Source organism: Bos grunniens, chromosome 21 (assembly GCF_055505025.1).
Source record: "Bos grunniens cultivar Pamir isolate PY7600 chromosome 21, Bosgru_T2T1.0, whole genome shotgun sequence".
NCBI classification, from domain to species: domain Eukaryota; kingdom Metazoa; phylum Chordata; class Mammalia; order Artiodactyla; family Bovidae; genus Bos; species Bos grunniens.
The window spans coordinates 55,802,881-55,947,059 of NC_141185.1; the positions used below are offsets into that span (position 1 = coordinate 55,802,881).

The window sequence follows — 144,179 nt, forward strand, 5'->3', positions numbered from 1 at the left end:
TATATGCAGAATACATCATGAGAAACGCTGGGCTGGAAGAAGCACAAGCTGGAATCAAGATTGCCAGGAGAAATATCAATAACCTCAGATATGCAGATGACACCACCCTTATGGCAGAAAGTGAAAAGGAACTAAAAAGCCTCTTGATGAAAGTGAAAGAGGAGAATGAAAAAGTTGGCTTAAAGCTCAACATTCAGAAAACGAAGATAATGGCATCCAGTCCCATTACTTCATGGGAAATAGATGGGGAAACAGTGGAAACAGTGTCAGACTTTATTTTTGGGGGCTCCAAAATCACTGCAGATGGTGATTGCAGCCATGAAATTAAAAGACGCTTACTCCTTGGAAGGAAAGTTATGACCAACCTAGACAGCATATTCAAAAGCAGAGACATTACTTTGCCAACAAAGGTCCGTCTAGTCAAGGCTCTGGTTTTTTCAGTGGTCATGTATGGATGTGAGAGTTGGACTGTGAAGAAAGCTGAGCACCGAAGAACTGATGCTTTTGAACTGTGGTGTTGGAGAAGACTCTTGAGAGTCCCTTGGACTGCAAGGAGATCCAACCAGTCCATTCTAAAGGAGATCAGCCCTGGGTGTTCTTTGGAAGGAATGATGCTAAAGCTGAAACTCCAGTACTTTGGCCACCTCATGCAAAGAGTTGACTCATTGGAAAAGACTCTGATGCTGGGAGGGTTTGGGGGCAGGAGGAGAAGGGGACGACAGAGGATGAGATGGCTGGATGGCATCACTGACTCGATGGACGTGAGTCTGGGTGAACTCTGGGAGTTGGTGATGGACAGGGAGGCCTGGCTTGCTGCGATTCATGGGGTCGCAAAGAGTCGGACACAACTGAGTGACTGAACTGAACTGAACTGAAGGGAGGAAGGGATAAATTGGAAGATTGGCTTTAACAGATATACACTATTGTATATAAAATAGATAACTAAGAAGGACCTACTGAATCGCATAGAGGACTCTACTCGGTACTCTGTAATGGCCTCTATGGGAGATGAATCTGAAAAAAGAGTGGATATATGCATATGCATACGTATAGCTGAGTCACTTTGCTATGTAGCAGAAATTAATACAGCATCGTAAATCAACTATACTCCAATAAAAATCATCTAAAAACACAAAACAAGAGTTATAAAACTCATCCCAAATGTCCCAAATGGGGATTATGCACACAGAGGAAAAGTGAAAAGGAAGGACATGTATAGAAAGTCTTCCTGAGTTCTCCAGCTGCCTCAGGACTCCCTCCCCTCCCTCCCCTCTCTCCCCTTCCTCTCCTTTCTCTCCCCTCCCCTCCCTCCCCTTCCTCCCCTCCCTCTCCTTTCTCTCCCCTCCCCTTCCTCCCCTCCCTCTCCTTCCTCCCCTCCCTCTCCTTCCTCCCCTCCCTCTCCTTCCTCCCCTCCCTCCCTTTCCTCTCCTTTCTCTCTCCTTCCCTTCCTCCTAGGCTCAGGAAGCAGGAGCCCCACAAACAGCTGAATCAGTGAGTGTGGCCAAGGACCTCATGGACCCTACCAGAGATAAAATAACCCACAATGGGCCCTTCTGGATCTGAGATCCCAGTTTTTCCTTTTGGAAGAAAACTGAATGAGGAATTTGTCCTTCTTAATCTCTCCCAGACCCATGCACTGCTATACTGGGTAAACCACACAGCATTTCTCCAACTCAGTGTGTGGGTAACTGAAGTGCTCGGCTGAGGCAGCTGCTATGAGCCCAGGCTACTCTCAGTGACGTCAGGGGGCTGGGGGCTGCTCCCAGGGCCACTCAGGAAAGCTTAGGCAATGGCTTTCAGTCAGAACAGTGATCCAGTTCTCATCAGTCACCTCGGGGAATTTCCAGAAACCCAAGAATGGACTATTTTCCCCCATTGGCTTAAGATTACAACTGGGATTCTGTTGCTAGACTTGTGTGTGTGTGTGTGTGTGTGTGTGTGTGTGTGTGTGTGTGTGTTAGTCACTCAGTCGTGTCTGACTCTTTACAACCCCGTGGACTATAGCCCACCAGGCTCCTCTGTCCATGGAATTCTCCAGGCAAGAATACTGGAGTGGGTTCTCATTGCCTACTCCAGGGCATCTTCCCGACCCAGGGTTCACACCTGGGTCTCCTGCATTGCAAGGAGATTCTTTACCATCTAAGCCACCAACTATCACCAAAGATATGTTGCTGTAAAGGCAGGAACCTGCTACCACTCTCCATAATCATTCTGAATTGTCAAAATTATCTCCCTGTTGGTAAACTTTTAGTCTAGGCTTCAATATATGTGGGATTCCAAAGTGCCATGAAGAATGTATGCAACATAAAAACATGCAACTCTACTTAGTGGTAGAGATAATCTCAAACAATCATTCACCATATAAATGTTGAGTAGTAATAATGCCCTTTTAGAGTGTGAAGAGTTTGAGACAATTTGGATTTAATAAATTTCTTAAAAAAATAATGTTGTCTGGGGAAACTTAAATTACTGCTTTCTTTCTCATATCAATAAATTTCCTCCTAGCAAAAAAAAGGGAAGATATTTCAAAATGTGTAGTCATCACATAGGTGCATTTCAGGTGAGGATTCTTCTCAGAGAGAGCAGTGCACCAAAGGATACCTTGAAGACCTGGCCAAGAACTTTATTCGTGAAGATGTGAAAAGAAAGGATGCCTTTATAATCTTCACGTTTCTTTCACCCTCCACCCCTCATTTTAACAGATCGGAAGTGCTGTTGCCAGGATCGGACGATCGTCAGCAGAATTTGAGCAATGGCTGGGGTGGGGGGGCTTCCCAGGCGGCACGAGTGGTAAGGAACCCGCCTGCCAGTGCGGGAGACCTAAGAGATGCAGGTGTGTTCCCTGGGTCGGGAAGATCCCCCGGAAGGAGGGCCTGGCAACCCACTCCATTATTCCTGCCTGGGGAATCCCATGGACGGAGGAGCTTGGCTGGCTACAGTCCATAGGGTCGAGAAGAGTCAGACATAACTGAAGTGACTCAGCCCACACGCAGGCACAAGGCCAACAGGAAGTGGTCCCCTCGGCCCCTGGGAGTTACAAGATTTGTGGCACCCCCTCCTCTCCCTGCAAGTGGCTCTCTGAATCGCCCCTGTGCCCCAGAAGCTGGGGCTGGGCTGTGACGCAAAACAATCAACAGAGAAGTCCAGGTTAAGGGATGATCAGTGACATCAGGTGAGAAGACAGGAGTGAGAAGCGTCCCAGGGCTCCCAGGATTAGTGGGGCAAGTTTTTGTAGGCTGTGCTTTCCTTCACTGGAAATTGCAACGTGAATATTAGGTAGATGCTTACAAAACATCAAAGAAAGATTGGAAATTGTTTGCAAAACCAATTTCTTTACTTAATATGTGTGTTTATATTGGGTTATTGAGAAAGAATATTAAACTCTGGCAGAAAAAAAATTCAGTGCAGAGAAAATAGGCACAACAAATTTTAATGACATTTTTCTTGATTATAGAGTCATTTATGATCATTGTAGAAAATTTATAAAACAGAAAAAAGTATGTAGAAAAATACAGATCAACCTAAGTTTCACCATCCAGCGATAACCCCTCCTCACGTTATATATAGTCTTTCTTTTTTTGTATTATCCTAAGTGATAAATCAAAGTCCATATGGGATGAGCACTTTAGGCTAGGATTCCATGTACTTTAGATATATTATCTTAATTTGTTCTCACTGAAATTCGTGAGTTAAGTATTGATATTTTCTTCATTTCATATTTTGGAGACTGAAATTTGAATTGAGATCACACAAAAAGGTGAGTTCTGAACAGCAATTCACCTCGAAATCAACTCTAAACCAGAACTACTCAAAGTGTGGTCCATGGACCAGAGCCAGTGTGTTGACGGTCTGTTACGGATCCCTGCCGAGACAAGTACAGAAAAGTAAAGACAAGCACTAAGTAACGTCTGTAGCAATTTCACATTTGCAACATCAGGGGCTCCTCTGGATGAAGAGATTTGGGGACCCCCGACACACACAGTGAGTCATGGTGTGAACTGCGTTCTAGTTACCCAGGTGGTCGTGCACTGGTCTGCAATCAGTGAGAAATTTGAAATGAATGAAAACCCTGGTCTTGCACCAAGAATACTTTGAGGAGCACTGCTCTAAACCACTTAAACCATGTTTTTAAATGTAGGTGTTATTATTTATTGTTCAGCTATGGTGAGCCAAACGGATCAAGAGGACCACTGAAAACATGGTTTGTTACTCACAGTTCCAAGAAGAGGGGGCACAACATGCTGTGCAGGGCCACCGAGGGAAGCAATGGGGTCAGTCGGGAGGCAGAAGGCGTAGGAGGAAAATGTGGGCAAGAGCCGTTGTTGTGGTTTCCGTGGAAAGGAACAGGTGAGGCAGGATAAGCAGACTTAGAATTCTCGGGTTTGCATCATTCCAATGGGCGCTGGGGCATAGGGGCTGACCCTGGTGTCTGGTACTGGCCTTCAGATGCTTAGGACAAGGGGTTAGTGGCCCAGACCATGAGCGCACCATTAAGAGGTGGCTGGGGTGTGGACCCTGGATTGTTCCACTTGCTCGTGAAAGGCAAATCCTTTGCCATCTCTAGGGACTGACTACCTTGGGCAGGGCAGTCTCTCCAGGGTCAGGAAGGACTCAGATGTCAAAGTATTAAAATCAAAATATCTGCTTAAGACAAACAATTTGCGTTGCCTTCTAGGGTGATAACAATGAAATAAAGGTAGGAAAATTAGCTGCTAAGAGATAGAAAGTGCAACAATATGAAACAGCTACAGAAACACTCTGCTGCCCCCACACACATGGTCAGCAGCTTCTGGCAAGTCCTGTTTCACACAATCATTGAAGGCAGGCTGGATGAGGGCTTGTGTGCAAATCCGGAGGTGGGGGAAAAAAAACCTGCCAAGATCTTTTGCATCCCCATTGTGGCAGAGCCTGCCGGTTGTCCCTCACATCTGTCCTTCCCTTCGCTCATAACAGACTTCTCAGCTGAGCACACAGAAGGCCAAGATAAAGATTTGCTCCATGCTTCCCTTGCAGCTAGGTGTGGCCACATGACCATATTCAGAACAAAGTGGACAGATGGAGAAGCCAGTTTTAGACAGACACAGACAAACATGGCCAGTTTTTAAAATTTTTAGTCCTCTTTTTTTTCCTGTTGTTCTTCTTTAAAAGGGTAGTTTTATTTATTTTCCCCGCACCATTTACTCTCTTTATTTCAGTAACCCTAGAAAATACCCCCAGAGAAAAGCAGACCACAGTATCCTAGAAATCAGTACTGACATGGTGTACTCTCTTCCAAAAGCCCTGCCAGGAGTCTTGCTGCAAATCTTCACCTGTTGAGACCCACATTTTCATCTTTTTAAATCAATATTTGTTGGAGCATAGTCACTTTACAATGTTGTGTTAGTTTCTGCTGTACAGCAAAGTGAATCAGCCACTTGTATAATATATCCCCTCTTTTTTGGTTTCTTCCCCGTTTAGGTCACCACAGAGCACTGAGGAGAGTTCCTGGTGCTGTACAGCAAGTTCTCACTAATTATCCATTTCATACTTAATGTCAGTAATGGACATATGTCAATCCCGGTCTCCCAGTTCCTCCCAGCACCCCTTTCCCCATCTTGGTATCCATACATTTGAAGAACTTTCTTTTTGTGTTTATCTCTTCCTCCACTTTGTTGCCTGCAACCTAGGTGTGATGGATCATGAGGAAAGGGCCTCACTGTAGGGTGGGAGAGAGGAAAGTTGGGAGGACCTGAGTCCCTAAAGACCTCAGAGACCTTGTGGACAAACCAGCCCTGGCTATCTGCCTGGAGACTTACACATGAGGCAGGGTGCAGGGGGCTTGTTTTAAACAAGCCATTGGCATTTGGGGTTTACTGTTGTGTGCAGCTAAACTTCATCCAAACTCAGATACTTGCAGAACCACTGGTCTCTTGATCCTTCTGAAACTTTCCCAATCTGCTTCACCAAACCTGTCCTGGGGGGGACTGTGAAGAGAAGGTGTCCAACCACAAAGAATACATTTGAGGAGAAGTAGAAGAGGACTTGGAGAAGGCAATGGCACCCCACTCCAGTACTCTTGCCTGGAAAATCCCATGGACGGAGGAGCCTGGTGGGCTGCAGTCCATGGGATCGCTAAGAGTCAGACACAACTGAGCGACTTCCCTTTCACTTTTCACTTTCATGCATTGGAGAAGGAAATGGCAACCCACTCCAGTGTTTTTGCCTGGAGAATCCCAGGGATGGGTGATCTGGTGGGCTTCCGTCTATGGGGTCACACAGAGTCAGACACTACTGAAGCAACTTAGCAGCAGCAGTAGCAGCAGCAGAATAGGACTCCTAATAGGATGCTGTACAAGAAACCCACTTGGGGCCATGGGCCACTCCCCTTTAACCAGTGTTTTGTAAGGAGATCTCAGCAGGTGGATATTACAATGAATGCTGCCATGGCTTTGGAGACTCTCATCTGCACGTCAGAACTGGTGTTTCACCAGCCTGCTCACCAGGTGGGTGTGACTGTGCAGCTTCCTGCTGCCACTGGTCACCATATTGAGCTGGAAATGGCTGTTAAACAAGGCCATCATTAAACGCTGAAGTATATAAGGTGAAAGTCACTGAGTTGTGTCCAAGTCTTTGCGACCCCATGGACTGTAGGCCACCAGGCTCCTCGGTCCATGGAATTCTCCAGGCAAGAATACTGGAGTGGGTTGCCATTGTCTTTTCCAGGGGATCTTCCTGACCCAGGGATTAAACCTGGGTCTCCCACATTGCAGGCAGATTCCTTACGACCTGAGCCACCAGGGAAGCTCCAAAAGTACATAAACTTGCATTAAATTAACTATATTAAAAACAAAGACAACATACTCACAAGGCACCACTTCCTAATTTTATTCTCCACCTTTTTCCTATGTTCTTGAGACTATTTCATGTGTGGTCTCTGATAGAAATACTATATCAACTCTTCTCAACCTTGCCTTCAGTGAGGTGATGGTTGTGGCTTGAGATTGGCCATGGCTGAGACAGGTATTGAGTTGGTTTCTACCACGATGGATAACATGGGACCAGACGAGAAACAAAAATCTGCTGCCCACAAGAATTTACAGTCTCATTGAAATGTCATGAAAAACTACTTAAAATTGGTTACGTGCAGGAGAGCTAGCACTGAACTCAACTAGGAGACGGGGGCTGGATTCTGTTCCAGTTCTGAAATTAGCAGTGGGGCTGTGGTCAAGTCTCCTGGACTCTGGGTCCCAGGGTTTTCCACCTGTAAGTGGCCTCCCACCCAGGACTCCAAGCTGCACAAGATCCGAAACTGTGCCTACAGATCCCCACTGCATCCCAGTCCTCTGGCAGAGCTCCAGACACTTGGTAAGTGATGCAGCAACACTTGTTAAGTAAATAAATGACCAGGCACTGCCTCTACCCACTCTTCCAGCTCTGAAAAAATGGAGGCCCATGATCCAAATTGAGGCCAACAGAAGTGACACAAGCCTGAGGGCCAGGGGTGACTGACCCAGGCCAGTTTCCTTGGATGACTCCGGGGTGTCAGGGGTGAGAGGGTCACGCCGGACTCTGAGCACAGTTGGGTGAGCTGACTCAGAGAAAGCTGATTCTGTGACCTCAGTGATAATTTCGCTGAAGCGCTGGTCAGAACAGAGAAGGGGTATTCTTTTGTTTTGACCCTGAGAAAATATTTTTAGCATGTGTATCTGACAAAGGACTGTTATCATGGATGCCTTTATTCTCAATTGTATGATTTTTTTTTTTTTGGTTAAACCCATTTTTATTGAAGTATAGTTGATTTACAAAGTTGTTTTAGTTTCAAATATACAGCAAAGTGAAGGCATCCTTTCTGGTTTATCTTCTCCATCTGGTACCTGACTTCACGCTTTGGATCAAAACCACCTTTTTTTTTTTTTTTTTTGTAATTTTACTAGAGCACTAGTAAAAACCAGAATAAAGATTTGTTTCACGCTTCCCTTGCAGCTAGGTGTGGCCACGTGACCATATTCAGAACAAACTGGACAGACACAGAAGGCAGTTTTAGACAGACACAGACAGATGTGGCCCGTTTTTAAAACTTTTAGTCCTTTTTTTCCCCTGTTGTTTTTCTTTAAAAGGGTAGTGACTAAGAGAAGTGACACAAGATTGAGGGCTGCGGTGGCCGACTCAGGCCACAGTTGACTTACAGTGTTGTCTTGGTTTCAGATGTGCCACAAAGTGACTCAGCTATGCACGTATTCATTCATCTCTAGATTCTTTTCTCATATAGGTTATCACCGAGTATTGAGTCGAGTCCTCTGTGCTATACAGCAGATCCTTATACATTATATATAGTAGTATATATTATATATATATAGTGTGTATATTCATCCCAAGCTCCTGATTTGTCCTCTTCCCACGTGTTTTCCTTTGGTAAACATAAGTTTTTTTTTTTTCAATATCAGCAAGTCTATTTCTGTTTTGTAAATAGGTTCATTTGTATCGTTTTTCAGAATTAGACCCCACACATGAGAAATATCATATATTTATCTTTCTCTGACTTACTTCACTTTAAGTATGACAGTCTCTAGCTCCATCCATGTTGCTGCAAAAGGCATTATTTCATTCTTTCTTATGGTTGGGTAATATTCCATTGTATATATGTACCATATCTTCTTTGGGTTTCCTAGCTGGTGCTAGTGTAAAGAATCCACATGCCAATGCAGGAGATGGAAGAGATGTGGGTTGGATCCCTGAGTCAGGAAGATCCCCTGGAGGTGGACACAGTAACCCAACCCATTTTCACCTGGAGAATCTCATGGACAGAGTAGCCTGGTGGGCTACAGTCCATAGGGTTGCACGACTGAAGTGACTTGGCACACACACACCATATCTTCTTCACCCGTTCCTCTGTCAGTGGACATTTAGGTTGTTGCCATGTCTTGGCTGTTGTAAATTGTATTGTAAGGAACACTGGAGTGCATGTATCTTTTCAGATTCGGTTTTTAGTTTTATCTAGTTAGGAAATCATTTGCTTATTTCACAGGAACACATTGTCAAGAATTTAAGCAAGAGATGGTTTATGATAAGTAACTTTTATGATTCCTAGCCCCTAAATGTTTATAATTTCAACATTTTGTCAGTAGTTGAATGGTTACAGATTTCTACACTGAAAGTCAGTCACCCAAAGCTTAAATGTTCCATTTCATTTTCTTCCAATATTAAAAGCTGCTAACATTTTTGATACATGAGTTCTCTAGTCTTTCATATAAGACAAAACCGCCGTAATACCATTTGAAGGGTTAGAAAATTTCTAACAAAAATGAACCATTTCCCCACTCTCCGCTAAAATCTCCAGTTCCCTGGGGAGCAGTTCCCAAGGCCCTTGCAAGATCTCCTGCTGATAATCCCAGAAAAAGTTAAAGCAATTACCTGGATACATTTCCTTCCTTACTTTGACTAAGGTACAATGTTGCCATTTACAAAAGCTGCAAATGAAATGCAAATGTGCCCCTTTACCTTGTCCTGTTGTTGTTGTTGTGTGTGTGTGCACTCAGTCGTGGCCAACACTTTGTGAGCCCACGGACTGTAGCCCACCAGGCTCCTCTGTCTAGTCTATTGTCTGTTCTTGCTATAATATTCCAACTCTTCACACACACACACACACACACACACACACACCCCTACCTCACTCTGCCTCAGGTATAGCTGTTCACAGCTTCTGCTTCAGAGATGACAAAGAAGTCAGATCATTACCACTTGGCAGATTCTTAACACTCTAAACTGCTTTCAGAGAGTTCAAAGCTGTTAGGTACCAGGTCAGAGTTTTGAATGGGAAAATTATCATATATTACTGAGTTTTAAAAAACAAGTTTGGATTGACTGAAAGGCCTACACTCTTCCACGCGGAAAGACAAAAATTGAGATTTATGATCATGGTGTTTCTACTGATGAAGAGTGTGCAGGGAGTGAAGATAAATTGGTTCCTTTTATCTTGACATCCCAGAACTAAGGGGATACGGCAAGAATCAAAGGCAATGCAGGCTTACAAAATCCATTTAGTAATGCCCGGGGTGCTGGAGGGGCCCTTGGCAATCCGATCCCAGAAGTTGCTGAGGCTCAGGGGAGACGGACTGAATTAAAAGTTCCTCTCTGATGGGTGAACCATTGTGGGCAGTTTCGCTCCTTTGAGCCTCAGATTCTTCAAATGTAGAAGGTGGGGACCCGTGTGAAAGGACTGCCAAGACGATTCTTCTGAGAACCTGAGAAGCAGTTCTGTGAAAGTTTACATACATACCTTGGGGGCGGGGGGTAGTTAAATGTGTAAATGATACTTGCCGTTTTGAGTTTCCCTGAATTTCAGCTCTGGGTGCCAGGTCCCACTCCTGGTCCCTGAAAGGGGAGCCAAGCCCTTAGCTAGTGTCGGGATGAGAAGGGGCTGTCCCATGACTGGGTATAACTCTGTCTGGCCCCTCTGGGGCTCTGCTTCCTGCTCCTCTTTTCCTCATATTAAATATTTCTGGGGACCTGATGAGGTGCCTGAATAGCTAATAGATTTGATATGCCTGAGTGCTCAGTCATTCAATCCCTTTGCGACCCCATGGACTGTAGGCCACCAGGCTCCTCTGTCCATGGAATTTTCCAGACAAGAATCCTGGAGTGGGGTGCCATTTCCTACTGCAGGGGATCTTCCCCACCCAGGGATCAAACCCTTGTCTCCTGCATTTCCGGCATTGGCAGGTGGATTCTTTACCTCTGGGCCTCCTGGGAAGCTCAAAAGACACTATTAATTTGAGTTAAAATGTTACTGGTTGGTAATGACTTTTGACTTGCTGCCACTCCCATAAACTCCTATATTTTAACCCAAACAGTCAATGACTTAGCTTAAAGAAATGATTACTTTGGGACCTTCTAGTTTCTCCAACAAACCAAGGCAGGAAAAAGTAACGTGTGTAAACAGAAGTTTCAGAAAGAAAGGAGGCTAGTGCCAGGCGTGTGCCCACACACACTACCCAGCATCAGCAGACTTGACTCTTCCTATCCAATCATTCTTCCTCCTCCAGATCCCAGGAACAAACTCAGTTTTCAGAGAGAGCTGCAAGGGGCAGGGAATGTACACAGATCACTGTAAAAGCAGCTGGCTCATGAGGATTCAAACCTAAGTGCTTAGGGACAGCATCCCATGATCAACTATCACAAGGGTTCCCTACAACTCTCAGAGTAAAATCCCATCTCAATGGCTCTCAGTGCAAGGACAGCCTCCCCGTTGCAAAGCTAGTGCTACTTCCCAGCAGATATACTTGAAGAATGTTGCTCTGTGGGACTGGTTACAAGATTTCTCTATAAGAGAGCAGTGTCCAACCTTTCTGGCACCAAGAACCAGTTTTGTGGAAGACAATTTTTCCATGGACAGGGCAGCGGGGGTGGGGGGTGATGGTTTCAGGACGATTCAAGTGTAAAACATTTATTGTGCATTTTATTTCTATTATTTTTACATCAGTTCCACCTCAGATCATCAGGCATTAGATCCCGGAAGCTATAAGGGATGGAACTGTTCACCAAGTTTCTACTCCTCCTGGCCACTTATAATGACTCCTCAAGTGAGTCCAAGAAAGGAAGCATCTGACGCTGGAATGATAACACAGGTCACCTAATAAATAATGGAAATAGACTGTTGTAGCAGTGCTTGTAACAGTGACGTTTACCTGACCTGGGATGAATTAAGGATAGTGGCAACCTCTCCATGATGTTCAGCACAGTAAGAATGTAATTTGTAGAGAAGCAGAGGGTTAAGGCCAGCCAGTTTCTTCTTGCTTTGGGAGGAGAGGGCTGATCCCATTGATCAATTGTAAGCCATTCAAGAGACCATAGCTGCATTGTAGCTCACATCCCCTGTGTATGCATGCTAAGTTGCTTCAGTCATGTCTGACTCCTTGCGACCCCATGGACTGTAGCCTGCCAGACTCCTCCGTCCATGGGATTCTCCAGTAAGAATACCGGAGCGGGTTGCCATACCCTTCTCCAGTGGATCTTCCGGACCCAGGGATGGATCCTGCCTCTTTCTGTAGTCTCCATTACTACAAATGTGTCTTCCTCCTGAACCATGAACCACTAGGGGGCAGAAAACATGTGCCTCTTTGTAGGCCATCTCTAGCTCCTAGCACAGAGCCTGGCACAGAGTAGGCGTTCAGTAAATATTGCCAAATGATGGAGTGAATGGGGGAGTGATTGAAATATGGAGCAGCGTAACAGTTGCCTCCCATTCTGTCCGCTCCTCTTCCAATATCCGAACCATTTATCTCAGAAAAAACAAGGTTAAATGATATCAAATAAACTCCTACACACAAGGAGGCAGAAGGACTCAGCACAGCCAATGCTTTGGAGAAGAAATCAAAAAGGTCAATTCGTACCACCCCAGGGCTCTTCCGAAGGGGCTCGCCACAGTCACCTCTGCTCCAAGCCCCTCCGGGACCTCGCTCGGTGTGGGCGAGCCGAGCTGCCTCTCCCATTCATTCTCCAGTGCTTTCCAGGGAGGCCCTGGCATGTAGCCTCCCTTTCCTAGCCAGCTGATCATTTCTGGGAAGTTTTCTGATTTCAGGATTGTTACCATTAGCACAAGAAGAAGCAAAGTTGGGTAATTATCTAATTCCTGTAAAACTTAATGGGGCCCTTCCCACCCCAGGCTAATGGGTGATGCAAAATGTAATTTGAGTTAAGCGGTCTAAGGCTGGGGAAGTGTAACTATTCAGCGGGAGAGGGGGATATTACCCCTTGTGGAGGCAAATTTTCTAGCAGACCTTTAGATCAAGGTAGGATCCCCCCCGGGGGGTATTGATTTTGCCAGAAGAGGGCAAGAGCTGGGAAGATGAAGCCCAGCTCAGAACTAGCACCCGTAGGGCCCAGGCAGGGTGAGCGCTGTGTCTGCCACTGTGGACAGAGGAGCCATTCCGGTAGGAGTCGGGGATCTAGCCAAGGCTCCAATAGCTCAAGCAACTCAGCGAGCCCTCTCTGGACCCAGTCTCCTTGGGTCTGTCAGCGGAGACCAAGAGGACCGCCTGGCGGGGCTGATTTCTCTCGGTGGGGTGGGGGGCGGGGCGAGCACCTCACCCACAGATTGCAATCAGCGTCCCCGCCGAAGTTGGCCTGTCTCGGATGTCTTCTCCCCTCCCCTTCCCCCACCACCCCTCCTAATTCGTCAACTGCTGAAACATCTGCCTGGCTGAAACCAGCTCCTCGCCGCGCGCCGGGGGCTGTTTCCAGGTGTTGGTCTTTGTGTTGGGAAAACTTTGCGAGAAACCGAGGGCGCTGGACAAAGATTGAGAGAGGGAGGGCGTTTGCCAGGCGGTGGGGCACGCCGAGCGGTGCGCGCTCTTCCCTGGGGCTCCGCTTGGTACCCGGACGCACGCGGTGCTCCGAGCCCAGCCTCCCTAAGCGGGGAGTGGCTGGCTCCGGCCACATTCCTGCGCCCTCGGGAACGAAAAGAAGGCAGGCGGGAGAAGCAAAGGCCGAAGGCTGGACACTGGAGTTGTCTAGAGTGGGAGGAGGAGAGCAGGGGCGCGGAGCGAAGCTGTCAAACTGCGCGCGGAGCCCCGTGCGGGGCGGGGGAAGGGAGGGGAGGGGAGTGGAGAGGAGGGGCGGACGCGAGCTGAGAGCGAGCGAGCGGGCTCGCCGCGCCTGAGCAACCCTTGTCTGCTGCTGCCGCCGCCGCCGCCGCTGGCCCGGACTCGCCCGGAGCGCAGCGTGTCTGCCCGGCTGCGCGCCGAGGCTCTGGCGCCTGCCGCTGCGCCCCCCAGCTCCAGCTCTTCTCGCCGGCCCGCGCGGGTCCCGGTGGGCGCGAACCCACCATGCAGCTGCAGTTCCGGAGCTGGATGCTGGCTGCGCTCACGCTGCTCGTGGTCTTCCTCATCTTCGCAGACATCTCGGAGATCGAAGAAGAAATCGGGTAAATAAATAGCTGCGCCGGGGCCCGTGCCGAGCCCGGGCGGGATCTCTTCCACACCCCTGCACTCTGTATCCACCCTTGCACCCGCTTTGTTTGCGCGCCGCGCCCCCCTGTCGCTCGGCGGGAGAGGTGGGGAATGATTTGGACCCGGGGTGGCGGTGCCGGGGGCCCGGGACTGTCTGCGCAGCGGAAGGCGGGGGCGCGGCTGCCGCGGAAAGTGACCGGGCCGGGAGGACTGGCAGCCTCCAGCTGGCCCGCGTAGGGGAGCAGACTCGCCCACCCTGCCTCCCTTCCTCGGCCTGTCCGCGCGCGTTGTCGCCGGGGTCGAGGGAGGGCGCCGGGGAGTGTCTGGGGCGGGCGGAGAGGCCGAGAGTGGAGGAGGTTGGAGTTTCTTTGTCTCCGGCTCGGCCGCTTTCTCGCCTTAGCAAAGTGGGCAGGGGGCGCGCGGGGATCTCTGTGCTGGGGGAGGGGATCCCCGGGGCCAGGGCGAAGGGCGGGGGCTCTCCACGGGCTCCCAGGAAGGCGAGGGTCCCCAGGACACCCAGATACGCACACGCGCCTGCCCGGGAGCCCAGCACTGGGGCGCGGGCTGGTAGGAGCGCGCAGGGGTTAGCTGTCATCCCTTCCCCACCCTCACCTGGTTTTGGACGTTCAGCTAATTCCGCCGCGCCCCCTGCGCCCCCGGGTTCCTGTGCGCTCTGGTCGCGGACACGAGACCTTTGGGCAAAGTCTATACCGCCCCCCGCTTGTCCTGGCTGGGGATTGGGGCGGGGCGGGGGCGAGGGGTTCCCAGGCACACGGTCCTGCCCTCGCTTTTCTCCCGATCTCTCTGAGGGCGGGACCGCGAGCCCCAGTCCTGGCACAGGACTTCGAGGAGTGCGCACTCGCGGCGCGGGACGCACCCGCTGTGGGTCGGGGAGGCTGAGGCTCGCGCCCCGCCCCGCGGCCGCCCGCACGCTGGCCAGCCCTTTTCCACAAAGAACCTCCACCCCGCGGTGGGCAAGTGTGGGGAGGGGGCTATCCAGGGTTCTGAGAGGCCCTTTGGAGAGCTTCCTGGCCCAGGGCAGAGAGAACGTGAGGTCACAGAGTGGGCAGAAAGTCCCTTCTTCCGTGGGGCTAGCTTCGGGCAGGCTCCCTCCCGCTGGTCCCGCGCCGCGCGCGCCCCTCCATTGTCCCGCTGGGTATTTCATTCACTCTCGGCGCTAGTTGAGGGCCGGCCGAGCCGACAGGTTCCTCGGAAGGGAAATGCCAGCCCTGGCCCAGAATGCCAAGGCCCTAAGGACCGAAACCCGGGGCGGTCGCCACTGCCTGTTCTCGCCTTTGCTCCTCGCCCCTGCCCGGGTTGGCAACCCCAGAATTTCTTCTGGGAACTCCACTGCTCTTCAAGAACCCCGCTCTCTTCCTCTCCCTCCTCCTCCTCCTCGATTTCTCCAAGAGCTCAGAAAACTTTCCCAAATACTGTTCACGTAATACACGACAGGCTCCTACGCGGAGATAAGAGAAACGCTCCTTTCGGTAGCTGTTCGTCTCAAAACTGGATCGGAAAGAAAATCCGGCAGGACAAGTCGGGGTGAAGGAGGACGCGGTTGGGAGGGCCTTCCTCTCGGCGCCCCCCCCCACTTACACACACACCCATTCTCCCCCAAGATGTGGGCTCTGCGTGGCCCAGGCCACTTGCTGACCTTGACCCGCGAGGGAAGGAACAGCGGCTGCCCATTGTGCTGGGAAAACTTAAGAGCTGGGCGCTGTCAGGCCTTGCTCGCTTGTCCCTCCACTGAACTTTTACCGAATTTCTTCCAGAGGCCAGTGACTTTTAATTTTTTTAAACGCGATCAGGAAATCACTTTGCATATAATGCTGCGCTTTCCTGCCAAATACCTTGTAAACCCACTCCCCACCTTAGGTTGTTTCAATAGGGTATCCGGAAATAAGCTCCAAAATGGGAGCTAAGAAGGGCACTTACCATATGCTCAAAAGCCAGGGCTCCTCCGCTGTGGGTGTTTCCTTAGATCTGTTTCACTGGGATTGGGAAAGGGGCGCATTCCTGCTTGGGCCCACCGTGGGGAAAATTGTCAATCAAGTCAAATGTGTTATCTCGTGTGGCACTACCCACCCCGCCCCCCAGCTCCAGTGCCCCTGTCCTCAGGCTGAGCCCTGGCTTCCTCTCCCTCAGCCCTCCTCCAGTGCCACCCCCAGTCTGCCCCACACAGGGTTCACTCATCTGGGATTTGCCATGACTCGGGGAGGAAGAACATGGAGCAGAGGACCGGAATCCAAGCTTACAAGCCCTCAGTCACTTATTTAATCTTTGGGAGCACCCCAACTTTGGACAGCCAGCGGGGGCTCAGTGCAGTAAGTGCCCTGGCACAGTAGCCAGTGAAGGGCACCAGGCATCGGACTCCTGTCTTCCTCAACCTATGCCTTGCCTTCCTGGGAGACCCGGAATCCAACTTCAGACCATGGGGCTATGGCGCCAACCCTGCCTGCCCTTCCCCAAGTTTATATTGACCTGTGCTTCGAAAGATTGCAAATCACCCACCAGTGCTGGTCCCTGGGAGAAAATAGAGGTTCTGTTAAAGGATGACTGTTTCTGGAAGACAATGGTAGGACCCTGTGATCTGTTAGGAAGGAAGGGGAAAAAAAATATCTCTTTTGGAGTAAATTTTCCAAGGATTAACAAATGAGAAGTAAAAGAGGAAAGACGATTTCATGTGTGTTATCTAGAGGAACAAAACTGAGATACATTTTTGCTAAGCTCTTGATTCCTTTTAGTATTAAGCCTTTTGATGTGGTGTTCTCAGAAGTTCTGTCCTGCCCAAGGAATCGTCTAAAGGGTTGCGAAGGGCACGGCTTTCTTCCAGGGGCTATTTCCCTAGAGACACATCTCTTGCTAAGTAATGATTTTCACAGTTCCGTTTCTAACTTACTTGCTTGTGGAAATGCCTCCCTGGGGTTGAATGGGAAAAGAAAATGTAAAAAGATGGGTTCTTTGCAAAGATTTCGAAGAGTGAATTCAAATTCTCAATCAGAGATTGGGTGAAACTTTGGTAAAAGCTCCCATCAACTCAGGCAGCACCCCCAAATTTTAGAGTCCACTGGACAAAGTCATAAGCCAAACTTTTTCTGATCATCCCCTGAGCTTTAGTCTTGAGTGTAACCTTCAAGAGAGAGTTGTGAGCATGGCTGTTGTGACCACCATGGTGGGCTCAGAAGCTGACACACAGAAGGCATTCAGTAAGCAACTGTTGGATAAATATCCCCTAGGGTCTGGCCCAGTGATGGACATGCACGGCATCTTTAGGGAAGGCTAACAACTCAGTCTTGGAACAAAAAGGGAGTGTAGGGTTCCCTTAAGAAACCCCCTCTCTTTTTGTAATTGGGGTAAATTTGACCCAGAGAAGTAGCATCACTTACCAAAGATTACACCCTGGCTGGTTGAGGACAGAGCAAGCCTGCTCGTTTGAGCTGGTCTCCTCATTTATAACCCCATGCCCAGTCCCCAAGTGAGTTCTCTAATCATAAAAGAATAACAGAACTCTGGACAAACAGGATGTGCACGCATGCTGATGTGCACGCATGCTAAGTCGCTTCAGTCGTGTCCGACTCTTTTCGACCCCAGGTACTGTAGCCCACCAGCTTTTCTGTCCATGGAGTTCTCCAGGCAAGAGTACTGGAGTGGGTTGCCATGCCCTCCTCCAGGGGATCTTCCCGACCCGGGATTGACCCGCATCTCTTAATGTCTCCTGCATTGGCAGCTGGGTTCTTTACCACTGGGAAGCCCCAAAGAGGATGTAGCTAGTAATAACAGTAATAATAATAATAGAAAGCATGGCAGTGGCAAAGATGAAGACGATGATGGTCATTAACGTTTATTGATTTATTGAGTGCTTGAAGCAAGAGCTATTCCAAGGGTTTTGTAGATGTTAACACGTCATCCTTGTGGAAACCCAATGGTCCCCTACTAAGTGGCCCAAGAGCTACTATTTGTTGAGCACAAATAGTGCCAGACACCATACTTAGTGCTTTAAGGCACTGGTTCAGGGACTTCCCTGTCGATCCAGTGGTTAAGACTCCGTGCTTCCACTGTGGGGGTGAAGGTTTGATCCCTGGTTGGGGAACTAAGATCTCACATGCCCCCAGGATTATTTTTGGCATAGGAAGATCAAAAAATAAATTTAAAAAATGAAATCAGTAAATGACTTTTAAAATAAATAAAATGTTAGTTCACTCAGTCCTCACCACACTTCTTGGAACTAGCTAGGTACTGTGGCTACCTTTAGGTCATCAGTGAAGACACCGAAGCTCTGAAAGACTGTATAACTTGCTCATGATAAAGCCAGTGACCCTAATTCTATGAGAAGCCAAAGTCTCTGTCTTGATTGACACCCTAGACTGCCCTTTCTCTGAATTCTTTGCCTCCTGTAGTGGCATTACAGAATAGGTCTCAGAACTGGCCTTCCTAACTCATTTCACTGAGTTCTTCCAAAGGTCCAGTTTCCCTAAGGATGTGGTCTGACTTAGTAGTAACCACCCCTGCGCCAGCAGTTTAGAATGAGGACAGGTGAGTGATGAAGACTGAGAAGGACTTGGGGCTCGTCTCCCAAAAGTGCCCCCGGTCCGGTCAGGTTCAGTGTGGCAATGTCCCCTGGTTAGCAGACAAGTTCACTGGCCATGAGCTTGAGCATCCCAGACTCTCGGGTGGGGCCTGGGACTGAAGCTTCTGAAGGAGGAAAACTCCCATTCCATTGCAACTCTGATTCTGATGTCAGCTGAATGTACCTTCCTCACTTCTACACACCATGTGATTGGACATCTGGACTAGGGCTGACAGTACAGATGCTTAACAACTGGTCCCTCTAGGGCACCGCCCTCTTAGAACGGACATCTGATTGGTCAGAACTGATGCCGTCTAGTACATCATGGCCAGGGTCCTGGTGCACCCCAGTCAGACATCAGACGCTGTCTGGGAAGGTAATGAATGAACCAGCTCTGATCATCAAACCCGTGAGCTGGCAACTACTGCCGTAAGCCAAGGATGAGTGAGGTGCACCTTTTGGTGGATGAGTCCGGGTGGGGACAAAAGGAAATGACCTTGGACAGTTGCTGTCCAGGCACTCCGTAAGAAACACACATACCTGTACAAGATGAGGCAATGTTTGTTTTTTTTTTTAGCCCAATCTTCACCCCACTCCTCGTGTACTTTGCTCAAGTATAAACATGATTGGAGGATAAAATAGGACAGAAAGAAAGTCTGGTTTTTAACTGACTTGCTCCAAGTCCTTGTTGCCAACTGTTCCTAGCATCAAATTTAAATTGTAAATAGATATCCTTCTTAGAAACCAATTCGCCACTCAGGGCCTCTTTCCCCTTGTAAAGCAGGGTTGCTAGGTTTTAAAATTGCTTAGGTTTTACAAATTGGGGATGTTGTAGATTACAAATTATAAATACTTCTCAGAGAGAGTAGAATTCTATAAAGGCTCCCATTGCTTTTAGTGTGGCATACAAGATAATACGTAATCTGGCCCCTGCCTCTCTCTTCAGTCTTCCTGGGCTCCAGCCATTCTGTATGGCTCACAGTTCAGTGGAACATACCATGACTTCAGGCAACTGTGCCTTTGCACGCGCACTTACTGCTTTCTGGAACAACCTTCTTGCACACACTATTCTTCCTGACCTCACCCATCCATCCTGCCTTCCTCTGACTCCTCCTTTAAGGCTCAGAGCTAGTATCACCTCCTCTGCAAAGCATTCCGGGACCCCAGACCTTCCTTGGACCGTCTGGTGTAGCTGCTCCTTCTCTGTATACCTTTAGCATCCCAGTATCCTATGGAGATGGACTCAATGATTATGTTTTCCCCGCTTCCCTGGCCCCTAGTGATAAGTATTGCCATTTAGTTGCTAAGTCATGTCCAACTCTTTGCAACTCCAGACTGTAGCCCACCAGGCTCCTCTTTTCATGGAATTCTCCAAGCAAGAATACTGGAGTGGGTTGCCATGCCCTCCTCCAGGGAATTGTCCTGACCCAGGGGTCAAACCCACATCTCCTGCATTGGCAGGCAGAGTCTTTACCACGGAGCCACCTGGTGATAAGTATATGGTTTAGTAAATAGAACCCATAACGTATTTTTAGAATGAACAAACTTGGGCCTCAGTTCAGTCCAGTTGCTCAGTCATGTCCAACTCTTTGTGACCCCATGGACTGCAGCACACCAGGCTTTCCAGTCCATCACCAACTCCTGGAGCTTGCTCAAACTCATGTCCATCCAGTTGGTGACGCCATCCAACCGTCTCATCCTCTGTCGTCCCCTTCTCCTCCTGCCTTCAGTCTTTCCCAGCATCAGGGTCTTTTCCAATGAGTCAGTTCTTCGCAGGTGGCCAAAGTATTGGAGCTTCAGCTTCAGTATCTGTCCTTCCAATGGATATTTAGGACTGATTTCCTTTATGATGGACTGGTCTTGGGCCAAGCACGTGGGAAATACGAGCATTCACCCTTCTGCTCCCAAAGGTCTGTGTGTGTTAGTTGCTCAGTTGTGTCTGACTCTTTGACACCCCATGGACTGCAGCCCGCCAGGCTCCTCTATCCATGGGATTCTCCAGGCAAGAATATTGGAGTGGGTTGCTGTATTCTACTCCAGGGGATCTTTGTGACCCCAGGGATTGAAACCAGGTCTTTTGCATTGCAGACGAATTCTTTACCATCTCAGCCACCAGGGAAGCTCTCCCCACCAAAGGTCCACAAATTGTAAAGCAATTAAATACCCTCCACTTGCTCAGAAAGCCCCTTGCTTTTCACTATATGTGTATCCAACATGGAGGTCAGAGCCCAGTTGAGGGCACAGTTTTGTCATCTCAAATGTTGGGGAGTGGGCCATGGGAATGAAAGGAACTTTCTAGTTTGTAAAAGAGGGGGACCCAGTGGTAAGGCTCCTGCTGCCAGTTTAGATAACAAAGCAAAGATGTAAAGCTCCACTTCTAAGACCCTGTCCAGTTTTTTTTTTTTTTCTCCAGAGAAGCTCTTTCTAGCTCTGCCACTGCCTATAATGCCAGCACCCCCACCATCCTCCTCTTGCCTGGAAAGGAAGTGCCCACTCTGCCCATCTTTATCACCGTAATGGCCTCCACACTGGCAGTGAGAGCAGACTTGAGGCCAGCTGTTTCCTTCCATTGGCTGGCCCCCGGAAAGGATGCTGAACAGAAAGGATGTGCTGTGTGTTTGAAACATTGAGGGAGAAAGAAATAAGAGGTCAGATTGATGCATTGATGCCAAGTTGTGTACGACTCTTCGCAACCCCATGGACTGTAGGACACCAGGCTTCCCTGTCCCTCACCGTCTCCTGGACTTTGCCCAAGTTCATGGCCACTGATTGATGTGCATCATCTCAAAGATTTTCTCTATGAAGCACCTTTAAGTTGTGTTTTGATTAACACTGGTCAAACCAGGGAATCCTGATGGTTCGGCCAAGACTTCTAAGCAGCTGCGAGAACCCTCAGTGGGATTCAGGAGCCTTGCACCTTTCAGCTGCCTCAAGCAAAAATGACTTCATGAGGCAGGTGGAAAGATACAGTGAAGAGAGTTGGGGGGGTGGGGGTGCCCTTCCCTGGTGAAACAGTGGTTAGGTATCCGCCTGCCAGTGCCGGGGATACGGGTTCGATCCCTGCTCAGGGAAGATCTCACATTCTGCGGGGCCAACTAAGCCCGTGTGCCACAACTTTTGAAGTCTGTGCTCTGCAACAAGAGAAGCCACTGCAATGAGAAGCCCACGCGCCGCAACCAGAGAGTGGCCCCCACTCGGCACAACTAAAGAAAAGCCTGCATAGCACCCCAGACTTGGCACAGCCAGTAAATAAATACAAAGAATGGGGGTGGGCAGGAACATGAATGCCACTGGGGGCTGGGGCTGGTCAGGTGGCAGTCTCCTGTGAGGAGATGGGCACAGATCCATGTCTCCAGGAGAAGCCCCAGGGTGAGACACTGGGGTGCCATGTGCAAGTAGGGAAACCATCCCCTGTGTCTGAGTGACTGCTGGTCTGGGGCTTGTCCTTAAGTGCTGAGATTAGTCACTCTCCTGGGCGGCAGCTGGGCTGGTTTTAAATTCTCCCCAGTCTCCTGCAATTCGTCACTTGGCTAGGAAACTGCCCAGTGTCCTGACGGGACCTGTTTGTCCTAGCATTTCTTAGCTTCAGCTGTCGCAGACTTTGCAGTGGCAAAGGGAACTGCTCCAGAGGTGTCTGTATTCCATGGTGGCAGGGAGTGGGCTCCTCCCAGACACTTCTACACTTGGAATCCTGGTTGGCTGCTCCGGGAAACCCGGAGTCCCTGTGTGGGTGTGTGTTTGAGTTCGGAAATTGCTCTTTGAGAAAGAAGCTCTCTGCTCTGTCACAGAGTTCTCCAGCATTTGGCTATCATTATTGCAGGAGCAGGGAGGCACACAGCTCTGGTTCCTGGTCCCCTTTAAAGGCTCAGGGCTGCAGTTTCTCCTCCGCCTCTTAGTTGATGGTGGCAGGCTGAAATGACCCTGAGGTCAGCGGTTCCCAATGCTGATCTGCAGATGGGCGGTGACCCAGAAGGAAAAAGGAAAGAGAAAATAAGAGATACAATGTAGCCATGACGATTCTGTTAGTTTCAAGTTTTCAACCTGTCATTTTCTGAGAACTCAGCTATCTTCTGAGATGATGTTCTTCTTTTGGGTGTTAATGTCCTTTCTTTCCTGAAAGAGGGTGATGGTAGATAGTAGTGTTACATTTTTCCTAAACTTAGCCCCAAACTGTGTTTTTGGACCAGTGCAGTGGGGGATCTTAGTTCCCCACCCAGGGATCGAACACAAGCCCCCTGTGCTAGAACCATGGTATCTTAACCACGGGACCATCCTGGAAGACCCTCAGCCCCAGTGTTTTTGGAAATGTTATTGATGGGTGAAATCTATAGTTTGGGATCTGAGTTTACCTTGAAGAGTAAACAGAGGCATTGCTTCTAGAAACAGGGGCTCACTCCTCACACATCTTTTCTCAGTGGAGGCTGACGGCAGCAAAGAATAACAATGGTCTTATTTATTTATTGGTGTATCTGTCGCGTGCATATGACAGCCTAAGCACCTTAGCTCTGTTCGCACCTGTAATATTCCCAGCAGTTCTATGAGGTCCATGTTGTTATTACCTCTGTTATGATGATGATCAACCTGAGGCAGAACAGTTAAGCAACTTGACCAGAGTCACACAGCCAGTCAGTGGCAGAGCTGGGGTGTGAACCCAGGTTCCAGTAAATCAGGAGAACAATCTATAACTGATGTATGAAATGACATCCAGTGAGGGAAATATACATGCTCATTCCCCCAAAGGATAAAGCTGGGAAAGAGAGAGGTCCGCAGGAAAGAGAGAAACCCAGGGAACAGCCACGCTCGAGGAGAGCTCTGGAGACAGGATGCCAGAGGCGGGGCTGTAATGGAATATGGCAGCCCGGGAGATGGAGGCGATTCAGGGTGGCCGGCTCCACGGCATCTTGTTTTGGATGGTGCTCCCCATGCCACCTTCCCTCCTTCCCTCTCCCCCAGCCCTCTCCTTGCCCCCACCAGGTCTCATCAGAGTGGCTCTGCAGCATGTTTGTTTGATCAGCTCACTATAGGAGACACACACACACACACTGATGGAAGAGAAAAAACAACACAAATGATTAAAGCCTGGAAGAATTTTTTTCTGGGGAAAGACAGAAGGGCTAGGGTGGTCAGCTTCCTGGATCCTGGCAAGGAAGGAAGGAAGCAGGTGGGGAGGAGACTTCTGCAGGGAGGTTGTAGGGGCCCAGGGAGTCTCTTTCCTAGGGGCTTATATTGTACTCGGAGCTGCCAAGTTGGTTCATCTACAGATGAGGGACTGGAGGCCCAGAGAGGGACCAAGTCTTGCTGAGGTCACACAGCCAGTAACAAGGAAATGAGATGCCAATCAGCTTTGCCCAACTGCATCACCATGCCCTTCATAGTCACTTCTGTGTCCCGGAATCACTGGGCTGCCTGCGCCTGTTCCCCCTGCCTCCCGCCTCCTGCCCTGGGCCATTTCCTGTACCACAAAGACAGTGTGCAAAGGGAAACTGGAAACACTGGGACTTCAGCAAGGGCTCACGGATGGTCAGATGAGCCTCCTGAACACCATGGCAACCCCATACTTGGGTGCAGCATTTCAGCTCCTGTTGAGAAGAGGCACACACCCTTGGACAGTCCAGTGATGTGTGGGTGCTTGCCGTTAGGTTTCCCATCTCCAGTTTCAAGCACAAGAATATCGGCCGCGCTCGGAGGAGTGATCCGCAGGATTAATTCACATCTTCTTGCTTAGTAAATGCCAGAGTGGCTTAAATAATGGAGCGGGGAGGCTAAGACACCCAGAGAAAATGAGCTGGTAAACTGATCGGGCAGGTGACCTGCATTTGCTCTTCTCCTATAAGCAGCAAACCCTCTCCCACTGCACTCTGAGGCTCCTGAGGTTTGGGAGCTGAATTTTAAGTGGACTCTGCCTTATGTACAAACTACACCCCAGTCCATAGGCTTTGTTCGAAGGAGAGGTAAAGAGAAGGGCGGGAGAGGAACCCACAGTGGTGTGAGGGTCCTGGCCGGAGCTGGGAGCCTCTTCCACCGGAGCAGCAGCGCAGCAGCCCTCTGACAAGTAGCTCCTTAAAGAACAGCCAGCCTTGGGGATGGAGCCAGCCCAAGGTGTCACAGCCCCATCCCCAGCCTACGGGCACCCAGGCCAAAGCTCTGCTCTCCAGCATCGTTAGAATATGACTCCCTCAGATCTTCATTGTAAATCTCTCCCAGCTGCCAGCCTAGGGCCTTCCTTTTCTCCTGTCTGTAAGAACTGGGGCTTCCCTGGTGGCTCAGATGGTAAAGAATCTGCCTGCAATGCAGGAGGCCCAAGTCAGGAAGATCCCCTGGAGAAGGGAATGGCTACCCATTCCAATGTTCTTGCCTGGAGATCCCATGAACAGAGGAGCCTGGTGGGCTACAGTCCAGGGGGTTGTAAAGAGTCGACTGAGTGACTGGCACCCACACAAGAACTGGCAAGTCTTCCTTACGAGCCAGACTCAATGTTCATGCTTTGAGACACTGGACCGCACCTTTGGAGCCCCTGGGAGCTGCTACGGGAAGACTAAGGCAGTGATCACTGATGACATACTTATTACCTGTGTGACCTCAAGGCAGGTGGCTTCACTTCTCTGAGCCTCAGTTTCCTAAACTTTCTAAAGGAGTTAATAGTATCCTATTCATAGTGTTCTGAGGCATCAGTAAAATATAACTGATGGGAATGTAAAATGGTGCAGCTGCTGTGGAAAACAGTAGGGTGGTTCCTCATAAAATTAAAAATAGAAGTACCATCTGACCCAGCAATTCCACGGCTGGGTACATACTGCAAAGAATCAAAAGCAAGGATCTGAACAGGTATTTGTACACTTGTGTTTATAGCACTATCATTTTCAGTAACCAAAAAGTGTCATCAGTGGATGACTGGATAAGCAGAATGTGGTATATACGCAAGAAAGGAATGCTGCTGTTATTCAGTCGCCAAGTCATGTCCACCTCGTTGTGACTTCATGAACTGCAGCACGCCAAACTTCCCTGTCCTTCACTGTCTCTCTGAGTTTGCTCAGACTCATGTCCAACAAGTCAGTGATGCCATCCAACCATCTCATCCTCTATCATCCCCTTCTCATCCCTCTTTCAATCTTTCCCAGCATCAGGGTCTTTTCCAATGAGTCAGCTCTTCGCATCAGGGGGCCACAGTATTGGAGCTCCAGCTTCAGCATCAGTCCTTCCAATGAATATTCAGGACTGATTTCCTTTAGGATTGACTTGATCTCCTTGCAGTCCAGCGGACTCTCAAGAGTCTTCTCCAGCACCACAGTTTGAAAGCATCAATTCTTTGGCGCTCAGCTTTCTTTATGGTGCAACTCTCACATCCATACATGACTACTGGAAAAACCATAGACCAGATGGACCTTTGTCAGCAAAGTGATGTCTCTGCTTTTTAATATGCTGTCTAGGTTTGTCATATCGTTTCTTCCAAGGAGCAAGCGTCTTTAATTCCATGGCTCTTTAATTCATAAAATAATGTAGTACCAAAAAGCATATGGGGAAGGAGCAGAGGGAGAAAAAGAGGAAAGAACTGGTACTAGAATTAGAGAAACATCAATGTGAACCATTACTTTGTTATGAGTATATTTGGATACGCTTGCCAGAGGGGGAGGGCAAATTCCCAACGCCTGGGATTTAGGACTGTGTATGTACACGTAAGTGTATGTGCAAACACACACTTTTTGTGGACACTGTAAATACTCATTGGCCTGCCTTCCTGTCTAACTTCAGTGGAAGGACCCATATGGCCTGGTAAAAGTCTAAACTGCATGGAAGTCACGGAGTGGTGGGGAAGGGGAGCAGGGGGAAGGAAGGGGAGGCCCACGATCTAGGCAGACAACCCAGATCGCCCCCCGTCCCAGACCAGGTTCCCAGAGGCCCTTTTCCTTACCACCTGTGTGTGAGTAGCTTTTGTCAGTGTCTGTGTCTCAAGGGTGAGTCTGAACAGAGACCCAGAATGCTCATCCCCAGAGATCATCCTGCTGGGCTGGGACTTGCTGAGAGGCAGCTGTCTATCCCCTTTCAGGCTCAGGCCAGACAACGCCCATACAACCACAGACCTGAGCTAGTGCTGTGCTTTCCAAGGGCAGGAAGTGCCAGAGCTGGAGGTTGTTACAAACAGTGCTGGCCCCACCCCCAAGCTTCTGATTCAGCAGGTGGAGCCTGAGAACTGGCCTCACTAACAAGTTGCAAGAGATGCTGATACCTTTGGCCCCTCCCTCCGAGAACCCCTACTGGGAGAACCATTGAGCTAGAGCCTTGTCAAAGTGTTATCCTTGGCCCAGCAACAGGGGCCTCATCTGGGGTTTGGGTAGACAAGCAAAACCTCAGGCCTCCCCCTGGAACCCACACCTGATGAAATTGAATCTGCATCGGAACAAGACCCCAGGCAAATTGTATACACGCTCCCTGCATTGGTGGGAATAATTGGTCTCCTGGCCTTTCAGCAGAGCCCCAGCCCAAGGCAAAGACCTTGACCCGTCAAACCAGGGGAAGGTTGTCTGAGGATCCCTGTTGCCCATCAGAGTTGGCCTTCACCCTTAGATGGATGTCAGAAAAATCAATAATGGTTATTATTACAGCCAGATGCCTGTGTGCACACCAGGAGTTTGCATATGCTATTTCACACATGTATTATAAAACCCTGGACAAGACTTCCCTGGTGGGTCAGTGGTTAAGACTCAGCTTTCCATGCAGGGGGGCACAGGTTCGATCCCTGGTTGAGAAACTCAGATCCCACCTGCCACATGGCAAGACCTAAAAAAAATACACACATTAAAACCCTGGAAAGAAACCATTTTATGGATGAGTAAACAGACTCGTGTAAAGTAACTGCTTAATCAACACAAAAAAAGAACTGAATTTCATCAAGGTCTAGCTGGTCATTTCCAGAGTGTCAGGGTTTAGCCCTGTGGATTAACCTGCTTCTCTTTCTTTCCCCTCCCAAAGTGAGGCCCTGGCAGTGAAGTATGGCAAGAAGAAATCTTAAACAAGTGTTGAATTGACGTTTTAAGTGAACTTAAGGAGGCTGCAATGTCTGTACCAGAATAACCTTGATCCACGGCTGGGGCAAGTGATAGAAATTTCCAGAGAAAACTGCTCAGCCACCTGGCCTGTGTCATTAAACCCCTTCGTGCATTTGGCCTGGATGTGATCATTCACACAGCTGATGGCCCCACTTCACAGTTGGCACGCGCAGTAACAGTTCCCTAGAGTTCTTGGGGTTCCTGAGTGGTTTTGGTGGCCTGCCCAGCCAGCAATCCAATTCCAAACTCCATTCTCAGTTATAAAAAGCAGAGGAATTGATGAGGGAGGCCTCTAGGGGTGATCGAAGGCCAGTAGAGGGGAGCCTTTTAAAACCAATCTGCTACTTCAGATAAAGACAGCCTCGAGACAGGCTGGAAGCCAGGAATTTAATTTTATTTATTTTTGCCGTTAACTTCTATTTAGGGCAAGGGATATTGGTATTCTATTTATGGCAGTGATATTAAGGGTTCCTTTGATGATAAACTCATTTATGTTTTTAAGTGAGTCAGTTTAAAGAAAATACTGTCAGTAAAGTGGGATCAGCAAAACACATGGAGGTAGACCCAAAAATGACTGAAGTTGATGCCGTGATGTTGTGCTTGCTTGACTTCTCTTTGGGACCATTATCTGCCCCCTTGGCAGCAGAGCCGTGACAAGTCCTTGTAGAACTTCTACAGAGGGTGAGTGAATCTTCCATAAAAGTACCTAGTTCCAGATACAATGTCTCACTGTATCTGGGAAATTGCCCAGTGCACAAAAAAAAGAATCCTCCAGTGAAACAGTATTGTGGATGACTCAAAAGCAAGGACGGTTGAGCTCCTGCGCAGCCCCCAGCAGCACTACTAGGTGAGACCCCCTCCACCCCGTCCCGGCCCCCCAGGCTCCCAGCATCCTTTGCTGTTGCTGCTCGGTTGCTTGAGTCGTGTCCAACTCTTTGTAGACCCCATGGACTGTAGCCCACCAGGCTCTTCTGTCCATGGGATTTCCCAGGCAAGAATACTGGAGTGGGTTGCGATTTCCTCCTCCAGGGGATCTTCCTGACCCAGGGATAGAACCCATGTCCCTTATGTCTCCTGTATTGGCAAGTGGGTTCTTTACAGCTAGCACCACCTGGGGAGCCCTGTTTTTCACAATTCACGTTTCTTGCATGGTGCCTTTCCTGCCTGCTAGACTGTAGCTTTAGGAGGGCTAGGACCATTTCAGATCTGTGCTGCGTTGGTTCAGTACTTTCAGCCCCTTGCACAGTGCCTGGCAGAGAGTAAGTGCTAGTTTGGAGAACAAAGAAAGTAAGGAGGGAGAGCGGGAAGGGGGAGTCAGTTCCAGAGAAATGCTCAGAACAGCCCCTGCCACCCGCCTTCCACAATCATTTATTTATTCCTTTCCATGGTCAAAGAAGAGAAAATATAGTGGGTTATATGGGCTCCCGTGTAACTGTCTGATTTGAGACCCATTGAGGTCCGTCTGGTTTATAGAGGAAACCTACTTTTCCTTTTTCCTCGATTCCATGGACAAAGACCTGCTCACTGGTAAAGTTTTCTTAGCAGGGTAATTCATGGTACTATACAAGCTCCATGGCCTGGTACGCAGAAGCCAGGGGGATGTGGATGTGGCCAGAATTGGGAATCTAGTAAGCTGGCTCCTGGCAGGCTGAGATCATGCTGATAACAAGGAGATTAATAAGGGTCTGCAACCTCCTCCATCCTGTAGTATCCAGGAGGGTTTTTCAATCAATGCTGGTCTAGCCAGCTTAATGGTACCTAATCTTAAACCTTCTGAAGCTGGAGCATTTGAGAGTTGAGATCAATTGAGATAAAATAAAGTAAAATGTGTTGAACTTTTTGGATTTGGGGTCTTCATCAGAGTTCCATTGTGCGGTGTTGTTTTTATTTTCTGTCTTGAAAATAGGCAGAGATTAGCCACTGGAGAGTGTTGTTCTGCCAGGATCAGATGATGATATATTTGCTTTTGTTCTTCTTTTTCTTCCTCTTGCACAAGATGATTCTTCATGAGGGAAAGATCCATTCCATCTTGTTCATCTCTATATACCCAGGGCATGTCACCTGGTAAATGCTCAAGGACTAAATCTCAAATACAGCGTTTCAGTGTAACCAGCACACTCTGTGCCGTGGGCAACGTCTGCTGGAAGAGTCAGTCTGTTCCCGATTTGGTGCAGAAACAGCAGCCTTACACGGCATCCAAGGACCCTGGAGAAAACCTCAGGAAGGCTCACTGGTACCTGTCACCATGAGCCTTGTGTAGTCATCACAAAACATCTGATTTGTCACATGCAGGGCTCACAAACCCTGTGCAAGATGCTGGTGACATGCAAAGATGTTGTTGTTTAGTCACTAAGTCATGTTCAACTCTTCACGACCCCATGGACTGCAGCATGCCAGGCTCCCCTGTCCTTCATCATCTACCAGAGTTTGCTCAAATTCATGGCCATTGAGTCAGTGATGCCATCTCATCCTCTGTCATCCCCTTCTCCTTTTGCCTTCAATGGTTCCCAGCATCAGGGTCTTTTCCAATGAGTCGGCTCTTTGCATCCAGTGGCCAAAGTATTGGAGCTTTTGCATCAGTCCTTCCAAGGAATATTCAGGGTTGATTACCAACATTTGTTGGATCGCAGAGAAAGCAAAGATGAACTCAGCACAGAAAAAGTGCTTGAGGAGTTTGTGATCTGATGGAGGAGAGAATTCTTGTGTGATGATGAGAAACATGTCATCATCACAGGTGAGTTAAGAGTTGGGAGAGCTGCCACCTCAAGGGCAGGCCTGGAGCTCCGAGGACCTCAATTTCCCCGTCTGTAAATGAGGTTCCAGAAACCAATGATCTTCAGCTCCCCAGCATCACCACTGGATACCTTCCCTGTTGAGTGAGTTCAGACTCGCTGGAAAGATCTAATCCTTTTGCTATGCCTCTAAATTCCTTGCCCTGAAATGCTAGAGCAGGATAATAAATAGGTGCTGAGCTATTTTCACCTACCACCTGCTCTACATTTAAAAGGAAAAAAGTCACTCTGAAGGAGGAGGAAGGCAGATGTACACACGGAGGGTCTTCCACATGCCCAGCATCTCAGTGGGTGTTCTCACATCTCAGTGAAGCCTCTTGATGAGCAGGCAAGATGAACTCACAGCATCCTTATTGCCCACATCTCAGTACCACTTGGAGCGTCATCCTGTTACAGCAGGATTGGTGTTCCAGATAAAGCATGCTCAGTATACCACGCTTCCCTGATGGTAAAGAATCTGCCTACAATGCAGGAGACCTGTGTTTGATCCCTGGGTCAGGAAGATCCCCTGGAGAAAGAAATAGTTACCCACTCTGGTATTCTTTTTTCTTTTTAATTAATTTATTTATTTTTTAAATTGAAGGTTAGTTGCTTTGCAGAATTTTCTTGTTTTTCTATCACAGATTGACAAGAATCAGCCATAGGTATGCCCATGTCTCCTCCTTCCTTAACCTCCCTCCCATTTCCCTCCCCATCCCACTGTGATAGACTGTTACAGAGCCCCTGTTTGAATTCCCTGAGTCATACAGCAAATCCCCATTGGCTATCTATTTTACATATGGTCATGTAAATTTCCATGTTACTCGCTCCATACATCTCACCCTCTCCTCCGCTCTTCCCGTGTCCATAAGTCTGTTCTCTAGTTTCTCCATTGCTGCCCTGTGAATAAATTCATCAGTACCATCTTTCTAGATTCCATATATATGCGTTAGTATATGATACTTATCTTTCTCTTTCTGACTTACCTTTCTCTTTCTGACTTACTTCACTCTGTATAATAGGCTCTAGGTTCATCCACCTCATTAGAACTGACTCACATGTGTTCCTTTTATGGCTGAATAATATTCCATTGTATATATGTACCACAGCTTCTTTAGCCATTCATATGTAAGTGGACATCTAGGTTGCTTCCATGTTCTAGCTATTGTAAATAGTGCTGCAATGAATATTGGGATACATGTGTCTTTTTCTTGCCTGGAGAATCCCATGGACAGAGGAGCCTGGCGGGCTATAGTCCATGGGGTCACCAAGAGTCAGACATAACTGAGCAACTAACTTTCACTTTTATACTATGTTTTAGAAAATATGTGGGTGTGTGTAATAAAATATAGAAAAGCTGGCTTCACTCAGAGCCCAGCTGGAGCATTTTGGAAGCCTTCTTCCTTCAGTCATAATCAGGAAGATTGATTATCGCCAGCAAGCATTTCGGCCTAGTGACAGTCTTTGGCCTCAGGGGTGAGCCTTGCCATGTCATAGAAACAAAAATTGACCATATGGTGCTGACGGCTGATGACTCAGACCTACAGGAGCTCCAGAGAGGAAGCCCACGCAGGGCGGAGAGCAAGAGAGACCTTTTCTGGAGAAGGTGGGATTGGTGTGGGACTTGAAGGAATGGTCCAAGACTTAGCTGCAAGAAGAAAGTTGATGATTCAGATGGGGAGAATGGCCTGAGCCAAAGAAGGTTCACGTGCCCATCAAGGAGCTGCTGCTACCTTTGGGGCTTGGCTGGAGTGGGGGCTTCAGGAGGATCTGAGGCTGGAGGAAAACAGGATAGAACAGAGGGTGCAGAGTCAAGTTGTCAGGGGCTCCAGAACTCAAAAAATGAGATTCTTTGAGGGGCTGCTTTGGTCTAAATTGGGGTTGAAAGATCTCTAAAGAGCCTGTGATACATTTCAGGAGATCCATAGTCGCTCAGTCAAGTCCAACTCTTTGTGATCCCATGGACTGTGGCCCGCCAGGCTCCCCTGTCCATGGGATTTCCCAAGTAAGAATACTGGAGTGGGTTGCCATTCCCTTCTCCAGGGGATCTTCCCGACCCAGGAATCGAACCTGGGTCTCTTGCATTGCAGGCAGATTCTTTACCATCTGAGCCACCAGGGAAGCCCATGGACCTCTTGAAGTTTTAGGCATTTTTGTGGATGGAGGATCCATACATTTTAAAGGATTCTCCAGGGAAACCACAAAGCTGAAGAGGAGCTGCTATGAACAATTGGGACCCTTGAAATGTTTTGAATGTGCAGATTGTGTGTTGCTGAAAGGGGCAGAATCTGCAGGGGACCACCTGGGTCATCTCTAGGAGCAGCATGGAGGGAGGGCTGGGGGGCAGTGGGCTGCGAATGGAAAGGAAGAGAGAATTAGGGAGTCTTGGTTACAGAGACAAAATGAAAACACTCTGGGATCATCCAGGATGGCTGAGCCCACTGTGTGTGTCAGAATCCAGAGGGGTAGCTGTGCCTTAATGAGGAGTTTAACTTTAAACATGATGATTTTAAGAGGACAGAGTTCATCTATGTGGGAATGAAGACATTTAAAAATCATTGAGTCACTAATTATTGGAGCTTAGGGACAAAAGAAGCCAACCAGCCCATTTCCCAGTATTTTCCAGGCATGACAATAACAATCCAAGATGGGGATGGACTTCTCTAAGGTCCCCTAGATGGTAGATAACTGTGATCAATATGTAAGGAATAATATGTAGTAGAGAGATCAGAGCTGAGATGGAGATTGCAAGCCAGCTGGAGGGAGACAATTGAAGCCATGAGTGTAGCCATCTTTAATGTTGCTGAGATCCTAGGATTAAGCTACGAGAGTTGGAAGCAGGAACAAAAGGAGAAAGGCCATGGTGAAGGACCAAGAAGTGCGAGAACCAAGAGACCAAAGCAGTCACCCAGGTGGTGCAGGGTGGGCACGAACACCCCCTGCAGGAGTGTACCTGGGGCGAGGGTGCTCCAGGGCCACCGGCTGGGGCATCAGCGGGCTCCTGGCACCAGGAGGAGAAGGGGACAACAGAGGATAAGATGGGGGGATGGCATCACCGACCCGATGGACATGAGTTTGAGCAAGCTCCAGGAGTTGGTGATGGCCAGGGAGGCCTGGCGTGCTGCAGTCCATCGAGTCGCAGAGTCGGAAGCAACTGAGCGACTGAACTGAACTGGTGCCGTGTGAGTGATTCCTTTCCTCGGTGTGGTGAAGTGATGCGAAATTTCAGAGAGCTCCCTGATCAAAGCGGGCCGTGATTACAGTCCAGCCTTGCCAGAGGGTTGAGAAGCAAAGAGAAGCAGCAGGTCAGGGGCAGAGAAGAGTCAGGAGGAGAATGTTTTACAAATAAAAAAGCGTATTTGTAAACATAAGGTAAAGAAACAACGAGGGAAGAGAAGGCAAGTGGGAGGTTGTAGGAAAATGCCACAACCTTGAGGCAAAAATGGGACCAATAAACAGGTGAGGATGAAGATTCACAGGCCATCTTAGGGGGTGAGGAGGTCCCAGAAACAACATAAATTTTCAGTAGGGAAAACTGGGATGCATTAACACATCAGGCTCCTCTTGCTTTGGGACCCTGGCTTGTGCACACCCTTCTGCCTGATGCTCTTCCCATAGCCCTTCTGAGGCTGCCTCCCTTGTATTTTAGGGTTCTGACAAAATGCCACCCCCCAATGAGCTCTTCCCTGCCCACTCCCACATACACCCTCAGTCTTGAATCACTGCTTCTCCTGGCTCCTTCTTAGCGTCACCCCACATATGGCTGAGTGGCTGTGATTATGTTCCTTTGTTGGGGTGTTTCCTGTGTATGCGTATGTGAATGTGTGCTTCTTGTCTCCAAATTTCAATTTTAAGCACCTTCAGAGTGGAGACTGTCTCCATCCCCCACCATGAGCCCAGAGCCCAGTCTGGGGCCCATTACAAAGTAGGGGCTCCATGAACACAGACTTATTGGAACAAAAAGAAGAGAAGGCCTCTTCTCAAAAAGGTTTACCGGGAACAACAATGAAAATTAAATAAAAGCAGGACCTGCCAAGTTGTTTACACATACTCATCTCTTTTACCCTAAATGGTTTACTCATTTTAAGGGGTAAGGAAGCTCCATTTTAAAAAGTCCGATACTGAAGGGAGAGTTAGAGATCTTATCAAAACCTGTGTTCTTTCTGGCAGCCTCATTTTCTAACAGTTTTGGGTCAAAGAGGCATTTCCATCAAGAGAACTAGAGGCTAGATCTCGTTCTCTGGTCCCTGAGGCCAGGTGCTAGGTAGGCCCGTTCTCGCCGGCAGCATCACTCTTTGAATGTGCCCATAAAAAGTGTTCACATGCGGGTGTTTTACTAGGTAGGAAAAAAGGATTACATTTCCTGTCCACTTGTCACTCCACTGCGGTCAGTCCACTGGGAAGTCTACAAGTAAAGAATTTTCTTTGCATCTTTTTTATTTACTTCCGGCCTCACTGGGTCGTCGCCACTGCGCGTGCGCGTTCTCCAGTTGCGGTGCGGAGGCCTCTCAGTGCAGGGGCTTCTCTTGCTGCGGAGCACAGGCTCTAGAGTACAGACTCAGTGGTTGGACACACGGGCCCAGGGGCCCTGCACGTGGCATGGGGAATCCTCCAGGACCAGGGATCAAATTCGAGTCTCCTGCTTTGGCAGGCAGACTCTCAACCCCTGGCCCACCAGGGAAGTCCCTTCTCTTTGCATCTTGATTATTCTAAGCCCCAGGGAGGGGCCAGGGTGTCCCCCACTTCACCCTGGCCTTCTCCCCCAGCATTTCCTACAGGAATGTGATAGCAGGAGAAATGGAAAGAGGATGAGGCGCTGAGGGAGCCCCCAGATACGGAGCCCTCAGTGAGAACTTGGGCCACTGTCCCCTGGGCACCACCCAAAGCTACCAGCCCAGACCCTGGAGGTAGGGAGCCTGTATCTGTGATGCCGTCTTGGGCCCCAGCCCACCCTGGACGTCAGGACCAATGCTCAGGGCAAAAAGAAAAGCAAAGGAGGCAGTACCCTGTTAACCCACCTTTGTTCCTCTCCCTTGTGCTTGTTTAGAACAGAAACCTGTTTCCCAGCCTTCTGCACAGCCTGAACATCCTGTCTGAAGCTGCTGGAAACATTCCAAGTATTAGGGCCAAAGTCTCCTGGATTGAGGGGGTAGGAATCAAGTCGGATGGGGTGACCCCAGGTCCCTTGCACACTCCCTGTGTGGCTTCACACCACTTCCTCATAGCTGCGGCAGGTGGTGGGAGGTGGCAGGGGATGTTGCAGGCAGGTGATGTTGTGAGCATTTCTGGAGTCAGGTATGGTGTCCCAGGTAGAAGGACCGCCTGGCCCTGCTCTCTGGCTTCTTTTCAGGGTTTGCTCCTGTTACAGTGAGCCCCAGCTGTGACTGAGCTCAGGCTTTCACCTCTACCCCCACTCCCACCTTTTGCAATAGTTCCTAATTTGGTGATGATCCATCAGACAGAGTTAGCGTCAAATCCTGCAATTCTTGGATAGGATGCGTAACATGTCTAGGCAAAATAGGGGTCATAAAAAGGCCCACCTCTTGGGGCTGCAATAGGGACAAAAGGAGAAAAATCCACAGTGAGAACTTGGTCTGTGTCTGCCCCGTGGTAAGTGCCCAGGCAGTGTTAACTCCATGATGGTCACTCCTCTACTGTCCACCCAAGCAGAGTCCTTCTCAAGCCCCCATTCAGACACCTGATTCAGCATCAACCTAGGCACAGCCTTGGGTGCCACCATCTTCCCTACGCCCACCTGTACCCACCCCCTACCTGCTACCATATGCAATGGGTTTTTGGGGGGTAAAGTCAGTTTCCCTGCCCTTAAGCATCAGGGCTGGAGTTTATTTTCTCCACCCTCAACTCTGGCCCTGGGCTTTGCTGTCTGGGCTTTGCTCCAAAGCAATCCGAAAGGAGCTCACAGAGAGGACCTGAAGGACAGATTCCGTCCCCAGTTCCTGTCCAGAGCCTTGGAGTCTTGTGGAACACTGGGTGGGGATGTGGGTGGAGATCACAGCTGAGCCCTGAGACTTTAGGGCTGAAGATCCTTCCAGACCCCAGGCCCGCTTCCTCACTAGTCTATCGGTCGGTGACTCAATCAGCAAGTCCCAGAAGGCAGCCTCGTGCCACTTCACAGAGAGAAAGGAGCTCCCGAATTTTTACCTCCAGAACTTTTGTCTTCAGAATATTGCATGTAGGGTGAGGAGGACAGCGCCCCTGGGTGGTCCTCTTCTGCTGTGATTGATTTTATCAGTCAGCATCTTGTCAGTTGTCATTGAAAGAGAACTAGTGACTAATCCCTGGCCACTTCCTGTTGGGCTTCCCTGGTGGCTCGATGGTAAAGAACCTGCCTGCCAGTGCAGGAGATGCAAGAGATACAGGTTCGATCCCTGAGTCGAGAAGATCCCCTGGAGGAGGGCACGGCAACCCACTCCAGTAGTCTTGCCTGGAGAATCCCATGAACAGAGGAGCCTGGCGGGCTACTGTCCAGGGGCTTGCAGAGTTGGACATGACTGAGCATGAACACACGCCACTTGCTACACACCCTTGGGTCCTGTAGGCTTGCTGTACCTGGCGTAAGTGAGGCTTCTGGGTCAGGAACGGTCATGGGGAAGGTGACATGAGCTGACTTTGCTACCTGAGGAGTAGTGGGTCTGGCGATCCCAAACTCAGATGCCATCAAGGTTTAGGCAGGTCACATAAATAAGTGAAACAGCCCAGTGTAAGACAATAGGGAGTGGTGTGGACTCCCAATGAGGCGCGGCTCCACCAATTCATGTGAGTCAGGGCTGCCAGCACTTCTCATTGTTCAAAAGAAGCCAAAACTTGATACTCAGTTAGCCAAAAAATTCATCTGGATTTTTCCATACAGTGTAATAGTTCACACTGGCATGCACACACTGCTGTGTTTAGAATGGATAGCCAGCAAGGACCTACTGTATAGCCCAGGGAACTCTGCTCAGTGTTATCTATCTCCCATCCACCACCCTGGATGGGAGAGGGGGTTTAGGGGAGAATGAATACATACATGTATGCCCGAGCCCCTTTGCTTCTTACTTTCAGCTATCACAGCATGGTTCATCTGCTGTACTCCAATATATAATAAAAAGTTTTTAAAACAAACAAAGTTTTTGGCCAGCCCAATGTTTTATATTTTATAATGGCTATTCCCCTGTGTTTTTACCAATGGCATTTTAATTATAAAAGACAACATTATACAAGTCCCCCTGCCCCCACCAAATACATATTTATGCCGGATACGACCTTGGGCTGGCAATTCATAAATGCTGACTTAAGTAAACTTGGAAAACAGAATAAAGAATTTTGGGGAGAGAGGATAATGTTCAAAGGCACGATCTTGTGACCCGACACATTCCAGAAACTGCCCTTTGCTCCGTGGAGGCAGCTGGTGGGTGTGTGAGAAGGTGAAGGTGAGGACCGAGAGGGCCAGCTCGGAAAGGGTCTCCTGCGCTGTGCTAAGGATCTGTGCTGACTCATTTTGAAAGCAGTGGGACTTGATGAGGGAACCCAGAAGAGTTTCGAGGAGGAAGTGCCACGTTGCACCGTGCATTTTGGAAATCTGGGTCCCACATGGGAGCAGTTGACAAGGAGTGCTTCTCTGCAGACAGGGAGCTAAGATAGAAGCCACGGCAGAGGACCCAAGGGAATGGCACCTGCTGTCCTCCAGTGGGAGAGTCTGAAGGCTGGGTGATCTTGAGGGGAGGCCTGGGAATAGAGGGTGGGGAGTGCCCATAGCACCCTGATTCTGCGTGACTAGGTGGGTGCCATTCCCTGAGAGAACCCTGGGAGAGAGCAGGTTGGGGTGTGAGTGCCGGTCAGGTCTGAGGTCGTGGGGATGGTGTCTGGGCTTTTCTGTTATTCTGGCGCCTGGAGCGCACCATGCCTGAAGGTGCGTTGGGAGTTGTGGGCATGTAGATGAACGATGGAGGAAGGGGCTTCACAAGGCCTAAGCGTGGGCTCTGAGCAACTGGGATACGTAGGGGAGTGGCTGAGAAGGAAGGGCTGGGAGGAGCAGCTGAGAAAAGTATCAAAGAAAACCCGAAGGTGTTGACACATGATGAAGGAGGAGGGGATCTAGGACCTACAGGACACTTCTGGGTCCATTCAGGAGAAATGATACGTAGTCAACCCACCCAGGGGCCAGGCCATGCTCTGCAGGTCCCACGGGGGCTCCACCCAGCACAGCCTCGTGGCTGTTGGACAGGCCACACCCAGGCCTCTGCAACATGACTGTCAGACATGCCTCTTGTGCTGTTTAGCTGAGCACGTCTTGCTGAAGAAAAGAAAGGGCATTAATTTACTCTTGGGCAGGGCTCCCCTCTGGACGGCCTCAGAGACATCAGACAGTGCAGCAGTGACAGCGGGAATCACGGTTCTGCATCCCGTTTTCTTCCGCCCATACGTGCATGTGTGCTAAGTCTGAGCCAGGCTTCTCTGTCCATGGGATTCCCCAAGCAAGAATACTGGAGTGGGTTGCCATGCCCTCCCCAAGGAGATCTTCCTGACCCAGGGATCGAACCCTGTATCTTATGTCTCCTACATTGGCAGGGTGATTCTTTACCACTAGCGCCACCTGGGAAATCCTTTTCTTCCATCCACTGTGCTTTATTTCTCCCTAATGGACCGCACTTGGTGGAAGACAACCTCCCTGAGGACAGCTGTTCCAAGGGGGTCAGTGACCTGTGGCGGTGGTTTATTCTGATTCCCAAGGCAGCAGCCATCACCTTCAATAACAATATTACAACTCACGTCTGCCTGGGGCTTCTCGCTGTGATCCCACCGTAGGGCCCTGCTTTGCAGAGAAGGAAGGACGTCAAGACCTCAAGAGGCCAAAGACTGCAAAGCTAGAACCTGATGGGAGTCAGAACTCCAGCCCCCTAGTTGATAGTCCCACTGTCCCCCTTCCAGACAACAGCGCATTTCTGTGAGCGATGACTGCTGGTTAGGACCAGCAGAGTGGGGAAGGGGGCACATCAAACATCTGGAAGGAAAGTGACTTTAAAGTCCTCCCCAACCCAGGGGCCCTCCAGGGATTTTCTCGGGGAAAGGCTGCAACTGTGTTAATAGGGACATGGCCTCTGAATGCTGGTCCGTCAGGAAGTGAACAAAAGAGAGGGAAGAAAGGCTGGCTTAAGGCAGAGGCCTTTCAAGTCCCAGCGAGGTGGGTTCAAGAGCGCGGCATGTGGGATGGGCGTTCTGCTTCTCTTTAAAGAGCACGGATTTGTCCACACCATGTGACATGAATGAAGTGAGAAGCTTTCAGGGCTGCCAAACCTCTCCATTAAGGTTTTGCAAGAGGCAAAGGCACCGTCAGTAGTGCACACACATGGAAGTGCGATGGCTTGACTGTTTTTGTCCCTGCCAGATTCACACATTGGAATCCTAATGCCCAATGTGATGTTATTAGGAGATGGGGCCTTTGAGGTAGTTAGGTCATGAGGGTGGAGCCCTCATGAATAAGGTTAGTGCCCTTATGGAAGAGGCTCCAAAGACCCCTCACCCCATCTGCCTTGTGAGGATACAAGATGCCTGTGACCCAGGAGGGGGCCCTCATCTGGCCACACTGGCACCCTGGTCTCAGACCTCCAGCCTCCAGAATGCTGAGCGATCAACCAGTGTTGTTTATAAGCCTCCCAAGCTATGGCATTACGTTCTGGCTGCCCAAATGGACTAAAATACGGTTGAATGAATTTTCATATAAAACTGCTCCTAAGCATAACTCTTCATGGCTAGATCATATTTTATCCTTATTGGTGTGGTGCCAGTGGAGAATCTGACTTGAATATTTTCCCAGTTAGCTCATCACATGTCTCGCAACTACTTATTGAATAACCTTTGCATGTGTGTGTGCTAGGTTGCTTCAATTGTGCTGACTCTTTTGTGACCCCATGGACTGTAGCCCACCAGTCTCCTCTGTCCATGGGATCCTCGAGGCAAGAATACTGGAGTGGGTTGCTATGGCCTCCTCTAGGGGATCTTCCCAACCCAGGGATTGAAGCTATATCTCCTGTGGCTCCTACTTTGCAGACAGATTCTTTACCACTGAGCCACTGGGGAAGCCCTGAATAACCTTTGCTTCCTCTTAAGTCTCAAGCATCTCCCTGACTGTATATTAAATCCTTATGTGCAGTAGGCAAAGGGCAGGGTATAGGGGCCAGTGTTCTGCAGGCACATGTGGTTTGACCATATGCAACTCGAATCCCTGCTCTGCCAGTTTATTTGCTAGGGTTGACCCTGGGCAAGTTGCTTAACCTTTTTGAGCCTGTGTGTTCTATTTATAAAACCAAAATATGCAAATTAACTTGCCACTAGTACAGTGCCTGGCACAGGGTGAAGCTCAAGCAAAGCAAGTTATTCATCATTTTCACTGCTCTCTTGGAATCTACATCCCCGTCCTAAGGATGGGTTTTGTTAACATGTCTGTTTGCCACTGGGATTGTCACCTGGAACGGTGAAGCCATCGCCCTTGGGGAGTAAATTCTGGTGGAGAGGGGGCCAGGAAGCTGTTGAAAAAAAATTCAACCATATTTAGTATTTGAAAATTTTGTAAAACTAATATATTTTGAAAGAAAAATATTTTCTGTATTTTGAAAGAAAGCAATGCTGGACACAATCTTGTTGGGTGTAAATATAGAGAAAAATTGAGATTTTAATTGGGGAGGGTGCCCTCTGTCAGGGGACCAGAATCAAGGAGGAATTTTGTGTCATGATTAGTAGAACCTTAAAGTGTTTGAGAGATGATTTAAAATAATGGATTTCCAGAGCCAGAAGGAATCTGAAAGATGCCCCGAGGACTCTTAACCTTTCTCTCCACTTGGGGCCGTTTATCATGTCTCTTCCCAGTAGCTTATTTCCTCCAGGGGAAGAAGGTTTGTCCAGGCCCACTCTGTGGCCAGACCCAGGAAGCCCTGACTTTACTAATCCAGGAAGGGGGACATGCCACCATCATCAAAAGTTGGCAGAGTTCAAATAAGATGGAGACAGACTTGCTCATCACAAGTTGTTCATACAAGAGCACTTTTGATAGCATGATGGGGACATGAACCAGAATGGAATGGTAGGGGGAGATGGCGAAGCGAGGAGTCACAGATAGTGTAGAAGTCTGCAAAGTGCTGGCGAGAGACAGAGAAGTAGCCGAGGGGTGTATGGAAGGAGGGTCGGGTTGTTTACTGGAGGTGAGACAAGCAAAAGTACATAAATGCGAGTGGGGATGAGCCAGCCGCGTGGCGGCGCGACCAGGCGCTGGTCTGAGCCAGCCTGCTGGGTTCAAACCGTGGCACCCCTGCTTGGTGGTTGTGTGGTCCCGGGCAGGATCTCCCCCCTTTATGTGCCTCCGTTTGTTCTCATGTAGAAATGCATCATCATTTCCTCATCCTCAGGCTACTGTGAGGCTTACATGAACTAATACAAAATTTGCAGAATGGAGTCTGACATATATAAAGACCAAGATAAAGACCAGAATTATTAGGCAGCTGAAGGGAAGCTGTAAAAAGATGAGGAAGAGAGAAGAAATAGTTGATAGAGTAATAATCACGGAAGACTGGAAGGGATGCATTTCAGAGCACAGGTGGAGGTATCGGGTTTGGGGAAGAGGACAGCTGCCTTCTCTGTTGTAACAAAGGATGGGAGGAGGCAGGTTCCTTCTATTTGTAAGTATCCACAGACCTTCCATGATGTCCAGGCCCTAGAGGCATAGCAGTCAATGAGACAGGCGCAGTGCTTCTGTCATGGAGCTTGCAGTCCTGTGGCAGAGGAAGACCGTGCTCATAGTACGTGATACAGTGATGAAAGTGTTAGTCATTCAGTTGTGTCAACTCTCTGCAGCAATATGGACTGTAGCCTGCCAGGCTCCTTTGTCCAAAGAATTCTCCAGGCAAGAATACTAGACTGGGGAGTCATTCCCTTCTCCTGGGGGATCAAACTAGGGTCTCCTGCATTGCAGGCAGATTCTTTACTGTCTGAGCCATCAAGGAAGCAGCTGTAGTTTTTCCAGCAGTCATTTATGGATGTGAAAGCTGGACCATAAAGAAGGCTGAGCACTGAAAAATTGATTCTTTTGAACTGTGGTGCTGGAGAAGACTCTTGAGAGTCCGTTGGACAGCAAGGAGATCAAACCAGTCAATCCTAAAGGATATCAAACCTGAATATTCACTGGAAGGACTGATGCTGAAGCTCCAATACTTCAGCCACCTGATGCAAAGAGCCAACTCATTTGAAAAGACCCTGATGCTGGGAAAGATTGAAGGCAGGAGGAGAAGCAGATGACAGAAGATGAGATGGTTGGATGGCATCATCAACTCAATGGACATGAGTTTGAGAAAACTCTGGGAGATAGTGAAGGACAGGGAGGCCTGGCGTGCTGCAGTTCATGGGGTCACAAAGAGTTGGACATGACTGAGTGACTGAACAAGTGATGTAAAGATAAAAGGAGAGGGGAGAGAGGAGGACCTCCATGGAGGAGGGGGATAGCAGATGCAGTGTTGAATGGGACGGGCAGGGAAGACCACTCTGAGAAGGTCAGATTTGATCAAGACTTGAAAAAAGAGGAAAGGGAAGAGGGAGCCATGGAGTATCTGTTGGGAAAACTTTCCATGGAGGAGAACAGCCAGTGCAGAGGCCCTGGGTCTGGAGCACCCTTGGCAGCTCTGGGTAGGTGGGTAACAGGGGTGGGAGTGAGGCTGGGGTTTCCCTTCTTCCTCCCCAAGCCGTGATACCATGGGGGCTGAACCCTTTTCTCTCCAGAGAAGGAATGGCCTTGGCTTTTTTGCCTCATTTATTCATCCAGTAGTCATCTTCAGAAGCACGTTGAATCTGCAGGAGACACATGACCTCCCCTGCTCCATGGCAATACAGAGATGAGCAGGACCTTGTCCCAGGCTTGCCCCCAGTCCAGGCAGTGAAGCCACATGCTAGGTGAAGCTGCGGTGGTAGCTGAGTGTAATGAAAACCTTGCTGTAGGTGTGACCACGATACCAGGACAGGAAAGGGACACAGACTCACTGTAGAGCAGTCTTCAGAATGGGTGGGAGGGACAAGGGACTCACAAAAGGCTCTACAGCCAAGAGTTACTTACTGGAGACCCACTAGAGAAGGAAATGGCAACCCATTCCAGTACTCTTGCCTGGAACATCCCATGGACAGAGGAGCCTGGCGGGCTACAGTTCATGGGGTCACAAAAGAGTAGGACACAACTTAGGGACTAAACAACAACAAATTACTGAAGAAATCTTCTTTAATGATAGTTTTCACCAGCTCCAACTGTATACATAGATACGTATCCAACGCAACCAACTACAGAGATACGTATCACCTCTGAGTTGTAACTGCCTTGGTTTCTAGGGTTTTGAATGATCTGGATTTGTAGTGCAGCATTCTCTTAAAAATCTTTGTATTATAAGGTCTGTCTCCTTTATAAGACGAGTGTAAATTGGAGGAGGACAATTCCCGCATGAACTGGTCATCTCAATTCCTGCATCCTTTCCTGCCTCAGTTGTTGACTCGGTTTATTCCTTAAGTGTTCTGGTCTGAGAGACAAATTCTCTGGTATCTCTTCTGGTTGTTGGTGACAGTTTCATGATGAGGAAGAGGAAAGATCAGGAGTAAGTGTTAGGGAAACGCTTGGCATCCCACTGGTTGTTTACTTTTCTGATGTTCGGATGACTAGCATAAGAGACTGGGGAAATTGGCTGGAATCAAAGCCTTCAGTTCTTGCGGATGTTTTCTGAGGTTGAGCAGAGGGGAGAGCCAAGAGTGAGCTGGTGTCTTTTTGTTCCAGCTGATGGAAGCTGATTCACAAACAAAAGTTTGCTGAAATCACATCCAGCGGATACATCAAACCATATTAAGCATGAAGGGAGAGGGGATGGCAGAAGAAGGAGCTGAGTGTTCGAGGGGAGGGCAGAAGAAGACAGAAGCCCGAGAACTTGCTGACATGACATCCCATTGGCACTTACAACACCCAGTAATGAGAGATCTCAGTCATCATGGAAACATCATTGTCGAGGATACCACTGGTCTCTTCAGAGCTCTGTGCCCAGTGGTGTTTCAGTATCTGTGAGGTCCAAGGGCTCTGGGGCAATGCTCAGACCTGCTGAACAGCAAAAGGCCTCTCAGGGACTGTTGAGTGAGACTGTTAGACCTGAGAAGCCGGGAGTGGAGTGGATGGACCTGGAGGAGGGTAACCACATTGGTGCCAGACACGGGTGGCACTGGGAATAAACCTAAATTTGGTGCAAGCATCATACTATCAGCAGTGTCATTTGCTGCCTGTAAGGCTGAAGAGGAGAAGGGGACAACAGAGGAGGAGATGGTTGGATGGCATCACCAACTCAATGGACATGAATTTGAGCAAACTCAGGGAGATAGTAAAGGACAGGGAAGCCTGGCGTGCTGCAGTCCATGGGGTCGCAAAGAGTCGGACATGACTGATCGACTGAACAACAAGGCTGAAGCTGCTGAGAGGGAGCCCCCTGTACTGTCACACGGGACCCTGGCTGGCAGTCCAGAAGTGACGGGTCTGTTCCAGCTTTCACTGTGATCCACATAAGGAGCTGGCATTGCAGGAGTTTGTGGTCCCTGCTATTGGAGCTGTGACTTCAGGAAAGCCTTCCTCTGGCAGTAGAAGCTTATCTCCACCAGAAGGATGTCATCAGGAGACATATGGCAAAGATGCTACGTGGAGGGGCATTTTGCTCCAAATATCCTAGAGAAGACTATTCAGGAAATCAGTCCTGAATGTTCATTGGAAGGACTGATGCTGAAGGTGAAACTCCAATACTTTGGTCACCTGATACAAAGAACTGACTCATGGAAAAGACCCTGATGGTGGGAAATATTGAAGGTGGGAGGAGAAGGAGACGACAGAGGATGAGATGGTTAGATGGCATCACCGACTCGATGGACCTGTGTTTGAGTAAGCTCCAGGAGTTGGTGACAGACAGGGAAACCTGGCGTGCTGCAGTCCATGGGATTGCAAAAAGTCGGACATGACTGAGTGACTAAACTGAACTGATCCTAGAGAACAAGGTAGGAAAGCATAGCTCACAGGTCAAATCTGGGCAGCTACCTATTATCATGTGCCTCTCAAGTCAAGATGACTTGACTTTTTCTAAAAACAAGCACTTATTTATTTATATATTTGGCTGTCCTGGGCCCCAGCTGTTGCATTCAGGACCCTCGATCTTCATTGCAGCGTGTGGGATCCCCAGCCGTGGGATTTTTTAGCTGTGTCCTGGAGATCTTTAGTTGCATGGGGGATCGCAACCAGGGATCAAATCCAGGCCCCCACCCCTACACTAAGAGTGCGGAGTCCCAGCCCCTGGATCACCAGGGAAGTCCCTGCATTTTCAAAAGGTTTCAAAAAGTCAAAATAAGGATAACATCAAGTTCTTTACAATGTGTCACACGCTGTTCTACATCTCTGCATTTATTAGCTCATTTAATCTCTACAGTCACTCCATGAACAAACGTAAGCCTGGAGCAGTAGTCAAAGATCACACAGCTAATGATTAGTTCAGTTAGAATGCAGACCCTGGGAGTCTTATCTCAGAGCTTGTACCCTTAACTTGCTTCCCCTTATGACAAGTTCTCCAGCACTGTTAGGGTGGATAGAGTGTAAGTCTAGGAGAGACATTCAGGAAACACAGTCTGGCAAGTTCACTAGAAAGAAGCAAGGGGACAGAGTTTCTGTTGGGAGGGATGAAAAAATCCTAGAGATGGTGATAGCTGCACGATCTTAAGAACAGACTGGATTCCCCTGAATTGTACACTTAAAAAGGACAAAATGGGAATTTTGTGTTATGCACAAAAAAGCCTTTGACTGTGTGGATCACAACCAACTGTGGAAAATTCTTAAAGACATAAGAATACCAGACCACCTTACCTATCTCCAGAGAAACCTGTATGCAGGCCAAGAAGCAACAGTTAGACGTAGACATGAACAACTGGTTCAGCACTGGGAAAGGAGTACATCAAGGCTGTATGTTGTCAGCCTGCTTATTTAACTTCTATGCAGAGTGCATCATGTGAAATGCCCAGACTGGATGAATCACAAGCTGGAATCAAGATTGCTGGGAGAAATATCAAGAACCTTAGATATGCAGGTGATAGCACTCTAAAGGTAGAAAAAGAGCCTCTTGATGAGGATGAAAGAGGAGAGTGAAAAAGTTGGCTTAAAGCTCAACATTCAGAAAACTAAGATCATGGCATCTGGTCCCATCACCTCATGGCAAATAGATGGGGAAAAAGTGGAAACAGTGACACTTTTATTTTCTTGGGTTCTAAAATCATTGTGGATGGTGACTGCAGCCACGAAATTAAAAGATGCTTGCTCCCTGGAAGGAAAGCTATAACAAACCTAGGCAGCATATTAAAAAGCAGAGATATCGCTTTGCTCACAAAGGTCCGTAGAGTCAAAGCTATGGCTTTTCCATTAGTCATGTACAGATATGAGAGTTGAACCATAAAGAAGGCTGAGCGCTAAAGAATTGATGCTTTGGAATTGTGGTGCTGGAGAAGACTCTTGACAGTCCCTTGGACTACAAGGAGATCAAACCAGTCAATCCTAAAGGAAATCAACCCTGAATATTCATTGAAAGGACTGATGCTGAAGCTGAAGCTACAATACTTTTTCTACCTGACGCAAAGAGCCTACTATTTGGAAAAAGACCCAGATTCTGGGAAAGATTGAAGGCAGGAGGAGAAGGGGGTGACAGAGGATGAGATGGTTGGACATGACTGACCCTAGATCATCCTTTTCCTTGCTTTTTGCCTCGCCATGTGTCTGGGGCACCACATACTTAGGTGTCCTTGGATGGCATCACCAACTTAATGGACATGAGCTTGAGCAAACTCCAGAAGATAGTGAAAGACAGGGAAGCCTGGTGTGCTGCAGTTCATAACGTTGCAAAGAGTCAGACATGACTTAGAGACTGAACAACCACCACAAAAAGAAAAAGCCAGTTTAAAAAGCACGCTTGGAGCCTGTTGGGAGCTCTCACTCCATGTGACTGGCGCTAAATCATCCTTTCCCTCACTCCCTCCTCACTGTGTGTCCTTGGAGGAGCAGCAGGCAGGAGCCCCAGTGGTTTCTGTGCACAGCATTCAGTATCCTTCCGAAACTGTGAGGGAGGAAGCAGTCATCTGCAAATTCATGACTTGTGCTTCAGTTTAATCTTCTGTTCTCAGGACTAATCAGCTGTTTAAGTTGGGTCCAGACTCTTAATTAAAGCTGTCAGCTCTTGAAAGTTCATTTACCGAGCCTGACTCTCCAGTGAGAAACCAAGGATCTGGGAGATTCTAATACAGCAATGAGACCCCAACACACTAGAACGTGACCTCACCTACACACAGCTGGGCTTGGATGAAGAGGCTAAACAGAAACACAGTTTTCAGGTTTGCTCATTGCTTTTCACTGAAAACAAATCCAACTATGCATGGTATTCTCTTGTAACATGCTATTTTTATTTATTATCTTAGCTACTGCTTGGAAAGAGTATTTTGTTTGTGGTGAAAAGTAGACTAACTTCTCAAAATGTAGCGCTTTGGAGTAATCAACCTCCATAGTAACTATGGCTGAGAATATTGGGCAGGTCACCTGGACAGTGGTTGTTTTATTGAGTACTTTATAGTGTGCAAAGTGCTTTCCCATATATTTTTTTCACTTGGATGATCTAAGCCTCTTTGTCTCTATGATTTCAGAAGTTGATTAATTATCTTTAGCAGATTTTTCTCACCAGATCATCTTCTTCTGTCACTCAACCAAGCAGGTCTCAGCATTCCCCTGTCACAAGGGATGCAGGCTTATTTTAATAACAATAGAGGCCAAACCTAGTTAGAAAAAAAAAAATCCCTTGCCAATTCATGCAGTTCATTTTGAGCCAAACATCTGCAGCCTGAGTTTCTTTGAATGACAGTATGCCCCATTCTCTGGGTATCTGAGAGGTGGAACAGTGTCTTGCACAAGTATAAATAATATGTGGGAACACACTATGCAAGCTACTGGGAAGACTTACGAAGAAAAGTCCCAGTTGAACAAGGTACTGTGCAAGGCTAAGAAGGTGAACAAGACAGGCTCTCCCTGTTTTATTATAAGATTTATTATTATTTAATAATAATAGATAATAATATCTATTAATATATTATATATTAATACATATAACAATATCTATTATTTAGATAATATCTACAATAATAGTTTATTGTTATTTAAAATAATAATAATAGGCCAACAGATCGGGAAATGGCTGCTGTTGAAAATGGTGTTTTTTGTGCTCCCAGATCCCAAGAGAGGTGGCAGGCCACGTCATGCAGGCTGCAGGGAGTAGCCCCAGCTCCCTTAAGAGGCAGAGGAAGGGGGAGCTGTGGACAAAAGCCTTTATTGTGGTTTGCAGAGGAAGCAAGGGTGAGGCTGGGTGAGCAGCTTAGGACTGGAGTTTTTGATAACTTCAGCTGACCATGGGGCATAGGAGCTGACCCTGTGTGTCTGAGATAACTGTAATCCCTGGGTTTATTAAACCAGATAGATGCATAGAAGTCCAGTACCTAGCTCTAGGTTGATTTTGGCAGGTGGATGGTGACCCAGGGTGTAAGATCCCAAAGAGGGAGGTGATGGGGCAGGGGAGGGGTTGGGCTCCAAATTGGTTGGTTTGCATTTGAGAGATGCCCTCCCAGGCCGGTGGTTTACTATCTCTAGGAGTCTGCTAACCCTGAGAGAAGCTGCCCCTCCAAAGTCAGCAAGCCCCCAGATGTCAAAGCATTAGATAAAATAAAAGACATGGTTAGTGCACGCCACCCAGGGGCTTCCACTCTAGTGTGGCGAGCAGCCAAGGAAGCGGAAGCCCGAGCCAAATCTCGAGACCTTGGTTCCTTCAACTATAAGAGGAGGAGTTTAGACTAGATAAATGACAACATTTCTTTCATGTCCCTATCTGTGATCCCATACAATAATTAAATATGAAAAAGGTGACAAATGGTGTAGCGGAACGCTTTGGGAGGAGAAGAGAAAGGTGGCTGAGAATTGAAAATTGGGTTTTGAGCAGAAGCACAGGTGTTGAGCTTGGAGTTTGGCATGGGGTTGGGCTTGGGAAGGTGGTGGAACGGTTGGCTGGTGAGGGAGAGCAGGGGCGGGATTCATCTCAGAGGCACCAGGTGGAAGACAAGAGTCTGAGCAGAGGTTCTCAAGTGGAGGTAATTCTGCCTCCCTGCCCCAGGGGACAACTGGAGGCATTTTTGGTTGCCACAATTTGCGGGGTGTGGGGAGGGCTGCTCCTGCCTTAAAGCAGGTAGAGGCCAGGGATTCAGCTAAACATACTACAGCGTACAGTTAGCTGCCCCGACACCCAACACCAACCCTGAAACATCAGTAGTGCTGAGGTAGGGGAAAGCCAGGATTAGAGGAAGTTTTAGTATGAAACCCCGGAGAAGGGAAAGGCTACCCACTCCAGTATTCTGGACTGGAGAATTCCAGGGACTGTATACTCCATGGGGTCACAAAGAGTCGGACACGACTGAACAACTTTCACTTACTTTCTTAGAATGAAAAAGTGCATGGTTTGTGGCCTGAGTGCTTCTCATAACCTGGCCTGGAGGCAAGAGAAGAGAAAGATGGTAGGAGGCAGTTGTATTCAGCATTGCATCCTCTCCAAACCCCTGGTTACAGTAAACCAGACAGATACCCAAATGCAGGGTTCCCCTCACCTGGAGCCCTCTCATATTCCAAAAAGGACGCTGGAGAGAGTTTGTTGAGCTTTGTTGTTTGTATAAGCAGAATTTTAAATTTTTATGAAGTCAAATCTGTCTGCATTCCCTCTTAGGGTTTCTTCTTACACTTCTGAATTTTAGAAGTCCTTCACATTCACTCCTCATACCTCATCAAGATTTGATAAATATTCTCTTCCATCTTCATACCAATTTCATATGGATCGCCTTCTTTAAATATTTAACTCTTTAATTCAGTCTTTTCCAGAGGTGCTACAAGAGTTCTTGGTGATAATGTAAGATGATTCTAGGAATTCCATTGATAAATATTTTTGGGGGTAATGGTTTTGTGTTCTTTTCAAATGAGTATATATTCATGATATGAAACCCATATTTTAACCTGGGGCGTTGCTTAGGTTAAGAAGTTTTAAAAAGATGAGTCAATTTGAAAACTTGAGTATATAGTAGAATTGGTGATAAACAAAATATGGCAAACTGCTGATAGGAATAGGAGCATTATTACAGTCTGAGAAACACTAGTTAAATCCACTTGAAATTTCTAAATCAGGGAACACTTAACCTGATTTCCCTCCAACTCAACTCCAGATTATTAATCAACTACTTCAGACCATTTATCGAATTTCTCATTGATAATAATTTTTAAAAAATAATACATCAGTTCTAGACAATCTTTTCGTTCCATTAACCTTTCATTAATCTTGAGCTATGACCACACTTTTAATTACTATACTTGACTTAACATTTGGCCCAGTGACCCTTCCCTCCCGACAAGGAGTGCTGATTTTGAAAACGGGGGTCAGGGTCAGGGCATGGTGAAAGGTCAATGACTTGTAGACAGCAGCATGCCCAGGAGAGCCCCTGGGCTCTGACCTAAGTATAATAGATTATGATTGCAGGCCGGAGCTGGCCAGGTAGTCCTAGACCCTTGAATTAGAAGTGCGAGTGCTCTGCCATCCCAAGGGGAAATGAAGAGAGACAAGAAAGAGATATTATGCATTGATTGCAACGTGAGGAACCAATGATACTCTGTGCAATTAAAAACTAGACTGAGTGTGGTGAAATCTGAGACCTGAAGGGAGGCCTGGAATGAGGCACTGGGTGAGTCATAGCACCCTTCCTGCTGCTGCTCATCCGGCTATGAGGCAGAATGATTCTTATTGCAAACAGTGTCGAAAAGACATTTCAATCTATCAGGAAAACATAAACACACAAGCACGCACATACACACACACACACACACACACACACACACACACAATGTTATATCTACAAGTATGTGAATCCTAAAGAAATTTAGGATTTCCCATTTCAAACTTAAAACCAGTGAGGAAATAGGCATTGGCTTCCCCCACAGAGTTCCTGTTAAATCAGTATTCTTTAAATACACAATGATTTTGCAATGATTTTAATTGTTTCTTTGAAGTATACCAGCACCTTGGCTGAAGGTCTAGATGGAACTTTTAAAAAATGAGAAAAGTATGAAAAACATCTCCTTAAACCACATATCCTACAAATCAGTGGGGGAAATTATTTAACCATTAGTCTTGATCTTGGGTGGCCTTGCCCTGCAACGGCCTGGGTTCCCAGCCAGAGATTGAGGCCAGGTCATGGTGGTGAAGGAAATGGCAACCCACTCCAGTAATCTTGCCTGGAGAATTCCATGGACAGAGGAGCCTGGCAGGCTACAGTCCATGGGGTTGCAAAGAGTCAGGCATGACTGAGCAACTCTCACTCACTCACTCACAGTGCTGAAAGCACCAGATCCTAGCCACTAGACCAGTGGTCAGTGACCAGGGCCCCGGCCTTCAGCTTTGCAGAAAAGAACTCCCACAAAGACAAAAATAGTGAAGCAAGTATTATATTAAGAAGACAAAGAATTACGGTACATGTGGATAGACACATGGGTGGACTCGGGGAGAAATAGAGTCGCTGAGTCACACCCTCGTGGCAATTTGAATTACTTCTATGGGACATTTCTTCTGGGTTTCCTTTGGCCAGTCATTATGATTTGCCTGGTTCACAGTCTCTATCTGATACACCTCAGGATTCTCCCATGTGTGAACATGCATCTCTTAGCCAGGATGGATTCTACCAAAAGGGCGTCTGGGTAGAACCTCCCTTAACACGACTCCCCTTTGGCCTCCAAGGAGCCTTTTCTGTGCGTGTGTGGTCAGGAAGGTCTCCTGACTTCAGGAATGAAACTTGTGGTCTGAGCAGGGCCCAGGCTCCTCTCTTAATTGTCCTGCTACTCTCATCTTGGAGTTTCAGTCAAGAGGGAATGAATCCAATAGCTTTGCCCTGGGTGGGGGAGGTCCATCTGCCTCCTGCCTCAATCTCACATACAACTTTTAAAAACACACACAGAGTACAAAGTGGGCTGAATACCAAGGCAGAGATTTATCTCTCCCCTGATCCAGTGCAACTGGCAAAGGAGGGTGAAACTTCATGGCCCTATAGCCCCCACCCAGAGCAGAATGTGACAGAACTGAAGAGTCGGTGAGACTGGAAAGGGCCTTAGAGTGCTTTGACGCCCACAGCTTATCCTCCAGAGGAAGAAGCAGAGGACACTAATACTTACCCATCTCCTGCTCCCCACAAAGTGACACTGCTATTATTTTTCCTGCCACCAAAAAGCAAATCATTTTCACATTTGGTTGGAGGCACTGGTGGCGTCAGTCTCGCTGCCTCTGTTGAACTTCTGAGATCTTAACTTTGGACACAATGTGGTGGACAACATCTCACCACAAGTTGTTGTTGCTGTTCAGTCACATTATTCAGTCGTGTCTGACTCTTTGTGACCCCATGGACTGCAGCACACCAGGCTTCCCTGTCCATCACCAACTCCCGGAGCTTGCTCAGACTCATGTCCATTGAGTCGGTGATGCCATCCAACCATCTCCTCCTCTGTCGTCCCCTTCTCCTCCCGCCTTCAATCTTTCCCAACATCAGGGTCTTTTCCAATGAGTCGGCTCTTTGCATCAGGTGGCCAAAGTGTTGGAGCTTGGGCTTCAGCATCAGTCCTTCCAGTGAATATTCAGGGCATAATTCCTTTAGAATGGACTGGTTTGATCTCCTTGCTGTCCAAGGGACTCTCAAGAGTCTTCTCCAACACCACAGCTCAAAAGCATCATTTCTTTGGCACTCAGCCTTCTTCATGATCCAATTCTCACATCTACACATGACTGCTGGAAAAATCATAGCCTTGACTATACAAACCTTTGTAGGCAAACTGATGTCTCTGCTTTTTAATACACTGTACAGGTTTTGTCATATCTTTTCCTCCAAGGAGCAAGAGTCTTTTAATTTCTTGGCTGAAGTCACTGTCCGCAGTGACTTTAGAGCCCAAGAAAACAATCTGCCACTATTTACACTTTTCCCCCATCCGTTTGCCATGAAGTGATGGGACTGGATGCCACGATCTTTGTTTTTTGAAAGTTGGTTTTTAGGCCAACCTTTCCACTCTCCTCTTTCACTTTCATCAAGGTAAGTGAAAGCAAAAGACGAAGGGCAGATGCTGAGTCAGGCTAGAGATAAGGCTGAGTCATGCTACAGCAGGGGCTGAGTCGTGCTAAAGCATGCTAGCCTATGGGGTTAACCAGAGGGGATGAATCCCAGAGGAGTCTGTCTCGAAGTCAGGTGAAATTCTCAAGTGGAAACCTAGGTGGGAATTGAAACAGTGCTCAAGTGGGAGGCAGGAAAGGACCTGAGGTCAGCTTCCCCCTCAAAGGCTTGGATTTGTGGCTAGATCAGGATGCTGTCCATTCTGGAGAAGCCCCGGCGAGAATGCATCCTCCCTTTGTACTTCTTCAAGGTGGGCTGCAGGAGCTCTCGGCAACTGAAGAGGGCTTTGCAAAAAAGAGCTGGATTTATAAATAATGCATTTCCTTTGTCTTGCAGGAATTCTGGAGGCAGAGGTACAATCAGATCAGCTGTGAACAGCTTACATAGCAAATCTAATAGGTTTGTAAATTAGATTTTGTGTTCATTTGTTTTTGCTGTAAGGCAGCTATTAATCTGCTTCTCCTCTTTGCTGGATGGTGCCTTTCTTACTTAGCAAATAGATCTGTTTCGTTTCACTTTGGCTTTGCATTTCTCTAATCAGTGTGTGTAGGGGGGTGGCGGGGAGCTGTTGATAGAAGAGCCCAGGAAATGGCCCCAGTCTAGAGGCTGCAGAGATGGAAAATTCAGATGGGTAAGAGTCTTTCTGAAAAGGAGCCCACCCGCTTGGAGGCACTTGAGCCACCAATGAGCTTATTCATAACTTGAATTTTTGCCAAATAATGGAGACTCTGAAAGGAATCAGGATTTCCACCCCATTTCATGGGGAGAGATTAAGATGGAAAATAGAGCACTCAGAAACTTTGTTGAGACCTCTTACAAATATTTAGGAAGTCATCTCAGAACTGTTAACCTTGATTATTGAAAGTGAAGTGAAAGTCACTCAGTCATGTCCCACTGTTTGTGACCCCACGGACTATTCAGTCCATGGAATTCTCCAGGTCAGAGTACTGGAGTGGGTAGCCTTTCCCTTCTCCAGGGGATCTTCCCAACCCAGGGATTGAACCCAGGTTTCCTGCATTGCAGGCAGATGAGCCACAAGGGAAGCCCATGATTATTGAAGGTGCACTCTAAATCTAAAAGAGTGTTTCCCCAAATGACAGTCTTTGGCCAGAGGACAGCTTAATGCTGGAGAGTGAGAAAATGCTTTACAAGCCAACAGACCCAGGCTTGCCACTGGCTATGGTTGGACCATGCCTAGACCCGATTCAGAGAATATCTTCCTCTTCCACACCCTCTTTCTGTAAATGGGAAAACTGAGGCTCAGAGTGATAAAGTAATTTGCCTGTAGTCTCATAGCTTGTGAAATCTTTCCACTACACCCTCTGCCTCTGTTTATGAAAACAGCAAAAATTGCAAAGGGTCAGGTCTTCTGTTTGCTTTGATAGCTCCCTTTAGGCCTGTCAGCTGGAGGAATACTCAAAACCCTCGAATTTTATGTTCTCTGCCAAAGTTGCATGTTTTTTAATCTCTGACAAGTAGTATCAGCCAGAGGAGTCAGAAGTTTTGGGAATGGAGGTATGTGGGGAGAAAGCGAGTCCCCCAAATAAATTTCTTCTCTACCTACAAAAAGCAAAATAGAGCCCTGGGTTTAGACCTGTTAAAAGGATTTCATCTCTTTTAGCATGGCTGTTCCAAGGTAAATGCAGAGGACATAGATGTTTGGTTTGAATCCTTTCAAGCTCCAGAATTTGGCATCACAAATCCACTTGTCATTCTAACTGAGAGAATGTGCTGTCAGGACACACAAAAGGAACTTGCAATGTGACCCACATGCATCACAGTGGTTCCCGCGCTGCCTTTAGAGATGTAATTGTAACCTGGTTTCTTAGAAACCCACTAGCATAGATTTCCAGCAGCTGAATTCAAGCAGGTCCTGTAATGCCTGAGTCAGGTGGGAAGATGGTGGTATGCACCCAGAATTATGTATGAGTGGCCTCAGGCATTCAGAGCCAGCCAGCAACTTCATCTATCCAGGCTCCCCTAGAGTCAAATTCAAATTCAGCAACCACTTATTTATTGAGCATCTGCTATGTTAGACCATTGGGGAATGCAGAAACGAGTGAGGGAGGTCCCCTGCCGCCAGTCTACTGGGGGAGAGAAACAGAACACGAATAACTCTGGAACAAGGCGGGTGTTTGAAGAGGCATCTTGCAAACGAGGGATAATGAGATAAGGCTACATCCCATTGCCCCAGTACGAGTTTTTGTTTTCCTCTTTATTAAGTTTGCAAACCGTCTTATGATACGAGGTTGTTAATGCAAGTGCTCTGCAGAGTTTTGCAAAAGTGGCTTGAAGAAGGATTACTGTTCCGACAGTGACTGCTAAGTTTCACTCAGAGGAAACGTGGGTGGGAGAGGGAGAAAGATAGTTTATTACCCCCTTTCCTGTCTCCCAGAATATATGTAGGTTATACCTGAGGGAGAGAGTTGGTGCATTCTAAAAGATAAATAGACTTCCTTCCCTTCCCAGGTAATAACTGCAATTTTGCTCCTCCGAAGAAGTTTACATTCAAGCTCGTGCAAAAACAAAACGATTAGGCTTGTCATTGGCTTGCTAACAGATCATGTCTCCCCTCTTCCCCTTTTTTTCTCCCCCCCACTTCCAGAGCTGAAGTTGTGATAAATGGCTCCTCGTCGCCAGCTGTTGTTGACAGAAGTAATGAAAGCATTAAGCACAACATCCAGCCAGCCTCGGCCAAATGGAGACACAACCAGACGCTCTCTCTGAGGATCAGGTAGTGGTAATTACCTCTAGGACAAGAGACAGACTTGGCCTTCTTCGGCACAAGCCAGCAAATTGCCACTCTCCATCACCTAAGCAAGTCAGAATAGAAATAAAATGTTTACCTCCAGCCTAGGCAGGTTTCATCTCTAAGCGATCAATTGGAAATAAAAACCCGAGACAAGCCCAGCAGCCCAACATGTGTGTGCAGCGACTGGAGTGGGGAGGGGGCAGGAGCAGCCAGCTGATGTCCTGGGTTTGGAAGGAGCGAGGCTCTGGGTCAGCAGCAGAGAAAGCCTGGCGGGGGTAGGGGGGTGGGCACAGAGATCACAGATGGCTTCCTTCCGGAGGAGCCTGAAGCAGCAGTCCTTGCTGCTTCCATCATCCATCCCCAGCTTTCAGCGGCGAGGGTCCTCCCGTTTGCCTCTGGAGAGTTGTCCCCTCCATGGTCCTTGGGTCAGCAAGGACATGACATGATGTAAATTAAATGACATGAAAATAAAAAGTCACATCCCAGCAGCAGGTGACCCAGGAGCTGACGGGACACCTAACCACAAAGGGAGGGTCTGTTTAACCAAAGAGCGGCTCTTGTCTTGATCTTAAAAAAAAAAAAAAAAATTGATTCGTTGATTTATTTTTGGCTGTGCTGGGTCTTCGTCGCTGCGCAGACTTTTCTCCGGTTGCAGTGCATGGGCTTCTCATTGCGGTGGATTCTCTTGTTGCAGAGCACAGGCTCTAGGGCACGTGGGCTCAGTAGTCGCCGTGTGTGGGCTCAGTAGTCGCCGTGTGTGGGCTCAGTAGTCGCCGTGTGTGAGCTCAGTAGTCGTGATGCAGGCTCAGCTGCCCCTTGGCATGAGGAGTCGTCCCAGATCTGGGATCAAACCCGTGTCTCCTGTGGATTCACCACCACTGGGCCCCCAGGGAAGCCCCTCTTGTCCTGATGTTTACGGAGCGATGTTTCCAGAGCGGTGTGGTCACTGTTGGGCGGTGGGAATGGGGAGCTATGGGGGAGGGATTCCAAGGTCAGCACAGTGGCCACTTGGCTTTGACAGAGCCGCGGTACACCCGGCACAGACTGGTCAGTGTAGCCCAACCATTGCCTTGCAGATGTTGTGCTGGGAGCTGATGTGAATCAGACATGCTCGTAGGAGACACAAGTGTCACAGAGCTAGAGCATGGCAGTGAGATGCTGGCAATGGGCAGCGTTACCTCATAGAAATAGATAGGGAAAGCTCCTACTGAGCTGAGCGCTTCATTTTGTAAGGGGACTAAGAGGGCCGGCCAGGAGAGACCTTGCCAGGAGCAGTGGGTTTTGAGGGATACTTAGGAGTTTGCCAGGCATGCCACGCTGCTGCCTGAAGTCTGGTGTCTGTGCTCAGCGTTGCTGGAGCACCCCTTGGGACGAAGGGAGGAGGGGATGCTGGTGTGGTAGCCAGGACCAGGCGGGAAAGCTCTGACATCACAGGGAGAAGGCTGAGAACAGGGGGCAGGGGCCCGGTGATCAGCCTTGACCTTAGCCACCGGAAGGGCCACCACGAAAAGTGGGGAGCTGCCCCCTTCAGGTGCCCCCACCCCCTGGTTCTTGAAGCTTGGCTTTGGGACCTGAGGAGGTGTGGGGAGTAGGGAGGATTAGCTGGAAGGGCTGGCAGCTGAGAAAGTGCCTGAAGGAGTGGACCCCTGTCACCTCCCTTCTGCCTCCCTCATTCAGGGTCTCTTCTGAGGTCCCCGTGATGGGGGGCCCAGCCTTCGTCTTACACCCCAGCAGCTGCCAGCCTGCCCTTACTGACCCCTGGTCAGCGGCCCTGGGGAGCACTAGGCCTGAGGCTGCTGTAACAAATTTCCACCAACTTGATGACTTCAGACAAAAGAAAATGCATTCTCTTACTGTTCTGGGGGCCAGAATTCTGAGCGTGGCCTCTGAAGGCTCCAGGGGAGACTCTGTCTTCACCCCTTCCAGCTTCTGCTGACTCCAGGCGCTCCCCATCGTGTGGCCGAGCCGCTCGTCTCTGCCCCGTCTTCACAGAGCCTTTCCCTCTGTGTCCGTGCGTCCCCTCTCCTGTCTCTGATAAGGGCACTTGTCATTGGATTTAGGCCCAGCGGGGTAATCAAGATGACCTCGAGATCCTTAATTTAATTACATTTGCAAAGATGCTGTTTCCAAATATACCACCTCGCAGTTCCCAAGGGTTAGAAAAGTGAAAGTGAAGTGAAAGTCGCTCAGTCGTGTCCGACTCTTTGTGGACTGGACTATACAGTCCATATAGAATTCTTTAGACCAGAACACTGGAGTGGGTAGCCTTTCCCTTCTCCAGGCAATCTTCCCAACCCAGGGATTGAACCCAGGTCTCCTACATTGCAGGCGGATTTTTTTTGCCAGCTGAGCCACAAGGGAAGACCAAGAACACTGGAGTGGGTAGCCTAGCCCTTCTCCAGCAGATCTTTCCCACCTAGGAATCAAACCAGGGTCTCCTACATTGCAGCCGGATTCTTTACCAACTGAGCTAGTTAGGAGCTGGACATATATTTGGTCTGGGCTGTGCTGTGCTTAGTCATTCAGTTGTGTTTGACTCTTTGCTGCCCCATGGACTGTAGCCTGCCAGGCTCCTCTGTCCATGGGGATTTTCCAGGCAAGAATACTGGAGTGAGTTGCCATTTCCTTCTTCATGGGATCTTCCCAACCCAGATATTGAACCCAGGCCTCGTGCATTGCAGGCGGATTTTTTGCCAGCTAAGCCACAAGGGAAGTCCAAGAATACTGGAGTGGGTAGCCTAGCCCTTCTCCAGCGGAACTTCCCAACCCAGGAATCAAACCAGGGTCTCCTGCACTGCAGGTGGATTCTTTACCAGCTGAACTACCAGGGAAGCCCCATATATTTTGGGGAGCCCCTATTCACCCCAGGCTTCCCTGGTGGCTCAGATGATAAAGAATCTGCCTGCAATTGAGGAGACCTGGATTCCAGTCCTGGGTGGGGAAGATCCCCTGGAGAAGGGAATGGCAATCCATTCCAGTATCCTTGCCTGGAAAATCTCATGGACAGGAGCCTGGTGAGCTACAGTCCATGAGGTCTCAGAGTCAGACATGACTGAGCAACTCTTTCACTTTCATTCACCGCAGGGTGGCTCAGTGGTAAAGAAACTGCCTGCCAATGCAGGAGATGCAGGTTTGGTTCCTGGGTTGGAAAGATCCCCTGGAGAAGGAAATGGCAACCCACTCCAGTATTCTTGCCTGGCAAATCCCACGGACCTGACAGGCTCCAGTCCACGGGGTCTCAAGAGTCGGGCACGACCGAGTGGCTGAGCACACATGCGAACCACCTGTGAATGAAAACTTTCTGCCAGAACAAGCCCACCTGTGATCTCCACTTGCCCTTTCTCCCACCACCGGGTAGAGAAAAGGATATCCCCACCCCTTTGGAGAAGAACAGACTGTGGCCTTCGTGGGGAGCCTGCAAGCACACAGCCACCTCGGCAGGAACAACGTGCCTTCACCCAGCGGGGAAAAGGATCTCCTTCATCTTCCTTCAATTAGTCACCAACATTATTCATAATAAAGATTCTGTGAGTGATTTGGAATGCTGTTTAATAATTGGTAGTAATTTCTCATAATTAGTTAGAAATTAATTCAGGCACAGAGGAGTTTCTCTATGGGCTTTCTGGGGGCTCTTTGCTTTTAAATACTCTGGGGTAAGCAATTGCAAAGGTTTCAGCGATTTCCAAGCCATATTAGTTTGTCACTTGCGTCATCTTTGGTAAAGGTTCAGTAAATAAAAACAATGCCTCTGTTTTCCATTAGGAGATAGAAATTATTCATCAAGGGTGGTTTCCCATGCATGAAAACGCAAGATTCAGGTCATTAATAAGGCAAAACCAGTGGAAATAGAGCGTCATGCCCTGTCAAGCATTCTAGCCACCCTTGGGCAATGCCAAAGGCTCCCAAACCTGGACCCACCTGAGTCCCCTGTGGAGCCTGTCAAAGCGGGCTGAGACCCGGGTCATGCTGAGAATCAGGATTTCTCAGGCATCAACCTGGACCTTCTGAATTGTTTATGGTTCCTCAAGTGATTGAATGTGCACCCCACCGGGATACATCACAGGTTGTGACCATCTCAGAGCACACAGACTGTCAGGGATCAGTGTTACCGTCTGTTCAATGGGGCAGCAACCTTGCAAATCCTTACATTTGCAAAATGTGTGATGGTCCTGTCCCTCTGGAGCTTGGTGGAAAAGAACAGTCTCATCCTATCCGTTCTATATGGGGGCTTGCTTGCTACAGGAAGTAAAGTTAATTCCAGCTGATCTGAGTACCAGATTTCCTTCTCCTGATGACTTGAATCATTTCTAAAAATCTTTGGGGCAGTGTGTGTGTGTGTGTTAGTCACTCAGTCATGTCTGACTCTTTGCAACCCCATGGACTGTATAGCCTGCCAGGCTCCTCTGTCCATGGGATTCTCCAGGCAAGAATACTGGAAAGGGAAGCCATTCCCTTCTCCAGGGGATATTCCTGACCCAGGGATTGAACCCAGATCTCCTGTACTGCAGGCAGACTCTTTACCATCTGAACCTCCAGGGAAGCCCTTGGGACATATACAGTTCTTACAACAAAACCTCCAGTTAGGATCCCCAGCTTCTTGGGATAAAATTCCCCAGGGGATTCTGAAAGGCTTCTGGTCCCTTTTCTGACCACATCCCATCCCATTTATGTGCTTTGCTAGATAATTCTGGAACTTTCCCCCTAGAACTCACCCTGGAGCCAAGAGAGATGTCCTTTTGTTTTGTCCTCAACACGAAGCAATGCTGCTCTATGGGACCAGACCTCTCTGGGCTTCGCAAATCACAGTTGACAAACTCCAAGCTAGATAGTGGTGAGGAGGGCCATAAACCACACAACCCAGAAAGGACCAGCGCACAGACTTCAGGCCGTGTTCTCGGGCCCACCAAGGGGGAGTATTGACACACCCCCACTGTGGCCAGACAAGGCTGCCAGGGAGGAAAATGGGCTCTGAGGAAGAAGCGACAAGGGTCATCTCAGTTTCCTGTTCCTAATTCAGGACTGCTTGTCAGATGGTGACCCTGAATCCCGCTCAGAGAAGGGGGTTTGACATAGGATGACTACAGTCTGGGTTTGCCCAAGATTCAGGGACACAGTTTGCCCCTGGGGCACAGAGCTTTCAGTCTAAGACCGTGCTTTCCTAGGCAAACCAGCTCAATGGGTCACCCTTCCTTCCAGGTCCCTCCGTGATGAACTAGCATTGAGTCCTAAGGACGTCATTTCCCAGGGCGGGTGTCTTGTCTCTTAGAAACGGTGTGTGAGCACAGCCACCAGATTGGCCTCGGGACCATTTTGCCAGTCTGCCTGGAACCCGTTCTCAGAGGGCATCTGACCTCTCACTTCACCTGGGTTTGGGTCTGCGGCAGCTCTGCAGGGTGACCGAGGAGAGGAAAAGCCAGGAGGGCAAAAGGCAGCTGGCAACAGCAGACTTTTTTCTCATGTGTGTTTGGCTTTTGCAGGAAGCAAATCTTAAAGTTCTTGGATGCTGAAAAGGACATTTCTGTCCTCAAGGGGACCCTGAAACCCGGAGACATTATTCATTACATCTTCGACCGAGACAGCACAATGAACGTGTCCCAGAACCTCTATGAGCTTCTCCCCAGAACGTCTCCACTGAAAAACAAACACTTCGGGACGTGTGCCATCGTGGGCAACTCCGGGGTCTTGCTGAACAGCGGCTGCGGGCAGGAGATTGACACCCACAGCTTTGTCATCAGGTAACCGCAATAGGTACTCTGGACCCAGAGTGGCAGGCATTGCCAGTTATCCCAAGAGGCTGAAACAAGGCTGGTTGGCTTAGATCCTTGTGCATTAGAATTGCTCGGGTAGCCTTGAAAAATCCCAAAGTCCAGGCTGTGCCCCAGACCATTTAAATCCATCTGAAGGATCAAAGCCCAGGGAGCCTGAGGGCTTCTGACGAACAACCAAGAATGAGTATCACTGATCTAGAACAGAAGCAGGCAGACTCTGTCCCACGGCCTGTTGTTATCAATAAAGTTTTATTGAAACAACAGCCAAGCTCATTCACTCTCGTATCCTCAATGGCTGCTTTCTCGTGGCAGTGGAGTAGTTGGGCAGAGTTGAAGAATCAAAACAGAGAGAGCATACAGCCCACAAGCCTAAAATAATATCTGGCCTTTTACAGAAAAATTTGCTGACCCCTGGATAGAGCCCAGTACAAAATGTTGGTAAAAAAAAATGGTCTCTTGGCCAGTTTTTGGTCCAAGTTTATAAAATTCTTTTAAGGTGTACTCTACTAGTATCTTTATTACCCTTTAGACAAAACCTGGGGAGTGAGGAGGCAACAGAGAAACTTGGGTTTGTACTTGACCGTTATTCTCTCCAAAGTGTCAGCTCTCACTTTCCAGTCACCTGGGGACACACTGGCGTGACATCTGACCCCCCCCAACCCAGACAGACTCAGAAACAAGGCCTCCCTGTCCCCTGTTCAAAAGTAGGGCACACAGAGCCTCGAATTTCATCCCAAACACACCCCGGCCCTGGCGGAACCGCGTCTCACGTTTCTACTGGGACCGTCTTGATGCAGAGAGAGCCTTGTCCTCGGCTTTGGGAAGTGGCCTTATCACAGAGCTCCCTGGACCTCAGGACGTGGGACTAGATGGTGTACTGACTCCTGTGTCCACTGTGATGGACGAGCCTCCATAGCCCAGCAACCACCCGTGTTTTAATTTGCTGTCCTTTGCCTGGTTCTGTCTATACCTGGCGTCCCCAGAGGCCCAGTCTCTTTTTTTCAAAGCCCTTGAGTCTAAAGATTGGAGACGGAGGGGAGAAGGGGAGGGAAGTGGCAGGTTTGTCTGATTAGAAGCCAGAGAAGAGGTGAGGGTAGGTGAAAATATTAGTCACTCAGTTGTGTCCCACTCTTTTTGACCCTATATGGACCGTACGTAGCCCACCAGGCTCCTCTGTCCATGGGATTCTCCAGGCAAGAATACTGGAGTGGGTTGCCATGCCCTCCTCCAGGGGATCTTCCTGACCCAGGGATCAAACCTGGGTCTCCTGCATTGCAGGCAGAGTGTTTACCACCTGAGCCACCAGGGAAGGCCTCGGTAGGAAGAAAATTAAAAATGCAGGGGGTCCAGTCACCTCCTGGGGACCAGGACAGAGGTGACCTGATTTTCATGGTGATCTTTCTTTGCTCCACCCAGCCTGACCCCAAGATTTTCAGAGGCCACGGCAGGTTCTAGTCAACATTTTGTTTGTTTGTTTTGGACACTTGCCCAGAGAGATGAGCAGCGTGGCATCTGGAGTCTGGTCTTGGCTCTGCTACCCATTGTCACTTGACTCAGAGTGTGTCACTCCCCTTTCTGGGCCTCAGTTTCATCATCTGTAAAATGGGTATTTGGGCTGGTGGTCTCTGAACTTCAACGAGCATATGAACCATCTGAGCTTATCAAGAGGCAGGGTCATCAGGGCTGGGATGAGGCCTGACTAATGGCCTTGTGCCGATGCGTGGACCACACTTGGAGAGGCTTGGCCACAGCCTGCTTTGCCTGTCCTGGGACCCACATCCACAGAGGTCTACACACACTTAGAAAAGAGGGAGCCACTTGGAGTAACATGTGGCTGTCCTTTGACCTTGACTCCTTGGCTCTTGCAGATCTGCGTGTCTGTGGGGCAGACTTGTGAGATCTTTAGGGACAAAAGGCAGATGGCCCGGCTGTGTACACACCCCCATTTGATGCCAGATGCCAGCACCCCTGCCACACAGGCCCTTTGCCATCTCACCCTGCTTGCCTCTCCAGCCTCATTCCCACTGCACAATATGCCCCTCTCAGACCAGATCACCAGCCTTCCCCTACGTACCAGCACGGGTCCACACCTCTATGCCCCGGGAATACATTCACTGGGGCTAAACTGCCGCAGTGTGATGTTTTCTAAGCTGCCCGGTTACAAGACTCAGCTGAAAAGCTTGTAAAAATAGCTATCAATTCCTCAACTCGCCTGCTGAATCCAGATCTCCAGGTGAGGGACCTGGGGAGTCTGTATTTTTAACCAGTGCCTGAGGTGATTCTCCAGCTCTTGCAAGCTGGAGAAACACTCTCCTGAGGAGCCTCATCCACAAACAGCCTTCTGCTCTTCCATCCTCCTAGACTTCCCGCCATGGTTGCCCCCTCCGGAAGACCACCTGAAGCGCCTCCTCCCTGGGAGGATGCTGGTAACTGAACATGTACTGAGCTCTCCCTGTGATCCAGCAGCTTTCTAAGTACCGCGGGTGTCTGGGGACTGCTTCCATCCCTGGGAGGGGGCCCTGCTGTGACCTCCATCACAGAAGCTGTTGTGGCTGTTCCTTAGCCAGCGGGGGAGCTCTCAGAAAGCGCAGAGAGGCTGAGCAGGTTACCTGGAGTCACACAGGTAGAACATATTCAGTCGCTTCAGTCGCATCTGACTCTGGGTGACTTTGCGGACCATAGCCCGCCCAGCTCCTCCATCCAATGGATTCTCCAGGCAAAAATACTGGAGTGGGTTGTCGTTTCCTCCTGCAGGGGATCTTCCCGACCCGGGGACTGAACCTGCATCTCTTGTGTCTCCTGCATTGGCAGGAAGGTTCTTTACCACTAGCACCACCTGGGGAGCCCAGGTAGAAAGTATCAGAGCTGAATTCTGAACCCAGGAGTGTGTCTTTGGAGTCCACGCGCTGTCACCTGATGTGACCTGGTCACACTTGCCTGTAACATGGTCATCATGTGGGCTGAGGGCTCTTCTCCAAGATCCTGAGCACCAGAAGGCAGGCACCTTACCACTCCTGGGCCCAGCAAGTTTCTATGAATGTGCTAGAGAGAGAGAGTGCTCAGTCATGTCTGATTCTTTGTGACCCCATGGACTGTGGCCTACCAGGCCCCTCTGTCTGTGGGGTTTTCCAGGCAAGAACACTGGAGTGGGTTGCCATTCCCTTCTCCAATGCATGAAAGTGAAAAGTGAAAGTGAAATCTCTCAGTTGTGTCTGACTCTTCGCGACCCCACAGACTGCAGCCCACAAGGCTCTTCTGTCCATGGGATTTTCCAGGCAAGAGTACTGGAGTGGGGTGACATTGCCTTCTCCACGGATATGCTAAGGACCCGATAAATATACATAGCAGGAGAAGAAGGAACAGGGATGCCAGAGGGACTAGAAAGTGCAGGAAGATGCCCTGGGTCTTTGTTTGGGGATGAGGAGGAAGCAAAGAGAGTAAAGGATGGATACAGTTAAGGATACGCAGTGGTGCCTCAGCTTTCCCCGAAGGATCATACATTGCTGCCTTTTTCTCCGGCAGGTGCAACCTGGCGCCCGTGCAGGAGTATGCCCGGGATGTGGGGCTTAAGACTGACCTGGTGACCATGAACCCCTCCGTCGTCCAGCGGGCCTTCGAGGACTTGGTCAATGCCACGTGGCGGGAGAAGCTGCTGCAGCGGCTGCACAGCCTCAACGGCAGCATCCTGTGGATTCCCGCCTTCATGGCCAGGGGCGGCAAGCAGCGGGTCGAGTGGGTCAACGAGCTCATCTTGAAGCACCACGTCAACGTGCGTACCGCCTACCCTTCTCTGCGCCTGCTGCACGCCGTCCGCGGGTGAGCGGCCTGGGGTGCGGGAAGGGCGGGGGGCGTACTCCTTTCCCAGCTGCGTCTGCAGCCCCCACTCACTGGTTGTCTAATTATGCAAGTCGCCTGGCCTCTCTGAGCCTCGTGTCCTGGAGAAGTGGGTCGGCAGATGGGCAGCATGTGGCATGCCGGTGTTGACCGAAAGGTATTGCTTGCCCAGAGAGACGCGTGGAGAATGATCCTCCGACAGCTGTTGAGCGGAGAAGGAACCGTAAGGGGGAAGGAACAGAAGTAGGAATATTTGTTGGGAAGCTCTTGTAGGAGTCCAGGGTGGGACTTACAGTAGTTTAGACTGGGATGGTGGACGTGAATGTGCCACAGTGTGGCCAGATTTGCTAGAACATTTGGAGTAGTATCTAAGTGTTAGTCGCTCAGTCATGTCCAACTCTTCTGTGAAAGCCACAGACTGTAGCCTGCCAGGCTCCTCTGCCCATGGGATTTCCTAGGCAAGAATACTGGAGTGGGTTGCCATGCCCTTCTCCAGGGGATCTTCCCGACCCAGGGATAGAGCCTGGGTCTCCTGCATTGTAGGCAGATTCTTTGCCCTCTGAGCCGCCGGGGAAGCCATTTGGAGTAGCCGCAGCAGGACTTGCCAGTGGGTTCTGTTTAAGGACCTCAAGGGGTGAGAGAAAGAGAAAAATCCAAGGCAACTGTCAAGATTAGAGGTAGAGCAGATGCTTGGTCAGTGGTGTCATTTTCTGCGATGGGAGAATTTGGGGGAAGTTTGTGTGTGTTTTGGCATGTTGAGAAGCAGAGGTCTTTCTCGGACATGTTAAGTATGAGATGTCTGTTACAAATGTACCCACCACAGTCCTGACCCCCATCTTGGTCCTGCACCTAATGACTCATCCAGTCACCTGGCAGTTCCCAGTCTTGCCCTGGTGTCGTAGGACAGTTTCCAAGGGACACTGGAATGATCTTCACTTGGGCCTCAGCCTAACTTGGTGTGACCTGGGAAGCCCTCTGAGCCGCCCAGAAAGGACCCGTGCTATTCTCATAAAGGTGACCCCTCGAGGCACCCAAGCCTGTGACCCACACTGGTCTCATCAGAGTATGTATCAGTGCAGAAGCACATTGCCCCCAAGAAAGACCCAGGAAAACATGCAGTGAGAGACACTCGTGGCTGATGCAGCTGGGTGATACTTGTATGGACCAGGGCTCACTAGGCCACATCCCTCATCCTGGAGGCTGACCTGTCAAGCCTCCCTTTAGCTCCCACTTCACCCCCCTACAGGTAGCTGCCCTGGTGGCTCAGACAGTGAAGAATCATCGTGCAATGCAGGAGGCCCAGGTTCAATCTCTAGGTCAGGAAGATCCCCTGGAGAAGGGAATGGCAACCCACTCCGGTATTCTTCCCTGGAGAATTCCATGGACAAAGGAGCCTAGCAGGCAACAGTCCATGAGGTCACAATGGGCCAGACACGACTGAGCAACTTTCAGCTCAGCTCATCCCCTCCCAGAGCGGGGCTGTCGCAGCAACCCCAACTCACCGGTTCAGTCTCCATGCCTTGAATGTCATTTCTTCCTGTAAAGAGGTCTTTATGTGATTTGGAGGTCAGAGGATATAAGGGAAGGAGATGAACTGCCTTTTGGTAAAGAGAGAAAAAGTCCCTTGGCTGGGGAGTGGGCAACCACCTGGAAGAAACGATGCAGCCAGAGCTATTTCCAGCTATAATTGACTCACTTTCACCTGTCAAAATAGCATTAAGAGCCAGTAATAAACCCTTTAAACAAACAGGCTGTTAATCCTGAGATTGCCACGTCTTCCTTTGCGGGAACTCCCAGGAGGAAATACACCAGGAGAGAAAAATGGGGAGGCCTTCTCCTTTTAGCAAGTGGAGGAGGTGGGGGATGAGGGCTTCAGGGGCTTGGGACTGATTTCTGCCAAGGACCCCCTCCCTCTTTGGGGACACTGGGCCTTGTAGGGTTTGTGTTCAGTAGGGATCATTGGGAAGATGAACAGTGTCTGTATTGAGAGGAAGGGCTTGCCTCTGTCTTGATGGGAGCTTATCTGGTGTTTTCTGCAAGAAGAAGAATGGGCTGATAAGGGGCACAGAACAAAGAAACCTCAGAAAAGACCAAGGGGTCATAGAGAAGAAGGCTGAGGGGGAACCAAGGGGTCATAGAGAAGAAGGCTGAGGGGGAACCAAGGGGTCATAGAGAAGAAGGCTGAGGGGGAACCAAGGGGCCATAGAGAAGAAGGCTGAGGGGGAACCAAGGGGCCATAGAGAAGAAGGCTGAGGGGGAAGCTGGCTAAGAGGCGATCTGGCCTAGCATCAGAAACGTGGCTTTGGGAGGTAGGGACACCTGGGTTCACGTCCAGCTCGGTTACTCCCTTAGTTGTGTAACAAGCTGGACCAGGTGGCTTGTCCCGCAAGCCCCACTTTCTCTCTGTATCCACTGGGGAGCAGTAGCTATGACAGACGTTCCCGTCATCAGCAAGAGACAGGGTGTCCTATGCCAACACAGGGAAGACAGGCAGGCAGGCAGCCATGGCTGCTGCGATCCCGGCAGCTGCCTCCAACCACCAGCCCAGGGAGCAGACTTGTTCTGTAGGCTCAAGAGGTAGAATCAGGATCAGAGGGTGAAACCACAGAAAGGAAAGTACATTTAGGCTCCATTTGATAAAGGTTCCTAAAGAACAATGGACCAAGTCAAATTCACCTGTCAGGAGCTCTTCATTTCAAAGTTCCAAGATGGGCTGTAGTTTGCAGAATAATCTCATTTCCTTATTAAAAATCTGTTTATGAGGTTTTTAATCCAGTCTCACCCCTGTTTATGAAGTGGGACCAGATAAACACTACTTATTGTGGTAAAATATGCACCACATAAAATTTACCATTTTAACCATTTTTATCTGTACAGTTCAGTAGTGTCCAGCATATTCATATTGTTGTGAAACAGATCTCCAGAAGTGTTTAATCTTTCAAATCCAAAATTCTGTACGCATTAAACACAAGTCCCCTTTTCCTCATAAATCCAAGCTCTGGTAACCACCATTCTACTTCAGTGTCTATAAATGTGGCTACTTTCGATACCTCATATGTGTAAGTTGCTCGGTTGTGTCTGACTCTTTGTGACCCCATGAACTGTATCCACCAGGCTCCTCTGTCCATGGAATTCTCCAGGCAAGAATATTGGAGTGGGTAGCCACTTCCTTCTCTAGGGGATCTTCCCGACCCTGGGATCAAACCCGGGTCTCCTGCATTGCAGGCAGATTCTTTACCGTCTGAGCCACCAGGGGAGCCCATTAGTTCCCCTAAAAGACACTTCATATAAGTAAAGTAGTACAGCGTCTTCTCTGTGACTGGCCTGCTGCGTTTAGTGTAATGTCCTCAGGGTCCACCCATGTGTGTCGGAACTCCCTCAGTTCTGCAGGCTGGATAGCATTCTATTGTGTATAGACGTCATGCTTTGTCCTTTCATCCATCAATGGACATTTAGATTGTTTTTACCTCTTGACTCTGGGCAATAGTGTTGCTATGAAGATGGGTGTGCAAATATCTCTTTGAGAACCTACTTTCTGTTCTCTTGGATATACACTCAGAAATGGAATTCTTGGATTATACGGTGGTTCTATTTTTCACTTTTTTAGGACCCTCCGTAGTTTTCCACAGTGGCACACCACTTTACAGTCCACCAGCAGCATACAAGAGTTCCAGTTTCTCCACATCCTTACCAACATTTGTTATTTTTTTTTGAGAGTATCCCATTTTAACCATTTTAAAGTGTACCGTTCATTTAGAAGAAATTCACTGTCACAGAAAAGCATAGGCGAATCTCTATAATCTTGGGTTTGGCAATGGTTTCCTAACTATGACTTGAAAAGAACAGGCAACAACAACAACACAATAGATAAAAATGGACTTTGTCAAAATTAAAACTCTGTGTGTGCCAAAAAAAGAGCACATCAAGAGAGTTAAAAAACAAACCATAGCATAGGAGAAAATATTTGCAAATCATGTATCTACCAAGGGATTAACATCCAGAATATATAGAGAACTCCAATAACTCAGCAACAAAAAAACCAAACAACCCACTTCAACAACGGCCAAAGATTTCAATAGACATTTCTCCAAAGAAGATATACAGGGGACCAATAAGCACATGAAAAGGTGCTCAACATCACTAATCTCTAGGGGAATATCCAAAACCAGAACGCATTGCCACTTCGCACCCACTAGGATGGCTGTTATCAAAGCAGTGAAAAATAACAAGTGTGAGGAAATTGGCATCCCTGTGCTTGCTGATGGGACTGTCGAGTGGGAATTGACTCTGAGACACCCTGTGCCTCTGTTCTACAAATGAGGAACCCGATGCCCAGACAAGTTTTGTGACTTGTATGAAGTCACCCAGCCAGTGAGAGTCACAACCCTGCCCTGAACCACGGTGGCTCACTTTAATGCAGTGTCCCAGATGCAGCAGAAATTCACACCCACCCACTTCTGTATTGGGGCGCACTATGAGTTCAGGGGGCTGGGAGCTGCTGCACTGCACAGGTGGTCTTAGCAAACCACAGTGGGGAGCAGCGTATCAAGACTCCATGTGCACAGCACCACTGTCCCAAACACAGGGCAGCTTACCCACCAGGCAGAACAAACAGGAAGGTCAGCACGCCTCGGAACAAACGTATGAGATAGAGTATTTCCAAACCCATTTTACTCATAAGGAAACAGGCTCAGGAAAGCTAAGAGAGAATCACCCGAGCTCACTCAGATGGGCAGGAGGGGAATCAAATCCACAACAGAGGTTTCCAAGCTCTCTGCTCCTCCCACTACCACCCTGTTCCCGTGTCCTTGACAGAAAGACTGATCTCTGTCTGTTGATCACTGATGCCCCAGGGTCACTGATTGATTGACTACCAGCCTCCTGTCCTGCCAACTGTCCCCATTTTTTTTACCTGTGACTTACATGAAGGCAGGGGCTTCCCAGGTGGTTCAGTGGTAAAGAATCCCCCTGCCAATGTGGGAGACATAGGAGATGCAGGTTCAATCCCTGGGTCAGGAAGATCCCCTAGAGGAGGGCATGGAAACCCACCCACTCTGGTATTCTTGCCTGAAGAATTCCATGGACAGAGGAGCCTGGCGGGCTACAGTCCATGGAGTTGCAAAGAGTCAGACAAGACCCAGCAACTAAACAACAGCACAGATGCACATGAAGCCGTAGCCGTCAGTTGTCTGATTAGCAAATTCACAGGTGGTGTGACTTTGGGGGAATTCCCAATATTTGGGTCCTCAGCGTTGAATCCAAATTTCTCTTGTCAGGCTGAAGTGAAAGTGTTAGTCACTCAGTCATGTCCGACTCTTTGCAACCCCATGGACTATAGCCCACCAGGCTCCTCTGTCGGTGAAAATCTCCAGGCAAGAACACTGGAGTGGGTAGCCATTCCCTTCTCCAGGGGATCTTCCCAACCCAGGGATCGAACTTGGGTCTCCCACATCTCAGGAGAATTCTTTACCATCTAAGCATGAGGGAAGCCCTTGTCAGGCTGAAACAATGAGCCAATCCAAGAGGAAGACATTTCATATGAATGAATGAATTCAAGACTCTCTACTTAGGTTCCAAACGATTGTATGGGTACAGAGGGATCAGCAGTACCAACCATCAGCAGAGGTGTGGTCGCTCAAAGGGATAACGTGATCTTAACAGTACACATCCTTAGTGATGGATGGATGGATTACATCTTTGAGAGTCAGGGAGTTCAGTTACACCTTGGTCAAATCCCACTTGGAGAATCCCATTCAGTTTTGGGTACCAGGCTGGAGAGGGGCCACAGAGGCAAAGAAATTCAAAAGTTGAAAGGATTTGGAAAAAGAAGTCTCCAAAGAGCATGGCAGCAGTCTTTCTTCATTCAGCAAATATTTACAGACACCTTGAGGCTTCCAGGCCTGTGCTGGGGAAACACAAAAATCATTAAATGAAGGCTGCTGCCTTGAAAGAGTCACTGATATGGGCTGTGAGGCTGCAGGTGTGGAATGAGTTCTGGGAAAGAATCTATAGCAGCAGTCCCCAACCTTTTTTGGTGTGCATTCGTGCTAAGTCACTTCAGTCGGATCCGACTCTGTGACCTTATGGACTGTAGCCCGCCAGGTTCCTCTGTCCATGGGACTCTCCAGGCAAGAATACTGGAGTAGGTCGTTATGCCCTCCTCCAGGAGATCTTCCCAACCCAGGGATCAAGCCCACGTATCTTATGTCTACCTGCATTGGCAGGCTGGTTATCTACCAATAGCACCACCTGGGAAGCCCAACCTTTTTGGCACCAGGGACCAATTTCATGGAAAACAACTTTTTTCATGGGCCGGTGTAGGGGATGGTTTTATTCTAAAACATTACATTAATTGTGCACTTTAATCTAAGGCTGCCACTGGTCTGACAGGAGGTACCAGTCCGTGACCTGGAGGTTGGGGACCCCTGATCTAGAGTGAGTCCAGTTTCCTATGGACACTGGGAAGAACATTCCATCAAATACGATCATCTGAAATGATGGTTGCCTCTTAGGAACGGATGAATTCCACATTCTTGGAGATGTCCAGTGTGCAAGGCATGCCTCTTCCTGGGCAGTGGAAAGGGAAATCCATATTATACAGCAAGTGTGTTAGTTTGCAAGGGGTCCTATAACAGCACCACAGGGCAGGTGACCTAAAGAACAGAAATGTGTTGCCCTACAGTTTGGAAGCTAGAAATTCTTCTGGGGGCTTTGGGGGAAGAATCTGTTCCACGTGTCTTTCTGTGGCTTATAGATGGCCGTCCTCATCATCCTCCCTGTGTGTCTGTCTCCAGCTTTAAGGACATCAGTTGGATTAGATTAGAACTCAGTCTCATAACCTCACTCTAACTTGGTTATCTCTGTAAAGACTTATCTCCAAAGGTCACATTCTGAAGTACTGGGAGATATGACTTCAACATAATGAGTTTTGGGTTTTTTTATAGATTTTTTTAAAGATTTTTTTTTTTTTTGATGTGGACCATTTTTAAAAGTACTGAATTTGTTACAATACTGTTTCTGTTTTATGTTTTGCTTTCTTTGGCCACAAGGCATGTGGTAGTGGTTTGCCCAGTCTCCTCCAGCGAACACAGATATGGAATGTGAAAGTGTGTCCCATGGTGGAGGTTTAGTCGCTAAGTCGTATCCAGCTCTTACCACCCCTGTCTGGACTGTAGCCGGCCAGGCTTCTCTGTCCATGGGATTTCCCCAGGCAAGAATAGTGGAATGAGTTGCCATTTCCTTCTGTGGATCTTCCCAACCCAGCAATCAAACCTGGGTCTCCTGTATTACAGGCAGTTTCTTTACCAGCTGAGCCACCAGGGAAGCTCATGGTGGTGTCACCTAAAGAAAGGGAAGAAGGACTGGAGCGTTAAATCACAGATGGTATTTGGTCATTTTTAATGGATTGTCTCCATTTTTTTTTTAATAGCAGTATACATAGTCCAAAGAAAAAGTCAAATAGTACAGAAGGATTTCAAGTGAAAAATGAGCCCTTCTCCACAGAGACAGCCTGTTAAACTGGTTTTTCTATGTGTAACCTTCCAGAGATATCCACTTGCACACCTTAGGGAGCATGTTTTAAGTACTGCATTTGCTAAATTCTGAAAATTATTCCATATCGACATGCACCACTTCATTCTCCTTCACAGCTGCCTAACAGTCCACCATATCTGGACCATAATTTCTGTAAGCAGAAGGCATCAGTGGGCATCACAGGCTTTTCCAATCTTCTGCTGGTATAATCATTATTACAGAGATCATCCGAGTCTGACATCTACACACATATGTATGTAGGCTTGCTTTTTAGATGTGCCGTTGCTACAAAGAGATGGTTTTTGAGACACACATTGTTAGTTTTCCTGGAGATTGCCAAATTGCCCAACCTAGAGGTAGGTACCAATTTACACTCCCACATATGATTATTGAAAATACCTGTTTTCCCTTAACCTCGCCAACATGACGTATTATTAATACCTGCTATCTCTGCCAATCTGATGAAAAAATGACATCTGATTGTTGTGTGAAATTGGATTCCTTCCATTATGAGTGAGGTTAAATATATAAATATATATTTTCTGTTTGGCGTGGCATCAGTTTAGATTCTTGGAGAAGGCGATGGCACCCTACTCCAGTACTCTTGCCTGGAAAATTCCATGGACAGAGGAGCTTGGTGGGCTGCAGTCCATGGGGTCGCTGAGGGTCGGACACAACTGAGCAACTTCACTTTCACTTTTCACTTTCAGGCATTGGAGAAGGAAATGGCAACCCACTTCAGTGTTCTTGCCTGGAGAAGCCCAGGGACAGGGGAGCCTGGTAGGCTGCCGTCTATGGGGTCGCACAGAGTCGGACACGACTGAAGTGACTTAGCAGTAGCAGCAGCAGCAGTTTAGATTCTAGAATCTAGCCTGAAGGTGTTTCTTGTTTTGTTTTGTTTTGTTTTTTGTTGTGCTGGGTCTTTGTTGCTGCATGGGCTTTTCTGTAGATGCAGCGGGTGGGGCTACGCCCAAGTTGTGGTGCGCGGGCTTCTCATCGCACCGTGGCGGAGCACGGGCTCCAGGGTGCATGGGCTTCACTAGTTGCAGCATATGGGCTCAGTAGTCACGGCTCACGGGGCTCTAGAGCACAGGCTCAGTAGTTGTGGCACACGGGTATAGTTGTGAGATCCAAGGCATGTGAGATCTTCCCGAAACAGTAATCAAGCCTGTATCTCCTGCATTGGCAGGCTGATTCTTTACCACTGAGCCACCAGGAAAGCCCTAGCCAGAAGGTTTAAACCCCCAGGAAATGGTTTTGCCAGGTCCTTGCATGGCCCCTAGGACAGATGCAATATCTGTGCGAGAGTGGCTGTCTTTTGACTCCCTGAGCAGGGAGCTCCCCAACCCGTATGTAGCAGGAAGAACCCCTTAAGTAACCAGCATCTTGTTTGTCCTCCTTTCTTTGGGCAACATACTGTCTAGGATGCTGTAAGCCTACCTTTCACACGTGAGGATCCAGTGTCTGCCTAGAAGGGTTTGGGGTAAGGCTGGACTCCTTCACCTCTCCTGCCAGTTCCCCCAAAGGCAAACACTAGCCTCTACTTGCTCATCTTCACTCATTGCTTCATTAAATAAAGATTGTGAAGCACCCACTTTGTAGATGAGCTATTCTTGGATCTGGGGTAATATGGAAGCAGAAAGTCAACCCACTTGTCATAGAAATTTAAATGGTAGGGGAGGAGAAAGACAAGTAAACAAGTCATTATAGCACGGTCGGTGCTAGGATAGGAAAAGAACAGCACACAGGACACAGAAGCATCCAGGCAGGTCCTGGAAGGCTTCCTGCAGGAAGTGGCATTGAAGCTGAGACTGTCAGAAGGAGTTGCCAGCCAGGAGAAGTAGGAGGTAGTGGTGTCCTGGAAGAAGCCGGAAGTCCCTGGTAATAGTGTGGCTGTGCATGCCAGATGGTGGGAGGGGTTTCAAGCCCAGATCTCAAGGACTTCACCAGTCGGGCTGAGGGTGTTGGATGTCCTCCTGTGGACCCCAGGAGTCATGGGGGCTCTATTGGTGGCATGGTCAGACTTGAGGCTAGCCTGGCTCACTGAGAGCACCAACTTGGGTAAGCATGGAGGCCTGGGGACCAGGCATTGGCCTCAAGAATCCCCAGGGTTTGCCCAGCTCTGCAGGTTTACCCCAACCTCTGAAACAAATCTCCAATCTCCACTTCCACAAACCTGGAAAGCCACATCCTGAGATCCCCCCAAGACGCCAGAGCTCTCATGCACTCCCAAGGAAAGGACAGTGATGAGCTGTGGGGTCCCTGGACCACCGCTGGCTGCCGATGTAGACGATGAGAGACCAGGCTGTCTGAGAGCCCTGCTCCTGGCTTTGCTGCTGATCTGTGCAAAGCATCACCAAGAGTCCCTCAGCGACCACCTGTGACACATTGCTGTTCCTTAGGGATGATATGCACCATATCCCATGAAGTGCCTTCAGCTTAGAGAAAGCCCTCTTGGCCACTTTTTCTGAAAGTGGCAACCACCGTGCTTGCCATGTACTCAGCACAGGAACCCAGGGAGACAGACAAAAAAGGCGATTTGGCGATGATTTTTGGCCCTCCTCATTTATTGCCGTCCACGCTCGTAAAACATGGTGCTTAATCGTCTTGGCAATTGGGGTAACCGCTTTGAAAAATAATTACTGCCTTCTTGGAGATTACTTTGCCTTCTAATTAAAACCTCCAGACTGGTATATTTAAAGGTGCATTGTCAATGCAGCATCCCAGATACACCCAGCTAACCTCATTTGGGAAGGCAAAATTAATTAGTTTGTGTTTCAACACCCAGCTGTTATCCTAAGGAAAAGAAATCGTCTACAAGTCGGCCATGCACACTGTCTCTAAATTGGCCAGGGTGGCTAAGGAGAGATAAAGGAAATGGAGAGTGATTTGTTCCTGCATAACTCCACCAGCTTCTAGAACAAGCTGCTCGTTAGACGGTGGCCCCGTGTCCCTGTCAGACCTCGCTCGGGAGTTCTCGTTTACCCAGAGAGGCAGAATCGGAAATGAGAGGGTCCCTCCTGCCGCTGAGCTCAGTTCACTGTGGAGCCTCTTTTGCTCCTAATACCTTTCGCTGAGCGATCCTGTGCAGCAGATTTGAGAGGCTGGGCATTTCTCTTCCTGTCCCAGCCGGTCAGACTCACAAAGCTTCGTGCACTGCTAGCCACCCCACTCCTTTACTACCACTTCCCCTTTTGCAATTCCATTTAAGTCCAGCACTTGCCGAGCACCGTGGAAACCAGGATAATCAATTCTAGTTTATGCTACAATAACAATCCCCGGAGCCCTTGTGATTTCGCACAACAGAAGTTTCCCATCCTCACAAAGTGTGATGTGGGTTGGCGGGGGCTCTCTTCCAACCAGTGATTCAAGGACCTAGGATTCTTCCTATCAGGCTGACATCTTTCCAGGAATCACTGAGGTTATCCAAGGCAGGAAAAAAAAGCACTGGAGGAACCTTGAGTCCAGCAGGGGGCATTTCCAGCTGCAGCCCATTGGCCAGAACTGGTCACGTGACCCCAGCTCTTTGACAAGGGATGCTGAGAGACTTAGGCGAGCCCACGGAGAACTGGTCGAGTGATGCTGTCTCTGCCACGGTGCCTTGGCTGCAGCACACACCGAGCCAAGGGCCTCTGATCACCCACAAAGGAGGGTAAGGCGTGGGGAGATCACAGTGTAGTGGGAGTCCAACCCAGACAGTCATGAAGGATCAGCCCGGGTTGAGAAGCACAATAGGAAACATGGAAATAAAACTCATGGTAATAACAGGGGAATGACTAACTCAGTTTGAGCAGAGGAGAAGAGAGGGGAACAAAGGGAGCGTTTCCAGGAAGACGTGATTCATGAGCTTAGTTTGGGGGCGGCAGGGAGGGTTCACCCAGAGGACATGTAGGGGACAGGCGTATCTATGAGGAGGGCACAGCACAGGTCTGGGTAACCTCAGACCCAGCTAGGAGCTACTTGGACATTTCCCCACTGATTTCATTCTTCCCAGCCCCTCTCTGGGCAAAGCATCAATGGCCAGAAAAAAAAAAAGGAATTTCTAAAGGTCTTACCCTGCTAAAGCCTTGCGATCAGAAAATAAACAAACCACAAATCCCGAATATGGCATGTGGCTGTTGTTAGGCTTGAATATCTCAGAAAGTGAGCAATCTGTGAGATGCTCCCATGTGGGGACACAGCCTGTGGTTCGTGTGTCTCTGGATACCATCAACAGCGGCTGCAGCTAGCTCATTTCAGCCCCGACACCCTCCCCCGCAGAATCACCATGGAGCGCAAACAGCCCGGGACACAGGAGGCGGGAAGCCGCATTTATCCGAGCTCTATGTGACCAGCTGCGTGAGAAGTTTGCCTCTTCTCGGGCAGGTCACCCTGGATTCTCATTTTTTCCTCTGTAAATTGAGAGACGGAAACGAGTTCGATCCAGGAGACCCGTGGATTACTCACAGATGTGGTCTATTAACTCACTCAAGAGGGACCCACGTGATTTTTTTTTTTTAATGTTTTAAATTAGTTGCCAACATTTAAAAATTTGGAGAAATTGCTTGAAAATCCAGATTTCGGATAGCTTTGAAAAAATTAGAAAATTTGACACCACCACACAGGACAGCCGTAAAACCGGGCACCCTATTAGATGCTACAGACCATGCTGCTCCCTGTTGCCTTGGCAACACAGAGGCCAGTGTCAGTTTTCCCTCCACACGTGTCCCAGCTCGTTCAGTTATATCCCCTTGCCAGGTTGCTAAGCTGGATGAGGTCCCCAGGCCCAGTTGTCTTTAAAGCTCTGTGACTACGCCTCATGCTTACTTTTACCCCTCTCTCTTCTCTAAACAAGTCTCCTTCTTAGGTTCTTGTGGCAGAACTGCCTGCCAGTTAGAGCAGGGCTTCTTAGCCTTGGCTGTACAGTTGAATTTACTGGGGGAGGTTTTAAAAATCTCAGTGTCTAGGCTGCACCTGGATGGTGGGAACCAGGCCTCGGTCCTCTTAAAGCTGCAGGCGATTCCAGTGGGCAGCGTAGGGTGAGAAGCGTTGAGTTAAAGCTGAAAGTGCAATGGACTAGCTCAGGAGGGGATGAGCTGCTGTTGCTAGAGGTGGTTAAGCCGACGTAGATAAGCACTTAGCAGGGACCAGCTGCTCTCTTGTGGATTCTTCTCCTCCTTGCACTCGCCCTGCCTTCACCCCACAGGGTCCCCCCAAGTTCAGCTCAGTGTCATTGAGCACACACATTACACTTACAGGGCTTCAGGACATCCCTGACCGTCCAATAATTAAGACTCCACACTTCCAGTGCAGGGGGCACGGGTTTGATACCTGATCAAGGAAGATCCGGCATGCCATGTGATGTGGCCAAAAAATATTTTTAAATCAAAAAAATAAAGGGGCTCAGCATAGGGTAAGTGGAAGGTTTTACTAGAGAGAAAGAGGTTGGACCACACTCTCATTCTAAATCCAAGCAGGAGAAAAACCATGATGGGAAACAAAAGTGAGGACAACCAGAGTGGCCGTTTTCCCACTTCTGGATTATATGGAACTTGGAGGCTGTCTTTGTTGTTGTTAGTCGCTCAGTCGTGTCTGACTCTTTGTGACCCCGTGGACTGTAGCCCGCCAGGCTCCTCTGTCCATGGGATTCTCCAGGCAAGAACACTGGAGTGGGTTGCCATTTCCTTCTCCAGGGGGTCTTCCCAGCCCAGGGATAGAACCTGCGTCTCCTGCACTGGCAGGTGGGTTCTTTACCACTGAGCCACCTGGGAAGCCCCTGGAGGCTGTCTTGGTGGCCCCTCGGTCTGTGCCCCGTTGTTGTATAAATGTGAAACGTGGGTTCAGCAGGGAGAAGCGACTTGCTCAAGGACACACAGGTGGCTGTTGACAGAACTGTCACTGAAACCCCCTTTCAATCTCTGTCGCTTAGTCGGTGCAATGGAGGTGGTTTCTTCCTTTCTGTTTTCTTGTGCAGGTAAACTGAGGCCCTCTATGTATGGAGGAAGCTCAGTGCCTCACTCACAGGAAGCCCTTAGCCTAAGGCTCCACTCTTCCCCATACAGGAGACGTGGGTTCGATCCCTGGGTCAGGAGGATCCCCTGGAGAAGGAAATGGCAACCCACCCCCAGTATTCTTGCTTGAAAAATCCCATGGACAGAGGAGCCCCGTGGGCTACAGTCCATGGAATTGCAAAGAGTCGGGCACGACTTAGAGACTAGACAACAGCAAGCACTCTTCCCCACCCCGCCCGTGTCTCCTCTAACACTCCTGGCAGACTCCTCTGTGGGACCCAGCTGCATAGGGCAGGCCACTATTTGCTGCTGCCTTCCCCTGGCCTCCAGCCCTCCAGGGAAGCCACATGTGCTCAGAGATGGGCAGCTCACATCAGAGGGTCGTGGGGCTGGTGGGCAGGGATGGGAAGGAAATCTGATGATGCTTAGGAGGCAAGGACGTCAACCCCTGCCAAACCCAGGCATGGCGCTAGGCAGTGGGATCACGCAAGAGGCGGCCCCTTATCAGAGCTGGCCAGAGCACCAAGATCGGCCACACCTGTGTATGTTGTCTGTGGCTGCTTTTAATGCTATGACAGCAGAGGCCAGGAGTGTGGCGCCACCTGGCCCTTTATAGAAAAGGTTTGCCAACCCCTGCTTTAGATTTCAACAGGCCTGGGCTTCCCTGGTGGCTCAGTGGTAAAGAATCTGGCTGCCAATAAAGGAGACACAAGACACTGGGGTTCAGTCCCTGGATCAGGAAGATCCCCTGGAGCAGGAAACGGCAGTCCTCTCCAGGATTCTTGCAGGGAAAATCCCACAGACAGAGGAACCTGGCAGGCTACAGTCCATGGGCTCACAAAGAGTCGGACACGACTGAGCACACACGCACTGCTATGCACTGAGCTCGAGGCAAGGTCCTTTCCTTTCTACCTCGGTGACCTTGGGCAAGCCACTTCCATCTCTGAACCTCGTGTCTGCATCTGCATGTATTCACAGGCTTGTGTTCTTTACATCCAATCACATATATGAAAGCACAGAGCCTAAGGGCAGTTCCAGTACTTGATAAATGATGGCTGTCACTATTTACATTAGCTAGGGCATGGAAGGAACCTAGATGTCCATCGGCAGATGGATGGATAAGGAAGTTGTGGTACATATACGCAATGGAATGTTACTCAGCCATAAAAGGAACACATTTGAGTTAGTTCTAATGAGGTGGATGAACCTAGAGCCTATTATACAGAGTGAAGTAAATCAGAAAGAGAAAGACAAATACTATATATTAGCACATATATATGTGGCATTTAGAAAGATAGTACTAACAATCCTACATACATGGCGGCAAAGAAGACACAGATATAAAGAGCAGACTTTTGGACTCTGTGGGAGGAGAGGGTGGAATGGTTTGAGAGAATCGCACTGAAACACGTATATTACCATATGTAAAACAGAGGACCCGTGCAAGTTGGATGCATAAAGCAGGGCACCCAAACCCAGAAGGATGGGATGGGGAGGGAGGAGGAGGGGTTTCAGAATGGGGGGAACACATGCATAACTGTGGCCGATTCATGTTGATATATGGCAAAAACCACCACAATATCGTAATTATCCTCCAATTAAAATATTAATTTAAATGGTGGCTGTCAGTCCTCTGTGAAAGGACCTTGGAATCGGCCACTCGATTGGTATCTACAGTTGCTGGAGTGGCAAGAGGCAGGCTATGGAGCAAGATAAAAGTCTCCTCCTTCCTGGAAAGTATAATTCATAAACTCATGTTAATTTTTTGTGTGTTTCTTTTTTTTCCACTTTTTTCCTCCAGATACTGGCTGACTAACAAAGTTCACATCAAAAGACCCACCACGGGCCTCTTGATGTACACCCTGGCCACGCGTTTCTGCAACCAGATCTACCTCTATGGCTTCTGGCCCTTTCCGCTAGATCAGAACCAGAATCCTGTCAAGTACCACTATTACGACAGCCTCAAGTATGGCTACACCTCCCAGGCCAGCCCCCACACCATGCCCCTGGAGTTCAAGGCCCTGAAGAGCCTCCACGAGCAGGGGGCTTTGAAACTGACTGTCGGCCAGTGCGACGGGGCCACGTAAGGTGGGCGCCCGGTGGGACTCAGTGGCTCACATTTGCTGCCAGCTACACCACAGGCAGATGGGAGTCGGGGCGGCACAGACTCTAGAACAAGCAGGCTAGTGGTTTTCTTTGTTCAAGTGTAAAACAGTGACCAGAATATATATATCTATTCCTGCATATATATATTGACCTGAGTATTTATAACTGTGTGGTGTTCATCTAGCATTAGGCAGATAAGCCACAAGAAGAAGGTGTGGAGAACCCACCTGGACCAGATTGAGACTCGGTGCATCTTTAGGGGCAGAAGGACTCGACGTGAAAAGAAGCCAGTCCCACGACTTGGGATGGCATGCTGCCTCCTGGATTGGAGAGGTCTTTGGGCTCACGGGTGATCAGAGAGCCACCTGTGGACAGCTGCCTCGAGCCTCTGAGAAATGTGGATTCTGGGTGAGCCAAGACCCAGAGGGGACAACTGGACCCATGTCTAACACGGTGCTGTTCTTAGAGAAGAGAGAGGTTGGAATGTTCAGCCCAGCAAAGGAGCACATGGTCCCCGAGGAGCAGAGGCCAAGTCAGAGCTGAGCACTTGGGTCCGTGAACTTAGAGTTGAACTGCCCACGGGATGAACCATGGTTGACCCGCCTGTCCCAGACTGGCCTCCATAGATCTGGGGAGAAGGCTGGAGAAGACACAGTGGACAGGTCATAGTCCAGCTTTGCAAGAACCCCCAGGAACCTGGCACGGAGCAGGCAGATGACACCCAATTGCTAGGGTGTCCCAAAGCGTGTTTTTGAAAAGTCACAACTTCCTACCAAGAGAGTTGGTGCTCTGGCCCAGAATAAGGCAAAAGAGGGTCCCAAGTGTGGTGGTGGTTCTTTAAAGCAACTTGAGTCCGTCATGGAGGAAGGGAGCCTGGGCTTTCATCCTCAGGGTTAGCCTCCTTCCTTGCCCTGTTAGAATGTCCCCAGAGGGACAGTCCTGTTCCCTTCGGCCACCAGGGAAGCCGCCGCAAAAGCTTGAAAGGGCACAGCAAAGATAAATGTCATGCTTTTAAAATTGCCTTTCTGGTTGCCTCAGGAGCCCCAGAATGCGAGGCCGGGAAGAATGGTAAGCGTCTCCATGGCCGCGCTCCGTTTGCCTGCAGCCCCTGCGTTTGCTTTCTGCCCTGTGCTTCGGGCCTCTGCAGCTAGACTGCTGTGTCAGCGTCACTTTCTTGTCGCTTTCTTATCCTGATGGTCACACTAGCCAGCACTGAGCTCCAACACTGAGGTTTTCAGCCCTCCGGGGAGAGGGTTCAACGTCCATCCCCACCTCCCTGTTTTCACAGAGGCAGTGATTTTAGAATTTGACACAAACCCTATGAAGATGAAGAGTTCAGACTTTTTTTTTTAAACCCAAGTATCCAAATGCAGTATCCTAATACTGGATATAATCTCCGTGGGGAAACCTGGGCTCCATGCGGATAACGTGGGGCTCGAATCACAGGTCACGTGTAGATGAGCGTTAGCCAGCTTGATTTGTTAGCTCATTCTCTTGCCTGATAAATAAGTGTTTTAAAATCTATTCAAAAGATAAGTTTAAAAACAACAACAACATTGTCTTGAAGGTGAAGGGAGTTAAGAAAAGGGATCAAGATCTGTTTCCAAGCCTAGGAGGCCAGACATAATCAATGATGATTCAGAGCAGGACATTTGCTCGAAATGAATGCCTGATGGGAAGCCAGTGGGGGCGGTGGAAGGATGCTCGGAACCTCTTAAACCCACAGGCGGACGCTCCAGCTCCGAACCACATCTGCATCCCTGTGTTTCCTCCCTCGTTGCTATTCTTGTTGACACTTGAAGTCTGAGATTTGGGATTTGCACTGTAAAGTGAGTATTTTAAAAAGCAACAGCCCTCACAGCCTCTGTGGGAACAGAGTGGTTTGGACTTCTCACAAGAAGTGGAAATTAACGTCTCATATTTTACACTTCTCCAAGGGGCTTTTCACCCTGAGGATCTCAGAGGCCCTGGAAGGTGTTCCCTTGTTGAAGCCTCCAGCATCCTGGGAAACAGGCAGAATTTCCAGGCTCAGGGGATTAGCCAAGGCCTTGGGTTCCAGGAGGTTCCAGTGGCGAGTGCAGAGAGGCGCCTCATGTCAGGTCCGGAGTCAGCCCTGCGTCCATGTACCTGTCAATGCCCCTCCCTGCAGGGGAATCAAAGGGCCAGAGCTCTTTTTAAAACATGGCTTTCTTTCTGTCTCTTCTCGGTCTTGGTTCCTTAAACTGAAACTAACAGAGTTGAGGGGGCAGGGACCATCTGCCTCTGGGCTCTCTCTAGAGAGTGCTGGGGACCCAGGACAGCCCACATGTCACCACTCCCAACCTGCACGCCCTGTGCTGCCAAAGCAGCCTCTGGGCTCTCTCTAAAGAGTGCTGGGGGCCCAGGACAGCCCACATGTCACCACTCCCAACCTGCACACCCTGTGCTGCCAAAGCAGCTACGTGATGGCAGGAGCTCCAAGGCCTTGGCTTCCCCTCCACAGCCACCTTTCCACGATCAGGAGGCAGCCGTCTTCTCCTCCTGCTTAGAGCTCAGTTTGCCTGAGAGTCCACTGTAGCGTCTGACCCAGCCCGGCTAGCCTGGGGCAGCCCCAAGGAGTCCCAGTCTGTACCTGGTACCTGGTACCCTGATCCGATGCCTTGTAACGACAGTGGCCACAGGCCTCCAGGAGCAGGTGCAGTCAACCAACCTCCCCCTGACCCTCAGTCATCCCCAGTCCCCTCGTCCTCACCCACCCTGAAGCCCCTCAGCCCTTCTGCATTCTCCTCAAGCCCCCAACTGAGCCCCACTCTCAGCCTCCTCCTTTGCTGCAGAGATGGAGCCATCTGAAATGCAGTGTCTACTCCGGATCTCTTGACCTCTGTCCCCCCCTTTCACTGTCTTCCTCCCATTTCTGAGGGAACATCCATCCCCTCGCTGGTCCTTAGCCACTCTACCCGCTTTGTGCTCTGTGTCCACCAGCAGGCACCCAGCCACCCGTCCTGACCCCCATGGCCTCATCCTCTCATCCCCAGGCCCGGGAGGGGCTCTCTGGTGCTGGTGCCACCTTTCCTCTCAACACCCTCTTGGCCTCCACGCTCCTGGGACCAGAGACTTCAGGTCAAAAGCCCCTTCTCATCACCAAGCTCTCTGCATTGCTCAGCTCCACACTGACTCCTGGACGTTCCCTGTCCCCAAGGTGCCCAGAGGCCACATTCTCATGATTTTCCTCCCCTTTCCCATTGCCCCTTCAGTGTTTATTTATGTATTTATTTATTTATGTATTTATGACTTATTTATTGACACCCTCACCTTAATCTAGAGAGTAGCCATGGTAGACCTGACTGTTGTATCCCTCTCTCCTCCTTGGCCCACACTCAGACCTTCCGCACCGCGGTGTCCTCTCCTCGGGCCCCTTTCATCACAGCTTCGCATGCTCTGTTAGTACCCCCCGCCTTCCTGTGAAGTCATCCTCCACTTCCTGCAGCTTGGCACCTCCCTCGAGCTCCAGGCTCGATTGTACACTGCTCACTGGTCATTCATCCCACCTGTTCTGGTGGCGCCAGAAACTCAACATCTCTGAAGCCAAATCTATCACTTCTGCCTCCTCTTCTTCCACAGTCTCTCCACCCGGTTCTGAAACCCTGAAGTCATCTTGGTTTCTTCTCCACGCATCCCCTTGTTGCTCTTGCACCATCCTTGCCTTCTGGTTGCTCCGGCAATTTCAACATCGGTCTCCTCTCGCCGGTTCCTCTGGGCCTGCTTGCACGTTCTCCATCTATCCTAAACATCCATAGAGATTTATCTGTTTAATCTCCAGCCATTCACAAACTTTTAAAATGATGTGCAAGTCTTTGTCCTGACGTTACAGGCCATCCAATAAGGCCCCATCCTTCCCTTACACCCTGCACTGGTCCATCTAGAATAGTCGTCATTCCTCAAAAAGGTGCCCAGTCTTCCTGTCTCTGTGCCTTTGGTCTTGCTGTTCCCATCCCCTGGAACACTCTCTTCTGCTTCCTTCAAGGCCCATGCAGAAACCACATCTTCCATGAAGCTCCCGCGATCGACCAGCCACTGGGATCTCTCCATCCGCTGAACCACCATAGCACTTTATTTGTCCCTTTCTCACGGCACTTACCACATTCTGCCTTGTATTATAGTTACTGTGCACTTGTCCTATGACTGTCTTAGACTGTAAGCTCGCCAAGGGCAGGGACCGTGTTTTATTCATCTGTGTCCATCATGGCACCGGGAGTGGTGCATAGCACACAGCAGTTGCTCAATAAATGTTTGTTGGATTAAATCCTTAATGCCTATCAAGGGCTGTATAATTAAGAAAATCATTTTGCCTCATATGATGCCACAGGAACCTCCAAAGAATCAGTGAGTTGAGAAGATACAGAAATCATTATCCCCACTGTGTAGATCATAAGACTGAGGCAAAAACCACATGAAGCCACATAGGTCACCAAAAGAATTTGCATCCAGGCCTTCTGGTTCCCACTTGAGGGCTTTTTCTGTTAATCAGTGCAGCTGAGTCACTGTAAACTGAAAATCGATCTGAGGCACAGTCCTGGCTCTCGTGAGTCTGGGCGTCAGTCAGAGAGTCAGGCGGACCTCAGTGTGAACCGCCGCTTGTGTTCAGCACAGACGAAATCCCGCTCTGTTTTGGAAAGGATAAGAGCCCTTCAGGTTTTACCAGGCCCAGGGGGTGGAGCTGTGGGACCTCGTAAATCATTCCCGCTGCTGTTGTCACAGGGTAGAAACTGTCCGTCCAGATGGCAAAAGAGACTACCAGCTCCAAGGGGGCTGCTGTTTGATAAATCTCTTCATGCCTAATTCAGGCTCCTCTTCCAGAATGAATAGAACAGGAAGGGGAGTGAATGATGCCAGTCAGATGGGGCTCCAGACACGCATGCTGCCTCCTGAATGCCCTCACCGCATCCCCAGTGACACTGACAGCCTGCCCCAGCCCGCAGTCAGATGGGGCTGCAGACACGCGTGCTGCCTCCTGAATGCCCTCACCGCATCCCCAGTGACACTGACAGCCTGCCCCAGCCCGCCCGGCTCTCGTCAGCACTGTTGGGTGTCATCACCTCCTCCCATCTTTATCCCCATCCTTTTCTTTTCTCCTCTCCGGGGCTCTTTCCCTTGGTACCCACCAAAATCAAGATGAACCTTGGAGAGCCAAGTTACAGCTCTTTTTGGGAACCTGAGGCCTGGCCTGGAGCAATGGATCGAGGTGGCAGAGGGGCCCTCAATGCCCTTGAACAATGAGCTGTTCTGGTTGTGGGGGCAGGGCATCCACAGCAATGGGAGGTTTCCATGGTTACTGTAGAGAAGCAATGTTTTCATTGCCCTTGAGCCTCATGATGAGGGTAGGAGTCTTATTTCCATCCTTAGGTGGTGGGGCCAGTTTCTACATACAGTGCATCGAGCTTGCCAAACCTCAGATCATCCAGATCTGTAGGCAAAGTTCAACAGAACCACCCAACAAGGACACTGAAGGCCCTTGGTGGCCTTTTTTGGTCTTCCTTGCCACTTCCCCAGCCAATCCATCCCATGTCCCCCTGGAACCTGGGGTGGGAAATGGGGTTCCCAAGGGGTTCCAAGAAGTGTGTCAAGAAAACCCCAAATACTGTAGCCATGAAGATGAATCCAGCATTAAATATTAAACATGCTTCTCAAAAACTGATCCAGCACCAGCTGTCCACAGCCAGACCTTTGGGAAGTAATAGATTATGAGGAGCTAGCAGCCAGGCTCTTGGGAGATAGCCCCATGTCCCGTGTGCAGCAGGCAGGGCAGGCCCAGCCAACGAGAAGTGCAGATTCCAGGTGAGTCAGGGTGAGATTGATGCTGCAAAACACCTCTTCATTTTAGTTCAAAGCACCGTCATTTTCTAGACCAAGGTTGTCACACTGGACTGCTGGGCTGCCTGTGAGATGGGATGGCTGACTCAGCACCTTTTGAAAGGAAGCTGGCTATTGCAGAGAAGACCATTTGGGGGTGATCTGCTTCACTCAAGGAAAGCCAATATTGTGCTTTCACATCCTGACGACCAGGGTTGGAGCGCATGTAACTCAGTGTAGCAACTGTTGGCAGCTCCTCATGCTCAGGAGTATCTCTGGGCAAGAGCTCTGGGATGGGTACCAGAGGATCCAGTTCAAGAGCCCAGGGAACATGGATGAGCCACTCGACACTGGTGCCTTCTCAGCTGTAAAATGGAGAAGGTATCTAACTACATCTAACTAGCTCCTTGCAGGAGTCATCGTGAAAATGCAGATAAAGGATGGGGCAGAGAGAGAAGTCCGGTGGGGGTAGATGGGAGCAAATGAAATGCATGCAGCTCTGAGTTTCAGAATTCTGCTCACGCAATTGCCCTGCTTAAACCTGTCAGTGGCTTTCCTTCACCCTGGGGAGAAAATTCAAAGCATCTTTTCATTGCTCATGTAGTCTTGAATGCTCCTCTCCCCTCTGGCTCACTACATTCCAGCCACACAGGCTTTTTTGCTTCTCCTAGAACTTGCCTAGCCACACTCATTCCAGCCTCAGGACCTTTGCACATTCTGTGTCCTCTGCCTGCAAAACTTGTTCTCCAGATCCTTGCAGGATGCCTCTACCTCGTCTTTCAAGTCTCAAATTGAATGTTACCTCCCAGAGCGTCCATCCCTGGTCTCTGAGTCAATCACTCTCTGTTACACACACATTGTCCTGCTAAGCGGTCCTTATAAACCATCTGAATCATCTCACTTATTTTGTAGTTCTCAACCCTGGGCAAGGGCTTCCCAGGTGGCACTAGTGGTAAAGAACCTGCCTGCCAATGCAGGAGACAAAAGAGACTGGGTTCTATCCCTGGGTCAGGAAGATTCCCCCAGAGGAGGAAATGGCAATAACCACTCCAGTATTCTTGCCTGGAGAATCCCATGGACAGGGGACCTTGGCAGGCTACAGTCCATGGGGTCACAAAGAGTCAGACACGACGGAAACAACTTAACACGACGCATGCAACCCTGGAGAAAATTCATAAAAGACGCCCTTGCCAAGGCCATGGTGGGGACAATTTTAATCAGTATCTCTAGAAATGAATGAGGGGCTCAGTATTAAAAAAAAAACACAAAAACTTCTAGTGCACAGCCAGGGTTGGGAAACCCTGACACATTTGCTATTTGCTCCCTTGTTTATTGTCTGCCTACCCTTCTAAAGTGTTCAGTGGGCACTTGTTCTCCATAGCAGTTTCTTGTGCCCTGGAAAACGGAAGTGGCCACCCTCCAGGGTTATGGCGAATGTCTCTTCTTGGGGTGCTGGCAACAGACTACAATGTGACCACTTTCCTGGCCCTCTGAGGAAGCACAGAGTAGCTCTGAATTCTCCTGGTGACACTTAGTCCCTGTGGTCCCCCGGGTGGATGGCCAGCATAAACCCTTCAGCTGAGCTCTGGCGGCTAGGTCTCCAGTCCACTCATATCCGCCTCTTCGTCTTCAACTTGTCTGTTCTCTGTGACGACCTCTACTACTGAGGGGATGCGGAACTTGGAAAGAAGCCCCACGGACTGAGTCCACATACCTTTGAAGGCAGCTCCCCTTTCCTCTACACACACACACACACACACACACACACACTCACTCTGGTCCCTCCCCTCTCATATACCCGAAGATTGGTGACCATCCAGTCCTGGGGGGGCTGTTGGGTGTAGTCCACATGCACCGTACCCAGCCCCCAACAAAGGGCCACTCAACAGATGGAGCAAACAGGAACAGGCAAGTAGGTTCCAGTGTGCCCAAGGACGTCTGCTTTCAGTCATTCATTCAATTTCAGGAACATACTGAGCACCAGCAAGGAGTTGCCCTGCTCTGGGCATTATGGGAGATCCAGCCCCCACCCCTGGAGGCTCGAGTCTAACGGAACAATTATGCACACCCAATGGTCTGCCTGCCTGCTAAGTCACTTCAGTTGTGTCTGACTTTTTGCAACCCCATGGACTGTAGCCCAGCAGGCTCCTCTGTCCATGGGATCTCCCAGGCAAGAATACCGGAGTGGGTTGCCGTGCCCTGCAGGGGATCTTCCCGACCCAGAGATCCAACCCATGTCTCTTCTGTCTCCTGCATTGGCAGTCAGGTCCTTTACCACGAGCGCCACCTGGGAAGCCCAGGCAATGGCAGAATGAGATAAAAGGGAACCACCTATTCAAGCTGGGGGGATTTAAAGCAGGTTTCACAGAGGAGATGGTGGATGAGCTGGGCCTTGAATGAATTTTTGAGAGATGGACAGACTCTAAGACTACCCACTCTAGGAAGTTGTCACCCTCCTTGGTGACAGCAAAGGACAAGGGATGACTCAAGCCGCCGCCTGCCATATTGTTGCCAATTTCCGCCAGTTCACAAAACCCACCGGAGGCACCAGCTGTGCTACCATTGGTCCAGCCACCCCTCTAGACCCAGATGCTGTCCCTGGAGAGACCACCTGGATCCGTGAGATCCTCGATGGTGTGTGGGTAATGGTCTCCGCCGAGCCAGGCAGAGGAAGGACAGGCAGCTGCCCTCTCCATCGGCAGCTGAGGGCCACAGAGTCAGCCTGTTTGTTGCAATCCAAGCCCACTCTTCATGCCCTCGTCCTCTTCCCACGGTGCCTTCCTCGGAGGTATGGCTACCAAGGCCTCAGCGTTCCACTTCTAGTCACGGTTTCCTTGGTTGGTTTGCAGCTGTTCTCACCGTAGAACCTGTCACCCATCCAGTCCTTGAGGAAATGCTACAGCATTTCCCAGAGTGGCAGTTAACCATAGAAGCTGCTGACGCCCCATCCTCTCTGGGTCTTTCCTGAGGAGGATGGCAGTCCTTTGCTGCTCACCAATGGGAGTCAAGTGGATAGAAAGGAGGCACTAAAGACACAAGTAATGGCACCTCTTGCATGAGCTGGGGGAGGGGGTGAGCAGGACTCCATTCTTTGCCTTGCAGAAGACCCTCTAACCAGACAACTGGAGTGGGCTGGGGGTAGGAGGGGGAAGAGGGGACTGCTGAGTCTGTTCCTGGCTGCACCCTCTGCTCTACCCAAGTAACAGTCAGCTGGGCTGTTGGCCTCCTCGCTGTGGCCATGCACTGTGGCGCCCTCCTCCTAATCCCGTCTTTCTCCCAGTCCCTGCTGTAGGGGATCTGCTGTCCTGATTTACTTAACACTTTTAATTCTATCCAGGTAATGGGCAGAAGACGTCCATGTATATATGTGGACAATCTTAAGTCTTTACAAACACCCTGAATAGTTTCTTAAGAAATTATCATCAACACGTTCAAGTATTATCAACATGTTCATTACTTATCCTAATATATGTGTGTCCTCCGAAGCAATAGATTATCTGACCACATCGACCCAATGGTAGAAGTTGGAGTGAGAAGTAGCCAGACACCTTAATGCATTCTGGCATAGGAATTCAAAATTATACATGAAAGATGCCCAACCCAGCAACCACAAGCTCCCCTGACTATGTCCAAGATGAGCTCTGAGTCTGCTCCCCGTCACGTCAGGAGCCACTGGCATCACTGTGCCCAGTCTCTAGCTACAGCATCTCCATTTCCCACTCCTTATGGCTTTGACTAGCCTCATCCTCCCTAGTTCGTGTCCATTCATTATGGCTCTCTTCCATCTGGTACACTGAGTGGACCCCAGAATGACTGAGCGCCCTGGCTCATCTGTGACTCTCTCCAAAGAAATGTCCCTTTGGGTGGCTTAAAGTGAAGGTGAAAGTTGCTCAGTCATGTCCGAATCATTGTGACCCCAAGGACTGTATAGTCCATGGAATTCTCTAGGCCAGAATACTGGAGAGGGTAGCCTTTCCCTTCTCCAGGGGATCTTCCCAACCCAGGAATTGAGCCCAGATCTCCTGCATTGCAGGCAGATTCTTTACCAGCTGAGCCACAAGGGAAGCATTGGGTGGGTTAGGTGCGTAAAGATGGGAATTTCCTGGGCCTAACCCTTAGGTACTCTACTCTCAACCAATCAGATGTGAGCATTGGAGGAAATTGCACTCAAGCTGCAGAGGAAAATGGAAGCTCAGGTCGAAGGAGCCACCCGGACAATTCAAAATATTGAAACTGTTCTCTCAACCCCAATCTGGTACGGGGAGCCATGAACAAATCATGGAAGAGACACACTCCTGTTACTTGTTGAAGTCTCTCTTCATATTTGCTTCTTTATCTTAATTGATTTTTGTGTGTGTGGAAAATAAGATAACAGACTCAGAGTTTAAAATAAGGTTTTGTCTTAGGGAACCCTCCTACACTGTTGGTGGAAATGTAGGTTGGTGCAGCCACTGTGGAAAACAGCACGGAGATTCCTCAGAACACTAAAAATAGAATCACCATATGATCCACTAATCCCACTCCTGGGCGTGAATCCAGACAAAACTATAATTCAAAAAAGATACATGCAACGCTAAGCTCATAACAGTACTATTTGCAACAACCAAGACATGGTAATAGCCAAAATGTCCACTTACAGATGAGTGGATAAAGAAGATGTGGTACATAAATATAATAGAATATTACTCGGCCATAAAAAAGAATGAAATAACGCCACTTTCAACAACATGGGGACAACTAGAGATTATCATACTAAGCGAGATAAGTCAGAAAAAGACAAATACCATATGGTTTCAATTATATGTGGAATCTAAACTATGACACCAAGGAACCTACCTGTGAAACAGAATCGTGGACGTAGGAACAGATGGGTGGTTGCCAAGAGGGAGGTGGTTGAGGGGGTGATGATGTGGGAGGCTGGGGTTGGCAGATGCAAGCTTTTATATATAGAATGGATAAACAATAAGATCCTACTGTATAGCACAGAGAACTATATTCAGTATCCTATGATAAACCATAATGGAAAAGAATATTAAAAATGTATAACTGAATCACTGTGCTGTACAGCGGTAATTAACATGGCATTGTAAATCAACTATACTTCAATTAAAAATAAGCCTTTGTCTTTACTGAAAAACTGCATGAAAGAAGAGCGTGAAGTGAAGTCACACAAGTAGAATGACAACCGCACGTTCACTGCTGAATGCATCAAAATTACAGGCTTTCTGTTACACCAAGTTACAGCCTGAGATCCCCTCCGTGAAGTGCCTTGTGGTCTGCCTGGGAGGAAAGGCTCATGCTTTTCTTCACATAATAGAAAGACAAATCTTATCATTTAGCCAAACTCTGAAAGGGCTATTTGAATGGGGTGCAGACGACATTTCTTTAAAGAGGGCCAGGAAGTTTGCCCAGTAAAACGTTAAAGAGATACCACTTCATTGCAATTATAGGTTTCTTCCTCCCACCACAGGTTACGTGGGTGCATCTCTGTCTATTATGGAGTAAATCTCTTTATTTCAACCTCCCCTTCTCCACCTACAGTCTCATGTACATCAGTATTAGGAAGATTATTTTGCCACTTAGATTACATTTTTCTTTGTTCAATTCATTCTGCTTGAGATCATTCTGCTGCCAAGAATTCCTTGTCCAGTGGCAGCGACAGAGAAATAATTTAAAATTTCACTTCTTACCTAGATGCCTGACTTCCCATCCTCTCTTCCTCAAGCCCTCCCGGTTAAATCTGAGCCAAGATTTCCCAAGCATCTATCTTTCAGAGTTTCAAATGTTCCTCTTTTTATTAGGAAAACATAAGATCATTCATTCTGACCAATATTTCTGTATTTTTCAAACTCAGATATGTTTGTAAGATTGAGCCAGGAAAACAGAAACCTCTCTGGGTATTTTGAGCAGGAAGAGATTTAATGCAGGGAGTTAGAGGTTTGCAATACTATTGGACAAACGGAGATGATAAAGTCAGGGAAAACCAAAACTAACATTCAGGAAATAAGAAAGTATAGAGACCCTTAAAATGGCCATGGGTGATCTATGCTGCTCATCGCCATAAAATATATCATCTTCAGGGGGTGGTCTGAGAAGACCCTGGCAAAAGCTCATGTCTACTGTTTCTGAAGTTCATGTGATTGTCCAAAAATCTGCAGGTGCAGTAATGACTTCTGCTTTCTATTTTCTGCTTCTGAATCACATTGAATGCCTCCCATTCTGAGTCTAAATCAGAATCCTGCTGATGAGGGATGCTGGGAAATGTAGTTCTCAGAATCCAACCCCACAAATACAGCAGAGACTTTATAAGGAAATAGGGATGAATATTAGTTTCCCACAACAAACACACCAAGTGTCCACATTTTTCCAAGTACTCTGTTAGTGGAGATAGATATAGATAGAAAGATAGAGACAGCTATTCTACATTTTCCACATGAAGAAATGGAGCTCAGATTTGTTAGGTAATTTGTCCAAGGACATACAACCAACAAGTGAGAATTGATCTCATTTCTGAGCCCACATTCTTTCTACAACATTCTCCTGTCTCATATGTTTAGGACACAAACTTTCATAACCTATACTATTCTCTTGCAGTGTATCTTCAGAAACTATCCAGGAATAAATTTCTCCTACTTCAGGAGCCAGTTTACATGTCTTATTTCATAGCATTTCCATGCAGCTTTGTCTCCCTCCCTCCAGTGATATTCTGCCTCAGATGGTCCTGATGTTGGATGTCCACATCTCCTCTACCGGTTTCTTTTTTAAGAATTAATTTATTTATTTTAATTGAAGGATAATTATTTTACAATTCTGTGATGGTTTTAGCCATACATCAACATGAATCAGCCACAGGTATACATGTGCCCCCCCATCCTGAACCCCACCTCTCTCAATTTCAGCTGATCCCTAGTTGTCTGAGGTTTGCTCACTTTCAACTTGATATTGTTAACTTCCAAGCTGGTACATAAGGGAGTCCCCACAAGCCCCTACTTCAACTTCTAAGGCACCTCTTCAGAAGGTCTGTGATGACCTCTGAAAATCTCTGAGTCACCAGTACAGTCTTTCAGGAAATACTAGAGTTTCCCAAGATTGTTGGCAATTACATAGGCCATTCAGGTGCAACTTGGCTATCTCCTGATCTTTTTCAGAGATGATAGAATTCTCCTGCCACATTCTGCTGCTGCTCCTGCTACTGCTAAGTTGCTTCAGTCGTGTCCGACTCTGCAACCCCATAGACGGCAGCCCACCAGGCTCCCCTGTCTCCAGGATTCTCCAGGCTAGAACACTGGAATGGGTTGCCATTTCCTTCTCCAGTGCAGGAAAGTGAAAAGTGAAAATGAAGTCGCTCAGTTGTGTCTGACTCTTAGCAACCCCATGGACTTCAGCCTACCAGGCTCCTCCTTCCATGGGATTTTCCAAGCAAGAGTACTGGAGTGGGGTGCCATTGCCTTCTCCTGCCACCTTCTAACAGGAGCCGAACTAGATAGAGAAGAGGACTTGAGGGGGAAAGAAGTGGCAGCTCCATAAATTACTCAGCTGGGCTAGCAGGTGCCTATAATTTTTCTTCTGCCCTAGAGACAAAAAGACCATTCTCGGTGATGAGGAGCAGGGTCTCAGCACCTAATGATATCATCAGTCAGGATACCACTAAAATGAGTTTATCTCCAATTTCCCATCCTGAACAAAGGCATTATTCTTACCCTGCCCATGGACATGAAGTATATATACTCTTAAATCCAAGCCCCCACCCCACTTACAAGAGGAAGAGATGAATGCAGGAATTAATGCAGTTTGGTAAATAGTGGGGTGGTTAGCAATTTGCTTTCTCAGTTAAAAAGAAAAGCAGAAAAACTAACAGGAGTGTCTCCTCTGAATCATACCTAGAGATGAGGGTAGAGGACAGAAGAGAAGCCCATTCTACAAAGTGGTGGCTTCTCAAAGCCATTTAAGGTAACAGCGTAAGTACCCTACATATACACCTGCAAGTCTCAAACTTGCAAAGATGTGACTGTGCATTCCATCAACACCAGGTGTGTGTGAGTGAAATCACAGCTTGCCCTCCGTCTCCTATCGCTGACGACCCTTTGTCTCTACCATCTCCCACCTCCCCTCCCTCCTCCATCACCAACTCTTCTTGCCTGTTCACTCAATGCCAGCCCCTGCATGCCAGCCCCTGCATGCCAGCTGTTGTGCTGTACTCCTGTACTTTCCAAGGTATTGTACTAACTTGCCAGGAGAAATAACAAATTCAGATATGCAGATGACACCACTCTAATGGCCAAAAGGGAAGAGGAGCTAAAGAACCTCTTGATGAAGGTAAAAAAGGAGAGTGAAAAAAGCTGGCTTAAAACTCAACATTCAAAAAACTAAGATCACAGCATCCAATCTCATCACTTCATGGCAAATAGAAAAGAGGAAAGGGAAAGCAGTGACAGATTTTATTTTCTTGGGCTCCAAAATCACCATAGACGGTGATTTCAGCCATAAAATTGAAAGATACTTGCTCCTTGGAAGGAAAGCTATGACAAACCTAGACAGCATATTAAAAAGCAAAGACATCACTTTGCCCACAAAGGTTCATATAGTCGAAGCTATGGTTTTTCCAGTAGTCATGTACAGATTGAATAGTTGGACCATAAAGAAGACTGAGTGCCAAAGAATTGATGCTTTCAAACTGTGGTACTGGAGAAGATTCTTGAGAGTTCCTTGGATTGCAAGGAGATCCAACCAGTCAATCCTAAAGGAAATCAACCCTTAATGTTCATTGGAAGGACTGATGCTGAAGCTGAAGCTCCAATACTTTGGCCACCTGATGCGAAGAGCCAACTCATTGGAAAAGACCCTGATGCTGGGAAAGGTTGATGGCAAAAGGAGAAGCAGGCAGCTGAGGATAGAGTGGTTAGATAGCATCACTGACTCAACAGACATGAATTTGAGCAAATTCCAGGAGATAGTGAAGGACAGGGAAGCCTAGTGTGCTGCAGTCCAGGGAGTTGCAAAGAATTGGACATGACTTAGAGACTGAACAACAACAATTGTAAGAATAATAATATTTTCTTTCTTTTTTTTGTTTTTTTTTAATGTATTATTTGTGTAAAAAGTATTATAAACCTATTACAGTACAGTCCTATATAGCCAATGGTGTTAGTTAGGTACCTAGGCTAACTTTGTTGGGCTTAACACACTTTCAGAACAGAATTCATTCATATGTAGGGAATTTATTATAAATTGACAGGAAAATCAATAAGACTGATGAAAAGATGCTGGAAGAAGCAAGGTAAAATCGAGACACCAACTCCACTCCTGCCTATTAGTTCAGTTCAGTTGCTCAGTTGTGTCCGACTCTTTGCAACCCCATGAATCCCAGCACACCAGGCCTCCCTGTCCATCACCAACACCCGGAGTTCACTCAGACTCACGTCCATCGAGTCAGTGATGCCATCCAGCCATCTCATCCTCTGTCCTCCCTTTCTCCTCCTGCCCCCAATCCCTCCCAGCATCAGAGTCTTTTCCAATGAGTCAACTCTTCGCATGAGGTGGCCAAAGTACTGGAGTTTCAGCTTTAGCATCATTCCTTCCAAAGAAATCCCAGGCATGATCTCCTTCAGAATAGACTGGTTGGATCTCCTTGCAGTCCAAGGGACTCTCAAGAGTCTTCTCCAACACCACAGTTCAAAAGCATCAATTCTTTGGTGCTCAGCCTTCTTCACAGTCCAACTCTCACATCCATACATGACCACAGGAAAAACCATAGCCTTGACTAGACGAATCTTTGTTGGCAAAGTAATGTCTCAGCTTTTCAATATGCTATCTAGGTTGGTCATAACTTTCCTTCCAAGGAGTAAGCATCTTTTAATTTCATGGCTGCAGTCACCATCTGCAGTGATTTTGGAGCCCAAAAAAATAAAGTCTGACACTGTTTCCACTCTTTCCCCATCTATTTCCCATGAAGTGATGGGACCGGATGCCATGATCTTCGTTTTCTGAATGTTGAGCTTGAAGCCAACTTTTTCACTCTCCTCTTTCACTTTCATCAAGAGGCTTTTGAGTTCCTCTTCACTTTCTGCCATAAGGGTGGTGTCATCTGCATATCTGAGGTTATTGATATTTCTCCTGGCAATCTTGATTCCAGCTTGTGCTTCTTCCAGTCCAGCGTTTCTCATGAGGTATTCTGCATATAAGTTAAATAAGCAGGGTGACAATATACAGCCTTGATGTACTCCTTTTCCTATTTGGAACCAGTCTGTTGTTCCATGTCTGGTTCTAACTGTTGCTTCCTGACCTGCATACAAATTTCTCAAGAGGCAGATCAGGTGGTCTGGTATTCCCATCTCTTTCAGAATTTTCCACAGTTTATTGTGATCCACACAGTCAAAGGCTTTGGCATAGTCAATAAAGCAGAAATAGATGTTTTTCTGGAACTATCTTGCTTTTTCCATGATCCATCAGATGTTGGCAATTTGATCTCTGGTTCCTCTGCCTTTTCTAAAAGCAGCTTGAACATCAGGAAGTTCATGGTTCACATATTGCTGAAGCTTGGCTTGGAGAATTTTGAGCATTACTTTACTAGCGTGTGAGATAAGTGCAATTGTGTGGTAGTTTGAGCATTCTTTGGCATTGCCTTCCTTTGGGATTGGAATGAAAACTGATCTTTTCCAGTCCTGTGGCCACTGCTGAGTTTTCCAAATTTGCTGGCATATTGAGTGCAGCACTTTCACAGCATCATCTTTTAGGGTTTGAAATAGCTCAACTGGAATTCCATCACCTCCACTAGCTTTGTTCGTAGTGATGCTTTCTAAGGCCCACTTGACTTCACATTCCAGTGATCACACCATCGTGATTATCTGGGTCGTGAAGATCTTTTTTGTACAGTTCTTCTGTGTATTCTTGCCATCTCTTCTTAATAGCTTCTGCTTCTGTTAGGTCCATACCATTTCTGTCCTTTATCGAGCCCATCTTTGCATGAAATGTTCCCTTGGTATCTCTAATTTTCTTGAAGAGATCTCTAGTCTTTCCCATTCTGTTGTTTTCCTCTATTTCTTTGCATTGATTGCTGAAGAAGGCTTTCTTATCTGTTCTTGCTATTCTTTGGAACTCTCAACTCAGCCTATTTAAAAAGAAGACACACTATGAGGGGGATCTAAACTTTTTCTAGAACAGGGGCACAAAAAAAAGCAGGCACTGCCTGTTTATGACTTACTCAATCACCCTTGCCAATCCTGAGAGAGACTCTTAAGAGCAATGACTTCTATTATGGAATTACAATGAGGCATCCCAGGGAAACATTAAACCATAGGTTAGAGTCCAACCAAACCTTTTCTCCTGGATGTGCTAGAGGCAGAAGGCTGGCCTAGATGGTGTGGAGGATGTTGTTTCAGACCCATAATTCCAGCCCCTGGTTCCTATGCATTACATCAGGTGACTCCCATCAGAGCTCAACTCAGAAGGGCCTTAGCTCTACACCAGGGAAGAGGAAGATGTCAAACATTCGTATGTAAATCTGTTTATAAGGGCTAGACCCCAGATGACTTACTGGTACCCAGAGTTGGTTTAAAAGCAGTGTCAATTAACTGAGTCCTAATAATCTTCCAAGGACTTCCCTGGTGTCTCAGTGGTAAAGAATACACCTGCAATGCAGGAGATGTGGGTTGGATCCCTGGGTCGAGAATAAACCCCTGGAGAAGGACATGGCAACCCACTCCAGCATTCTTGCCTGGAGAATCCCATGGACAGAGGAGCCTGATGGGCTACAGTCCATGGGGTCACAAATGTCAGATACAACTCAGTGACTAAACCACCACCATCAATAATCTTCCAAACACGGTACCAGAGTTCAGAAGCTAATTTCCAAGCGAAAAGCGCTTGCTTGTCTTCCCTTTGAAAAGCACATATACTGGCTCATTTCTACTGGAGACAAAGTAAAGCCCATGAGAGCCCGGTCCAGGCCATGGCTTCAACATAGTATCCCTGCGTTCCACATACACCAGCCCTCCCCAGCGTCTCCCTCTATTCTGCCATACCCCCCAAGAGAAAGAAAAGAACTGGCTAAATTACGTGTGCTGGAAATCAGCTCTTTTATTACTCCCTATAGAGAGAACAAAAGGGGCTTTCATCAAGCTTTAAATAAACCATTAAATAAACTCTTAAAACCTTAAGAGACACTCTGCCTCTTCTATGTTGAAAAAGTCTGTAATAAAGCCACATGGCAGTGGGAGGTGGGAGGGAGGTTCAGGAAGGAGGGGACATGCATATACCTATGGCTGATTCATGTTGATATATGGCAGGATCCAACACAATATTGTAAAGCAATTATCCTCCAATTAAAAATAAATTTAAGAAATAAAATGAAAAGCACTTTAAAAAAGCCACGCTGTGCTTCTTCACACTCTGAAGGTTTATATTGCCAGTTATAGCACAAGCTATGTTTTAGGTCTTGAGGGCATATTAGGTGGATAAATTTGTGATCTGGATAATGAGAAAGGAAAAACCCTTGTCCACATACATTGACCCTACTCCACCAAGCTTCCTTAAATTAACTATGTTCTGTCATCTACAAAAAATGTTACAGAAAGCTAAAAAATCTGCTTATCACCCTTGCTAAAGAGGAGAAAGACAGCGTGAGTAAAAATGCCCTTTTCTGCTTCCTGAATGATACTCGGACAGAGCTGTCCCAAGTTCCAATAAAAACAATTTGAAGTAAGACGCATGCACAATTCCAGGTGTGGGTGTCCCAATTAGAAATGGAGCTTTTTAAAAACTATGAGAACAAGTCTGCATCAAGATGGGGATTTAAAGCATCCATGTACCTCTACCTGCTTCAATATTAAAATATTTTAAAAGGGATACAAATTTGTTGGCACCTACAGAATGGGAGAGAAAAAGAGAAATTGGAAAGATGAGAAGCAGATGGGTGAATGGGAACTGACTTGGCTAAGCTGTAAGCTGGCAGCGGGAAAGGTGGCTACAGGTGTGCATAAACTGGGGTATGAAGATGAGGCTAAAAACAGGAAAATTGGTTAAAAGACCATAAAGAAGTGATTGGGCCTCCCTAGTGGCTCAGGTGGTAAAGAATCATCCTGCTTTGTAGGAGACCCATGTTTGATCCCTGGACTGGGAAGATCCCCTGGAGAAGGGAATGACTATGCACTCCAGTATTCTTGCCTGGAGAATTCCATGGACAGAGGAGCCTGGTGGGCTACAGTCCGTGGGGTTGCAAAGATGGAGATGAGGCTAAAAACAGGAAAATTTGTTTAAAGACCTTAAAGAAGTGATTAGACCCTCTAATTCCCTCTCCCCTCTAAGAAACTGGATGATGGCTCCACACACACCTAAACTTAAAGCAGATGAAACCAAAGAGCAGGCACAGGAGGAGGGACTGAGTGACCCTGTGCACACTCAGTACTGAGACTCCCCGCCCACTGTTCCAGCTTCCCTCCAGAGATGGGCTACCATGCCTCACTCCCTAGGTGAGAGGGTAGAAGAGACTTGTTCTGAAACATGACCAGCTCGAGAAAGAAAAACAGAAAGAGGCTGACGTCAGAGGTCAGTCAGATCTCTGTACACTGAAGCTCACAATCCAAAAGCCTGTGGCACAGGGAACTCAGTGTTATGTGGCAGCCTGGATAGGAGGGGAGTTTGGGGGAGAATGGATACATGTATATGTACGGCTGAGTCCCTTCACTGTTCACCTGAAACTATCACGACATTGCTTGTTAACTGATTATACCCCAATACAAAATAAAAAAGTTTAAAGTTTGGAAAAAAAACAGAAGCCTGTGGCAGAGGCAGCAGTGAGCATTCCATTGGCCACCCCGGTGGTCAGTGAGCCCTCCGTCTGCTGTCTTTGCTTTCCAACCTGCTTGCATTCAGCAGTAACTGTAACTAGATCTGGCCAGCTGACTGTAGGCAGACATGGCATGGTACTTCTGGAATGAAACATAAGAACCATCACGCAACCATCTGGCTGTCTATTCCCCTACGAGGTGCACAAACAGGCCATAGGATCCAGATGAAACATCTCCAGGATGAGGCACCCTCCATCAGCCTGGGTCGCTGAGTGTGGAATAGAGTTCCATAGCAACCTTCACTGCTTGTGTTACATTTGAAATTAACCTTTATTGTGTGAAGCCACTGGAGACTGTTTCAAAACGCAAGTCTAGTCTCTCCTGACTAACACAAAGCCACGTGCACACATGCAGGCTTTTCAAACACCATTTCGGTGTACAATGGCAAAATTCAAGCACTCACGGATGCTCAGGAATCTGATCCTTCACCCTTCCAATTCAAGTCCATCTTAGGGAATCTCTAGATAAATCTTTTTGGACTCCTGAGAAATACACCACGCCATCACCCAGCATCCCTGGTTCTCCCAACCTGCTGCCTGTATTTCTCACGCAGATATGTATCAGGCCACAAAGCACTATGTTCCCCAATTCCAGGGAATAACAGCTCTCCAGGGGGTCCTCCAGATGGCTGCGCTCCCCTACAGAGTGTGGATTGGGGTACAGAGAGGGTCACATCACATACCAACAATTCTCCCCACAAATACCCTCTCTTTCCAATTTCCAGTTTCAATTACTTTATACCTTTGAGATGGGTGATGGATGAAGGGTCAAGACATTGGTTTTTAGGTCACTGTTTAGAGGTCTAAATCCTGGCTTTGGAATGCGAAGATGCTTGTCTGCTTTTGTTTTGTTCTTGGCTTTCGGGATCTCAGCTAAAAGAAAGAAATTCAATGTGCTGTTACAGGTAATGGTTCAGGCAGCTTACTTGAAAGCCCATGCTACAGGGTCAGATAGTGTCAGAGACCTAAGTTTGTACAGCTCCGTCTCCAAGGAACCAGAAAATAGACATCTGGTAACTCGAGAGCCATGATTATGGCTGATTGAAACTTGAAGAACTGTAAGAAGATGTGGGCCATATTTCAGCAATCTGAAACAAGATGAAATTCCATTATCTGCCTCTTGCTTCTGGTTTACAATCTCATTAAAATCAGAATTCCAGATTAGCTGCATCTGTGTTACCATGACATCAAATGGTTTGTTGTTAGAACTGTTCCCTAGCCAAGAAGCTAAACTTCATAGCAATGGGCCAATGGAAATAGAGTTTGCACAGAAGCTCTCCTGGGGTTAGAGCATGTTTTGGAAACTAAAGTGTCCTTTTTCTGTGACTTGGAGGTTCCCCAACAATGCCCAGGCTTCTGAAGGTCAATTGTTGAACAAACCGAATCACAGTTACAAAGTGTAATTGCCGGAAGGGACCTTGGAGACATTTGAAGCTGAATCAAGTAAGTTAAGCACACTCAGTCTTAGGTCCCAGGCTCATGGCAAACAATTAATTCATCTCACCACGTGGCAGCACCCACAAAACCCAGCCTCAATCAGTACCCATCAATGCAAGTTGACATCAAAGATGAAATTGATTGGCCACTTCTACCTGATTCCCTGGTTGTACAGGTGAGAAACATTGTCCTATTACATGTTCAAGGTCAAAAGCAGAGAAAAGACGAGACTGCTCTGTTCCATGTTCTTTCAATCACTCCACCCTGAACAAATGGGAAAGCAAGCATTTCTCTCTCACATACCTGTGGTCCATTCTTCCCATCAAATCCCTCCAAACACTCAAGGCTTACTCTAGTTGTAGATGTGACTCAGATGTCATACTTACCAGTCTCTTCTGAGCCACAGTACTTCTGCTTTTCCATTCTGGGACTACCCACACCTCTGGTAAGAAGCATCAAAATAAGATCTAATACTTTTGAATGGGCCAGAACCACTAAATTCATTATTTCTAGAGCCTCCTGGCCTTAACAGAAAGTCAATGTTATGCTTTCAAGTTAAAAGGCCTAACTTATTCCTGGAAAAGTAAAAATGGAATACTTCCAAGTGCCATATTATGGATGCACTAAGCTCTTGGAGCTGATTGCATCTGAGGTCTTGAGTCTAGAAGGGACCAAACAAAACAAAAATCATCCCTTCAGACTCTTAGCGCCTTTCTGAATCTTTTCCAGATGAACTTGCCTACCTCGGTCCAGAATAGAAAGTGGTTGGAGGTTGGAGGTGAACCTGAAATGCAGACATAGACAAATAGTTCATTCTATTCTTGGATTGCATATTACTGCTCCATATGGGGGTGGGGTGGGGGTGAGCCAAAACATATGGTACTCCATCTGTAAGATGGAGCTGGCTGGGTCCCACGGATGGCTTTTAATGCAAGTAGATTCAGCCTGATTTGGTCTGCCTCCAAAGAAGGCGGAAATGCCAGTGATTCAAATATTGTGTAAAACCATTGAAATTAATGGCACAAAACAAGACTCATTTGTATTCTGCCTAATTTAAAAGATGTCTGCCTGGTGTAAAGTAATGAATTAGTTACGGGGGTGTTTGGACTGAGTGTTCAACATCCTCTTGGAAGGAACAAAATGCCTTTCTTTTTCCTTCTTTCAAGCCATTCTCTGTTATTTTGTACCACTTCCCCCCAGGAAATCCACTAAGCATTTTGGCTTCTGTCATGGGCTGAATTTCATGAAGTTCACAGCACTGGACACAGATGATTCTACTTGAATTCCCCAAAGCCAAGTTGGGAGGGAGAATTCAAGAAGATGCTCTTTCAAAAGCTGCCTAGTGGAGCCATATTGTTCATGCTTTTCCAGGAAATCTCCAACAACTACTCATCATTAGCCTACCCAGTGAGTGTGAGGTTGTGCCCTTCCTGAATGCGACAGGAGAGAACTTGAAGTTCATCCTCGGATGATTGCACTGGGCTTCCATGCCACACGCTCCATGGGAATATCTCCAAAGGCTCACATGCAGCCCCAGCCCCATTCAGTCAATAAACTAGCCATCCACTCTCAGGATGATGATGGTAATTAATTAAGGCATGGGATTAATGCATGCTGAGATCCTGCTCTGTGCCAGGCATCACACTATGCATTGCATGTGAAATATACAATTCCATTCTTACAATAATATTATAAGATAGGCTCTGTCCTCCACACTTTTCAGATGAAGAGGCTGAAGTTTAAAAAGTTGCCAAAGTCAAAGAGATAGTGACCGGCAGACCAAGAACCCCGGTGTTTCTGCCCCAAAGACTATGCTGAGACTGAACAGGAAAATGTGGTGCAGCTACCCCTGTGAGCACCCGCCTAAGCTGATGCCCCTCTCCAGCCAGCCCAGCCTCTTCACTGTTGTTGTTCAGTCTCTCAGTCATGTTCAACTCTTTGCAACCCCATGGACTGCAGGATGCAAGTCTTCCCTGTCCTTCACTGTCTCCTGGAGTTTGCTCAAACTCATGTCCATTGAGTCGGTGATGCCATCCAACCATCTCATCCTCAGTTGCCCCCTTCTCCTCTTGCCCTCAATCTTTCCCAGCACAGGGTCTTTCTTTGCCAATGAGATGGCTCTTTGCATCAGGTGGCCAAAGTACTGGAGCTTCAGCATCAGTCCTTCCAATGAGTATTCAGGATTGAATTCCTTTAGGATTTACTGGTTTGATATTGCAGTCGAAGGGACTCTCAAGAGTCTTCTCCAGCTCCACAATTCAAAAGTATCAATTTTTTGGCACTCAGCCTGCTTTATGGTCCAGCTCTCACATCCATACATGACTACTGGAAAAATCATTGCTTTGACATACAGATCTTTGTTGGCAAAGTGATGTCTCTGCTTTTTAATACAATGTGTAGGTTTATCATAGCTTTCCTTCCAAGGAGCAAGCATCTTTTAATTTCATGGCTGCAGTCACCACCCGCCGTGGTTTCAGAGCCCAAGAAAAGAAAATTTGTCACTGCTTCCACTTTTCCCCCTAAGATTATGGGACTGGAGGCCATAATCTTAGTTTTTTCAAATGTTGAGTTCCAAACCAGCTTTTTCACTCCTCTTTCATCCTCAAGAGGCTCTTTAGTTCCTCTTCACTTTCTGCCATTAGGGAGGTGTCATCTGCATATCTGAGGTTGTTGATATTTCTCCTGGCAGTCTTGATTCCAGCTTGTGATTCATCCAGCCCAGCATTTCACATGATGTTCACTGCATGTAAGTTAAATAATCAGGGTGAAAATATACAGCCTTGTCATACTCCTTTCCCAATTTTGAACCAGTGAGTTCCACTTAATTTAAAGTACTAGGTAACTCAAACTAGGAATGACAAGAAAAGCAAGCACTCTCTAGTTATAACCTTCAGTCAAAGCAGGGCAGGGAAGAAGCCTGCACAAAATCTCCATGGCACCATTCCCACCTGGATGGGACTGGTTTCCTCAATATGGTATTATATAACTCAGATCATGACCCCCTGATGAAGGCCAGAGTTCACCAGAAATCCCACACAGGCCATCTTTCCCTTTGAAGGGAAGACCGTAATTTGTGGTCCATTCTTGACTGTCCTAGTCAAGTAGTTTTCAAATCTGTTTTGGCAACATAGACCTTACCTCCCCAAATGAAACTGACAAATGGAAACTCTTCATCTTAAGAGGAAATAGATGGCTCTTAGCTTTCTTCTCCTCCAAAGGACAAACTCTAAAGATTCTAAGAAATTTCCAAAATCACCATTGGAAATCCAAAGTTTTAGACCCATTCTCCACCTTCTACCTGTAAGGATCCTGGTAGACCCAGACTCATGGACATATTCTCAGTTCCTTGCTAGGAAGCAGAGTTCTTGTAGAAAGCTATCAGACTTAGTGTTAACAAGAGCCATTTTTATAATTGCACCCATTAAGCCAACTATACCACTTAGGTGATCACAGAAGGTAGAGTTCAAGGGACCCCAAGCCTGAATCATTTCCGGGAGGAAGTGTTAATAGAACCCTTTGGTCAGAAGCAGCCTTTCTTCTGCAGGAGGCATAGGGCACCTGCTTTGTATATTACTTGGTTTGAAGGAGGTCACTGCATCTGTTTATTTTGTATTAAATACCTTCTGGAGCTTTCAAGATGGGGATGAAAGGTATAAAGAAATTAAAAGAAAATGGTTTTAGATCCTCAGCACCCATTCTAAAAAAAAATTATCCTAAAAGAATTAAATATGGATTTCTTGAAAAGGTGGATGAGGGATTTCCTTTGCTGGAAAATCATAGAGTTTCTTTTCCTTCTTTCTTTTCTTTTTTTTTTTTTTTGTGGTCCCTTCTCTTCTGTCTTCATTTTGACACCCAGCATGAGGCTTAGCATAATTTATTTCAGGTTCCCTGTCACAGAGCACACCCACCAGAGTTCTTCTTGGAGAAGCTATTTGTCTGTGGCTGGCCCAGCAAGTGCCAATGTCAGTGAGTTCCATGGGCACAGTTATAGAGGTTTACGAGTGGTGTGAAGACATGCTGAGCTGAGCTGAGCTGGAGCTTGGTCCCAGGGAGAGAGCCTGCCTGCCAGGCTCAGGGCCATCTTCTGCTTCTAAAAGAAAATGCCCTACTGGGCCCAGGTCCTGGAAAACTGGTGCTATGCTGAGTCACTGGCCCCTGCCAAGCTGCACCCCTGCGGCTGCTCATACAAGCTGCACTCTGCTCCTGCGCACACAAGCCCGTGTGCCTACTCCCCACTTCAGGACCACCCTCCCTCCTTCTCCAACACTGAATCTGTAAATAAGGCCAGAGCTCTGCCACCTGCAGAAAGGGCCTTTCAGTCTTGAAACATGTGCTGCAGACACGAATCGCAGTCCTCCATTTGGTGTACAGGTAATAAAACCTGCTTCATCTTTCGTAAACTCAAGTTTATTTCTATTTTGAGCTATGACTCCACGAGGCTGGGAGACACTCTAACTCGATCAATTCACTTCCCTGTGACTGTGCCTAAATCCTAGGGACTTACTTGGTGCACAACTTGGGGGCAGGGGTGCCATCTGGTCCTTGATGTCAGTTGCCAGCTTGGGTACCCACCACCAGCACCGCCTTCATCTCTCTCCTCCATGCGCTCAGGCCAGCTCTCCACTGCTCCTCTGCCTGTGGAGGGTCCAGGAACGACTCTGCTCTTCTGGGCCTTGGGGTGGGGCTGGGAGGGCTGAGGGTGGTCACCCAACTTCCAGGTTCTACCCCTGATGTCTCCATAAACACGCTCACTCACCTTCCCTGAAACTCAGTTAACTGTGGATGCCGCTGGGTTTGTTCAGTTTGACATAACTTGTTGCCGCTGTGACTGCAAGATAATCACAATGGAATGGAGAAGGCAAAGACAAGGATTATCAAGGGACAAAAACAGTCAATGCTTTTAAAAATAGGACACCAGCTTGCAGGTGACCACACAGCAGCAGCCCTGATGTGTTCTGTTTGCCACCCTTTTTATTTGTCTTTAATTTTTTAATTGGAGGATAACTGCTTTACAATGTTGGGTTGGTTTCTGCCATATGACATGACAAATCAGTCGTGTGTGTGTGTGTGTGTGTGTGTACACACATACGCCTCTCTCTCAAGTCTCCCTCCTCCCCCATCCCACCCACCTGGGTTATCACAGAGCACCAGGCTCAGCTCCCTGTGTTATACAGCAGCTTCCCACCAGCTGTCCATTTCACCCGAGGTAGTATGTATATGCCAATGCTATTTTCTCAACTTGTCCCGCCCTCTCCTTCCCCCACTGTGTCCACAAGTCCATTCTCTGTCTGCATCTCTATTCTTTTCCTGCAAATAGGTTCATCGATGCAATTTTTCTAGATTCCGTTTATATGCATTAATGTATCCAAGCATGGTAAGGCTCTCAGTCATGTCCAACTTTGTGACCCCACGGACTGTAGCCTGCCAGGTTCCTCTGTCCATGGGATTCTCCAGGCAAGGATACTGGAGTGGGTTGCCATTTCCTCCTCCAGGGGATCTTCCGAACCCAAGGATCGAAACCACATCTCTTATGTCTCCTGCATAAGGATTCTGGCCACAGAATCCTTATTGTTGTTATTGTCCCCTTTATTGGCAGGTGGGTTCTTTACCAGTAGCACCGCCTGGGAAGCCCATATGCATTTATCTACAATACTTATTTTCTCTTTCTGACTTCACTCTAGGTTCACCAACCTCAGTTCAATCGATTCACTACCTCCCTTTTTAGAAGATGACATGAGAGGGAGAGGGTTGGAGACAAGGCAGCCTGTGGTCATGGTGGGGACAAACCGGGGCCCCGTCTCTGGAAGACAGGGTGTGAGCTGGAAAGGACGGCAGGATATTCTAGGAAAGATCACCCCCCCCATGCAGAAGGGCTGGCCCTCCCCAGAGCTCCTGGGTGTTTGTGTGGTGAGCTCGTAAGGCACTCGGATCTCCTTGCAGCTGACGCCTTTCTTCTGCCAACACAACACACACCACATGATCAGGAGGGGCACCCCAAGGTTCCTGGGGTCCTTCCAACAACTCAGGGAGTGGAGCTTGTGGCTGCTACTGCAATGAAGCCTTTCCTCTTTTAGCCTTCCCCTCCCAGGTATGAGTCTTTCAAACCCAAACAGGACTGCTCTTCCTGCCAGGGTAGACAGTGGTGATTCTGTGACCAGAATCCTTGAGATGGTGAGTTCTGGAGTCAAGAGACTTAGGTTCAGAATTCTTACCATGACTCAACCTAGCAGTGTGATCAGGTCTCATAGAAACTCCCCTTTATCTGTCTGTAAACTCACAGTTCAGTTCAGTTTAGCTCAGTTGCTCAGACGTGTCCAACTCTTTGCGACCCCATGGACTGTAGCACACCAGGCCTTCCCTGTCCATCACCAACTCCCAGAGTTTACTCAAACTCACGGCCATCAAGTCGGTGATGCCATCCAACCATCTCGTCCTCTTGTCATCCCCTTCTCCTCCTGCCCTCAATCTTTCCCAGCATCAGGCTCTTTTCCAATGAGTTGGCTCTTCACATCAGGTGGCCAAAGTACTGGAGCTTCAGCATCAGTCCTTCCAATGAATATTCAGGGTTGATTTCCTTCAGGATCGACTGGGTGGATCTCCTTGCTGTTCAAGGGACTCTCAAGAGTCTTCTGCAGCACCACTGTTCAAAAGCATCAATTCTTCATCGCTCAGACTTTTTTATGGTCCAACTCCCACATCCATACCTGACTACTGGAAAAACTATAGCTTTGATTATAGGGATCATTGTTGGCAAAGTAACATCTCTGCTTTTTAATGCTCTGTCCAGGTTTATCATAGCTTTTCTTCCAAGGAGCAATCATCTTTTAATTTCATGGCAGCAGTCACCATCTGCAGTGATTTTGGAGCCCAAGAAAATAAAGTCTGTCACTGTTTCCATTGTTCCCTCATCTATTTGCCTTGAAGTGATGGGACTGGATGCCATGATCTTAGTTTATTGAGCATTGAGTTTTAATCCAGCTTTTTCACTCTCCTCTTTCACCTTTATTAAGAGGCTATTTAGTTCCTCTTCGCTTTCTTCCATTAGGATGGTGTTGAGGTTTAAGCCAGCTTAAACTCACAGATGTCCATGAGAATGGAACGAGGACATTTGTGTGGAATCCTTAGCATGGTGTCTGGCACATGACAAGAGCTGATGACCCGGGAAGTCGCCTCATTCCATTATTACAACCGTCAGATTCGCCCCAGCCCATCAGATCTCAGGGTAGGGGGGTCCTCCAAATTCCCCTCCTCCCAGGACCGAGGCTTAGGCTTCTGCTGACCCGTCCCCAGGGAAGCCCTGTCGTTGCAACCTGACCCAGGGGGTCCTGATTTTGTAGTGTGTTTATGGAGAGAAGGGCTGACTTCAGTACGCTCTCTTCCTCCCCCTCCACTCAGCCTTAGCAGTCCTCACTCTGCATGGGGGACATGTTCTGAGTGGCCCAGTTAGCATCAGGGAGCCGAGACCATGTCACTTCTGTGCCAGCCACTCCTCACCAGTCAATCTTACAGCCTGTGCTATAAACTGACCTTTCCAGGCCAACTACTTGCTCCCGAATGTCTGAGAGTGTCACCTCGGCCCCAGTCTATGGGTAAAGAGGTCTGCAGAACAAGGATATCTGATCCTGAGTCCCAATATTTCTGAGGCTCAGGTGGCCAGACACTGAACACTTATTTCTGGTGGTTTGGGGAAGAAGCTGTTATTTTCCTTTGGGAGAGTCTCTCCCTGGTTCTGGGAAAGACCATTCCGATGCCTCTTTTGCAGGGTATAGACACAAGTCCCATATTAGTATCCGGATGAACAAATCTGGAAGCAATTTCCCCGAATGGATTGTAGACCTCCAGTTTTGTTAATTTAGAAGATGATCTCTGCAGCAGTCGGGGATATCTCTCCAAAGATGATTTTGATGCTAGCTAATTTCTTTTCTTTTTAATTAATTTGTATTAGAGTATGTGCTGGGCCATGCCATGCTCAGTCGTGTCTGACTATTTGTAATCCTTTGGACTGTAGCCCGCCAGGCTCCTTGGTCCACAGGATTTCTGAGGTAAGAATACTGGAGTGGGTTACCATGCCCTCCTTCAAGGGCTCTTCCCCAATCCAGAGATCAAACCCATGTCTCCTGTGTCTGCTGCCTTGCAGGCTGATTCTTTATCGCTGAGCCACCAGGGAAGCCCTATTGGAATATAGTTTGCTTTATAAAGTTGCGTTAGTTTCTTGCTGTACAGCAAAGTGAATCAGTCATATGTACACATATATTCATTGTTTTTTTGGATTTCCATCCCATTTAGGCCACCGCAGAGCGCCGAGTCCCCTGTGCTGTACAGTAGGTTCTTATTATTTACTTTATACATAGTAGACAATGTGTATCTCCCAATTCATCCCATACTCCCTTCCCCCCTTGGTCTCCATACATTTGTTCTCTACATCTGTGACTCTATTTCTGCTTTGCAAATAAGTTCATCTGTACTATTTTCTCAGATTCCACATATAAGAAATATTTTACAGTATTTGCTTTTCTCTTTCTGACTTATTTCCCCCTGTATGACAGTCTCTAGGTCCATCCATGTCTCTGCAAACGGCACAATTTCATTCCTTTTTACAGCTGAATAATATTCCACTGGATATATGTACCACATCTTCTTTGTCCATTCCTCTGTCATTGAACATTTAGGTTGCTTCCATGTCCTGGCTATTATAAATAGTGGGGTGGGAGTGGGGATAAGGGATGGGAACACCAGACTGACTCAGATGTGGAAGGAAACATCTCATAATTCGGGCAGGCGTGGGACTAAGTGAAAAGGTCATTGTGGGGAGGGCAGTGGGGGCAGAGACAGGAGTCCTGTGAGATCTTGGGGTGATGCCCTTTGCAGGAAATGAAACCCCAGAGCTGATTTTAAGGTTTTATTTTCTTTCATGAAATTCCTTCAAGTCTCAATGACGTTTATAAACAGGTCAGTGTTTGGGTTAGTCCATTAGAAGATAAAGGGGAGAGTCAGTGTTTAAGTCTGGGGCCAAGGCAGACTGCAGGAGGAGGACCCTTCTCTAAAGGAGGGTCCCCCAGTCAGCAACTGGGGTGGATTTTCTGGATGTTTATGGACGGTGGACACTGCCTTGCCTGAAAAGCTGTGGACATTTGTGTTTTTTTGATAGAGGGAGACATAAGAATGCATATGAATTCATTGACTTGGAATTTATTATTTTTATAACTTTTTAATTTATTTATTTTTCCTTTTGGCTCTGCTGGGTCTTCACTGCAGCACAGGCTTTTCTCTAGTTACAGTGAGTGGGGGCTACTCTCTAGCTGTGGTGCAGGGGTTTCTCATCGTGGTACCTTCTCTTGTTATGGAGCACGGGCTCTAGGGCTCACAGGCTTCAGAGGCTGCAGCTCCCAGGCTCCAGAACACAGGCTCAACAGTTGTGGCCCACGGGCTTAGTTGCCATGCAGCACGTAGGGTCTTCTCAGGTCAGGCATAGAACCCATGTCTTCTGCATTGGCATGTGGATTCTTTACCACTGAGCCAGCAGGGAAGACCCTCACAATTTATTTTTAAATACACATTGTGTGTCAGGCCCTGTGGGAGGTGGTCAGGATACACGGTAAAGAGACAGTGGTGGTTCTTGCCCGGATGGAGTATCCGTCACCAGGCATGGATGAACAACAACATAATCATCCTATAGGCAATACATTGGGCTTCCCAGGCAGCACTAGTGGTAAAGAACATGCCCGCCAATGCAGGAGGCGTAAGAGATGAGGGTCAATTCCTGGGTCAGGAAGATCCCCTGGAGGAGGGCAAGGAAAGCCAGTCCAGTATTCTTGCTTGGAGAATCCCATGGACAGAGGAGCCTGGTGGGCTACAGCTCATAGGGTCACAAAGAGTTGGACATGACTGAAGTGACTTAGCACACAAGCGCACAGGCAATGTGTTAATTAGGGCTCTGCTGAACGCAACAAAAGAGAAGAAGAAAGGACTGTAAGAGGATGTTACTGGCAATCTAATGTACAACTTTGATTATTTTATTGAAATGTTATATTTTATTATGTTTTCAACAGCAGATCATTATATTATTTAAACCCCAAATTTTATTGGCATTTCATCATAAAACAGCAATTGACATCTACTAAAAATGAAGTCCCAGACACTCTCCTGACTTGCTTGCTTCTGAGATACGATTCCAAAACAGAATTCTGACTGTTCCCTCCCAGCCACAAATACAGTGTCAGGGCAAGAGTGGCCCAGAAAAGAGGGCTGGTCAGCAACAGGTGGGTATAATGGGCTGAACAAGGAACCATCAAAATTCACATATTGAAGTCCAGAGCCCCAGAACCTCAGATACAACTGTGTTTGGAGACAAAGCCTTCAAAGAGATAATTAAGCAAAAATGAATTCATTGGGGTGGGCCCGAATCCAATAGGCCTGGTGTCCTTATAAGAAGAGGAGATTAGGACACAGACACACAGAGGGAAGACAGTATGAAGACAGCTGGGAGAAGATGGCCGTCTGCAAGCCAGGGAGAGAGGCCTTGGGAGAAAGCAACTCGGCCAACACCTTGATCTCAGACTTCCAGCCTCTATTTCTGTTGTTTAAGCCCCTCACTCTGCTAATTTTGCTATGGCAGCTGTAGCAGAATAACACAGTGGAAAAGATCTTCCAGAAGGAGGCAGAGGAGCCGTCTCCTCTGCGTGCCCAGCATCCCGCGTCTCTTCTCTGTGTGCTTTGAGTCAGGCCTGCCTCCTCTCTGAGCAGACGTGGGGCCTCTGCTTCTACAGGCAGGGGCGGAGTTGGGGGGTGGGCAGGGTGGTCAGGGACCGAGGGCAGCACTGCTCTTTCCCGGAGCCCCATTTATTTTCCCCGATGCCCACTCAGTCCTTTAGCCAGACTGACTGTCACCCCAAAACGGAGCGCCTGATCTATCCTCCTGCAGACTCTGTGAATGTCACGTGTTTCTCGCCTTCTCCCCTCTTCCTTCAACCACCGGATGAATACAAAACAATCTCCTCAAAGTCCCCAGCAGCAATTGTCTCTCCCAGAACAAGGGGCATGCAGCTCATAGTTTAAAGGAGATTACCTCCTCGGATTTAATGAGAGCCACTGTGAAAGCAGTGTCCCAGAGAAAAGGGGGAAAAGAACACCATCAAAAAAGAAAAAAAGAATAGCCATCCAATTAGTGTCTCTAACATGGCCTCATTATAATCCACATCTGACATTTGCCAGTGGTGTTAGATTTGAGCTGCAAAAAATGTCTTTTGAAAAGCAAATTGACATTTGCCATCACCCTCCCCCACCCGCTGGAGTCCTAAGACTTAAGCACTTACCGTGGCAGCTGAGATTAGGCAAAGAGGGCAGAGGGATCACAAGTGAACTAACTCATACAGGCAAGGACGAGATGCCTGATGGAGGAGGGGGAGAGGGCAGAGAACATCGCGGCTACATGTGAACGACCCTCACCTTCCGTGTCTCTGTGTGATTTCCTTTTTAGGGAACATTTAATAAGAGACAGAAGCCAGATTTGGTTGAGCTGAATGCAGGATCGCCATGGCAACCTTCCTTTGGAGGTTATCCAAGTCAGGTAGTGACAGCAAAGCTGAGTTAAAGGTCATCCCTGCCGAGAAAGATGGGCATTGATAAAGTATTTTAACAAGACCCAGAGGAGCTGGTATTTGAAAGCAACCCACAGAGGATCAACTAGACTCTAGGAATGAGAGGCAAACAGCAGCAGGGTGAGAGGGGGCGTTCTGTGGGGGATTCCGTCAGAGCCCCATGCTGGAGCTGTAAACACCTCGCCCTCCACGCAGAGAACTTGGGTCTCCACCAAAAGTTCAGGCTTGACACGATTTGTATTTGCTCAAAGGAAGGGTTAAAACCCACTGGCCTCTGGATGGTAAAGAAGTACGTCTGTGCAATTCTGTGCCCAGGACATTTTCAGGCATTCCTGAAAAGTTCTGAACGAGCCAAATTTTTGCAAATGGAACAGCACTGACCTTCTTTATCACTCCCAGAGATGCTTTATTTAATCTCTTTTCTATTAGAACATCACTGTAAAATCTTGGAGTTAAAAACCCTTTTCTAGCACATCTCTGAAGCCAGAAATCTCTGAGGAAACCACATAAATATGAATGTGTGGCTGGCCAGGAGGAGAAGATGTAAAATGAATTTTAAACATAAGAAAATATGACAGAACTAAGATCCCACGTGCTGTGGAGCAACTAAGTCCATGCTCTGCAACTGCTGAATCTACGAACAACTAGAGAGTCTGTGCTCCTCAATGGAAGTTCCCACGCGAGGCAAGGAGCATCCTGCACGCTGCAGCTGAGATCCAATGCAGCCAAATAAATAAATATTTTTTTAAAGGAAGAAAATAACAAAATAACCCAACATCCCTCATAAATAAGCAAATGCCTATTTAAATGAGAGCAAATAAACATAGGTACATGAAAACAATAGTATTTTACTATTATATAATCAAGGATCTGCTGCTACTGCTGCTAAGTTGCGTCAGTCGTGTCCGACTATGTGTGACCCCATAGATGGCAGCCCACCAGGCTCCCCCATCCCTGGGATTCTCCAGGCAAGAACACTGGAGTGGGTTGCCATTTCCTTCTCCAATGCATGAAAGTGAAAGGTGAAAGTGAAGTCGCTCAGTCGTGTCCAACTCTTAGCGACACCATGGACTGCAGCCTACCAGGCTCCTCTGTCCATGGGATTTTCCAGGCAAGAGTACTGGAGTGGGGTGCCATTGCCTTCTCCAAATCAAGGATCTAGCAGTGTGGTAATACTTAAGAGTTGATGGGATGTGAGGAAACAAGCATTCTTACACACTCCTGGTAAGAGTAAATTGGTGCCACTCAGTGGTAGACAGTTTGTATAAATCTATCAAAATTTAAAATGGACCTTGCTTTGAGATGGAAATTCCACTTCTGCATAGCTGCTCTCATGCAAAGATGTATGGACACAGATGTTCATTCATTGCAGCATTGTTTATATTAGCAACAGATTAGAAACAATGTGAAGGTCCCACAGGAGACAGACGGAAGAAATTATGAAACATCCATAACATGGAATAATGTTCCATGAGAAAGAATGAGACACGAATGGGTGTTGACATAAAATAATCTCCCTAATACATTACATGAAAACAGCAAGTACAGAATCGTATCATATGCTCACCTGTACTTTTCCACAATTATAGAATTTCACTGTGTGCATATATTAATTGTTTAATTTTAAAAGTTAGACTTAAAATGTCATCTGGGATTTGAATTATGGACCATTTGTTCCACATGGTCGGAGCTTCCCTGGTGGCTCAGATGGTAAAGAATCTGTCGGCAATGCAGGAGACCTAGGTTCAATCTCTGGGTCAAGAAGATCCCCTGGGGAAGGGAATGACTACCCACTCCAGTATTCTTGCCTGGAGAAGTCCATATTGGTCACCCTAGCATCCATTTCTCCTTCACAGAACCTCAGGACTCCATCCATCCCTTAAGTAGCCAATGAGATTCAAAGGACATAAACCTACCCAACTCCAGTTGTGGGCCCTGAGTCAGTGGGTTTCAGATTTCAGGAAGCATCAGAACCAGCTGGAGGATTTATTAAATCAGAGAGTGTCTGATGCAGTAGATCTAGAGCGGGGCCCTGAGAAGTTTCATTCCAAAGAAGCACTGATATTGCCGGTCTGGGGACCACACCTGGAGAACCCACGATTTAAACCAGAAAATCCTTCCTTTGTGTTAATGATGGCTTCAGACCTACAGCAGCAACACCATCTGAGATATCTGATGTGAGTCTGATGGGATGTTTTGTGGAAGACCACTTCTTTCTCTTAACAGAGAAGCACAGACTAAACCACACTTTCTTTCCTCTTCCCCTCACCCGAACGTGAATGGGACAGGGATGAAACCCTGACTGTTATTGGGAGGTATCTTTTAACCACAAGAGAAATCAACCTTTAGATGCTACTAATACTGTGCAAGGAGCAGAAAGATGAAAAGCTCTAAGTCCTGGATCTGAGGTCCATCCCACGGCTAGATTTCCCTCCATGTGAGCCATGCATTTGATTACAGTTCAGGCCCCTCAACGCTGTGTCTTCTGTTGTTGCTGTGGTTTAGTCCCTAAGTCGTGCTCGACTCTTTTGCGACCCCATGGACTATAGCCCGCCAGGCTTCTCTGTCCATGGGATTCTCCAGGCAAGGATACTGGAGTGGGTTGCCATGCCCTCCTCTGTTGGGATCTTGCCAAGTCAGGGATTGAACCCACATCTCTTACACCTCCTGCCTTGACAGGGGGATTCTTTACTGCTGAGCCACCAACGAAGCCCTTTGTCTTCTGTTACCTGCAGACAAACACTTTCCAACTAATACAAGCCTAGAAAAGACATTATTTTTAAAATATTTAAAGTTAAAACCATTTTCTTTATGGTAAAATGTCATAAACTTAGCATAGAGTAATAGCAGATTGGGGAAAACATTTGCAACACGTGCTTTCTGTGTCCCATCTCAGTTAATACTCTGGTCAAGCAAGCCTTCTTGCTCTCTCTCAATCCAGTGCCACACAGAAGTAGGTAATGAAGAAATACAACTCTGAATCAAAGCTCAGGGAAAGAACATTATTTAATAAGTAGCTCTGCAGGGTCAAAGCCGACAAAGAGGTTGGAACACTCAGAAAAAGCATCCTTTATAAATGTTTATCCCATCTATCTTCTCTCCAAGCCACAGAGCCCAGCAGGTACCTCCAATCTTCTCTGTCTCCATCCATCCTCCAAAACATTGCCTGATTCTTCTCTTTATGATGCCTGCCCTCTCTAGATAAGTCACTATCGTGTAAAGTCATCCAGTCCTCTTGGCTACTACCAATACTGTCTTTCTCCTTTACTCCTGGTGCAGTTGAGGTGAGGGAGGGGTGAATGAGAGGAAAGCAGTGACATTTATACCTGTAACTAATGTAGAGATATAAAAGTGACAAGGATATAGATATATACGAACCAATGTAGAGATGAAGAAGTGACAGCAGAATTTAAGGAACTTAGTCCAAAGTCACACCTGGAAAACCCAAGCTGTCAATCATTACACTAATCTGCCATCAATAGAGGACTGAGAATATTAATACAAAAATCACTCTTACAAATCAAAGAAGAGGAAAACCATTCTAATGGAAACATTCTCAAAGAACATGCACAAGCAAATTAAAGAGAAACAAATTGAAAAAGAGGTTCAAGCTCACTAGTAATAAAATGAATGGAAATTAAAACAATATTTCAGCTAGCAGATGAGCGAAGTTTTTTTAAAATTAATTATAATTCATGTTGGCTGGGGTATGGAGGAAAAGGAACTCCCACACTGTGCTCATGGGAGAGTAACTGAATAAAAATTAGGTAATACCTCCGCAAATTTAAAATCAGCATACATTTGACCCTGCAATTGTGTTTCTAGTCGTTTATCTTAATGAGTTCATCAGACAAGCAGAAAAGAAATATATACAAGAATGTTTGCAAAGCCTGTGTTTTAGTAGTAAAATATGGAAAGAACTTAGAGCCCATCCATAGGGGATTAAACACTGTATAGGAGAGAAAGAAAAAAATTATACTTGTTACAAACTTCCCAATACAGAACCCCACAACTGACTTCCTTGCCGACTTGCTCTTAGGCCACACTGGACAAATGCAGACTCCATCAGCAGAACCCAATCTTGTCTCTGTACAACTCATAGCAGGGAACCCCAAGGCAGAATGGGGGATCTCAGCCTATTCCCTGGGAGGTGGAGGGGCTGAGCCTCACAGACCTAGCTTCCTTTCCAAGGCCCTTCTCTTTGGAGGATTAAGTAAGGCATTAGAGAAAGGCTGAGGCATTATTCTAATAGAGGTCCTACTATCTGGAAACAGGAAGACAAGAGAAAAGGAGTTCCCCTTATCCCAACCTTACATAGGTTTCAATATGCACAGAAAAAATTGTCTGGAGATGAATATCTATCCGAATAGTCTCAGTAGTGGAACTATTTCCTTTTCTTCTTTAATTCACTATTCGAGCATGTTTCATTAGTGACAGAAGCAGAGCCAGACATGTGGTTGCCTCCTGCAGAAAGAGAAGAGAAGGAAAATAGCTTTACATACCTAGTATGTGCTGGGCTGGGCAGCCTTTATCTGTGCTTTGCTGTGCTGTGTACACATTGGACACTTTGAGGATGTTTCCCTAATGAATGAGCAGCCAGAATTCTCACACTGCCTTACCCCGGGGAATTTAGGAAGTTGTAGAATGTCGCAAGGCAGCAGGCCCGCGGTGAGCCTACCATGATGGGGGGCCACCATGGCTGCGGGCAAGGGGAGTCCATGGGAGGCAGAAGTTGCAGAGGGGATGGCCCAAGCCAGATGGAAAGTTTGGCTAGACTCAAGATCTGTAAGGCCAACAAGAACTTAGGCAAGGTTTAGCCAGTAGGGTAGGGGTAGAAATGGGTCTCCCCTTCAACAGGTATAAGTGGCAGATACCAGAAGGGTGCCCACTAAGCAGAAATGAAAAAGACTCTTTCCAGAGGAATCATAAAGAATCCAGAGGCTGGCAAAAGGATAGCTTAGTTGCAATGAAATCACACACATCTATACCTATACCCAAAAATCATCTTGAAAAGACAGCGAGAATTAATCATTTAAAAGAAGAAATATTGGCTGGGTAGAGGTTTGAACACTGAATTTGATTAGATATTTATAGATGACAGGACTGACTTGTGAGAACTGTTACAAGACTACAAAAGTACTAGCTGTTCAGTTGTGTCTGACTCTCTGCACCCCCAAACTGCAGCCCGCCAGGCTCCTCTGTCCATGGAATTTCCCAGCCAAGAACACTGGAGTGGTAGTCATTCCCTCCTCCAGAAGATCTTCCTGACCCCAGGATCAATCCCGTGCCTCCTGCATTTCAGGCAGATTCTTTACCATCTGAGCCACTATGCAAGCCCTCAAGATTACAGACTGAAAAAAAAAAAATTAATATACACAGTGTTGACTAGTTGTTATTCAGTCACTCAGTCATGTCCAACTCTTTGCAAACCCATGCACTACAGCACGCCAGGCTTCCCCGTCCTTCACTATCTCCCGGAGTTTGCTCAAACTTATGTCCATCAAGTTGGTGATGCCATCCAACCATCTCATCCTCTGTTGACTAGAGCATAGTGGAAAATGAATCCTCCCATTTGGCTGATAGTAGAGTGACTGAAGAAAAATTAGGAAATACTTCTCCAAACTTAAAATCTGCGTATGTCCGACCCTGCAGTTCTGCTTCCAGTATTTATCCTGACAAGTTCACCGGATAACAAGAAAGAAATTCAATCTCTGCCAATAGTGGCAAGAAGGGACATTTCCAGACGGTTTTTCAAATCTGAGTTGGAATGTGTTAATTTCTACCATAGTATTTCTACTGTATTCTTCTAGTGTATTTTAAAGAACAGGAAGGAAATGTTTTGCTGTTGCTGGTTGACCTCTTACCAGCATACTGCAAAGAACTCAAGGAACATTTCTAGAATGAGAAAATGATGTGTGAGTCTTAACGCAAGACGAGATGCTTAAGGCTTTGGAGTCAACTCACTCCATGTCTTCAGATAAACCTATAAGGATTCTTGGAGGGGGAGGAATAAACTGAGAGTCTGAGACTGATGTATATCCATATAGACCATTACAGATTATTGAGTAGAGTTCCCTGTGCTATACAGTAGGTTCTTATTTGTTATCTATTTTAATAAATAGAGCTGGTAGAGCAAAGCCCAGAGACCCCTCAAAATAGAATGTATAATTGGAGGCACCAAACAAAGAGCTGAAACCCTAAATGCTAGCCCCAGTATAAGAGTGATCTGGAAATAAACCCCCCTCTCGAAGGACTACAAGGAAAATGATCTGCTTCAAAGTCTTTGGTAAGTAGAAGAGGAAAAAAGAGTCTCCCCTGAGAGCGTGTAATCTCAAGTCAGATTCAGGCAGGTTCACAGGCTGAGTTTAAATTATCTGGTTGATTTGAAAAACCTCAAGGTAAGAATTTAGTTCAAATAGCACTGGCTTGTTAATTCCCTAGACACCTGACAGCAAGCAATACCTTTCCTCTCTGAAGAAAGTCATCTTCAACTTCACCCTCAGAGTATCCCCACAGGTAAAGTTCTAAATCAGAGGTCGTAACTGACAATAAGAAATCATGAACCAAAGCCAGCTGAAAATACAGACAGCAGAATGAGACCTAAAAACATGGTAAGATACTAGAATTATTAGACACAGAATATAAACTCAGTTTTTTAAAAGTAAACTTGTATGTTCTAGTATACAGATGTCAAATTATAATGCTGCACACCTAATATGTGGGCTTCCCAGGTAGCTCTAAAGGTAAAGAATCCTCCTGCCAATGCAGGAGACACAGGAGACTCAGGTTTGATCCCTGGGTCAGGAATATCCCTTGCAGTAAGAAATGGCACCCCACTCCAGTATTCTTGCCTGGAAAATTTCATGGGCAGAGGAGCCTGGCGGGTCACAGTCCCTGGGGCTGCAAAGAGTCAGACATGACTGAGCACACACACACGCCTAAAACTTACATAATAATTTTTAAAAGTAAAGGAGAGTTGAGTAAGAAGAAAGCGTATCTAAAAATGACTAAGCATATTTGGGGTAAAAAAGATTAGAACGTCTAGAAATAAGAAATATAATCACTGAAATTGAAAATATACTGCAGAAACACCGGACACCCACAGAATTGCTGCTGTTGCTGTTAAGTCGCTTCAGTCGTGTCCGACTCTGTGCGACCCCATAGACCCCATAGAGCCCACCAGGCTCCCCCGTCCCTGGGATTCTCCAGGCAAGAACACTGGAGTGGGTTGCCATTTCCTTTTCCAAGGCATGAAAGTGAAAAGTGAAAGTGAAGGTGCTCAGTCGTGTCCGACTCTTAGCAATCCCATGGACTGCAGGCCACCAGGCTCCTCCATCCCTGGGATTTTCCAGGCAAGAGTACTGGAGTGGGGTGCCATTGCCTCTCCGACCCACAGCATTGGCTAAATGTAAAAGCACTGCCAATATCGAGTGCTGTAAGAATTAGACCATTTGGAATGCTCATTCATTGCTGGTGGAAATGCAAAATGGTATGGAAACTTTAGAGGAAGTTCTGCCAGTGTTTTATAACATTAAATATACATTTACCATGAGGCCCAGAAATCCCATTTCCAAGTGTTTACTCACAATAAGTGAAACATAAGTTCACACAAAGACGTGTAAGCAAATGCTCATTGCACTTTTATTTGTTATAGCCAAATATTGGAAACAACCTAAATTCTAGCAACTGGAAAAAAGATAAATAAATTGTGGCACACCCATACCCTGGGATACTCTTCACTGGCTAAAAAAGGAAGGAGAAATAAAACGGATTACATCAACATGACAGATTTCTGTTCTATGTAAGACATCACAGACAAACCTGGTAGAAGGTAGACAGACTAGGAAAAGATGTCTATGATGACTAAAATCAATAGGAAATAATAGATAGAATATATAAGAATGTCTGCAAATCAACAGGAAAAAACAGAAACACAACAGAAAAATGAGGAAAAATATAAACGAGCATTTTACAGAAGAGAAACCTCCGAACTAACAAGTATATGAAGAGGTGCTCAAACTCCAGGAATCCAAGAAATGCAAATTAAAATAACAATGAAATATCCACTTACATGTACGAGATCAGCAAAAATTAGGGAAATGGCATAATGCCAAATACCAGAGGACACTTGGAGACACAGAAACCACAGGTACTGCTGGCAAGAGCAGCCCTGAAGTGCCAGGCGGGGCCACTTCACCCAGTTAGGAACATGCATTCCCTGGGAGCCCACCATTCCACTCCATTAGATCCCGAGTGTACGGTCATGCAGGGCTATGAGGGGATGTCTATGGAGATGCTTGGTGTAGCTGTATTTGGGGGGCAAAAGGGTTTTCTGGCATCCATTGCTGAGAGAACAAGGAGGCAAAACACAGTTACTGTGAAGCAACTACAAACTATGGATTAAGTACTCATATACTTAATATATATATATATATATATATGTCATTGAAGTATAGTTGACTTACAATGTTTCAGGTGCATAGCAAGGTGGCTTAGTTATACACATATGTGCATGCATGCTAGGTCGCTTCAGTCAATTTTGACTCTTTGTGACCCAATGGACTGTAGCCCGCCAGGTTCCTCTGTCCATGGGTTTCTCCAGGCAAGAGTACTGGAGTGGGTTGCCATGCCCTTCTCCAAGGGATCTTCTCAACCCAGGGATCGAACCTATATCTCCTGAGGCTTCTGCCCTGGCAGGTTGATTGTTTACCACTGAGCCACTAGTGAGGCCCAGTTATACATATACACATATATTATTTTTCAGATTATTTTCCATTATAGGTTATTATAAGATAATGACTATATTCCCTGTGCTATACAGTAAGACTTTGTTGCTTGTTCCATATCTATTTCATATACTTAATATAAAAAGAAACAGAATGATCTATATAACACAAGTTAAAAATATATTCCCATATTAAAAACAATATTTATCTTCCAAGAATACATGCAAAAGAAAAGTGGTACATTAAACATATTAGAGCAGTTGTCTCTGGAGTAGACAATAGCAGGGTGGTGGGAGGAAAGAGTATTAGAAACAAGGAAAAAATAAATGATGGTAGAGAAGTGCTTTGCATGAATCCATTATGATAATTCACCATGAACTGAGAAGCATAATTAACTTTGCTCTCTGATCTTGAGGCCTAAATAAAAAACCACCCAGAATAATAAAAAGAAGAAAATTTTTTCTTCAAGAAAGAAAATATTTAAGGATTGAAAAGAAAGAAATGAAATTATCATTGTTTAGAGATTATATTATGAAGTACATAGAAAACCCAAAAGCATCTACAGGTAATTAGAATTAAAAATAAGAGAATTTGAGAAGTTCGTCAGATTTGAAACCAAAATATAAAAATATGTGTCATTTCCATATACCAGTAAGAAAAAATTTCAAAATGTAATTTTAAAAAGATGTAATTTAGAATAGCACACAATTTACAGCAAAATATACCAACATACAGGCTAACAAGTTTATCAAAGAATAAATTTTATTAAAGTTGTGCAGGACCTAAATTGCAAATTATTGAAGACTCCCTAAAGAGATAGATGGGTTTATCATAATAATGGATTGAGAGACTTAATGTCACGTAATGGCCAATTATCCTCCAATTAACCTTTAGGGTTAACACTATTCTAATTGAAACTGGAAAAGACCCTGATGCTGGGAAAGAGTGAAGGCAGGAGGAGAAGGGGACAACAGAGGATGAGATGGGTGGATGGGATCATCGACTCGAAGGATGTGAGTTTGAGTAAGCTCCAGGGAAGCTTGGCGTGCTGCAGTCCGTGGGGTCACAGAGTCGGACACAACTGCGGGACTGAACTGAACTGAATCAAAATTCTAATAACTTTTACTTTAGTGGAACTTATTAAGCTAACTCCAAAATGTATGTATATAGAAGAACAAAAGGCCAAGAATAATCAGGACATTAGAATGAGTAGAAGTAATTTGTCTCAGCAGATACCAAAAATAGCAATGAAGATAGTAGGTTTTGGTACGAAACGGACAAAGAGATCAGTGAAATGACATAAAAAGCCAGATGCAGCAAAGGAAACCATTAACAAAAAGAAAAGGCAACCTAATAAATGAGAGAAAATATTTGCAAATCATACATATAATAAGAAATTAATATCTAAAATATATTTTAAAAACTCATACAACAGCATAAAAAAAATCTGATCAAAAAATGGGCAGAGGACCTGAATAGACATTTTTCCAAAGAAGATATTCAAATGGCCAACAGGTACATTAAAAGGCACTCAACATCACTAATCACCAGGGAAACGCAAAACAAAACCACAGTGAGGTATCATCTCACATCTATTTCCCTGGAGAGGGAAATGGCAACCTACTCCAGTATTCTTGCCTGGAGAATCCCCCAGACAGAGGAGCCTGGTGGGCTACTGTCCATGAGGCTGCAAGGAGTTAGACATGACTGAGCAACTAACACTTCACTTCACATCCATTTAAATGGCTTTTATTATTAATAAGATAACAAATAACAAGTGTTGGTGAGGATGTGGAGAAAAGGGAACCCTCATACACTATTGATGGAGATGCAAGTCAGTTCAGCAAGCACAGAAAACATTACAGAGCCTCCTCAAAAAACTAAAACAACTACTGGATGATCTAGTAATTCCATTTTGAGTATTTATCCAAAAACACCAATTAAGAAGAAAACCATAATTCAAAAGGTCATATGCACCCCAATGTTTATTGCAGTATTATGTCGAATAGCCAAGATATGGCAACAACCTAAGTACCCATCAACAAATAAACAGATAAAGAAAATGAGGCATATATACCGAATGGAATATTATTCAGCCATAAAAAAAAGAAATCTCGCCACCTGTGACAATATGGATGGATTCTGAGATAGCATATGATCTCACTTCTATGTGAAATCTGAAAACAAAACCAAAGACAAAATTTGCGAAGCTCGTGAAAGTGTTAGTCTCTCAGTCGTGTCCAACTCTTTGGGACCCCACAGACTGTAGCCCTCCAGGCTCCTCTGTCCATGGGTTTTCCAACAGGCAAGAATCCTGGAGTGGGTAGCCATTCCCTTTTCCAAGGGATCTTCCCAACCCAGGAAATCAAACCCAGGTCTCCTGCATGGCAGTCAGATCCTTTACCGTCTGAGCCACCAGGGAAGCCCCTAGTTACAGAGAATATATTGGCTGCCTGAGTCAGGGGGTAGAGGGTGAGTGAAACGGATTAAGAGGACAAAAGGGGCAAACTCTCAGCTACAAAAAGAATAAGTCACGAGGATGAGAGCCGGGAATAACATCACACAGGAGTGTCAGAGGCCGAAAGGGGCCGAGGCGGCACTTCTGAGAGGCACCTGCCGCAGGAAGCCAGCGGGACGCCACCGGGGCCCAAGGAAACCTGCGTCCCTGACTGGAGAAACCACTGCGCAGGCGCAGACGCGGTGCCAGGCCCCCTGGATGAGCCCAGCAGCGGCAGGTCCTGAGTGCAGCCAGCAGCCTCCCTCTGACCAAACAGCACCCACCACCCCGAGGAGCGAATGTCAGGGCGATCGCCTTCAATTAATTGACACTTCCCCCAAAAGCTCAAAGTTCAGGCCAGAAATGATTGTGTCCTGTGATGGCAAGTTTCCCGTTTCTCCACCCTCTTAGAAATGGGGACTCCTGATCTAAGGTAAGTTTGGATGGAGAAATGAAAGAAAATCCATGTTTGCAAATAGAAAGGCTGGGTTTTACAAACTGCCTGACCTCTGAAACATCATATACAATACATTTACATACATACATTACATACATATATGCGTGCTAACTCACTTCAGTCATGTCAGACCCTTTGCAACACGGACTGTAACCTGCCAGGCTCCTCTGTCCATGGGATTCTCCAGGCAAGAATACTGGAGTGGGTTGCCGTGCCCTCATCCAGGAGATCTTCCCAAACCAGGGATCGAACATGCATCTCTTTTGTCTCCTGCATTGGCAGGTGGGTTCTTTACCACTAGCACCACCGGAAACACTTATTATATAAATGTGTGTGAAAGTGTTAGATGCTCAGCCGTGTCCGACTCTTTGCAACCCCATGGACTGTAGCCCACCAGGCTCCTCTGTCCATGGGACTCTCCAGGAAAGAATACAGGAGTGGGTTGTCATTTCCTTCTCCTGGATATGTGTGTGTGTGTGTGTGTATAGGAACACACAAACAAGGATATGTATGCATATATGTATCTTTGTTAACATTTTTAAACAGAACGTGAGGACTCACTATGCATCCTGATTGTGACTGGCTTCTTCTAATTCATGGTGCATCAGGGGCTCTTTCCCAGTTACTTACATAATATTCACATTATGAATTATATATAACATTGATTTGAAAACAATTACCTGGGTCCCCTGAGTCTTCTCTTCAAAGCAAACATCTCCCACTCTTTCAGTGCACAGTTCAGACCTCTGTTTATCATACTCTGGGAAAACTCCAGCTTGTTGCTGTCTCTCTTATTAAAGTGTATTGACCAGGGATACACCCAGTCCAGGCCTGGAAACTGAGCAAAGGCAGTTTAAAAGGTGATTTTTTTCGGCATAAGATTCAGCCACAAGACACTGGCATGCATTTAGCCTGTGTCATGACCCTCTTGAGAGTCCCAACTTGAAAGCCTCATTTCAAGGTGTTGACAGCCACTCAAAGACCCTGACTTTTGACCCTGCTCTCTGGCCAACCCCACCCACCACCTGCCCAGAACTGGTCTTGCCATTCAGACTTAACTCTTTCTCCACCAATTAGGAGTTGTCTACCTCCCAAATTCCTCTTATAAAAAGCTGCAGCTGAGTGTTAGCAGTTCCTTCTTAACAACAACAGCAAAAAAAAACATGGTAAATTGTGTCAGGAGGAAAAGCAGGGGAGGGATAAACTGGGAGATTGGGGTTGACATACGCACTACTATAGATAAAACAGAAACCTAACAAGGACCTCGGAGAAGGCGACGGCACCCCACTCCAGTACTCTTGCCTGGAGAATCCCAGGGACAGAGGAACGTGGTAGGCTGCACTCCATGGGGTTGCTGAGAGTCGGACATGACAGCGACTTCACTTTCACTTTTCATTTTCCTGCATTGGAGAAGGAAATGGCAACCCACTCCAGTGTTCTTGCCTGGAGAATCCCAGGGACAGGGGAGCCTGGTGGGCTGCCGTCTATGGGGTCGCACAGAGTTGGACATGACTGAAGTGACTTAGCAGCAGCAGCAGCAGCAGCAACAAGGACCTGCCATATGGCACAAGGAACTCTACTCAGAACTCTGTAATGACCTCCATGGGAAAATAATCTTAGAATGAGTGGGTATATGTGTATGTGGGGGCTTCCCAGGTGGCGTTAGTGGGAAAGAACCAGTCTGCCAACACAGGAGGTATAAGAAACGCAGGTTCGAGCCCTGGATCAGGAAGATCCCCTGGAGGATGGCGTGGCTATCCACTCCAGTATTCTTGTCTGGAGAATCCCATGGACAGACGAGCCCTGAGGGCTAGTCTATGGGGTCACACAGAGTCAGACACGACTGAAGCAACTTAGCACGGATGCACGCACACATATGTATATGTATAACTGAATCACTTTGCTATATGCCTGAAACTAACATGACATTGTAAATCAACTATACTTCAATAAAGTTTTTTTTTAATGGCTGAATCTAGGTAGTAATAATATGGTTGATGATTATACTATCTTTTTATGTTTTCTGGAATTTTTTGCAATAAAAAGTTGGAGATGAAAAAAACCTGGTAAATTTTGTGTTAGGTGCTTTTTTTTTTTTTTTTTTTAAATATAACCAGTGGCTCAGCGGGTAAAGAATGCGCCTGCAATGCAGGAAACACAGGAGACAGGGGTTTGATCCCTGAGTCAGGAAGATCCCCTGCAGGAAGAAATGGCAACCCACTCCAGTATTCTCGCCTGGAGAATCCCTTGGACAGAGGAGCCTGGCGGGCTACAGTCCATGGGGTTTCAAAGAGTTGGACACGACAGAGCTAAGCAGGCACACACGCAGGCAAGAGGGAAGGGGAGAAGCGCCGTGGGAGGTGCGGGCCACGTGCAGCAGTCATAGCACCCAAGAGAGAGGTGTGCCAGCCCCAGCTCACCACCCCCACCTTCCGTTCCCATCCTGGCTTCATAGCATGTCACAAAAGGCCCCCCAAGCACCTTGGTGTCTGTCGGCCTAAGTTCACACGACATTCCTCTCCTTAGAACCGGCCTCCCCTTGGCTGTTGCTCTGACGCTGCAGGCCCTGGAAGCACACGTTGGTGCCTCTGGGAGGGATGTTCCTGGGCCAACAGTGATGCTGAGGAGTGGTCTCCAGGTGCTCGCAGAGAGGGCAGGCTCCAGCCGGGACCCAGGGCGGGCTGAGCTGTGGGGAGCAGGCCTGCCCAGGATGGCCCACTCCAGCCGACTGACCAGACCAGTGTCTCCTCTGCTGAATCTTCAAGGACAGGCAGAACTGTGCTCCTTTTCGGCTAGAGACCATCACGGGCAAAGGAGTGACGGTGCGAGAGAGTCGGGCAGTTTTCTCCGGGCCGCCAGCGATCCTGTGCGGTGTGAGGGGCGAGCTTGCCTGGAGGAGGCGAGTAGGAGTGGAGGATAGAACAGCGGACAGGAAAGGCCCCCCAGCCCCCCAGGGCGGGCTGGCCTGGATTCTGTCCCAAGCAATTGTATGCTAAGGGGGAATGTGATCAGATGTGTATTTTAAAGAGGCCATGGAGGGAAATAATGGGATAGAAAATGAATGAGAACAAAAGATAATGGCTTGGAAAACAGAAGCTGCCAAGAGCAGATGTTATGGGAGCAGGAGGAGAACACGAGGGTCAGGGGGCGGGGTGGGAGGCTGTCTGGGGGCGGTCCAGGGAGTGAGGGCACTCCACGGCTCTGCCTTGAGACTTGAGCTGAGTCCCAGTTCTTATTGGGGAGGACAGTAACAATGCTCTTTGACCTCCCTGAGCCTCAGTTTCCCTCTTCTTTAATGCAGCATGTTGTTGCTATTCAGTCACTCAGTCGTGTCTGACTCTTTGGGACCCCATGGACTGCAGCATGCCAGGCTTCCCTGTCCTTCACCACCTCCCAGAGTTTGCTCAAACTCATGTCCATTGAGTTGGTGACACTATCCAACCATCTCATCCTCTGTCACCCCCTTCTCCTCCAGCCTTCAATCTTTCCCAGCGTCAGGGTCTTTTTCAGTGAGTCAGCACTTCGACTCAGATGGCCAAAGGACTGGAGTTTCGGTTTCAGCAACAGTCCTTCCAGTGAATATTCAGAGTTGGTTTCCTTTGGGATAGACCACCAGGCTCCTCTGTCCATGGGATTTCCCAGGCAAGAATACTAGAGTGGGTCCTTCTCCAGGGAATCTTCCCAACCCAGGGATTGAACCCACATGGGTTTTTTTTATCACTGAGCCCCTGGGAAGCCCTTAAAACAGCACAGAGATTTATAAACCAAGAGAAGTAAAATGCATGTGAGAATATAACTCTCTAAGACAGGTCTGACTCATCACAAATGTTCAGGAAGCTCTCCATGGAAAGTAGTTGTGGAGTTTCCACAGGGCAATGGGCCATGGCAAGGAAGGCTGGGAAGAAAAGCAGCAGTTATTTCACAATTTTGCCAGAAGCCTTCAACAGAAAGGGAGCCAAAGAAGGAAAGAGAAAAGCAGACAGGTTGGAGCTTTATGAAAAACAGGCCTTGAGGGGACGGGTGGGGGTGGGATGCTGCATACTTCTTGGAAAACCACTCTGGAAGCAAAATGGGAACAGTTTTGACTCACTAAGAGCAACATTTGGTGAGACCTGGGAGAGCCATCAACCTCAGAAGCCAAGAGCCATCCCAGCCTACCAACCTCCATTGGCAAACATGCTTCCAGGGCATGGGAGTGGTCCACACACTGGGAGATCCCACAGTCTAGCTTCTCATGGAGCTGTTCCCACAGGAGTACGTTAGGCAGAGCCTCAGCTTACTGGTGAACAAAGGAGCCAATAATTGAATGACCGAGACATGTAAAACTGGACAGTTTCAAGGAAGGCTCTGAGAAGTGCTGACAGCAACTGTACAGATGGGAGTCGGAGAAGAAACAGAAACCTAACAGCTGGGCTAGAAACCCAACAGCTGGGCTAGGCTATGTATCAATTTTTCTTTTAAACCTCTACATAAATAAATAAGGCCTTCGTCAAGAGAGTACATTTAGAGGGCTAGGCAATAAATATTAAAGTTCCATTTAATCAAAATCAATTAATCGTAATCTGCAGCCATTTAATTTGGGCTGAGTTAAAGCTTACCCTACCCACTCCAGTGTTCTTGCCTGGAGAATCCCAGGGACAGGGGAGCCTGGTAGGCTGCCGTCTATGGGGTCACACAGAGTCGGACATGACTGAAGTGACTTAGCATAGCATAGCATAGCAAAGCTTACCCTCAACCTATGGCAATAGGGCTTTCTTCCCACACCATAATCAGGATGGCAGGAGACATGGAAAACCATCCCACACAGGTCTCCCTCCTTGCCATTTACATCCTATGTGCCAAACACACATTCTCTCGTTTACCCATAGGGTGACATTCAAGGCCAAGTTTAAAAGTAGCACACTCCATTGCCACCCAGAGTGTGCTAAGTCAGTCGTGTCCGACTCTTTGCGACCCCATGGACTATAGCCCCCCAGACTCTTTTGTCCATGGAATTCTCCAGGCAAGAATACTAGAGTGGGTAGCCATTCCCTTCTCCAGGGAATCTTCCCGACCCAGAGATCAAACCTGGGTCTCCCTCACTGCAGGTGGAATTTTAACCATCTGAACCACCAGGGAAGCCCACCCCAACCTGGCCATAAAGTCCTTTCCTCTGTTGGATGTAATGCCTTGCTATTCAGCACAGCAGGAATGATAAACCCCGAGCACACACAAAACCTCTCATCCTACCCAAGTTCTCTGCAGACATAACCAGCTGATCTCAGCTTAAGGATCCTTGTCAGCCCAGTGCTCCGAAACAAGCAAGGTGTTCTAAATGTTCCTTCCTCCCAAAGAACAAGCGTGTCATCCTCCTTCCAATGAGAAAATACCTATGCTGTGCCCAAGGTCCTAAGGGCTGAGGGTACTTACTCAGTAGGATTACTCTTTCTACTTTAGGAAGAACTGACAAAGCAGGTGGTTGAATAGGGCTTTCTGGGGTGGAGGAGAGGTTCCCAGATGCTCATTCAACCAGCGTAGTATAGAGCCTGAAAACAGGGGTTCAAATTCTGCCTCCATCCTACTTATTGTGCATCCTTGTGTATGTTACTTGACCTCTCTGTACCTTGGTTTCTCATCTGTAAAATGGAAACAGTAACAATACCTGTCCTGGAGCATTGTTGTGAGAATTAAATGAGATAATCTATGAAAAGGTCTCAGCACATGCTGGGTGCTCAGCAAATGTTACCTTATTGTAGTTGTAATTCCTGTGATCAGGCAGTGCCCTACTGGTGTCTGTAAGGCAAGATTCAGGGGAATTGTCAATTCCCTGAATAATAATTTTATTATTATTTATTCCCAAAATAAAGACATCAATTCTGTTGGCTTGAGTCCAGAGGTAGGGAGTTGCAGGCACAGCTGGTTACATCCCAGCTGCTCTGCGTCATTCTGTTTTGAATCTGCAAGAGGTGAACTAGTGTTTCCCACTATTGTAAGGTATCCCTGCATTTCCAGTGGCCACGTGGCGTCCAGTTCCCTGTGTTCCAGTGGTTAGGACTCGACACTCTCTCTGATGGGGCCCCAGTTCAATCCCTGGTCAGGGAACTAAGATCCCACAAGCTGCTCAGGGCAGACAAAAAAAAACGGAGGGAGGGGAGATGGAATTTCTAGCAAAGGAGACAGAAAGAGATGGCTGTTGGGGATGGAACAGTAGCGTGTGGCTGGGCCTGGATTCAGTGGGGAAAGGAAGGCTTTCTGCTTCCTGGATTCCATATGCTTACATTTGGTTAGTGAGCCACACCTGCATGCTTTCCTGAAGTCCCTGGGACACATAGAAGGATTACGCTGGTGTGACCACCCACCTTGTACTGGGGGCAGTCCACGTTGTCTTTTTCTCAGGGCCTTTCCATTGTGTAGCAAAGCCTTCAGCTGGATGTAAACAGATTACATTGCTCTTGAGTAATTAGTGCTTTGAGGAATCTATCGGCTATTATTTGTCAGGTGCTGGGGCCTGTTTACTGTGAGCAGAATTAAATCCAGGAGCTCTCTCATGTGAAAACAAAACTGCCTAAAACCGTATATAAGACACATTGTTGCAATCATGCAAGTAGGTAGACTTTTCCTCTGTGGATTGTGATGTGGTTTAGAAGCAGAGGGGTTCCGAAATCTTTTAAGCAACAGTGGTTTGGAGAAAATGACACTCATTTGGAGATAGATATGGATGGACTTCCCTGGTGGCTCAGACAGTAAAGAGTCCGCCTGCAATGCAGGAAACCCAGGGTCAATCCCTGGGTAGGGAAAATCCCCTGGAGAAGGGAATGGCAGGCTGTAGTCCATGGGATCACAAAACTCAGACACAACTTAGCAACTAAACCACCACCACCTTTGGCTGGTCGGTCAGGGATATGAGTCTAACTTCAGGTGCAAGGTCTTGGGTTCAAATTCTGGACGAGCCCAGCCTTTAAGTTGGGCTTCCCTGGTGGCTCAGATGGTAAAGAATCCACATGCAATGCAGGAGACCTGGGTTTGATCCCTGGGTTGGGAAGATCCCCTGGGAGACAGCATGGCAACCCACTCCAGTATTCTTGCCTGGGAAATCCCACGGACAGAGGAGTCTGGCGGGCTACAGTCCATGGGGTCACAAAGAGTCAGACACGACTGAGTCACTAAGCACATAGATATATAGTATGAAATTCTACAGGTTTAGGAATATGACCTGGAATAGCTTCTGGTTCCCACCATTGTGTGACCTTAGACACATTATTTAACTTCCCTGAAACTCAACTCAGTTTCTCTACCTTTAAACTGGGCAAAATAATATCTACTTCAGAGACTGATTGGGAGAAGAAGTCAGATAAAACCTAGATGTAGGCCTAGCGTCTGGCACTTAAAAAGTATTCAGGTAATGAGTTGAATGGTGGCTGCCAAAAATATGTCCACTCAAAACCTGTAAATGTGACCTTATTGCAGATGTAATTCAAGATCCAAAGTGAGACCCTCCTGAGTTATCCAGGTGGTCCCCAGTGATGAGTATTCTTACACGAGAAAGGCGGAGGGAAATTTGAGATGCAGAGAGACACGCATGTGACCAGGAAGGCATCCCAGAGATGTAGCCGCAGGAATGCTAACAACCATGGAAACTGGAAAAGACAAGAAAGGATGTTCCCCCAGGGCCTCAGGTGGGAACATGGCCCTACTGATGCCTTGGCTTCTGGCCTCCAAAACTGCAGGAGAGAAAAAAATTCCTGTTGTCATAAGCCACTAAGTTGGTGGTAATTTGCTGCAACAGCCCCAGGGAACACATCCCAGAATGTGTGAATTCCCTGTATTTGCACATAAGGTGGGGAAGAAGAGAAGCTGTGTCTGAGTGATTCCTGCTGTATCCCCACCAACAAACACGATCATCGGCTTTTCCATTTAAACAAACAACTTGTCCCTTTGTCTTGGTTTTTCAGTTGTAAGACCAAAACTGTAACTGGTTTCAATATGTGTTGATATGATGCTGCCTCAATCAGCACAGGCATACAGACCCACCCCAGCCCAGTGACCAAAAAAATAGCAAGATGGTTTCTCTCTCTCATGACTTGTCAGCCTGGGCTGGACTTGGAGAGGTCTGCTCCCCAACGTCTTCACTCTGGGCCTCAGGCTGACAGACACTGTTCCTTCTTACATGCATATCACCCTCAGATATGCAGATGACACCACCCTAACAGCAGAGAGGAAAGAACTAAAAGAGCCTCCTGATGAGGGTGAAAGAGGAGAATGGAAAAGCTGGCTTAAAACTCAACATTCCAAAAACTAAGATCATGGCATCCGGTCCCATCATTTCATGGCACATAGAAGGGGAGAAAATGGAAACAATGACAGATTTTCTTTTTTGGATTCCAAATCACTGTTGGCAGTGACTACAGCCATGAAATTAAAAGATGCTTGCTCCTTGGAAGAAAAGCTATGAGCAACCTAGACAGCATATTAAAAAGCAAAGACATCACTTTGCTGACAAAGGCCCATATAGTCAAAGCTATGGTTTTTCCAGTAGTCATGTACGGATGTGAAAGATAGTCCATAAAGAAGGCTGAGCACCAAAGGATTGATGCTTTTGAACTGTGGTGCTGGAGAAGACTCTTTAAGAGTCCCTTGGACAATGAGATCAAACCAGTCCATCCTAAAGGAAATCAACCCTGACGGATTGATGCTGAAGCTGAAGTTCCAATACTTTGGCCACCTGATGCGAAGAGTCAACTCATTGGAAAAGACCCGGATGCTGGGAAAGATTAAGGGCAGTAGGAGAGGGGGTGGCAGAGGATGAGATGGTTGGATGACATCACTGACTCAATGGACATGAATTTGAGCAAGCTCTGAGAGATAGTGAAGGACAGGGAAGCCTGGTGTGCTGCAGTCTATGGGGTTGCAAAGAGTCAGACACAACAGAGTTACTGAACAACTCCTTCTTAAGGAACTGACTTTTGCACAAGGTGGTCGGGTGGGCTGCTGCAGGGGAGGAGGCATGGATATTAGCACTTTGGTGCTTATGCCTATCTTGTTACTTCCGTCACATTACAATGACTCGAAACCCTAGCAGGGGAAATGGCAATGTTCAATGGACCCGAATTAGGAGAGAACTAGATACTGGGGAATATTAGAAACATAAGCCACATACATGGATTCAGTCATCTCCTTTTCTCCATATTTTGATGATTGCAGAGAACCCCAGTATGAACTGACAATGAATAAAAAGATCATGGGACGCAATGTTTTCCATTGAGTGGTTACCATCTAAACGTCGGCCCTGACGCCCCAGACTCTGCAATGAGGCGTTAGTGGATAAGAAGCCCTGCGTGAGGCTGCCATTTTATTTTCTCTCCCTCTGGACAAACCACTCACCCCCACACACCAAGATTCATGGAAACTCAGGCCCCCAGAGCCTATTAACCTCAGATGCCCCACGGGGTCCGATGCAAAGAGCCCAGATTGATGAGATCAAGCAGGCAGTCTCTCAGAAGTCTAGAGCGAAAAGCAGACGTCTGGCGGCCAGCGTGAGACACCAAAGCTGGTCTTTGTGGGTGGCTGGCGGGAGCCTGGCGAAGCTGCCATTTTTCCAATGGGCTCAGGATGAGGATGGGTTTTTGTTTTTTTTTTAACCTGCTGGAGGAGCCACCGGTTAGCAAACACTGCTCTGCCAGGAAAACAAATACACAGCTGGGAGACCCATTTTTCCTCCATGGTTGAATATTGTTCACTCAGATAAAAAAGATTTCAAATACAGAAGCTCTTTAAAATCCCCTCCCTCCCTTTCTTCTTCCCTTTCTCCTTCTTCTCGCCCTTTGATGGAGTTTCAGTGCCTGCACGCAGCACTAACAACCACTATTTCATCTTCGTTTCTATAGCAGAAAATGTAGGTCACTCATCTTCCGAGTGGCCTAGTTTTCCAGCTCTAAATAGAAATCTTTCCCCAGGTTGAGGGTTTTTTTTTTCCTAGGTTTGAGTGTAATAAAAGTGAGACCCGCTTAGCCCAAGAGGCTGCGTTCTGTCCTTCCTTTCCCCGCAGCTGCACACCTGGGAGGCTGGAGGGAGCATCCCGAGCACTGACGCCCTCAGTGAATCCAAGGCCACAGCTTCCCCTGCAGGCCAGAGGGCCAGAGCGCACCTCTGAGGGCACAGCAGGCAGGATCTAACAGGGAGAACCAGCCTCTTCTCCTCGACCAGGTAAAGCAAGGACAGAGCAGCCAAGACGTGCCAGATGCCCGCCCGGGCTGAACACCTGCATCCTTCACGCTTCTCCTTTCTCCTGTTTTCTTTCTTTCTCTTCCTTCCTTCTTCCCTCTCTCCTTTCCCTCTCTCCTCCTCTCTTTTTTGCTTTCTTCCTTTCTTTCCTCTCTTCCTTCCTCCCTTCTTTCCTTCCCTCCTTCTCCAAGTTATTGCAGAAAACTGGAAAACACAGACAAGCAAAAAGAAAAACGAAATTTAGCCATACCACTATCAGAGAAAAACCCTGTTAATATTTCTCTGTGTATCTTCCCAGTTATTTTTCTATGCACATGCACTGAAATAGACTTACTTCTAACAAGTTTGTGATCACAATGTTCTGTGGCCTGGTTTCCTCTCTTAAACTATGTTGTAAATGTAAACACTCTTTCCAGCCAATTCAGGTGTGTGTATCTGTGTATATGACCTTGGGTTCTTTTTCTAAAATTACTCACAGAATTTTATAAAAATAAATTCTAACCTGAAAGAGAAAGCTTTGCATTTTTAAAGATATCTTAATTTTTTTTTTAAAGCAGGAAAATTATTTCTAAGAACATGGTTACATGGCTCTTCATTATGGGCATACAATAATGCATTCAACTATTTCCTTCTGAAGGGAATTAGGACTTTCTGTGTTTTTCTATTAAAATCTTGCTTGTAGATGTCACAGTAGGCAAGGCTCCTATTAGAAGAAACCAGATTACCTTTTGATGGATTCTGCCAAATAACCTTCCCTATGAAGCCGCTGTTTTACTCTCACATCAACACACATTAAGATTTATATTTCTACACATCTCATCGACATAGGAAAATTTTTCATTTTGCTAATAAGATAGAAAAATGTGCATCATTTTAAATAGCGAAATTTTATTTCTCTTTAGGATGGTATCATAATTTATTTTATCAACTTTTGGACCATGGAGACTGCTTGTGATTTTTACTCTGTGCAGTGTTAAAATAAACACCTTTGCACATATGTCTTTTCACTTTCCAGGTTTTATTTGTATTTTATACACACACATAAATTTCTACATTAAGGAGTATTTCTAAGGTTAAAAACTTTTTTTAAGTTTTAAACAATCATCATGTACACTGGCAATGTTAAATATCATACCTTATATTTAACTCGGGTAAAATACCTGGTCACCCTAGTGGGGGAGAGAATAAAGAGAAGACATGGTGGGACTTCCCTAGTGGTGCAGTGGCTAAGACTTCACATTCCCAAAGCAGGAGGCCTGGGTTTGATCCCTGGTCAGGAACTAGATCCCCCGTGCTGCAACTAAGAGTTTGCACGCTGCAGCTGAGCTCACAAGCCACGACTAAAGACTCTGCGTGCCACAACTAAAAGACCCTATGTGTCGCAACCAAGACCTGGTGCAGCCAAGTAAATAAATATTCTTTTTAAAGAGAGAGAGAGAAGACAGGACAACAAAGGATGCAAGAAAATCCCCAAATTGGAAGTTCTGAAATATCATTGCACAGCATGGTTTTCCTAAAGTAACCACACAGCAGAGAGGAAAGACTATGTCTCCTGATGAGGTAACAGAACAGCTTGAAGGCTCTTGTTTGCAATACCAATGGTGACATCCAAGCATTGGCCATCCTAACTTCATGACCAGCAGCTGGATCTCATGGACAATCCAAAACCTCCTTCAGTATGATGGTTACTGTCTTGGTCAGTCTATACAAATTTAGCCTACTGAGACAGCCTCCTGTTCTCTGAGATCTCCTGAAGGATCCTTCACATAGTCAATGCATTTTTCCTGAGCCTCAGAAATGAGCAGGACTTCACACTCAAAGAAAGACAGAGGAAGGGTCTGAGAATCCAAGTTGAATCACCAGGAACTCAGATGCAGAGCCAAAGAAAAGAAGGGAAAACTTGCTGCTTGAATGTTCTGTTAACTTTTCCCAAGTCACATCTCCAGTCTACCAGCTGTCCCAACCACCACCAGAAAGAAGACAAAACTGACTTCTGTCCATAGTGTGATCAACGGATGCATCAGCAGTTAGATGCAGGCTGCCTTAAGACTGCTCCCTGAACAATGAAAGTCAAACACTGGAGATGATGGAGGTTTCAGAGACAGCCTCAAACACACAACCTTGACCCAGTGGAGGGTGCTTTGGGAAAATCGAAAGCAAAATTGGTACCCTAAAGCTCAGGAGACCTCAAATCTCCAAGACTACGTCTAAAGATTAAACTGAGTTGGTTGATTTATTCCATGAAAACCCTCCCAGCAATACCTACCTCTCTCCAAGAAAATGTCAGCGGCCCCTCTCTGTTCCTCCTTCCACCCACCAGAATTTGGTCTGCCTCAGAGAAAGCCCACAACAGTCCAGACCGGAGAATAGAGGAAAACCGTTATGCGTACACTTTGTAGGGGATCCAAGTTAATCCCAAATGACCTGCGGCAAAGTGCCATAGCCAGTAACAGAAATAGCAACTCTTTCATGGTCTGGCAAGAAGTAGCGAATTCTGATCCACAGTCTCTAATCCAAATAACCCGTAGGAGACCAGAGGGACTGGAGAAAGTGCTCTCTATAGTCCCCTGCACCATACTGACCTCTGCATGCATGCTAAGTCACTCAGTCATGTCCGACTCTTTGTGACCCTATGGCCTACAGCCTGCCAGGCTCTGGTCACAAGTTAATTTGGGCAGAAACAAAGGACCTGGGGTGAACAATCCTCCTATTTCAGAAATCAGTCTGCAGAAACCCAAAGGACCCTGTTCAGAACATTCATGGGAAATCAGGGCCCTTTGCTACCAAAATTCAACAGAGAGAAGCAGCTACCAAAACACTTAAGCCCACTCACCTTCCCTGACTTTGCTCAGAGCCTGGCTCTTTCTCCAAGAATGACAGGGCCCATGGCCTCTCTTAGGCTTCCCAGGTGGTACAAGTCATAAAGAACCGGCCTGCCAAAGCAAGAGACATAAGAGACGCAGGTTCAATCCTTGGATAGGGAAGATCCCCTGGAGGAGGGCAGGGGCAACCCCCTCCAGTATTCTTGCCTGGAGAATCCCCATGGACAGAGGAGCCCGGAGGGCTACAGTCCATAAGGTCACAAAGAGTCGGCCACAACCAAAGCGACTGAGCACTCATGCATGCATGGCTTCTCTTGGTAGAAAAGAGGTCCAACGGACCTTCCTTCTTAGGAAACTCAGTCCAGACATTCTTGTCAATAGATTTAACATCTAAGCACTGCCCCTAATTCAGTGAGATAAAATTTTAACCTATTAAAATTCTAACCCATTGATGTTTCCACCTAAAGAGAGAATGATGACTTGGTAGCATTAACCCTGGGGGCTTCCACAGTGGCTCAGAGGTAAAGAATCTCCCTGTAATGCTGGAGACAAAGGGTTTAATCCCTGGCTCGGGAAGATCTCCAGGAAGAGGAAATGGCAACCCACTCCGGTATTCTTGCCTGGAGAGTCTCATGGACGGAGGAGCCTGACGTGCTGCAGTCGATGGGGCGGAAAAGAGTCAGACACGACTGAGTGTGACAAGTGAGTGAGTGTCCACCCCTCTTCTGCTTGTTTGGTCCGAGTCTCACCCATACTGCAGAGCCTGACTCCATGCTTTGTGCTTAGCTCACCCACAGCTGATGGAAGGTCTTCAATTCACTGAGCATACATCTCTCCTTCTCCTGGTTTGGAGGGATGTGTCATAGAACCACCACAGAAGCATCACATGCTCTCAGCTTGGCCTCTAAAGGCCTCTGTGGTCCAGCATGGCCCATGCTTTCTGCGGTTCTTCTTTATCCATCTCTGGTGGGGAAAGGAAGATGTGGGGCTGTGGGGAGTTGCTAGTGTTTTCCAAGGTTGGACAATACCTGTATCTCCATTAACACAGAATTTTTTATCTTTGGGACTTGCAGTATTGACCAAACTTACTTCTATTATTGTGTTAGTTGCAGTATAAAACCCAATTCAAACTGTCTTGAGCATGAAAGGGGATTGACCTGATTCAAACAAATGAGGAGCCCGGGTTATAATGACTACCAGGATCGTGCGGTATGCTCTGACTCTGTGAGTGTGTGTGGGTGTCAGACTCAGCATTGCACCTCTCCCTTCAGGCTTGTCCTGACCCAACCACAGATGGCTGTTAGGAGCACTGGGGGGTTCTGTGCTTTTTTTGGTTCACATCTAGGAGACAGAACCCTAAGACCAACCCTGAGGCCTGAGGAATATCTTGAGCTGTTTATTTAGACCATCATTAGAGTGTAATCAATCACTGTAGCAAGGCAAGTGTGGTCACCTGGCCTGGTTTAGACTTGGAAACCAATCGAGACCACCACTGGAGCTGGAGTTGTGCCCAACCCACCCCATCAACCTGGCTGCCACTCAAGGTGGGAGGGAGGAGGTCTTCTGTCTGTGGAGCACATTTCTGCCAAAGCCACTCTTGCCTTTTGGAAAAGGACCACATCCCATCTATGGAATGTGTATCTCTCTAAATAAATTCACTTCTTACTTAAAAATAGGTGGGAGGGGAGAATATGGTTGATGGGGAATCAACCACATGTCTGTATAATTGACACTTTATAATTTATAATTTTCTCCTACTGAAAATGTACATGTGTGAGAGTTGGACATAATGAAGACTGAGTACCAAAGAATTGATGCTTTTGAACTGTGATTCTGGAGAAGACTCTTGAGAGTCCCTTGGACTGCAAGGAGATCCAACCAGTCTAATCTAAAGGAGATCAGTCCTGGGTGTTCATTGGAAGGACTAATGCTGAAGCTGAAGCTCCCTCAATACTTTGGCCACCTGATGTGAAGAGTCATCTTTTCTTCATTGGAAAAGACCCTGATGCTGGGAAAGATTGAGGGCAGAAGCAGAAGCGGGGACAGAGGATGTGATGGTTCGATGGTATCACTGACTCAGTGGACATAAGTCTGAGCAAACTCTGGGAGACAGTGAAGGACAGGGAAGCCTGGCGTGCTGCACTCCACGTGGTTGCAGAGAGTTGAACAGGACTTGGTGACTGAACAACAACAACTGGTCTTTGGTGAGTTTGCCCTTAGATTATTTCTTCACCCGTCCCCTGCCCTGCTCTGTAATGCTGGTGTGTGTGTGTGTAGGCAGTGGAGATGGGCTGATCCCTGCAGGATGCACTTCCCATTTCCCATGTCAGCTGGGCTTCAGCTAGATTTAGCCAATGGAAATTATTGAAGAAATAGAGGCCGAGGGAAGAGAGAAACCAGAGTATTTCCTCCCTTCTTTGCCTGACTTGGGCAGCAGCATCTCTGGTGACAGCTGCATATCCTGCAAGGCTCTAGTCCCCAAGTCAAGCCCTTTGATGCCTCAGCTTCCACCTGGCGGCCTCACCCTGGGCTCTGAAACCACCCCCTACCTTTCGGCCACTGCTAGTTTGCAAAGCGCATCCCGGTTAGGTCTCAGCAGTTCCACCGCCTACGTGACCACGTCCCTCTGTTAGATTGCCTCTGTTTCAAATGTTCAGAGTGGTTTCGATTTTCCTGGTGGGAACCCTGCAGCACTCCAAAATAGGTACAAACATAAAACCAGGAACACATTCTGCAAGCACAGGGTTCTCATATAATAATATAAACAATAAAATTCCAAATAACATTAACTCAACACGGTAGACCATATAGACTATATTGTTTTGCTGAACAAAATTCCCTCTTGAAATGCGACTGTGAGCCTGCCCCCTGTGGTGCAGATTCTTTCTGAGTTCCACAGGCTTATGCCACCACGTGAGACTCAGCACGACCCGATTTTCTCACTGCTTCTCTCTACTGGAGTTTCTGTGAAACTTTCATTTGTATAATATCACCATTGAGCGCCGGCTTCCCCATCTAAAAACTGTTGTAAAGATGATCTCTGAAACCTCACAAACAAACTCAGTAATCACCAGTTATCATCAGTTCGTCATCTAGATTTCCCCCCAAAATCTATGTGTATTATGTCTTTATTATTAAAATAAAAGCAGCATTCTAAAATGAATAGCAAAGAAAAGGCTGGCACGGTTTTCACATAGATACTAGTAGATGAAGAAGAGCCCTGGGCCAAATTTCACAGTCCTGGAATAACATTATTGTGCTCAGACTATGTGCTCGGGAACGCCCTAATTAATCCTAATGACAGTCCTTTCAGGCAGGTACTATAATTTTCATTTTACAGATGAAGAAACAAGCTCAAAGAAATTAAGACACTTGACTAAAGTCTCATGCCTAGAAGAAAATAGAGTCTCACACATTCTAAAACCCATTCCTCGTGATTCACCTCATCTATCCAGAGGAACTTGAGTTGCAAAATGAATTTATTTATTCAGTTCAGTTTTGTTCAGTCGCTCAGTTGTGTCTGACTCTTTGTGACACCAGCCTTCCCTGCCCATCACAAACTCGCAGAGCTTGCTCAAACTCATATCCACTGAGTTGGTGATGCCATCCAACCATCTCATCTTGTCATCCCCTTCTCCTCCTACCTTCAGTCTTTCCCAACATCAGGGTCTTTTCTAATGAGTCAGTTCTTTGCATCAGGTTACCAAACTATTGGAGTTCCAGCTTCAGCATCAGTCCTTCCAATGAATATTCAGGACTGATTTCCTTGAGGATGGACTGGTTGGATCTCTTTGCAGTCCAAGGGACTCTCAAGGGTATTCTGCAACACCACAGTTCAAAAGTGTCAATTCTTTGCCGCTCAGCTTTCTTTACAGTCCAACTCTCACATCCATACATGACTACTGGAAAAACCATAGCTTTGACTAGACAGGCCTTTGTTGGCCAAGTAATGTCTTTGCTTTTTAATATTCTGTCTAGGTTTGTCATAGCTTTTCTTCCAAGGAACAAGCGTCTTTTAATTTCATGGCTGCAGTCTCCATCTGCAGTGATTTTGAAGCCCAAGAAAATAAAGCCTCTCACTGTTTCCACTGTTTCCCCATCTATTTCCCATGAAGTGATGGGACCAGATGCCATGATCTTCATTTTCTGAATGTTGAGCTTGAAGCCAACTTTTTCACTCTCCTCTTTCACTTTCATCAAGAGGCTCTTTAGTTCTTCTTTGCTTTCTGCCATAAGGGTGGTGTCATCTGCATATCCGAGGTTATTGATATTTCTCCCGGCAATCTTGATTCCAGCTTGTGCTTCCTCCAGCCCAGCGTTTCTCATGATGTACTCTGCATATAAGTTAAATAAGCAGGGTGACAATATACAGCCTTGACGTACTCCTTTCCCAATTTGGAACCAGTCTGTTGTTTCATGTCCAGTTCTAACTGTTGCTTCCTGACCTGTATACAGATTCCTCAGGAGGCAGGTGAGGTGGTCTGGTATTCCCATTTCTTTAAGAATTTTCCACAGTTTGTTGTGATCCACACAGTCAAGGCTTTGGTGTAGATAATAAAGCAGAAGTAGATGTTTTTTTGGAACCCTGTTGCTTTTTTGATGATCCAGCAGATGTTGGCAATTTGATCTCTGGTTCCTCTGCATTTTCTAAAACCAGCTTGAACATCTGAAGTTCATGGTTCATGTATTGTTGAAGCCTGGCTTGGAGAATTTTTGAGCATTACTTTACTTGCATGTGAGATGAGTGCAATTGTGCTGTAGTTTGAGCATTCTTTGGCATTGCCTTTCTTTGGGATTGGAATGAAAACTGACCTTTTCCAGTCCTGTGGCCACTGCTGAGTTTTCCAAATTTGCTGGCATACTGAGTGCAGCACTTTCACAGCATCATCTTTTAGGATTTGAAGTAGCTTAACTAGAATTCCATCACCTCCACTAGCTTTGTTCATAGTGATGCTTTCTAAGGCCCACTTGACTTCACATTCCAGGATGTCTGGCTCTAGGTGAGTGTGAGTGATCACACGATCATGATTATCTGGGTCATGAAGATCTTTTTTGTACAGTTCTTCTGTGTATTCTTACCACTTCTTCTTAATATCTTCTGCTTCTGTTAGGTCCATACCATTTCTGTCCTTTATTGTGCCCATCTTTGCATGAAATGTTCCCTTGGTATCTCTAATTTT

At 47.4% G+C, this 144,179-nt stretch overlaps 1 protein-coding gene across 1 annotated transcript; it reads left to right on the plus strand.

The window, feature by feature from the left end:
* The first annotated feature begins 13,445 nt into the window (after positions 1 to 13,445).
* On the plus strand, positions 13,446 to 85,873 carry ST8SIA2 (ST8 alpha-N-acetyl-neuraminide alpha-2,8-sialyltransferase 2). Its single transcript, XM_086364762.1, has 6 exons — positions 13,446 to 13,900; positions 53,945 to 54,007; positions 56,214 to 56,342; positions 61,838 to 62,095; positions 65,651 to 65,944; positions 81,287 to 85,873. The coding sequence occupies exons 1-6, from the start codon at positions 13,803 to 13,805 to the stop codon at positions 81,570 to 81,572; spliced, it is 1,128 nt and encodes a 375-aa protein (XP_086220888.1). The 5' UTR covers positions 13,446 to 13,802; the 3' UTR covers positions 81,573 to 85,873.
* The last annotated feature ends 58,306 nt before the right edge of the window (positions 85,874 to 144,179 follow it).

Coding starts and splice junctions, on each gene's coding strand:
- ST8SIA2 (XM_086364762.1), top strand. CDS start 13,803: ATGCAGCTGCAGTTCCGGAGCTGGATGCTGGCTGCGCTCACGCTGCTC. Junction 54,008..56,213: donor TTACATAGCAAATCTAATAG/GTTTGTAAATTA, acceptor CCCCACTTCCAG/AGCTGAAGTTGTGATAAATG. Junction 62,096..65,650: donor ACCCACAGCTTTGTCATCAG/GTAACCGCAATA, acceptor TTTCTCCGGCAG/GTGCAACCTGGCGCCCGTGC.